The sequence below is a fragment of the Salminus brasiliensis genome, chromosome 1 (genome assembly GCF_030463535.1).
Source record: "Salminus brasiliensis chromosome 1, fSalBra1.hap2, whole genome shotgun sequence".
NCBI classification, from domain to species: domain Eukaryota; kingdom Metazoa; phylum Chordata; class Actinopteri; order Characiformes; family Bryconidae; genus Salminus; species Salminus brasiliensis.
This window is the reverse complement of record NC_132878.1, coordinates 14883266-15026270: the sequence shown is the minus strand read 5'-3', so window position 1 is coordinate 15026270 and position 143005 is coordinate 14883266. Positions and strand designations below refer to the sequence as shown.

General features: G+C 38.9%; 7 protein-coding genes across 10 annotated transcripts; 2 read left to right on the top strand and 5 right to left on the bottom strand.

The window, feature by feature from the left end:
• Positions 1 to 2225: 2225 nt before the first annotated feature.
• atp6v1g1 (ATPase H+ transporting V1 subunit G1) lies at positions 2226 to 5077 on the bottom strand. Its single transcript, XM_072692859.1, has 3 exons — positions 4899 to 5077; positions 3388 to 3488; positions 2226 to 3066 (listed from the first exon to the last, which is right to left on the bottom strand). Exons 1-3 carry the CDS (start codon positions 4978 to 4980, stop codon positions 2893 to 2895), a joined length of 357 nt encoding a protein of 118 aa, XP_072548960.1. The 5' UTR covers positions 4981 to 5077; the 3' UTR covers positions 2226 to 2892.
• Positions 5078 to 11992: 6915 nt separating this feature from the next.
• Positions 11993 to 42360, top strand: fer (fer (fps/fes related) tyrosine kinase). 4 transcript variants are annotated; one of them, XM_072672724.1, is made up of 19 exons: positions 11993 to 12118; positions 19081 to 19358; positions 21970 to 22143; positions 22250 to 22349; positions 24279 to 24462; positions 26542 to 26679; positions 27670 to 27789; positions 28076 to 28198; positions 29403 to 29592; positions 29761 to 29856; positions 30821 to 31024; positions 31168 to 31290; positions 32642 to 32698; positions 32860 to 32975; positions 33208 to 33302; positions 33410 to 33533; positions 37607 to 37761; positions 38244 to 38366; positions 38563 to 42360. In XM_072672724.1, the coding sequence occupies exons 2-19, from the start codon at positions 19149 to 19151 to the stop codon at positions 38697 to 38699; spliced, it is 2469 nt and encodes an 822-aa protein (XP_072528825.1). In that variant the 5' UTR covers positions 11993 to 12118; positions 19081 to 19148; the 3' UTR covers positions 38700 to 42360. The 4 variants fall into 4 exon arrangements, with proteins under 4 accessions (XP_072528825.1, XP_072528832.1, XP_072528807.1 ...); XM_072672731.1 differs by having other exon boundaries at positions 19078 to 19358; XM_072672706.1 differs by having other exon boundaries at positions 11993 to 12122.
• Positions 42361 to 44615: 2255 nt separating this feature from the next.
• Positions 44616 to 56204, bottom strand: pja2 (praja ring finger ubiquitin ligase 2). Its single transcript, XM_072672693.1, has 9 exons — positions 56117 to 56204; positions 55053 to 55244; positions 53486 to 54443; positions 52180 to 52347; positions 50832 to 51017; positions 50118 to 50232; positions 48504 to 48618; positions 46899 to 47014; positions 44616 to 45199 (listed from the first exon to the last, which is right to left on the bottom strand). Exons 2-9 carry the CDS (start codon positions 55240 to 55242, stop codon positions 45083 to 45085), a joined length of 1965 nt encoding a protein of 654 aa, XP_072528794.1. The 5' UTR covers positions 55243 to 55244; positions 56117 to 56204; the 3' UTR covers positions 44616 to 45082.
• A 5266-nt stretch (positions 56205 to 61470) lies between these two features.
• Positions 61471 to 96275, top strand: man2a1 (mannosidase, alpha, class 2A, member 1). Its single transcript, XM_072672681.1, has 22 exons — positions 61471 to 61900; positions 63473 to 63733; positions 65205 to 65349; positions 69648 to 69819; positions 71821 to 71948; positions 76948 to 77121; positions 77827 to 78013; positions 79306 to 79483; positions 79636 to 79847; positions 82727 to 82912; positions 84340 to 84454; positions 84539 to 84606; positions 84733 to 84898; positions 85321 to 85551; positions 85952 to 86074; positions 88222 to 88336; positions 88737 to 88870; positions 89953 to 90094; positions 91174 to 91307; positions 91495 to 91692; positions 93081 to 93194; positions 93768 to 96275. Exons 1-22 carry the CDS (start codon positions 61766 to 61768, stop codon positions 93918 to 93920), a joined length of 3471 nt encoding a protein of 1156 aa, XP_072528782.1. The 5' UTR covers positions 61471 to 61765; the 3' UTR covers positions 93921 to 96275.
• A 1504-nt stretch (positions 96276 to 97779) lies between these two features.
• ppm1db (protein phosphatase, Mg2+/Mn2+ dependent, 1Db) lies at positions 97780 to 104131 on the bottom strand. Its single transcript, XM_072692845.1, has 6 exons — positions 103536 to 104131; positions 102239 to 102467; positions 101922 to 102046; positions 100007 to 100188; positions 98836 to 99060; positions 97780 to 98566 (listed from the first exon to the last, which is right to left on the bottom strand). Exons 1-6 carry the CDS (start codon positions 104014 to 104016, stop codon positions 98189 to 98191), a joined length of 1620 nt encoding a protein of 539 aa, XP_072548946.1. The 5' UTR covers positions 104017 to 104131; the 3' UTR covers positions 97780 to 98188.
• A 3766-nt stretch (positions 104132 to 107897) lies between these two features.
• crybb3 (crystallin, beta B3) lies at positions 107898 to 109960 on the bottom strand. Its single transcript, XM_072692830.1, has 5 exons — positions 109886 to 109960; positions 109514 to 109632; positions 109273 to 109405; positions 109042 to 109184; positions 107898 to 108195 (listed from the first exon to the last, which is right to left on the bottom strand). The coding sequence occupies exons 1-5, from the start codon at positions 109958 to 109960 to the stop codon at positions 107898 to 107900; spliced, it is 768 nt and encodes a 255-aa protein (XP_072548931.1).
• A 4779-nt stretch (positions 109961 to 114739) lies between these two features.
• myo1hb (myosin IHb) lies at positions 114740 to 134682 on the bottom strand. The gene is made up of 31 exons (XM_072692824.1): positions 134527 to 134682; positions 133079 to 133194; positions 131596 to 131794; positions 131054 to 131134; positions 130358 to 130537; positions 129959 to 130057; positions 129755 to 129865; positions 129027 to 129098; positions 128206 to 128325; positions 128021 to 128088; positions 127381 to 127486; positions 127135 to 127215; positions 126923 to 127014; positions 126695 to 126789; positions 125116 to 125162; positions 124943 to 125023; positions 124702 to 124807; positions 124471 to 124588; positions 123075 to 123188; positions 122920 to 122996; positions 121941 to 122009; positions 121736 to 121820; positions 120655 to 120817; positions 120000 to 120083; positions 118073 to 118166; positions 117514 to 117569; positions 116177 to 116312; positions 115628 to 115698; positions 115335 to 115432; positions 115061 to 115160; positions 114740 to 114766 (listed from the first exon to the last, which is right to left on the bottom strand). Exons 1-31 carry the CDS (start codon positions 134650 to 134652, stop codon positions 114740 to 114742), a joined length of 3072 nt encoding a protein of 1023 aa, XP_072548925.1. The 5' UTR covers positions 134653 to 134682.
• Between the last annotated feature and the right edge of the window lie 8323 nt (positions 134683 to 143005).

The window sequence follows — 143005 nt, the reverse complement described above, 5'->3', positions numbered from 1 at the left end:
AATACACTTTTTACGACCATAAAATCTGAATCAGAAATACTTTATTGATGAAAATGAAAAATATATATAATATTGGTACTTTAATGTCGGTAGTGGACAGAAAGGAAATAAATAATTTAATATTGTGATATTGCCCATCCCTAGCTGATCAAGCAAATATGGCCATCTGAGACTAATAGGAGTGTAGCTGAAAACCAGGCAATGTTAGAAGATCTAAAACCAGCTTCCAGCTACATTTGGTTTCAGCTAATAATATTTTCAGGATTACTAAAACTAGGAATAATTAATGCCACAGATATTTGACAGCTGTTTTGGCTTTCATAAATTTAAATTTATGAAGTCGTTGTGAATTGTCTGTCATTTCTGGACATAATATAATTTTAATACGTTGGAATAAAACATTTAGGTCAAATATATTGTCGTGGTAAAGGACCGTGCTGGCGGTTCTCTGAAAGCTTTTATTCTGCACTGATTTGAACCGGCTCGTTTGTCTCACGCTTCACTCGTCTGAACTTCTCTCCAGTGCCACATGGCATTTCTGTTCAGTTCAGAGAAACTCAACCCCGGCTTACATGGCCTAGATCAGCAGATATTACATCGTAAAATATGATTGATTGATTGATTTTGATTAGATCAAAAATGTGTTCACTTTAATATAATAATTATAAATAATTTATCCCTGCTGACAAACCAGTTTAAGGCCAGCTTCAGGTTTCATGTGGTTTTAGCTGATCTTTCATAGTGAAGTATTTGATGTAACATAAACATTAACATAAAACCACCATAAATGACATTATTTATATCTTAATTAATATCTTGTGCCGACATTTTGGCAAGTCATTGAAATTCTCCTTTAATAATGACTAACAAATGCAAAGGACAGCCTTCTTGTTGAAGAGCTGTATGTAGGTCTGTAGAAGCTGGACAGCAGCAGTGCTTAGGGCCAAAGCTTTCTCCCCATAAAACCAAGCTCAAGACCCCCTTGACCCCTGAGAATTCAAGAGCTTTGATTGGACAGTACTTGTCTGTACTGAAGTGCTGATGCACAATAGTCTAAAATGGGAATGTCCTGATTACATACCTCAGTGGGAACAGGCCAATGGTTCCCAACCCTGGTACAGGAGACCATCAACCTCGCACATTTTAGATTTTCTCCTGCTTCCAACAACCCTGATTCAGCAGGCTATGCCCTTAAATCTTTAAGGGATGCCATAGGAGAACCACTTTGGGTTCCATGAAGAACCATGTTTGTAATAGTGATTGAATGTGAAGAATGTTGCAGATCTCTACTGCTGAATTTAAATGGTTCTTCTATGGCATTCCTCAAAGTACCCTTTGAAGCGCCTTCGTTTTGAAGAGTGTATGCTTTGGATCACTGTCTGGACTGTAAGGAGAGTCCTACTCTAATATTTCTTGCTTCAGTACAATACTACCACATATTGCATTGGTATAAGTATTCGGACACTCTGTACTTGGTTAAGGCACCTTTGGCAGTGGTTACAGCCTCCAGTCTTCTTGGGTATGATACCATAAAGTTTGCACGTCTGTGCCTCCACACAATCCTGTTTCTGGGCTCTACAGATAGTTCTTTCCTCCTCATGGCTTGTGTTTTTGCTGTGAGAGCTTATATGGAGAGGTGTGTGTCTTTCCATCTAAACCATGTCCAGTCAAGTGAATGTACCAATCAAAGTGCAGAAACATCTCAAAGATAAACAAGAGAGACTGGGAGGGTCCGGAGCTAGGCATCATAGTAAAGGGTATGAATATTTATGTCCATACAAAACAAAAAGAAAAAAAGTTTTTCCTTTTTGATAAAATTGCAAATATTTCTTAATACTAAAAGCATTGGGCCCAAAGCAGAAGGCACAAGGCACCACTTCCAGCACAGGGTACCACACACACACCTATACCGAAGTGCAATTTCACATAGTCAGTTCACCTACCATGTGTGTTTTTTTGGAAGGTAGGAGGAAACGAAGTAACCAAATCCTAAAACAGGTACCAAAGGATTGTTTAAAAAAAAAAAAAAAAAGAAAGAAAGAAAACACATTCACCAGTGTAGACACAGATCCACAGATCCCCTAAAATGTCTTGCACCTTTTGTTTTTGTAGACTGCTCACAATGGGACTATTCTAGCTTCGCCATTGGGAAATAGGTAAATGTTATCACTGTACAAAAAAAATAAAAATAAATAAAAGAGTGAAGAGATCTTGAGGAGTCCATGTATACACATAACCATTTAATACAATTTACTGTATGTTCAACAGCCAGAGCAAACAGCAGAATATCAGCTACATACCAAGACCAGAACAAAGCTATTGAGGGAAAAACTGAGAAATAACTAGAATTAAATATTTCTCAGTAATAGTAGATTTGTCACAGATAAATGCGGCAAAGTAAAAAAAGCAAAAACAGCTGTCCAGCTTTCTGCAATGATCAAACAGAATAACAACATTGTAATTACTTATAAATAAACAACACAATTTATAGCAAGACGCACAGACACACATACCAACATCATTCACAAAGAAATAACCAAGATAGGTAACTAATAACGCAGAGACAAAGACTTGCATTGAACCAGTATGGAAAATCACCATGAAGCCTCAGCAGGTAGAAATAATGAAACCTTCAAGCTTTCTAACGCCGCAAGGATTCACCTAATTATTTGAACATTACAGGACACCTTGGAAACGCAAGCACATAAATGTTCACTCTGAATAATGTGCTGCAGGTGAGGACTTCCATCACCTAGTATACATGAACTGGGGCCTAATACAGGTATGGCTCTGTTAATGGGACTGTAACATCTTTACAGCTGTACAATGGCAGTCTTTGTCTCTTTGTTAGTTGGGTTTTAAGAGGATGTGATGAAAATAGTAAACACATGTTTATCCAGCAACACGGTAGTTGGCATGGATCTCTGGCTTGATGTCACAAACTATCTTTAGCAGGTTGTTCAGCACAGCTTCCCTGTTCTGATGGTAACTGGTCTCAATGCGTTTCATCTTGTCCACGGTCTCTTTATCAACCTCCACAGCAGAGTTTCCATGAGAACCCAGAGCCTAAAACATAAGAAAAAAAAGCTCAAAACACACTCCTCTTTATTTCTTAACTAAAGGATACAGAACATGATCTGACATCTGATTTTCTTATGTAAATGGCTGTATGTACATAAACACACCTAGAGTTAAACCACTTTATGAGGATTATATCCGTTTCAGGCTACCAAAGATGCCACTCTATCTTTTGGAATGAAAAGTATCGTAATGGCATCTGCTGTGGCCAATTTTAGGAAATCTTTTAAATATAGAATATTAAATAGTGCAACATTTTTTTTTTTTTTTTTTTTTTTTAGAGATGCCTAATCTGAAACCAGGTCTCACCGCAGCCTCCTTTGTCTTGAACTCCTTTTCCCTCTGCAGACGGTACTGTTCAATCTCCGCCTGCGCTTCCTCCTTGGCTTGCTTCAGGCGTCGGTTCTTTCCTGAAGACCAAACAAAAAGAGCAAACTTTACATGTGACATTAAGTTCAAAACTATCAAAACCATCTTATTCTATACTGGTATAGGCTGAGAATAAAAGAGAGAGAACCTTCTCTGCAATACCGTGATTTGTTAGTGGAATTTTCTGTATGTAGAAAAAGCAGAAATGGAGGAACTAGAGGGAACTGAGTAAATGTAACCCACTATGAGTCAATGCCAGTGTGACAGCTGCCTCAAGTCAGGAAAAAACTAGTCTGTTAAATGAATAAATGTTGGTCAAATGATGATCAAATGAACATTGTGTAAAAAAAAAAAAAAAAAAAAAATCAAACAAACAAAAACAAGAAAAAGCCCACAATCTGAGAAGAAACCATTTAGATTCACACTACTGTGTAACCCATCACACAGAAGTGAAACATTCAACAAACAAGTGAAGTAACGCTCAAATACAGCCACTAATTAGGCATAACTTCATCACGTTAGATCTTTAATAAATGTTTGACCAGAGGAGGACGGACCCCCTTGTGGGTCTTCATTCCTTCCCAGGTTTTTCCTGCCACGGTCATCTCTGGCTTGCTCACTTGGTGGGTCACATGTTTTGTCCTATTCATTTTTCATCTTATTTATAGACTTATGTAGAGCTGTTTTGTGCCATCAGGTTGTAAAAAGCAATATACAAATAAATTTGACTTGATTTGATTTGACTTAACACAGGAAAACCCAAATGAGGCCTACCCAGCAGTTGGGTTTCCTAGTGGGGCTCTGGTTGCATAAACACAAATACATATAATGCAACAGATAAAATGCATACCTATATAACCTACCCAGTAAAATACTGTCAATTAATTATAGATCAAGAGCTTTAAATGAACATTATGGTACAAACAAATCAGACTATGAATAATCAAATATGTCTGGGTCCCCCAAAACATCTTAGCACCAAGAGAATACTTAAAGGTAGAGTGAGCATCACACTCAGCGCACTTTCTCTCTCTCTCTCTCTCTCTCTCTTTTTCCCCAGTTACGATCATTTCAGCATTAAAATGCTGTTGGGAAACTGGGCCCAGTTTGTCACGTATGTTTACATGGTGCTAATCAGGATATTTGATATTGGATACTGGATATCTGACAGTGCTAAAGCTAGCAGTGTATCGCTAGCTAATGAAATGCTAAGCTAAGCTAGCTAAGTGGTTCGCTCTTTTAGTAAATCGCACATTTAAGACTGCCTTAGCCCGTGTACTCAAGCACGTTCACTGCTAAGAGTTAATAAGCTAATTATCTTGCAGTAAAAGCAGTTGTCATCGTTGCGACTTGCTATTTTGGTAGCTAGCAAACACGCTAGCCAGCTAGCCATCCTCCCTCCTCGATTCATTCGCCTCCGGAGGGGCTTCAGCAAAAAAACAACCACTCACGTTTACGAGCATCAGCGACCTTCTCCGCGGCCCGCTTCTCAGCTTGTAACAGCTGCTGGATGCCCTGAGACTGGCTCGCCATCTTCCAAAAAGATCTGCTCCGTGAAGAAGGATGCACGAAAAGCCCTGCTGTTTTCCGCAGCGAAGGTCAACTGTGGGCTCAGCAGCACCTATCAGCTGACTGTGCGTCACGTTACTGTAGGCTGAGCAGCGCCACGTGACCGGCAGACTCCTATCATGTGCTTGGGTTCGATCCGATGCTAAATAGCTCGTCTGATCTTCAGACATCGCTTCTAATGCGAATACTTTTACAGTCTTTCTGTGCTCATAAAAAGGAAAACGCATGGAAACATGCATGTCAGAGAAGCCATGAAGGTTTGTGACTATCAAAATGACAAAATGAAGATCTAGTAACAACAACAACAACAACAACAACAACAGATCAACTGTGGTCTGATGTCATCTAGTCCAGGTCATGCAGTTTAGCTGAAGCAGTAAGACCACTGAAAGTCTGAGCAGTCTGTGGACAGATTTCAGTGAGCATCATATCCTGGTGTATTTTAATCTTTGTTATGCAATAAGACAAACATATACACCCAAATACTTTATACTTACACTATATATATAGTTATATCTATATTATATATAGTTATTTACAGATATATACACAACGTATGGGGGCAATATCAACTAAAGCATCCACATTTCGAGAATGATTCGAGAATGAGCACAATTAAAAAATATATTAAATATGTATTTTACATTAGAACATTATAGCATTTTACCTTAAAATAAGAGCTTCAAAATCCTTGCGATGCTCCACTGACCTGTAATAAGGGGAGAGTCTCTATCTTTGCCACTCTGTTATGCAACTTATTGCAAACAATATGCAGGAAAATGCTCATAAGAACTGCACAATGCAGTGTAACATGCATGGTTATATTTTTGTATTCATGTAATATTACTCACATCAATATTACCACATCAATTCTCATGCTGCTTTCACTTTCAGTGATGATTATGTATCTTTCAGCTTGTTCATAAATGCATGTGTAAAGTTTGTCCTTTAGATGTAGCTTAAATTGTGAATTGCATTTCTCGACTGTAGGGGGAGCCCAGGAGCAAGAAATGCTTATTCTCCATATTGCTGCTTTAAATGAAAGTGAATTCAGCTACCTTAACCTCTTCAGACCCTGTGTCCTTATATGGGGACATTACAAATCTGCTTTTCTGAACCATGATACTTAGTCTTTTAAAACTTTGACCCTTTGGCCCTTCAAAGTTTAGTTTGAATACTTGTTAGTAGGGCTGGGCATTATGACGATATTTTATCTTATTGTGATAAATTTTGTTATCGTGTTACCCAATATGCTTTTCTAAGAATTTAACATTTTTTATTACACTGGTCCAGTTTGTTTTTGAGGGAGCAAATGTTGGAGATATGGTAAAAGCCACTTGGCTAGCATTAGCTTTTAGCCGAGCTTGCCTGCCCGGTCCGTCATCTGTCAGGTTTGTTCTGCAGACACTGGCACAAGACGAGCCGCAGTCAGTGGTTGGTGTGGCGCAATAGATAACACCACTAAAAGCCAGTGACTTACCACACCATTTGGGAGACTGGGGTTCGATACCAGTTTGGGTGACTGTGCTGCGCTACACCAATAAGAGTCCTTGGTCGAGACTTCCAAGACTACATTGGCCCTCCTCTGTAATGTGAGTAAGACTCGATTAGAGGATCACTGGTTCTAATCCTGATAATGCTGCTAGCCATCGGCAGCCAGAGCCCAGAGAGAGCACAATTGGCCTTGCTCTCTCTATGGTGGGTAAATGGGGCTCTTTCCCACATCACACTAGTACCACACTAGCCAGTGTGCCAGAGGCGGGTATACGCCACTTTCCTCCAGGCGCATCGGTGGCAGTCCGAACAAAGAGGTGTGGCTGGCTGTGCACGTGTTGGAGGGGGTGTGTTGGTCTTATGAACAATCCTGGGGCCTAATTTTCCATTTTAAAGCAACATCTACCCAGTATTGGACTGGGGAGCAGCAGAGTAGATGCTCTTACTGCTACAAAGAGGGAAAATTGTAATATTCTTGATTTACATCAGTGTGCAGTGAGCAAAGCACAGACTTATACCTTAGGGAGACAAAACAAATGATCCAAAATCATATAGCCCAATATAACAGAGCTCTTCTGCTGCTCTTCTGCTGGTGGCTCAGCGATGCTCTTAGGCAGGTCATAACAGTAAAAGGGTACTCAGCTTAGTACTAAGGACTAAGTGTTGAATAATTCTGAGACTGCAGTAGATCATTAACAGTGGCATTTTGTGTTGAGCTATTTAAATGGTTTGTTTTCTGTAAAAAGGAAATAAACCAGTATATCAGGATATTAAATAATTCCCTATAGAAAAAAAACACATTAGCTACTGACAGGAATTGCTAGTCGATATGTAAACTTACACATAGTATACAAAACACTTTAATACTTTGTTTAAAGATTAGCAAGTTGCACCTTGAAAAGATGCTTTTGATAGCCATCAACAAGCTTCTGACAAAATTCTTGGCAGAACTGGTAAAGCTTATTGGTTTCTGGCACTGACGTGACTTCACAGTCTACATATTTTAATGAGGTAAACAGCCAGGACTTTGGGAAGGCCATACCAAAAGCTCAATGTGTGTTTGGGATGTTCAAGTTTCTACCGTCTAGCTGTTGTTTGTAGGGTTTTACTCGGAAGTAGTCCTTCATTATTTAATCCACTTGTAATGTTCCAGTTCCAGTGGCAGCGAAACAGCCCCAGGGCATGTTGCTACCACCACCATGCTTAACAGTTGGTGTAGTGTTCTACAATGCCTCACCTTTACTCTTCCAAACATTTTTGTTTTCTCATCTGACCATGAAACTCAAAATTAAGGTGGGTACATTGGTTCTTTTTATAGTAAAGACTTTTTCTTGGTAAGCCTCCCATAAATACCACATGTGACACATTTCCATCTCTAGATGTCATGTTTGGGCTAGTTTTTACCTCAGTTATGGGGATATTTTGAAAGGTTGTCCACTTCTAGGCAGGATAAGCTCTCAATTTGTAAATTGTTTGCCTTACAGTGGATTGATAGTCTCAAATCTTTCTAAGATGGTTCAGTAGCCTTTCCCAGACTGACACACACTATATGGACAAAAGTATTGGGACACCAGCTTTTTTTCTGCTTTTGAAGTTTATAGTTTTATAGCCTTTCGACTAGATTATGGAGCATTGCTGTAAGGGTTTAATTGCATTCTGTGACAAAAGTGTTAGTGAAGTCAAGATGCCAGATGATGACCACACTACCTCATCCAACCATCTAACTACCATCGACCGTCATTCCAGAGAACACAGTTCCACTGCTCCACAGCTCAATGCTGGGGGCGCTTTATACCCCTCTTGCCCATGTCTGGCATTAGGCATGGTGCCAATAGGTTTGTGTTTAACTTTTCCAGAGAGTCCTATTCTATTGGCAATACTTCTTTACAGGCACCAGGCAAGCTCTCTGTAAGTGCATTTGCACATCTGTGTCAGTAATGTGTGCAACTTGAAGAAGCCGAGTGCATTCATGTGGACTTTCCACGTAGTGTACTTTCCCTACCCTCTTCCTGAGGTCCTGCCTAAATTCTTTCCTAACACCTCTCCTTTCATCGGTCAATTAGGTTTGCTCAGCTGACTCTACCCACTTGATTGATCCAGTACCACTTGGATGTCATTTATTTTCGCACCAGCACATGGTTTCACATGGTGAAAATTTATTGTAAACCTAAAATATATATTATTGCATTAGGGACTCAACCTAAAAACAAATCTTCAAGCTGCAGTGTATATCGCTGCTGTCCAATGGAAACCATGTATCTCCATTGTTGTCCGTTTTTACTTTTCTCCCTGGTTTGAACCCTGTAGCTTCTCTATACACTGTGTAAATAACTCTAGATGAATGGACCAATAGAAATGCTCTAAGTTACTTGGAACAAGCTCTTAATTTACTTCCATTCAATGATTAAAGAAATTTTACCGTCTCCTGTAAACCCACCATTTTTAGGGATACATGTTTTTCACTGGACAGTGACAATATACAGTACTCTGTCTCTCACTAACGCAGTGGTTGCAAGTGGAAAGTGTAACATGGTGACGGAAATGTAGGCAAATGTAGGCCTACAGAAGTCACCGAACACCATTCTTCTGGTTAGTGTAACATTGGTGGTTACTTATTATATCTAGGCGTTTACCATAATAGGCTCTTGTGATCAGCCACACAGACCGTGTCAGTACTCTGCAGCTCATATGCAAAAGCTCATGTTCTGATGGCAGCATCAGTCATTCGGGTATGGTATGTGGTAATTCACTAAAGTGACAGCACCAGTGATGGGAAATTCAGACACCACAGAACGGATAAGATCTGTTTTGACTGCTTTTGATAAATCATCTCGTTTGACTACTTCTATAAATACAGCCAGCAGGCATTGGACATCAGAACAATGTTGGACTGTAACGTCAGTGAGGTTAAGTCTTAAGTTGAAAATGAAAATGAGGTGGAGTCCAAAACCTGACGTTGTACAGACATTGTACAGAATTGTGGTTGGAAATCAAAGTCAGATATGTGCCAAAAAACAGCATTGGATTGTCATGAAGCTCCAACGTTAGTCAGACGTTGAATATTGGTTGGAAGTCAAAGTCACAAATATGGCAAAAAACAACACTGGTCTTGACATCACACTCAGACGTTAGTCAGACGTTGGATTTTGGTTGGAAGTCAAAGTTACAAATCTGGCAAAAAACAACACTGGTCTTGACATCACACTCAGACGTTAGTCAGACGTTGGATTTTGGTTGGAAGTCAAAGTCAGATATCTGCCAAAAAACAACACTGGTCTTGACATCACACTCAGACGTTAGTCAGACGTTGGATTTTGGTTGGAAGTCAAAGTCAGATATCTGCCAAAAAACAACACTGGTCTTGACATCACGCTCAGACGTTAGTCAGACGTTGGAATATTGGTTGGAAGTCAAAGTCACAAATCTGGCAAAAAACAACACTGGTCTTGACATCACACTCAGACGTTAGTGAGACGTTGAATATTGGTTGGAAGTCAAAGTCAGATATCTACCAAAAAACAACACTGGTCTTGACATCACACTCAGACGTTAGTCAGACGTTGGATTTTGGTTGGAAGTCAAAGTCAGATATCTGCCAAAAAACAACACTGGTCTTGACATCACGCTCAGACGTTAGTCAGACGTTGAATATTGGTTGGAAGTCAAAGTTACAAATCTGGCAAAAAACAACACTGGTCTTGACATTACACTCAGACGTTAGTCAGACGTTGGATTTTGGTTGGAAGTCAAAGTCAGATATCTGCCAAAAAACAACACTGGTCTTGACATCACGCTCAGACGTTAGTCAGACGTTGAATATTGGTTGGAAGTCAAAGTTACAAATCTGGCAAAAAAACAACACTGGTCTTGACATCACACTCAGACGTTAGTCAGACGTTGGATTTTGGTTGGAAGTCAAAGTCAGATATCTACCAAAAAACAACACTGGTCTTGACATCACACTCAGACGTTAGTCAGACGTTGGATTTTGGTTGGAAGTCAAAGTCAGATATCTGCCAAAAAACAACACTGGTCTTGACATCACGCTCAGACGTTAGTCAGACGTTGAATATTGGTTGGAAGTCAAAGTCACAAATCTGGCAAAAAACAACACTGGTCTTGACATCACACTCAGACGTTAGTCAGACGTTGAATATTGGTTGGAAGTCAAAGTTACAAATCTGGCAAAAAACAACACTGGTCTTGACATCACACTCAGACGTTAATCAGACGTTGAATATTGGTTGGAAGTCAAAGTTACAAATCTGGCAAAAAAACAACATTGGTCTTGACATCACACTCAGACGTTAGTCAGACGTTGAATATTGGTTGGAAGTCAAAGTCAGATATCTACCAAAAAACAACACTGGTCTTGACATCACGCTCAGACGTTAGTCAGACGTTGGATTTTGGTTGGAAGTCAAAGTCAGATATCTACCAAAAAACAACACTGGTCTTGACATCACACTCAGACGTTAGTCAGACGTTGGATTTTGGTTGGAAGTCAAAGTCAGATATCTGCCAAAAAACAACACTGGTCTTGACATCACGCTCAGACGTTAGTCAGACGTTGAATATTGGTTGGAAGTCAAAGTCACAAATCTGGCAAAAAACAACACTGGTCTTGACATCACACTCAGACGTTAGTCAGACGTTGAATATTGGTTGGAAGTCAAAGTCACAAATCTGGCAAAAAACAACACTGGTCTTGACATCACACTCAGACGTTAGTCAGACGTTGAATATTGGTTGGAAGTCAAAGTTACAAATCTGGCAAAAAACAACACTGGTCTTGACATCACACTCAGACGTTAGTCAGACGTTGAATATTGGTTGGAAGTCAAAGTCACAAATCTGGCAAAAAACAACACTGGTCTTGACATCACACTCAGACGTTAGTCAGACGTTGGATTTTGGTTGGAAGTCAAAGTCAGATATCTACCAAAAAACAACACTGGTCTTTTGGTTACTTAGCACCACAAATTATAACCAAGAAGATATCAACATCTAATAATGTCTGAATTTCATGTTTTGCTGATGTTTACATTAACAAGCTTAGCAGACGTTTTTAGCAGGGTTTTACAACTAAATGTTGGTAGTTCACGTCGGATTTTGGATGCTGTGAGATGCAGGATGTCATCAATGTTTGGTTGTCATCAACTGACATCTCAACATTGCATTTTGGTCACCTGATGTCACAACGTACATTCAACAAGAAAACAACGTCTATTGACGTTGGTGGCCAGTTAGGAAGAATCAAGACCATACATAAAACATAGCCAAATAAAATATCATGTTTTACTGTGAGAATCATGAACATATTATTTGATCATTTTCAAGAGCATCAGTGTCTTTACACACACACACACACACACACACACACACACACACAGACAGAGAGAGAGAGAGAGAGAGAGAGAGAGAGAGAGAGAGGGAGAGAGAAGGAGACTGGGTAGTGCTTGCAAACGTCATGATCCAGGCTGGGAAGCTCAGCAATCCTGAGCGGAAACCCCTCCCGAATCCCAACTCCGGCAACCGAGCAAAAGACAAGAGGAATATCAAGGAATCAGGAAACACGGAGAAACTCCACAATACACACATTAACTAAGTTGGTAAAGTATTGCACTGCATACCCTTATTTAACCTGCTCTAAGCGCGTGTTAGCTGCCATAAACGGAGCACGAGCGAACTCGGACTGTGGTCCAACCTTTCCCAAATGGAAAGGCCACACAACATTAGCAGGATTGCTAGTTAGTTAGTTAGCCAGCGAGCTAGCTAATGTTAGCGAATCTGAGCAGAGAAAGATCAGGATTAAGCAAGTGTTTGAGCAAAAGCAGGCGGCTGCTCTGCTGTGGGGTGTGGGAGAGGTGTTAAGCAGGGCTGTTGGAGGTAGAGCTGGTTTACGGGACTCTCCGTGTCAGCGTGATTGTTTGCGTGCAGTGGGACTGAGCGGAGCAGGGCTTTGGGATATTGTCCGTCCGTCAATTTTCCTAAGTAAACTTCGCCGAGGGGATTGCCAGGATGGAGATATCTCGGTGGAATTAGCGGTAGGTTTACTGTATGCAAACGACAGCTGTTTTCCTCGTTTTTACCGCGTTATTGTTTCTGTTATTTTTACTGTTTGCTCCCCTCTTTTTACCATTAGGAACATATAGCGGCTACCTGAGGAGAGCCTATCCCAGCATTCACCGTGTGGGTGTTTGCTGCTATTTGGCTTAAATGTCGGGTTAAAACCTCATCTTGGTTTATAATAATGAAGGGAATGGGACTTCATAAGGTATATTAAGTTATTATTGTCTATATAAGATCACAAATTAGATTAGCACATTATCTACACTTTAAGGCTTGGACACGAGCTAAGGCTGTATAATACGTGAACATGGGGCTAGATTAGGCTGATGATGGTGCTCGTCTTGTTAATACAACCTTTGGGATATAGCTAGCTAGCTAGTTCCTAATATTTTACACACCTGACCTAAATACCTCTTACCCAGCTTGACTGCCCTTAATGGCAACTCTACAATAGGAGGAAAAGACACAGTAACTTTCAGTGGAAGTGTAACAGATGATTTGATGGCAGGTCATTGTGGAGCATTTCTGTTGATTTATTCATCGTAAAATTTGGACTCGATGTGAAGAAATGCCAGATTTCACTGTTGAAAATGGCAAAATGATGCTGCAGAATAGTCAGAAGACTGTATTTGTTGCCTAATATATTTGCAAGCTGTTTTTTACCTCGACCTTCTGACCTGCAGTACTGTTTACACACAACTTACAGCCTTATTATGCAAATATCCTTGCTGTCATGCAGAAACCTTAATTTGATCATTTGGTCATTTTGGAGCTTTTCCATTGGTCCATTTGTCGTGAACTTTTGACAGACTGTATATAACAAATTATGTCAAACAGTATAAAAAAAAAAAAGCAGCAAAGAATTGAGGTACAAGGTTTTTGCGAGACAGCGATGATCTTGTCCTTCTTGCCTGTTGTCTTTGTGCTGGAGTTACGGTTTATAGTAGGACTGGGCAATATGACAATATTTTTATTGAACGGTACACAATATGCTTTTGTGAGTATATCGTGGATATCGCCAGTGATTAAAGAACAATCATTAACTGCACAATTAATTACAATAAGTAAATTAATTGGACGGAGTGCAGCATATTTTGAGTAAAGCTCTCGGTACTCGGTATGGGAGTATTTGGATAGCAGCTGATGGATTCGACGCTGTTGGTGCATTTTGTCTATATGGCAAAATATTGCAATACATAACGTATATTGTAAAAAAAAAAAAGTCTTTAAATATTAAGATGTAACATTTTTACCATATCGCCCAGCTCTAGTTTATAGTGTCTGCACCAGAAATTTATTGCCGAAAAGTAGAGCTGGGTGATTATATGGAAAAATTTTATACCACGATATTTAAAGACATTTTTCACAATACATGTAATTACAGACTAAATACATCAGTATCAATTGATTCTTAAAAACTACTGTTCAGATACTCTCTCCTGCTGAGTACAGGGATTTTTATTCCACATCTGCTGCTCTTCATCTAAATAAACCAGTCTAATTACACTATCTGTTATGAAACATGCAGTTGATCAGTGTTTTTTAAGCATTAACAGTATCCTCGATATGTATCAAAGCATATTGTGTATCACGATAACAAAATTGATCGATACGATAAAATATTGTAATATTGCCCAGCTCTACCAAATAGTGTTTCATCATACTGTACAAACTCATATTGGTATGATGGCAAAAGGGTTGGATGGATTTTAAAGCAACGCTATGAAAAATAGGCTCCCCCTACCGTCAGGAAGTGTAACTCGTGCATTGATCGCCACTAAGGGACACGTTTTTCTGGACGAGCTGAGCACTACAGAACCATCTAGACGGACGCGGCATAGTAAGATTACAGACGTTTACACAAATGAGTCAGGTTACGCAGCGTTACACAGTTCGTCATCGTTCTTTGGCCTTCTTCACCAAAGTTACATAGTGCAGTCAGCAGTGAGCCGAGCCTGCAGTAGCAACGATACCTATAGCGCTATCCTCCTTAATACCAGTCAGTGGAGCAGCACAATGACGTTGAAGCTGTAATTTTAATGCAAAAATGCTACATCATTTTCCTTTAATCGAGCTGAGTCAAGTCAAGAGGCTGTGTATGTTCTTCAAAACTTATGCAAGTACACAGTGGCGCGAGATAACATCCCTTCAGGGCTGTGGTGCAACATAGGTAAAAAAAAAAAAATACTATGTATGTGGACACCTCATTTACTGAATGCCTTCAGCTGCTTTAAGTTGCACCCTTTGCTGACACAGATGTGCAAATGTGTGCACACATTTGCATGTCTAGTTCCTGTAGAGAAGTGTTGCCAATAAAATAGGACTCTCTGGAGCAGATAAACATGAACTAACAGGCACCATGCCTAATGCCAGGGAAGAGGGGTATAAATCCCTGCCCCCCTTTCCCCCCCTGCTGAATTATATCAGATTCTCGCAGCAAAGCCTTCCCTAGACAGTAGACAGTTACTCCAGCAATTGTTTAATACTGTTGATTTCAGAAGAAACAATGAATGAGCTGCTGTCCTAATACTTTTGTCCATTTAGTGTGTGTATAGTGTGTACTTTTAACTGTCGGGAACTGTAGTGAAACTTACCCTAATGTGCAAAACCTATTTAACATGACACTGTTTGCCTTCTCACGTACAGGCAGTTGTTGATAAATACAACTACTGAAAAGCTGACCGTGCAAAGCAGTGTCTCGTTGTTTTAAAGTAACCTAGTTTTTGTTCCCTCATTACAATAAATGTTGATGTTTCTTTTTCTGCGAACACACACACTTTTGTTCCATTCTGAACACGCCGGGGAATGTCCTAGTACTTAAAACACCAGAGACCTGAAGAAGGCTTTATTTACGTTGATTATTTGATGTCCAAGAGCACAGCACTTCCAGCGGCTGTTCCACCTACCGTAGCTGGTATGTAGCACACAGCAAATCCTTGTTGAGGTAAACTCCCACTGATGTGCTCCTAACCACCCTTACTGTGTAATGGGTAAGAGAGGATTATTAGCCGAATTTGAGAAGCTTGTGTGGTTTATTTGTACGGTGCACACAATGGGTAGTAAGGCCTGTAGTTCTTTGTGTGGCAGGTGTTGAATTATGTTTGAATAGCCTATGGATATATTACACCTGTTTTTGACTCAACAGAAGTGATTACATGGCTAGCAACGTTTTGGTAGATGTTGATTATATTGTTGTTTATAAGAGATCCTGTGTTTGGACTTTTCTTTATACGCTGATAAGCCATTACAGGGCCTGTGTGGAGTGATTAACGTTGATTATCTCATTACAGTTTCATCTGTCAATATATCAGGCAGCAAGGGAACAGTCGGTTCTTAATGACTGTGTTAAAAGTGGGGAAAAATGGGCATGCATAAGAATCGAAGACACTTTGACAAGAGCCAAATTGTGAGAGCTAGACAACTGGGCCGGAACATCTCCTAAACATCAAGCAGGGTTTGAGCTGTTTTTCTGGTATGCAGTGGTTAGTACGTCCAGAAGTGGACCAAGAAAGGACAGGGTCATTGGCACCCATGGCTGAAGAGTTGCTGTAGTATAAAAGTTAATGGTAGCTGCTAGAGAAAGCTTTCAGAACTTGTTGTGTATGAGGCTGTGTAAATGCAGACTTGCCCATGCTAACCCCTGTCCACCACTGAAAGTGTCTACAATGGGTAAGTGAGCATCAGAGCTGGGCCATGGAGCAATGGAATGAGGTGGCTGATGAATAACATTTTTATTTTTCATCATGTGGACCACCAGCTGTGTGAAGCTGCAGAAGAGATGGGACCAAGGCAAGCCAGCAGACGTAATGTGATGCTCTGGGCAATGTTCCTGATAATCCTGACCATCTATCTGAACATTGTTTCACACCAAGTGCATCCCTTCATGTACAACGGTTTCAACGGTATGGCAGTGTCCTCTTTCAGAAGCATAATGCTCCCTGTCACACTGCAGAAATTGTTCAGGAACAGTTTGAGAAACACAACGAGGAGTTCGGAGTGTTGACTTCAATCAGGTGTCTGTAGGTTGTGTTGGACAGACTGTCTGTTTCATGGAGACCCTGTTTCACAAGTTGCAGGACTTAATTGATCTACTAACGTCTTGGTGTCTGATACCACCCACACCTTCAGAGTTCATGTTTCAATGGTCCAGAGCAATGTTTTGACCGCACAAGAGGGACCTACACAATGTAATCAGGTTTGGGGTATCCTTAAAAGTGATGTGCGTAGCCATAAACCTTTTTCTTTTCTTTTTTTTAATAATTTTATTGTATAATCCAGAGTTGTCTTCATCAAGTTTCTGAAAACTTTGCCTTTGGCGAATATTGTCTGGCATAGCCTACTTTTAGTCGTTTGGGCTTCTTAAGTTTCAACTGTGTTGTTGATCAAGTATTAGAACTGTCCTGTTATCTAGACATCTACCACTGAAGGAAGTCTGAGGTTACTCAGTCAGGTGTCACTTTTGTTTTACCATTGGTACTTCCCATTTTTCTGTTTTAGGTTACAGGGTACGGTAGGTGGTTGTACATGAGGTTTAAAAATGTGGCTCATGCAAGAGAAGAAAAACAGGAAGTACTTTCTTTTTATGGTAGCTAGTTGGGTTCAAAATTAATAGAGTTGTATAGTTAGTTGTTTGTGTGGATGCCGGCGTATTTTTTTTATTTAATTAATTGTTTTTGTTCATATGTATTTTTCTCATTGTTGGTGTGTAAATGTATGTTTTTGTGTTGCGTATATGTAACCAGAGAAGAGTAGGAGAGCGCTCATTCATAATTCACAGAATATTTATGGAACTGTCAGACAAAGCACAGGCAAGCACAGTGTTTGGGCTCAAAGGCCTTCCTCAGCAGCATGACAAAATGGCCACATACCCTCTAAATAATCCTTGTAATTCTATAAACCCACCCACTTATGACTTCATTGTCATGAGTCACCCTTATCAGAAGTACCAGTTGTATTGTTTTTCGGATTCAGCACCTTAAAAGCTCTTTACTAGGAGGGTAGCTTGGCTGTGTTTTGCTTATTCTGTTTGACATCACTTTCGCACAAAAACCTTCATATCCATTCGGGTCTCTGTTCTTTACACTTTGTCAAAATTTCTTGATGAATGGGCAGATAGAAAAGCTATTGGAGTAAAATCTTTTTACTTTGACTTCCATTGAAAGTTTTTTTCTTTTCCCTGTAAAGTTGCCATTTTGGAGATACAAGGGTTTTGTGTTCTCCATTCAGGCAGGGAATCAAGACAAATCATCATGACGAAATCCTATTAAGACTTCTTGGGAGAAGAAGTCTTATGGTCTGGGTATCATGGGTCCTGATTTCCCTGCCTTGTAGCTGGCATTCTTTGTTTGCTAATCATGAAATGAATTTGGTTTATGGCCAGTCGCTAGTGGTCCAAAGGTTCTTGTGAGCAGGTTTTTTTTGTTTGTTTTTGTTTTTGAAGAGCTGTAATTGTATGAGCTTAGGCTTCTTCTGCTCTGCATGAGGCAGATGAGCAGAAGGTATGGATGGTTAATAAGCTTTTTAGGGCTTTATTGGGAGTTTAAGCTCACTGGTGTTCAGAGTGATTAAACAGTCTGCAGCATTGGTCCAGGTCTTTCCACTATGAGCTCCTTTATAACTTCAAATAGGGATTTGTTTTAAGACGAACCTAGCTGAGAAGATTCACATTGGAAGGCTTTGTTTTTCTTTACTACACTGATTCATTCTAGGCTTGCTTGCAGATAGTGGAAACAGCCCATGCGTTGCCCTGATGGCCACTTCCTGAGTGGAGTCTGTTGGTGACTTTTTTTTCTTTCTTTTTTTTTAATTGCCTTTACCTCTATTCTCACTTTGTGTAAGGAAAATCTTTTTCCGCTGCATAAAAGCCGCTGCTTAAGAAACACAAGTAACAGGTTTCTGGTCATCTAATAGAAAGTGCATCCTTGGTAAAGCTTCTGATCTCACAATTCATGGCATGTTAACATATTAATACCTGTAGATCCTACAACTGTTTGAGAACACCAAAAATGAACACAGATAGGACTAATATATCATTTCAAAATAAATCGTTCAGCTTGTTTTTTCTTTTCTGATGTAAACAGACACGAGAACCCACTCTTTTACATGGCTCCACCTATTGAGTCTGTAGCAGTTAGCCCTGCCCATTCGTGTTGCAGCTCTCAGGACTGTTTTAGCTTTTTGAGACACAATAGCCAGGTAGAGCAGCTCGTGAGATAATAAGACATTAGAAAATGAAAAGTTTTGTGTAAAATAAATAAATAAATTGATTAAATAATGACCATTTTTGGAGCATGCACAACATTAAATGAACCTTATATGGGGAGGGGGCAACAAGAAAATTGTGGAATATGTGCTTTTTTTTAGTGTAAATGGATCTGCAAGCTGTCTTTCCTCATTAGCTTCATTATTTCTATCTATTTGATGTTATGCAAACTGGCAGCATTTACAATGATTTATTGATTAAAGTATCAATTTAACACACAACTATCTCTCCAGCAGAGCAAGAAATGCAGACCTGAAGGCTGTACCCTGGTGAGAGATAGACAAACCGCTTGCCTTGCACCAAGATGGGGTTTGGCCAGGACTTGCGGAACTCCCACGAGGGCCTGATTAAGCTACAAGACTGGGAGCTGAAGCTGCTGGAGACAGTGAAGCGCTTTATGACACTTCGTGTGAAGAGTGACAAGGAGTATGCCTCGCTTCTGCTCAACATCAGCCAGCAGGTGGACAAGCATGACAACTCTTCCCAGATCCATTACATCAGCACTGTGTCCAAGGTAACTGGCTTTTTGTCCATGGTATTGCTTAACCTCCTGATATGTTGTAGGTCAGATTGACCAGTTTTAAAGTAAAAAAATACAGGAGTTATTTATTTAATTTAATAAAATGTAATAAAATCCCTCTCCCAAATGTTTGTATTACACACACTGTTGGGCTCATATAGAAATTTAAATAGAAGCTATAAATATAAAAGTTTTAAAAATTTGCACCGAAAGTGATTTTTCACTCGGACTCTCTGCCATTAAAAACATGCACAAAAAAGCAACAAGAAGTCATCATAAGTAAATTCATCATAAATAAACCACGGGTGTACACGGGTTGTAATATTTCATTCAAGATTTTTACCAGCATTCTGTAGACCTTAGGGATACTAATGGAAAGGGTACAAAAATGTCACAGTTCAATTCACTCTGTGGTTTGGAGGTCACTGTTTGGGACGAATTGAATATAACAAGAAAAAGCAACAAAACTTTCCATAAAACCTAAATTTCTTCCCATTTATTTTGAACAGCCAGTTTGTTTCATTAACTGTTGTATTGTTCCCCCTCAGATAGTTTTGTGTAGTGTGTAAATGTTAGCATGTTCGATCCGTTCCCACAGACATATCACAGAACTGTCAAACAAAATTCAAAAGTATTTAGGGTAGTTATGCTTCAAACATCTTCAAGAATTTCCTTAACTTTCCTTAACTAAGAATAAATTCTTAAATATTCTTAAATATTTTCTGAACCTTGCAGGAGGCTCAATCTTGTCGTAGACTAATAGTTCAGTTTCTCTTATCATTTTAAATAGGTACTAGAATTGCTGCAATTAAAGTATAATTTAACAAGATTAAAAGTGAAAATGGACCTTATTTACCAACTTTACATTCTTAAGAGGAAATTTCTCTATAAAACTTCTCTATATGCAGTTTTTGAAGATTCTGAAATCTACCGTTGTTGTTCAGTTATGAGGACAATGGGATTGATCATTATAAGAACAGAGCTGTTAACAGTTTGCAATTTGAAAACACGTCATGAATCTGACATAGACTTTTTATTAGGACTTCTCTCAAGAACAAATATAAGAAAATTCTTAGGAAGATATTGATGCATGAGGCCCATGGTTCTTATAGTATTAATAGTGTCTACATAAGAAAAAGAAAATGGCCACAGTTCTTTTTCCAACCTTTTTCCTGTGTGCTGTTTCCTCCTTTATTGCTTCTAGTTCTTGTTTACAGTGATGATAATTATTATTTATTTTTTTAAAATAGATTATTTCTCATTTTACCCCATTTTCTACCCAATTTGAAAGGCCAATTAGCCAATCCCTGTTCATCTGAACTCCCTTTGTCAGTAGCAATGCCCCCAGAAGAGACTGAGCATGTCTTCGCTGACACGTGAGGCCAGCTACCGCCTCATTCCGCTAATACAGCATCACTGCGCTTCCAGCACACTCGGAGGAAAGCACGGCTCCCCAGCTCTGATACAACAGCTAACAGACACCTGTGCTATCCAGCATAGCCAACAGAAAGTGATGTGGAGAAGAAGTGCCATCAACCCACCCCTAAAGAGCAGGCCAGTTGTGCTCAGACTCCGGCTGCCAGTGGGAAGCAGCATGACCTATATTTACATTGAAGGCATTGAGCTCTTATCCAGAGCGACTTACGAAAGTACTTCACTGTTAACTCCCGTAGCAAGTTTGTATAGACCAGGATCCAAAGATACCTCTAAGCCTAGATACTATTAAACACAAAAGCCAACATGGAGACCATAATACTCAACACTACACTTTTCCTAGGTACTCTCGGAAGAGGTGGGTTTTAAGACCTGGAATTTAAATTGGCGATCCTTAGATCATGTATTTATGATAAGCTGTAAAATGAAGAGAAAGACATCCTAAAAAATAAGTTTGAGAACTTCTAACGTTTTTCGGAGACTTGCATTTAAGAAAATTATGAACATCTTTTGTGAATCTGGCCCCAAAATGTCTGTGCATACTTGGTGCTTATTTTTAGTTGTTTCACTTTTCATCAGGAAAACATCAGGAGATAAAGAATAAAGAACGACAAGAACTGAAAGTATGCAAGCTATTCTCTCTATATGTTTCCAAAAGAGATAGAGAGACAGAGAGAGAGGAGGATGAGGGGGTAGAGGGGAGCAAAACATTGTAAATGTTAAAAACAAGTTTTGCTTTACAAAGTCCTTCATGAAATAATCGCAGAACTTGCTCTTACTTTCTTTCTTACATTTACATTCATGGCATTTAGCTAATGCTCTTATCCAGAGCGACTTACAAGGTTACTTATATTACAGAGGCGGGCCATTGTAGTGTTGGGAGTCTTGCCCAAGGACTCTTATTGTTGTAGCGCTGCATAGTCATCCAGACCAGGAATCGAACCCTGGTCTCCCACATGTTGTGGTAGCTCACTGGCAGGTAGTGGTGTTCTCTGTTGCACCACACCAACCACTTTCTTTCCTCATATCATTCATTAGCTTGTTCATTTTGGAAACTCATCCCTATGCAGTCATCAGAACACTTTTTACTGAATTTAAGAGGACATATTGTAGGTACGCTCTGTGTCAGAAGCCATTATGTTGATTTGATGCCGTTTTCTCTCGCGCTCAGTCATGGGCTCACATGGTACAGCAGACAGAGCAGCTGAGTAAGATCATGAAGACTCATGCTGAGGAGCTGAACTCTGGCCCACTGCATCGCCTTACTATGATGATCAAAGACAAGCAGCAGGTGAAGAGGAGTTACCAGAGCATCCACCAGCAGATCGAGTTTGAGTTGAACAAGGCAAGTCCAACACCAACCTTAAATTTTATCCAGTTTTCAGTTTTTCAAACCATGTATACTTAATTCACTACCATTGATTAGATCTAATAAGTTTTGTTGGTTCCAGGTTACAAAAACTGACCTTGAAAAGCTGAAGAGTATCTACAGGCAGTTAAGTAAGGATGCTCATAGTGCCAAAGAGAAATACAAGGAGGCAGTGGTAAAAGGTAATAGCACTGTGGTCTGTTCTACGTCAGCCTTAGAGCTGAATTGTATTCCCTTTATTCACGCATTAAAAGAGTTGTACAGTGTTTTTCAGCCTAATTCTTTTCCTGCTGCATCTGTAACGCACCACAGATGACCACAGACAATAATTAAGTAACCAGTTTAGTTTTTTGCTGCGTTGCATAAGTGTTAAAAGTAAAAGTATATACTCCAATGTGTTGGTTCAGGTTATACAGTCACATACACATTTTTTTTACATGGTCAGTAAAACCCCCCAAAAGTGTTCATGGTCATTTTATTTAGTTATTTATTACATTTTATAGTGTTGCAGTTTAAAATTGATATGACTTCATTTAAAAATGAAGATTATTAATCAAATCAAGGTCTGGACTTTAACTGTGCCGCTCAAAAACATTCAGGTTCTTAATATTAAGTATAACAGGGTCATTATCCTGTTGAATGGTGGATTTCCATTCTTGTCTTTTGCAGATTGTGCAGACTCCATCTTGCCCATAACCCTATAATAATGCTACCCATAATGCTACCACCACCATGCTTTACTGTGGGTATGGTGTTCTCAGGGTCATTTAGCCTTGCTTGTTGGCACCATGCTCCAACTCCATACAGAAGTTCAGCTGACTTTTTGTGAAATGCTCCAATATGTTTGACAACACGGTCCATTAGCCTAATGGCTGCTTTTCTTACTAATCGACTCCTTATCTTGTCAGTAAGATTTAATAGATAGCCTTCTCTATTTGGAGTCAAATTGTGGCATTCAACAAATGAAGTGACTTTCAATGGCACAAAAACTAATTTAGGAGGTGAACAGAAACGGGGGAATTTTATTATTTTCCTGTTATAATGTTCAGGAACCAAAACAGCCACAATTAATTTGACCTGATCATGTTTATTTTTTGTAATTAATTTATTTTTATTTGATCATTGTGTGTTTTTAAGGACATATGTAAAGTACTTCTGTTCTTATTGGCTGCTCTGTATTGAGGTCTCATTCAATAAGCAGTCCAGTCTGAAACGCTTCTTACAACATGGGAATGGTTGGAGCTAAATATTTTATAGGCATGTGTATGTAGAGTATGTCAATTTAGACGGTGGTGCCTTCCATGCTTTTGCGGGGAGTACAAGATGTATTATTTTAAGTAAGGAAATGTAGTTTTTTTCATGATATGAACTCTGTATAAAATATGTTTTGATTCGACCGAGCTACACATATTGGTTTGATTCATTTTTTTTAAAATGGCGATGTTCTGAAACTGATCATTAGCAATACAAAACTAGATGGGATTTTTAGTCATTGACGGTGAAAGCCAGCCCACTTAAACACACAGTAGGTGGTTTAATTTTTTTGACAATGTATCATAATTGTTATACCATTAGCCACTAGATGTTTTCATTTCATAGGACCAACACTCACTGGTGCAGCCGGGTAGAATTTTGAAAGAATCCTATTACAACTGGAAGTGATTGTGCTCATTCAGTACAACTGATTCTGCAGCCAGTTTGGAGACTGCTGGAGATTGCTGTGTACTTGGGTTTATGCACCTGAGAGCATTGAGTGTCACTGATATAGTTTCACTTACTATTTAGAAGGATTGTCCACATACTTTTGGCCATGTAGTATGTTTTAGTACTAATTATTCTGTGCTGATCACTAGAACAGTATAGATTCAACACACAGATCAGGCTTGACAGGTTGATAAAGTCCCTACCAGTGAGAATATCTTGTTCGTAGGTTCGTCAGCCTCTCTGTCATCAGGTTAGAGAGTAAATAGACATTAGCCAGACATCACAGCATCTCCCCGCCTTTCTGAATGTGTTTAAGTGGGTTCTTTTTCACATACCAGACTTCAAATACCAAAGCAGATGTTCAGGATACGGTCAAACAGTCATTAACCTGTCTGTCTTCTCTTTAGGCAAAGAGCCTGAGAAGGCACGTGAACGCTACGACAAAGCCACCATGAAACTGCACAACCTACACAACCAGTATGTGCTGGCGGTGCGCAGCGCACAGCTACACCAGGAGCACTACCATGAGAGTGCGCTGCCTCTGCTGCTGGACTCGCTGCAGAAGATGCAGGAGGAGATGATCAGTGCTCTGTGAGTCTCATACACCAGGCAAAATGTCAAAATGACAATAATAAGAAATTATTTTACATAACACTTCCCAGCTATGCTTGGTTAGTAGAATGTTTTCTGAACATTATAACTTTTGTTTTTTTTGGACAGTCAATCGGTCAGGTTTTCTGGATTGTTGATTTATTTTTAAAATTCTCACAAGTGAATATGGGATTTTCACATTTGGTTGGCAAATTTTTGTTTTTGGAATGTTGCTTAAAACATTATTTCCGTAATGTTAGTGTTTCTAACTGGGAATGTTGGGTCAGAAACAGTTCTGCCCTCATAATCTGATTGGTTGAGAAACATTCTAACAGCCTTTTCACACTAAAACTGTATCAAAACTGACGCATTGGCAGCATTTGAAAAGGTAAAGCTAAACCTGATACTTAGTTGTATACCTCCACTTAGTTGGTCCTTTGTGTTTAGTGGACTATGAGCCTGCTGTTTTCAGCCTGCAAACAGCATCTTCCTTGAAACCATAAAAGCAATGAGATGTGAAGGAGGAGACTAAACAATGCAACATGTATCAATTTCAGCCACAAATGAGAGAACCATTGGCATGTAATGCATGTAAAATAAAGCATATGCCTTTTGTAGCCTATTGTGTTGATGCAGGCTAGGTTTCATGTTAACATTATGCTGTTTGCTGATCGTTCTGAGCATTTTCTGTTAGCTGAGTTTTTACTCCTAAAATTAAAAGTAAAATGTCTTTAATAATAATAAAACAGTAGAATCCAGTAGAGAAAAAACATATATAAAAGTAATAAAACTTTCAATCATGTATTTAACTTAATTCTAAAAACAAAAGGATCTGTTTAAATAGGACTACCAAATTAGTTTAGTAAATTTTTACTGTTTTGTATAATAGAAACTGGGGAGTACCTGATGAATACTAACACACTCTTAAGAATAAAGAGCTCACAGAGGGTTTTTTGAGTAATGAAGCATCCATCCATCCATCCATCCATCCATTCGAATGCGTTAGAAAACAGTGGATTTTAAGAATCTCTTGCAAGGCTGTTTTATAAGTCAGGATTTCTTTTGCTGAAAATTGGACATCATCCAAACATCATTGGACAGTCTTAAATTCAAGTTTTTCCTAAAAGCTAGTTTTTGCTTGACCATTGGAGGGCAGTGCACCTTTGTTGTTGTACTATAACTGACTGCTATGTTGGACACCTAATTTAAGTCTGGACATCTAATTCCTGTACCCCTGGTACAGTACAGAGACCCTTGTGTTTAAGCTGCAACAAGATTACCAGAGCACAACAGACTTCTGTGTGGGTGATTTTATATTAAGCTGTTTTTTTAATCACAGAGTTCTAAGTAATCTGAAGTTAATCCGTAAGAACAAAACAATAAAATGACTGTTATAGAGGTAAGTGTCCCTTAAGTGACACAAGGCCTTTTAGGGACTGTGAGAGTACAGATTAATAGAGCTGTGCTGTCTGTTGATAACTGTGTCTTGTAATGTCTTTATTTATGTTCCAGCTTGACTGACTAGTAAAGTGATTCAGATACTACTAGATACTTAAAATGGTGGAGTAAAATACATATATCATTTCATATACATAATGTTATAGACTGAAGCGGATATCTGTTTGTATAAAATACTATAAAAATGTGTACAGCTGTCCATTCCATGGAGCCAAGTGTGATTTGTCCACAGTGGAGTAAAAGTGAATTACACTCCACAACTCTAGGAGGATCCCAGTTGTGAATAGCAATTCTCGCTTAACACTGCTGTAAAATAGTGCTAAAACGGGATTGGACTTGGATTAGTCTTAATTCAGTCAATACCTAATCCTTTAAAATATGCCTACCACCTGTGCATACCATAATTAGATATTTAGCTCACCTTAGATTGCATTGGTTTACAGAAAACTTAATTTGTATAAATCTTGGTTATATGTTTGGTTAATTTGAAGAAGACCATGTTCAGATTTATTTAGCACAACCATAAAAATACCAACCATCCTAAAACGAACCAGGTAGCATCAGCCTTTTGTATTCTGTTTTGTGAAGAAGAAATCTGAAGTGTCTCTTTCTCTCTTCCAGGAAAGGGATTCTGGAGGAGTACAGTGAAATCACCAGCCTCCTGACTGATGAAATAGTGAAGGTCCACAAAGAAATACACACCTCTGTTGACCAAATTGATCCTACATCTGAATATGATAACTTCATTGAAGTGCATGGGTAAGTAAAAAGGATCTGTAGAAATTAGGGGTGCAAAAGTAGAAAGAAACCACGGTTGGAACATCATGGCTCAGAACAACGGGGGGAAAAAAACAAAAATCATAACATCAAACAGCTTGATCTAATTTTATATTGCTAACTTGCTAACTGCCTACAACTTAAGGCAGGTGTTTCCAAAACCATTCATGCCAAGATTCACCTGTATCCTGTTCTTTTATTAAACAATAAATTATGAAATAATTTAAAAATGACGCTTCCTCACAACCCAGTAGTTCCCACGCTACTTCTTTTAAGGGTGTGTTTATACTTATCTTATATTGTAGTACTGGTTTGCTTTGCATGCATATGGACATATTTGCAATGGAACGAAAATGGGGCGCAAGGGGGCGGTGGGGGGTGCAGTATTAAACAACTATTTTAATAATAGACACATGCTTATATGTTAACCTTACCACGCACGTTAAAGCTGTAAAATTCAATGTTATTGTCGCTGCATCCCAACTCTCGCACGTTTTTATTTTATTGAGTGGCAGGTTTTGAAACGCTGTGTAGAATTGTTTTAGTGTGTGGTTTGGGACACAGCCCAGTCCAGAGGGTTGATGTTTGATTTTGTGGGCAGGAGTGAACCCGTGCCCATGTACAACTCTGCGCTTGGTTCGTTTAGATGCTTTTGGATTGTTTGTGTTCTTACTTCAGAAACGGACCGAGGCCCACCAGCTCAGGAGCTCTCTGCCTTCTTGTTTGGTTTGCACTTGCTCTAACGAGCCGCACTAACAGCGCAATCGCACCATATTTCGTTTTACGGACCAAAGCTAACAAGTATAAACTTAAACTTCTTAAAAAAAAACAAAAACAAAAAAAAAACGTACGGCTTCATCAACGTGCCTACAGGCTGTGCATACCACAAATTCTCAGTACAGCTACGGGCACCAAACTGTGATGTCAACAAATCCTTACAAATATTTTTATTTATTTTTTCTTACTTTCTAGGTCACCTGAAAGCAAAGAACCAAATGTAGAATTTGACGTTTCACTATTAGATGAGACGGAGAATCTTCAAGCCAACGAGATCCTATGGAACAATTTGACTGCAGACAGTTTACAAGCACTGTGAGTTCAAAAATCCCTTTCTCCTCAATAGTCATTAGTAGTAGTGGTAGTAGTAGTAGTAGTAGTAGTGGTGGTGGTGATCATGTTAATGGCTAAAATAAATGATTAAAAGTTATAAGAAAGAACAGCAGAGTGAAAATGGACTGGTTAGCTATGTTGTAATAGAATGTATTAATAGCACAATAACAGCAATTACAGTACGTAACCCTTACCAACTCATGTTATATTACTGATCTCTGGTTGATTTAAGCATTATTTAGAGGATTTTCAACTGATCTGTTCTCAGGCTAAAGTCTACGGCTGAAGAGCTTCTGCTGACCCAGCAGAGTCTACGCAGTAAAGAGGACCTCATGGTAGACCTGCAGAGCAAAATTGAGGATTCTGCCAAAAACTGTGAAAAGAAGTCTGAGTACGTAGAGTCTTAATTTCTCACCTGTGGTTTTCGAGTTTGCTCAAAACTTGTTTTATTGACCTGACTTTGTACTGAATTGCAGTTACTTATGGAATCTGAAAAAAAAATATCATTGTGCTGTTGCGAGGGAGGCCTTGCCTAGGCTAGTTTTTTAACATCTCTAAGCCCGTATACACCTTTTTTATTTTGTTTTTATTTTATTTTTTATTTTATAAATTTTTAATGATTGTTTCACGTTTGGATTTCACTTTCTGCATGAAACGCTGAGTGTAAACACACCCAGGATCAGTTTGCAAAGCTCATCTACGCTCAAAAGAAGTGAAAACTGAATACTTTTTCTGTATTCGGACACTGTTAGGCAAACATAATTACTTCGGCTGAAAATCTGGGTTCCCACATGGCCTAGAAAGTGGCATGTAAATTTCTAAACCTGTAAATTTAGCAACTATGTTTTTCCAACATGGAAACTCTTGAAATGAATCTCACTTTTGTTCCAGAATGTCATGGACATATTAGAGAGATCCTTATTGAGCCACTGACATTGCATATCACTGATTACTGATGTTCTGTTAATTGAGGTTTGCAATGCTGCACTGTGATGTGGCCTGGTATGTTACATTGGTGTCATGTCTTGCAGTGCTTAACATTATAAATGGGCAGCTACCCATTATTAGGGCTGTGTTTTGCCAGAACCTGGCGATAATATACATATCATGATACAGGGGTTAGGAAGTTACTGTATTGTGGGTTTTTACAATATTGTAAGCAAGGCGATATGTTGTTTTTTATCTAATTAATTTTAGGAAACTGTCATAGTATAAAAAGCTAACATCAAAGTAAAAGAGTAATGGCTGAAGACAGAGTAAAACACAGCGGTCGGGGTTTAGACACAAATGACTGTCTGCCACCGATCTCTACACTTACACTGTTAACTCAAATCAATAGTTTTGATACTTACTTATCAATACTGTTTTTAAGAATTTACAGTATTGCAAAAAATATATATCATTACTCAAATCAATCAGTATCAAGCCTTACTTATTATACACATGTGCTTCACAAATACTGGCTGCTAGCATCAGTCAGTTAGATTGAGTCTAGCTGCATATAATAGTAACAGATTTTAAAATGAGGATCTAAGGCACTGTTTATGCACTGACTACTAAGGCTTGAATGTTCTCTTACTATCTCTTTCTCTTAGCACGGTTTTGTTGCTGAGTCAGAAGCAGTCTCTGGAGGAGCTGAGGCAGACAGTGCAGCTGCTCCGTTGCTCCGAATCCAAACTGAGCTGCCAGAAGGAGCTGCTGGAGCACAAGATGCAGGAGAACGAGGGCAAGGAGCCTCCACCTGTGGTCAACTATGAGGAAGACGCACGTTCCGTCAACTCAGTGGTGAAGCTCTTTGCTTTTTTGCTTGTTCTTGCTATTTTCACTCCTAGATTTTGAGTAGAAATTTTAAATGATTCAGTTCAGATGTGAATATGAAATAACTGACATAAGAAAGTATAAACAGTTGTGAATGCTATATCCCTCTTATTTACACTTTTCTTCTTGTTCCAGGATAAAAATAAAGACAGAATATCAAAGTTTGATACCCTCCGTCACTCCATCGCTGGCATCATTCGGTCACCGAAGTCTGTGCTGGGCTCTTCCTCAGTAAGAGCTGTTCTGTTACTTTAGCTTTTTTTGTTTCTTGGTGTATTACAGTAAAACCTCTGGTAAAATCACTGCAACGCAAAACCTCAGGTGACCTACTCCTTTTATAAATTGGTGAAAATATTATTTAGAATATACAATCTTGCTCAAACCTAAACTCAATAGGTTTAATTTCATTTGAATCAATAAACAGTCCTTTCATCAAGTAACACAGTGTGTTTAGAGAATGCTAGTGTGGGGAAGCTACTGTTGCCTGCTAAAGGAAGACACAAGCTAAATAAAGTCTAGTATATTGCAGTCATTAATTAACCTTTACACTTTTTGTCATATAATAATGAAAATGTACTAAATCTATTCATAGTCTTGAGCAATGGTTTGGTCAAATTACATGAACTTCTTGATTAACTTGGTTAAAATAAGTTTGTCCTCTACAGAGATCACACTTCTGCACATTAATACACAATTACAGTTTAAATGTTAACATATTTGTGGAAAAATAAAATATTGCGTTTACATTTAACTTTATGGCACATTGAATGTGTTATGTTTGTATGACATTTCCAGTAGAAATGCAAACATTAGGAAAAAGGAAACCTTCAGCCACAAGATCAACATATACATAAATATTACAAATGGCATGTAAATGGAGTACATTTGAATATTTGCTGTTAAAACTGTGCATATTTAATAAATGTGTACAGCATATACAGTAAAATGTTGTTTAACTAGGTCCAAGTTGAGAATCTTGGCTGGGAAATGGCCTGCATAACATAGTGCTAGAGGAAAATAGCATTGTTGAAGCAGTGGTAATGTGAAAACGCAACGTATAATTTGCAGCTTTTTGACAAAAAAAATTGAAATATTAAATTGGAATTTGCTGATACCCTAAGTGTGTGTGTGTGTGTATGTGTGGTAGTGCTGCCCTTTTTAATCTAATCACTGTATATTGTCTGTGTTTCCCCAGTTCTTCGATGTGATCCCCACCAGTGAGAAGCCGTTGGGGGAGCAGGAGTGGTACCATGGGGCGATACCCCGCACAGAGGCCCAAGAGCTGCTCAAGCAGCAAGGAGACTTTTTGGTGCGTGAAAGCCATGGCAAGCCCGGCGAGTATGTGCTTTCTGTGTTCTCAGACGCACAGCGCAGACACTTCATCATCCAGTATGCTGATGTGAGTACATTTATTATAAATATTCTGGAGAGGCTGGATTAATTATATCTGTTTATTATAACTCCTCTATGAAAACTTGGATAGTGCTGCTGTTCTTGGATGGAGCTTATTGTAGTCTCTGATGGCTGTCTTCCATCTCACAGAATCAGTACAGATTTGAAGGCACTGGATTCCCCACCATTCCTCAACTGATCGAGCATCACTACACTACAAAACAAGTCATTACCAAGAAGTCTGGGGTTGTTCTCTTAAATCCTGTTATAAAGGTAATTATTTTCTTTTTTCAGCACACATTTTATCCCACTGTTCCAGTGAGTGAGTGAAATTTCTAGGTCTCTAATCTGTTTTTGGAGCAAGTTGTAATTTAGATGTTTAGCAGTCCAATATTTATGCCGTTGTAGGCAGAAGGTTGGGTACCTCTTGATTTTGCTATAGAGGCCAGCCTTTTTTGGTAATCAGTTTTTGACAGTGCTTCTATTTGCTGTAACACTGGCTGCCAAAGTATAATTTGACTGGTACCCCGAAGTGCCCCCAAACATACCTTTTGGTGATTGTGAGCCAGAGAGATCGCATTTATCAGTCCATAGCTCTGGTTTTCAAAATGCCTGAGGCTTGTCCTGATGTTTTGTGTAATTTAGTTACATTTGTGATGAAGTTGCAGGTAGACCAAGACTGTTTTATACCTAGCTAAGAGTTGGCTTAATGCCGAGTTCTCTATAAATGTAAGGACAACCACAAGAGCATTGTTTTGTGCTGTAGAGTTGGAGAAAGTCTCTGGTTCGTTTGTGGTGAGAACGTGATCTGACCTTGATGTGACCCAACTATCAGGTGTATTTCGCAAGTTTGCGCTAAATGGCTCCCACAGCCAGGCATGACAAATTAAAGGCAGCTATGGTCTTATGGTTAAAGTGGGCTTACGACTGGAATTTGTAACTTTGGTTGGTGCAAAAGGTGTAAAAAAAAAAAAAAAAGTTATTTGTAAAAGAGCTTAACAGCCGAGACAGTATTAATCTAAACTGCTAATTGGCTTTAGCTGAAAATGTTCTGTTAAAAATAAATACAATGTTTTATATTAAGTGCATAATCTTTACAGAAACAAGTAAAGCATCTCATTATGTGTCTACACTACTATTTTATTCATAATCCAGATCTGAATATACCATATAAAAGGAGTACCAGGGGTCACTCTGATATAGTGTTATAATAATTGCCTTTTAATGGAGACTAAAATGATCAGTGTACTGTTATTGTCTGTTTGTACTTCACTACAGTGCTTTTTGCTGAGGGATCAAAAGACGCTCTATCACAGCACTCTTTGATGGACTATTTCTAGAAACTTGGGCTTATACAGTGTGACATACTGTTTTATTGTATATGTTCACTGTATATGTTTATGGTCATTGCCAATTCCTGTTGTCTTGTTTTTTTGAGCTGGAGGTGGTCATTTGGGATTCAGCTGGTGTATTGAATTGAATTCATGCTAATGGCATGTTTGTGTTTTTTGTTTCGGAATAAAGCCATTTACTTTCTGATTAAACACTCATGTGTTTTGTACAGCGTAAGCATATTTGCTTAGTCCGTGCCAGGAGGCTGATGTGTGTATGTGGTCTTTTTCAGGATAAAAAATGGATCCTTAATCATGAAGATGTCATTCTAGGAGAACTTCTAGGCAAAGTATGTCCTGCCCTTGTCTGTGATGCTTTGCTTTTGAACTTAAATAATATTTTTAAAAATATATGACATAAGTACTATATATTTACAGGTTATTTATGACATATTTTATTTCTTTATGTACAAAAAAATCACATAATGACAGAGTATGAACTGTATTTTAGGGCAATTTTGGTGAAGTATTCAAAGGAACGTTAAGGGACAAGACTCCTGTGGCTGTGAAGACCTGTAAAGAAGATCTCCCACAAGACCTCAAGATAAAGTTCCTCTCAGAGGCCAGGTGAGCACAACTTGTTGAAGTTGTTTTGGGGAAGAAGAAAATAAAAGCTAATTTTGCTAATAGTAAATGAACTGGCAAGTCATATTAACTGAATCCCACTACCTCATCATTGATTGTGCTCCACATTAATACTTTAGATGAACTGTTTCTTTAAATATTGAAGTTTTGAAGTTCACTGTTCCTGATAATTTTATTTATCGTGTTCTTAATTGTGTCTTTCTTTTTTTATAAGGATCCTTAAGCAGTATGATCATCCCAACATTGTAAAGTTAATAGGTGTCTGTACACAAAGACAGCCCATTTATATAGTAATGGAACTTGTACCAGGTATGTCCACTATAGCCTACTTTGGCCTGATGAAATGTAATGCTTTACAACTCCTCATTGAGTGTGCCAGTTTTTTGCATAATACTACTCTCTGACTTTTCAAACAGGTGGGGACTTTCTGTCCTTCTTGAGGAAAAAGAAAGAAGACCTCAAGACAAAGCAGCTGGTGAAGTTTGCTCTAGATGCTGCTGCAGGAATGGCCTACCTGGAGCTAAAGAATTGTATTCATAGGTAAAAGTCGCTCTCCTGGAGCATTTAACGGGATCATTAACAGGCATTTCTGTGTCAGAGTTAAAGATTGTTCCCTTTTCTTTAAGCTGAAACTCACAAAGTGCAGTTTTCATACTGTGTCCTGTCCAGTGCAAGCAGCGGTGGCTGCATATTCCAACCAGTGACTGTATACAGTGCAACCGGAAAGTATTCACAGCGCTTCACTTTTTCCACATTTTGTTAGGTTACAGCCTTATTCCAAATTGTATTAAATTAATCTCTTTCCTCAAAATTCTACACAAAATACCCCATTATGACCATGTGAAAAAAGTTTTCTTGAGAGTTCTGAAAATTTATTAAAAATAAAAAACAAAGAAATCACATTTACGTAAGTATTCACAGCCTTCGCCATGAAGCTCAAAATTGAGCTCAGGTGCATCCTGTTTCCACTGATCATCCTTGAGATGTTTCTACAGCTTAAATGGAGTCCCCCTGTGGTAAATCCAGTTGATTGGACATGATTTGGAAAGGCACACACCTGTCTATATAAGGTCCCACAGTTGACTGCATGTCAGAGCGCAAACACCAAGCATGAAGTCAAAGGAATTGTCTGTAGACCTCCGAGACAAAATAGTCTCGAGGCACAAATCTGGGGAAGGATACAGAAAAATTTCTGCTGCTTTGAAGGTCCCAATGAGCACAGTGGCCTCCATCATCCGTAAATGGAAGAAGTTTGGAACCACCAGGACTCTTCCTAGAGCTGGCCGGCCATCTAAATTGAGCGATCGGGGGAGAAGGGCCTTGGTCAGGGAGGTGACCAAGAACCCGATGGTCACTCTGTCAGAGCTCCAGCGTTCCTCCGTGGAGAGAGGAGAACCTTGCAGAAGGACAACCATCTCTGCAGCAATCCACCAATCAGGCCTGTATGGCAGAGTGGCCAGGCAAAAGCCACTCCTTAGTAAAAGGCACAAGGCAGCCCGTCTGGAATTTGCCAAAAGGCACCTGAAGGACTCTCAGACCATGAGAAACAAAATTCTCTGGTCTGATGAGACAAAGATTGAACTCTTTGGTGTGAATGCCAGGCGTCATGTTTGGAGGAAACCAGGCACTGCTCATCATGAGGCCAATACCATCCCTACAGTCAAGCATGGTGGTGGCAGCATCATGCTATGGGGATGTTTTTCAGCAGCAGGAACTGCCAGACTCGTCAGGATAGAGGGAAAGATGAATGCAGCAATGTACAGAGACATCCTGGATGAAAACCTACTCCATAGCGCTCTTGACCTCAGACTGGGGCGACGGTTCATTTTTCAGCAGGACAACGATCCGAAGCACACAGCCAAGATCTCAAAGGAGTGGCTTCAGGACCACTCTGTGAATGTCCTGGAGTGGCCCAGCCAGAGCCCAGACTTGAATCCGATTGAACATCTCTGGAGAGATCTGAAAATGGCTGTGCACAGACGTCTCCCATCCAACCTGATGGAGCTTCAGAGGTACTGCAAAGAAGAATGGGCAAAACTGCCTAAAGAGGTGTGCCAAGCTTGTGGCATCATATTCAAAAAGACTTGAGGCTGTAGTTGCTGCCAAGGGTGGTTCTACAAAGTATTAAGCAAAGGCTGTGAATACTTATGTAAATATGATTTCTTTGTTTTTTAATTTTAATAAATTTTCAGAACTCTCAAGAAAACTTTTTTCACATGGTCATAATGGGGTATTTTGTGTAGAATTTTGAGGAAAGAGATTAATTTAATACAATTTGGAATAAGGCTGTAACCTAACAAAATGTGGAAAAAGTGAAGCGCTGTGAATACTTTCCGGATGCACTGTATATTGTATACACTGATCAGCCATAACATTAAAACCACTGGTGATGAAGTAAGGAACACTGATTTTCATTACAGTGGAATATGTCAAGTGTTGAGATTTATTAGGCAGCAAGTGAACAGTCAGTTCTTGACTTTGCTGTGTTAAAAGCAGGGAAATTTAACATCTGAGCCACTTTAAAAAAAAGACCAGATTGGAATGATGAGAAGTCTGGGTCAGAGCATTTCCAATAACCTTATTACCTACCAATAGTGGTCTGAGAAAAGACAGCTGGTAAACCAGCTGCAGGGTCATGAGCACCCATTGCTCATTGATACACATATAGAGCGAAGGCTAGCCTGTCTGAGCCTACTGTAGCACAAATTTATGTATAAAAAAAACCCCCCACAAAACGTTAAAAGTGCTGAAAGCTGTCAGAACACACATAGCCACAAATCGGTCAAGGTGGCCGTCCTGACCCCTGCCTGGTACAAAGTAATGTAAATGAGTAAAGTATTGATACAATTTATAACTTTGAATCTGTTTCAATTTCAAAGAAGTGATTATTGAGAATTGCTGTATTGGCCAATTTACAGTCATCAGTACACAGTCATATTAGCATGCAAACTGGTTAACTACTGAAGTATTTCAATATAAAATATAATTTAGAAATGTTTTCCCTGAGATCAACCACAATTCAAAAATCATGTGGGCCCTGATTATTCACCTGTAGATATGCAATTACATAAATACATAGACAAATACTAAACACTTTTTAAATGGGACCCTTATTCAAAATGTTCACAACCAAGGGGGCACATGATTTATTTATTTTTTTGGTACCCATTCTTCTTAGCTAGTGGGACCTCTAGATAGTGCTCTGTCTGATAGCAGCAGCTGTAATGATGATGGGTAGAGTCACTGTAGACCTAAATTGCCTTATGAATTGGATGTATCAGTTCCGTGAAGACAATTGTTTGTCTCCACTGATCTTACTGACCTGGGTAACTACCTGGGTCAGCTCGTTCCTGTACTAAGCTGAGAGGCTTCTATATCAAGACACAGTCTAAAAACTAAGAACACTCTCAAAAAGTGGCCTGTTAACCATGATCAAGATATGTTTGCTGTTATTAAAAGTCCTCAGCTTCCTGAGCGGAGAGAGCCTTTGCCTCACCTTTTTATAGAAGTAATACACATTCATCTGTCTGCTGTCAGTGCGTGTCCCCAAGTACTCTGATTAACTTGTTCCACTTCCTGCACTTTCATGGTAATTGGTTTGAAGACACACCTGGCTAACATATTCGGTCCTGAATTGTCCTTCTGTAAGATGGCGTCAGAGGGGATAATATGTAACTGGTGGGATAGGATAGGTCACGTCCTAAACGTATCTCCTTGGTCATACTACCATTAAGATCGAGGAAGCTGCCTATAAACCAGGTGGCTAGATGGTTGATGCACTGAGAGGAAGAGGGGCTGGTAACATCCCTTTGATTTCATTTGCATATACAGAGAAAAGAAGAGGAAGTAAAACACCAGTGGCAGTTGGAAAAGGTGCTACTGATACAAACGTGTTGGGGCCTCTCTCTCAAAAACTCTGATCCACAAAACAAGGCTATAAATTGTATTCAGGTCACCAAAAGCATCGCAAAAGTGGATCAAGACTGAACTGTATTAAAAGCAGAATAGAAATTCATAAAGAATACCTGTACATATTTATTAGTCTTGTCCAAAAGACCAAATATTTTGTCCAGGAAAACCAGTGTAGCATCTTTCAATCTTCGACCAGCTTTTGCCTATTTTGCCTTTTTGCCTATTAAAGATGTAAGAGCAGTGGGTCTGTAATCATGGAATGATTGTGTAGGTGAGCTGGTTTTGGTACTGGAATGATCGTTGCCATTTTCCAAGCCCGAGGGTCTAAAGGAACTGGGTAAAACAGGTCCCAGCTGGGTGGCATGTTCCTTCAAGACCCTAACCTTTTATTTAATATCATATTTGTTTTTTATATCAAATGATAATATCATTAGCATTGAGGCTTCTTCAGGCCATGGCACTAAACTGTTTTGTTCCCTTTACTATTTTCCTGTGACTTTCTGTAAGCAAGACTAAGAAATTCTTTGAATTTTAATATTTATTAAAGCATAATTTACATGTAACTGCAATGCCAGTAGAACTCTAGCATAGTAAACATGCACTGCAACGTACTGTTCTAAATTTGTATGGTAGTCGCAGAATCTTAGAGAGCAAGAACTCAAAGACCACATTTCATCCTGTACTCTTGATGCGTTCTACAGGGACCTGGCTGCCCGGAACTGCTTGGTGGGAGAAAACAACCTATTAAAGATCAGTGATTTTGGGATGTCGCGGCAGGAGGATGATGGGATTTACTCGTCTTCTGGCCTTAAGCAGATTCCCATCAAGTGGACTGCGCCAGAAGCGCTCAACTATGGTAAACCTCTACGCTTTAATCTCTAGTTTAACTTTTTATTTATTTATTCAGTCAACCTACTGATCTTGACGGGTTTGGTATAGTATAGTACTGGTATGGTGCTGGGCGATATGACCTTGAATCAAAATCATGAGTAATTGAACCTTTACCTCAGTTATAATTAGTGAATGGTTGTATAAGCTTCTCGAGCTGCTCAGTTGGCACTGTGTTTGAGTTTCCCTCCATGTTGCTTTTATGTCTCAGACCGGATGGGGCGGAGATATGTAACTTCACACGCGGTAGTATGTTTTTAAGGGGCTGTACATGAGCACACACAGTGGGGAAGGTATTAACAGAAATGAAAAATGAATAAATAAATAACCATGGATTACAGGTTCTGAATGTCGGTTTTACATAATAAGCGATTAATTGCCCAGACCTAGGCTGGTGTCTAGACTGACTGAACTGCATGAACCCTTTATGGACTTGTGAACGTCCCACAGGGAGATACAGCTCAGAAAGCGATGTGTGGAGCTATGGGATCCTCCTGTGGGAGACCTTCAGCTTGGGAGTGTGTCCTTACCCAGGCATGACCAACCAGCAAGCTCGTGAGCAAGTTGAGAAAGGTACTTATCTTCACACGTAACCCATGTTAGTAACAGAACAAGTGCTTGTATTTACATCATCTATCTTTATTTTACTGCTGTGGGTTTGTAAAGTTTGTTGCAGTCAATCTGGTTTCAGGAAACAAACAGGCAGCATTTGTCCTTTAAATTCAGTTGATGATGGATGTTTATTTTTATTTTTTTTCCATGAATACAGGTTACAGAATGTCATGCCCACAGAAGTGCCCAGATGAGGTCTACAAGATCATGCAGAGGTGCTGGGATTACAAGCCTGAAAATCGACCCAAATTTGCAGAAATTCATAGGGAGCTCTCTTTAGTCAAGAAAAAATAGCTCCAAATTAGACCAAACCAACGTCTTTTACAGGTTATCTCTACCTTACCCACAAACGGAGACATTTAGAACGCTTCTCCCTCATGTTCATTACATTTTATGATTATTTTGCAGAGTACAACTTGTCATAAAATGATTGTATGAATTGCCTATGCAAGAGCTGTTTTTGAGCCATTACCAGTGCTTGAGGTCTTGATTCTATTTTAAAATGCCTGCATTTCTACTAAATGCTATATTTCCTTTTATGGGTCTGTTCCAACTACTGGTAATTTCAGAGCGAGTCGAATTAGACAGATAATTACAGAACATTCCACAACAACTGCCTGGTCATGTCATGGATTTCAGTGGAACATTAAGGCAACATTTCCAAGACCAATCAGATTACAATCAGGTGCCCAATTGGGTTCAAAACTATTACTTAAAAGCATATATAAAGTAATAATGAAAGTGCTAAAAGAAAAAATATCAAAATAACCTGTATGTGGCTCCAGAAAGTCTATTGTTTTTGAGAGATAATACATTTTTGTATTCCTTGATGTTTTATACACAGAATCTCGGACAGAGGCAGGTGTACTGATATAATCTGAATTTCTATTTCCTGCTAATGGTGCTACTGATTTTTGTAGAAACCTGGGTGATGTAAAGGTCTTGTGTCCTCATGGTCTCAACTTTCAAGGTATTTCTTGGAGCTGAATTTGCTTGATTCTTTCACAGAAATCCATGATGTGATCCAACAGGCCCTTGATGAGTTGTTGAATGACCCAGAAGTGAAGGAAGTATGGCAAAAAGGAACCTTTTATGCCTAATACGCATTTTTCTTGCCATACGGTTGATAATGTGCCACCAGCCAGTATGTTTGAGCACTGTGCAGACTCCTCTGATGCTTGTATTGCTTTGCAGTGATTTGATCTTTTATGGGCACAAAATTTGCTTATGTTCTCCTTTTCAACAGGAATCCACTTGAATAGTGATTCTCCTACTTTTCAGTGTAGTGTAGTTTCATAAATACCCCGTTTACACCTGGTCACTTCATGTGACGAGTATCTGGATTGTATCCTGATCGGATTTTACACACTTAGTAGTCAAACGCATCTCCAGTTAGTCAGACTGAAATCTGATGGCTGTCTGGGACGGAATATGCAGAGTCAATTGTTGCGCGGCAGTTATTGCTGGAGTTTCGGTTGCACTTTGGTTTAAGAGATTGGATTTGTATCTGGTTTAAATGCGTCTTGGGGGTGTTTTACACTTGCATTTTTACGTGGCTTGACCTTATCATCTGTAATCCTGATACTCAAGTGATCAGGTGTAAACGGAGTCAAAGATTATGCTGTTAAAAGGAGTATTATAGTATATATTGTCACATAACCTGTTACTTAATCTTTTTGCCAAGAAATTAGATTTGAGGGGACATTTCAGGTTAGTTTAAATTTATACAGAATTTATATCAAATGCAACCGTTTGTGGCCTTAAGTGAAAAACAAACGACCCATTTAGTGAAGTCATTTTATAGATAGATAGATAGACTTTGTGCTGCATATCTGCACAACTGATTGGAACCTTTCAAAGATGCTTCACTGATGGTTTTTGCTTTTAGGCTGTGGCAAGTTTTAACATTTTACATACTAAATGGCTGCAAAGTGCTCTACCCAAAATGGATGTTTACTGTTCTGCATAGGTTCTTTACATGTAACAAAAAAACAAAAACAAAAAAATCAAAGGTTACTTTCCTACATATTTCAGTTTCTTTTCAAGTTTTTTTCAACAATCAACAACCAAAGCAAATCTCAGGCACATACGTTATCAGTATCTGCATGTTTCTGGTTGCATTCTTTAATTTCATGACGAGACCTTATCTTCTTTCCAGACCTCAACTGGGATTTATTTGACGTGCATTTATCCTCAGTAGTATTACAAGACTGCCAGGAAATAACGGATTATTTTGTATGCAATATATGCAAGAAACAACCTTTTCTGTTGCTTATTCAATTCAGTTCTCAGTGTAGCCAACTTCTGCTGGCCAACCGTGCTGCCTGCCCAAGCAGTGTCCTTACAAACCATCGTTTTTAAGTTACAGAACTTTGCCGTTTCCATTTATCTAAGGAATAAATGGAATGGTGTTGAGGGTTTCCACATGGCATTCCTTTTGTATTTTGTAAATACTTTTGTAGATTCTATAATGTAATAATTTTGTAGGTGTTATACTAATCAACTTTAGAATGTAAAAGTCTCTTCATTCTTCAATGCATCTAGACATCAGTGTGTCCCCAGCTATGATCAAATATGGCCGAGAAGCAAACCGTTGATCTACAGCGTTTGCAGTTTTGGAATATGTTGAAATGAACTCGTAGAATCAGCTCTTTCCTTTTGGGTCCATAACCCCCTCCACCTTTTTTCTGTTTTCGAAAACTGCAGTCATTTCTTCACGTGTAGTGTCAGAAATGGTCAACCATGTAATGAGTTGACCTGAAAAACAAAACTGTCGACAGTTCTAATACGTATACAGAGCTACTGTAGCTTCAGGTTGATTCATCACATGATAGAACATCACTAGTGGTTTCTGGTGACCTGGAGATCATCGGTGAGTTATGTTGAAGCTGAGCTTGCGTCATTAAAACTACTGCTGAGTGAGCTCTCAACTTTTTTTTTTTTTTTTTTTTATATATATACTTACATGCAAAGCAAGTATCTCATTTTATTTATTTGAAATATTGTAATATTATTCTTTGTTTTTATCTTTATTTTTTAAATACTATTTGCCATAACTCCTACTGTCTGTGTATTTGTGTTTGCCAGTATTTGTTACACAATATACTGAAATTTGTTTTCCAAAGATACTGAACTGATTTTTAATCATTTGTTTTGCTTGTTTGCTTGTTTGATTTGCTCAGTGTGACCTTCTAATTTTCCAATCTTAAAATCGCCACGTGTCAAATATAATGCACAATAATGATGCGTCAGTCATTTTGTGAATCAGTTCCAGTCCTTTCTGTAATAGAAACTGTTCGATGTGAACTACACAGTAAAGAGGACATTGGGTTTTCTGTATTTTCCCCCATATAAGTATTACTGATGTCACTCGTATCACTCCGACAGGGTTTCCTAATCCTGGGTCTGCTCATTTTACGGTTTACCCTGTTCCGAGGCTTTTTGTGTTGGATCAGGTTTGTAAGAAGAAGAAAAAAACTTGCACCAAAACATGCAGTACTCCAGGACCAGGGTTGGGAAACACTGCTCTGTGTAGCATGCTTGTTTCATTACTATAATTTTTGGGTCCATTAAATATTATTATTATTATTATTATCATAATAATATTGATTGCACTTTTGGCCAATATTTGATAGGAACGCTGTTTCAATTAGTCCTCATTCCCCGGAAAAGTTTTCATTAAATATTTAGATGGGGGGCAAAAAAAACATACACTGGACTAATGACTATCAAAGGAATTTGTATTATGGTGAATGGACTAACTCAAGAAATCAGACATGCAAGTGGGTAGTGGTTGTCAGTTGGTTTCATTGCTCATATTTTTGTATATTTGTATAGACTTGTCATCTGTCAGTTTCTGTTTGTGTGTAACACCTCTTGTGATAGACATTTCAGTATGATAATACCCACAAAGTGTTTATATTGTACACTTGCAATAAAACTCTGTAAAATCTTAGATCTGAGTAAATGTCTAAAGCTAATGCAAGTCATACAAATGATTGGAACTTACACCCCACATTTATTCATTTTACAAAGCAAGCATACTATGAGCTGTTGTTGAACAGATATGCACAGATATGGAAACCGATCATTAACTGCAGACATCTCACCCTGCAAAAACTGTAACACCACCCTCCACCTCCACCGGTCTGGGGTGAACTGTTTTTATAGTCTCTGTTTTGGAACATGGAGCTGCAGGACACTATACTCTAAACTGATGGACATAGAGACTTTATAAATGTGGAGACCTGCCACTGGTTAAAATATGAATGGGAGTTCGTCTGTAGCAGAGCTACAATGTGGCGTCTGTTCACGTATAAAGTCCCACTCATAGATAACACAGATTGGTCTTTATAGCACAAAGAGACCAATCAGGATGTTTTTCTCTCTCTCTCTCTCTCCAAAGTTTTGTCAAAGGGCGGCTAAATGAACATGAGCGTCTTAAGAGTCAATGTCCAGAATATAGTATATACAGTAGATTGCAGGTGTCAGGGAGCCACTATTAATATGCAGGAGTCTCCAGCAGCTTCCAGTAGAGGTGGGATGTCGGGTTTTACTGGAAAACCGCATAATCTGTTTAACCTTCCACAATCCAAGGTATGCTCTATACTCTAAGTATTAGGACACCTACTTGTTCATACTACGAAAACAAGGGTATTTAAAAAAAAAAAAAAAAAGAAACTTATCCTGCTTGTATTGGAGTAACTGTCTCTACTGTCCAGGGAGGACTTTCTACTAGATTTTGCAGCATTGCTGTGAGGGTTTGATTGTATTCAGTGATAAAAGTGTTTGTCAGGTCAGGATCTCATCTCTCAACTCATTCCAGAAGTATTAGATGGAGCAAACACCATCATTCCAGAGAACACTGCTCCACTGCTCAACAAGTCAATGCTGAGAGGACTTATTATATTATATTTCTAGTCCACACCTGGCATTAGGCATGGTGCACCAGAGATTAGCCCTAAAATGTTTTAATTGAGTATGTTGGCAGGATTGAAAGAGTTGTGGAGGCCAGTATAAATTCTTTTCAGGGGGCCCAAAATCCCTGGCAGCCCCTCTGGCGGTATTTACAGCAAGTAAATACCAATTACAACAAGTAATTACCAGTGTAATTGAATCATGTTTTACAGGTAGGCAAATCTCATGTTACAAGTACTGTTCAGGCCTGTTTACATCAACCTTTAACATGTCTTTGTATTCAGATATTATCGGGATTCTGTTTACACTTTTAACTCTGCCCGTTCCCCGTTAAACTAATGGTGGACCATTCAGAATATTACATAGAAAAGGTTACACATCCTGCAGACCAAATTGTGTTGCCCATTGTGTTGTGAATTCTACAAGCTCTCGTGGCACTAATCATTTCCCTGGTCTTTTTCTTTATAATTTCATAGGAGCTTTACAGATGTGACTGAGCGCAGTGTTGAATAGCAGCTTTCTATAAGTGCAGCCAAGTAGCGTTGCCTGGTTTCCCCGTGAACATTTTCAGGTCACAGGTTTTTTGGACTACAGCAGAATAATTTAAACTACATGTGTATATTGATCTTGATTTAAGTAGCTCAAAACCTAAAGACAGACAGGTAGGTTTAACAGACTAAAGCTGCGAAAGAGATGAGGGGGAAAAAATCCCCCCCCAAAATCCCATGTACCTCAAAAATCTCCAAACTAATGCAGAAAATAGACAAAATGGTATTTAATTTTAAATTGAAGTCAATGCTCAATATATCAGAGCATTTCTATTGGTCTATTTAGTGTACAGAAGCAGCTACACTAATTTTATCTCTCACTCTCTCGCTCACACACATATATATATATATATATATATATATATATATATCATTATTAATTTCAGAGAATACTTGTGTACCAATTAACTCATTTATTTACCAACCTTATTTTCCAATGAACAATGAAATTGTTCTCTTTGCATAGTCCAGCTTGGAGTGCTTGGAACACTGCGTGTATGTTACTCTTATTGGTAAAGCAGTGGTGTTCCTGTCTAGACACAGGTGTGTAGGACTGTGTTATTATGCACTATGCTCAATATTGGACTGGGAATTTTAATTCATGCCATTAGTGACTACACAGTAGTGGGTATATACATGACCTAAAACTAAAGGCTTACTGGCCAATCTGATGTTCCGTGTACAAACCTGAAATACAGAACTGATTTATCTTACCAGTGTTTATTACAGAACACACGCTAAACACTTTTTGAATTCAGAATCAGGGTTTATTTACATCAAGCTAGATCACATTTCTGAACACTGCATTCTAAGCTTTGCTGAAAGTGAAACTTGGTTAATGACACAGATTAAGCTCTTTTTTCTCCCCAGATGTAAAAAAAAAAACAAAAAACAAACAAAAAAAAACAACCCATGAACATACCAGCTACTGTTAGATCCTTCGCTGTAACTGAATATGTAACAAAGCCTTGAAATTATTATTTATTAATATTTTCTTAGAAAATGAGTTTGCAGTGCCTCTTGCAGTGGCCATGAAGTTTGATATGAAAATGTTAATGCAGACTGAACATCACCTGGTGCATTGCGAAACCTGTAGAGACATGTTAGAGGAGGATTCCTTGCGTGTGAAGACGTGAGTGAGTGAGTGAGTGAGTGAGTGAGTGTTGTCCAAGAAGGTTTTCTGGCACTATTCTAAATAGCTGCAGAGGCTGTTCACCGGGTTTGTCCTGCGGCACTGGGACTGGACGAAGGATTCTCCTGGTTGGAGAGGAATGGCGTGGGTTCATTCAGGTGGGTCAGAACATGCCGGCATACTGGACATGTGCCAGACTGAGGAAAAGAGCAAAATGCATTATTATAACAATATCAAAAACATACAGTTTGCTGTACATTATCAATGCAGCTGTGGGATCCCGATAGCAACAAAATGCTGCTATCTTAAGAGCTTGATCGCATGTATTTGCAACTAATTTGAGTAAGGCATTTAACCCCAGGGTGGAGGAGGGCTATTCTTTAAGTTGCAATCACATTTAGGAAAAGCCAACGGATAAATGCATGAAGAAAAAAAATGAGGCACTACAAAACATCTACAACCAGAAGCTTGAATGCTGTTCACAACTTTTCCTCAATTTCATTTGCTTTTCACCTTTAGCATAAACATTTAAACCAAACTCTCAAAACAAATTAAAATAAATGAATAAATGAATTTGAATGGAAGTCGATGTCAATGTTAAAATCTAATGCAACACACCAACAACCAGACACCTAAATACTGTTTACAACTCAATTTTCAACTGTTTCCTTAATTCTATTTTTATCTTAAAAAACAAACAAACCCTAGGTACTATAAAGGTTTTGCCATTTTTGTTATAATAATTTGAATGGAATTTTCCAAACAATCGCTCCAAACCTCCTTCCCTTCATCTCCTCTATCATAAACAGCTCTTTGTCGTCAGGTCAGGTACCATCGGCCTTCAAGTCTGCCAGTAAGCCTTGGTGTAGTGATGGATGATCAGTTATCGTTCTCAAGTCATGTTGCAAACGTAACTCGGTCCTGCAGATTTCTTCTGTACAACATACAGAGAATTCGACCCTTCCTCTTTAGAGAGACCACCAAGGTGCTTGTTCAGTCTCTCGTCACTTCCAGACTTGACTACTGCAACTCTCTTCTGGCTGGTCTCCCTCCGCGCACCATCAGTCCCCTGCAACTCATCCAGAATGCAGCGGCACGGGTCGTCTTCAATGTCCCAAAATTTAGCCATGTCACTCCACTGCTGCGTTCTCTCCACTGGCTTCCTGTAGCTGCCCGCATCAGATTGAAAACCCTGGCGCTGGCCTACAAAGCCAAGAACGGACCAGCCCCTCTTTATCTGATGGCAATGGTTAAAAGCCGATCCGCACCAAGAGCCCTTCGAGCTTCAAGTACGGCTCGGCTCGACACGCCATCCCTCAAAATCCGCGGAAGACAAGCGTCCAGGCTTTTTTCTGTCCTGGCACCAAAGTGGTGGAACGAGCTGCCCCTGGGTGTCCGAACGGCCGAGTCGCTCGCTGTCTTCAAACGCAAACTGAAGACCCACCTCTTCAGAGAGTACTTGGACGAATAGTTCTATGGTCGCCTTATTGTATTGTGTTTAGTAATGTCTAAGCTTAGAGGTATCTTTTGAAGTATTAGCCTATTCTAACTAGCGAAGGTTTTCTTGGGTAAATAGCAAAGCACTTTGTAAGTCGCTCTGGATAAGAGCGTCTGCTAAATGCTGTAAATGTAAATGTAAATAAAAAAAAACCATTATAATGCATTACCAATTTAAAATGGGCTTCCTACTCATGTATCTTTTACAAAAATGGATCTTCTACGGTCAAATAACCCGTTGTAGCGCCTGCACAAAAACAAAACGTCTCACCGTGCTGTAAAATATTTTAGTACTTATAATATATACTAAATGCAACCACATACAGTCAAGGCGCCAACTACTATGTATAACCATACAGTGGATGGAACTTGGTATGAGATTTACTACACCAACTGTACCTTTCTGAGCCATAGAGTGACGCACAGTTTGTGGAACATGTGGCGACATGGCAGCTGTGTTGCTATCTCCTCGTTGACATACTCACAACAGCAGATGGCACAACTCTGCTCTTGTCCTGCACCAAAAAAAAGGAGAAGGGTAAGATTAGGGAAGGAAGCCCCCAGGGTAAAGTCTCACTAAATGGGAAACTTCTTTAAAAAAAAAAAAATAAATAAATTTTATTAAATTGTATAATTAATTATTATTGTTTTTTATGCTTATTACAGACTCAGAATCAAGGTGTTTGTTTACATTCATTTGAATGTCTTTCTCCAACAACATCTGGGATCTGCTGATCATTTTATTATATTAAGCTGTTAAAAATATATAGAACTACTTTGAGAGAGAAAGTAGCAAGAAAGAGCAATGCTGTTAAACTCCTTACACCCTGTACATAGTCCCTTACTTCAAGTCTTCAGCCTCATAACTGCAGTACTCTCATAATTAACATCATTTATTTCATAGACCCTAAAATAGAACCCTGTGGGACTCCATAAATATACTAAACTGTTATGATTAATCACAGAATAATAGACATAGGGTTCATGCTACTGACAACACGTGCATTAATACATGCAGCCACAGGAGGGTGCCATAGCATCACTGAGTCAAGCCAGCATGATCCATGCATACTGATCTTGTTTATATTGTTGAAGTTCAGGAATTTATAGGAATTTATAATATTCGCATTTGCACTGACAGGCACATTTAGGTTACTGTTATTCCCAAATCTATCAGGGATCATAATATTTGAGATTCACTACACCTAGTAGTGTGTACCACACATAGTATAGTGTATGGTGGTGGTTCAGTAGTTAAAAACACTGGGTTAACCTGGGTTCATAAGCTGCCACTGTCGGGCCCTAGAGCAAGGCTCCTAACACTCTTTGCTTGCCAGGCGCCACAGTGAAGGCTGCCCACCACTCTGGGCACATGTGCTCACTGTATGCGTTTGCGTTCTAGTGTGTATTCACTGCATGCATGGAGGCCAAATTCCAACAGTGTCCATCTTTCTTTCTTAATAGCAGTAACATTCGTTGCTATACCCTTAGACTGCTGTTCTTGTACTTATATCTGCATCCTGTTTATTTCCTTTAGACCACATCTACACCCACCCAAAACAAACCACGCAGATTTCTATATTGTGGTAATGTTATGCGTTCTGCTTGTATGCTTATATCGGTCAACCCAACTGCTGGACTCCAGTGCCTAAATGACATTACTGGACAGTGGCTGGAATGCTGCTAACTGCACTATGGAACTTTGGTGAACAGGGATGGACAATGCTCACGAGAACTGAATAACACAGTGTTACCCAAGTCGTATTTGTGTAAAATCCTGTAATATTACTCCACTACCTCAGTGACAACTCGATCAGCATCCCCAGAAATGCATGTGAACAGCAGTTTCTTTAGGGGTCTCTCAAAGCGCAGTTTAAACTTCCCGACTGTTGGGGGAGCCCAGGAGCAAGAAATACCAATTCTCCAAAACGCTGCTTCAAGTGGTGTTCTTGCATGTTGTAGATAAGACAAGAGGGACGTGGTCCATCATACATCATGGCTTACCTCTGTGGTCGTCCAGCACTATAATGTTAGGTAAGGAATCAATGATCTGCTCTGAGGCTGGAGGATGAGCCTGTTCCACATCTATGGCCAGTGACTCAAGATGTGCTAAAGCTGCCTGTTACACAACACAATAGATGACATCAACACAAAGAGAGAGTTTTGAAAACAAAGTTATACTAAATTTGGCTTTTTAAATGCATATAGAAACAGAAATAAAGAACTTTTGAAATTTATGCAGGACAGTATCTTGTATCTTTAAAATTTTAAATCATTCAGATCAGGTAAATACATGGATCAAAGTCATGAGGGCTCACCTCTTTATTATAAAAACAGGCAAAACAACTGCAATGTTAATAATAAATACCACAGGAATATTGATCTAATCGTTTGCACAGTTACTGCCTGCTGATTTCCCACACTGCTCTACAGATGATGTACAGCTGCGCTGCTGAGTAACGGTCACATTCTTGAACTCCCACTCTGCTTGTGCCAAAAGAACTCAGTCAGACGTCACTTGCGAAAGAGTTAAGAACAGGCATTTCCCAATCCCACTGTTTAAAAAGCTGACCGCCCCGTTTCTTCGGCTGTAGCTTGTTAAGTCCCATTTAACAGCAATAGCTGCAGCCAAGCACTTTCGGTAGTTGTTTATAATTATTTTAGGATACCATGCAGAGATTTTGGTGCACTGCTACAGCTCAGTGACATTTGGGGGCCTTCCAGCATGAACCATCACACTTCACAGTTCGTATGAGATTTAAGTCTTTTGCCAGACATAACCGGGCCCACGTCAATAAAAATGAGACTCATTTATGTGTTTCTTTGCAAACCGTTAGCATTCATTCGGTTCCTGATTGGCAAAGGTTTTCACCCTGCTAAACTGCCATGGATTCCATTCTTGTCCAGTGAACTTAGCTGAGAAAATGAGGGGCCTGCAGTTGTTTAGAAGTTGTTCTTTGACGATTTTACATCTTGCTCTTGGGAAAGATTTTGGGAGGGTGTCCACTCCTGGGAATATTCTCCTTTTGGCCAGTTTGGCTTTGACAGTTTGTTGGAGTTGAAGATGCTTAGAAATGGCTTTGTAACCTATATTTTCTATAGCATAACTAAAAGCCTACTCTGGTTCCAAAGCCCACGTTAAATTTAGATTGGACAGGGCCGGCCCAAATCAATGCCGGCTGTTAATTAAAGCACTTAAAAACCATCAGCTAAACAGTTGAAAAGTGGGCACAATTGGGTGTTGTGACTGCACAATGACCCCGCACAGTTCAAAGGTTGTTAGTTGAATGGATTAATCAGGCTAACATTAAGCTTAGATTAGAATGGCCTTCCCAAAGGCCTGACCTCAACACCAAGGTGCAACTTGCTTTAAGGGACAATTAATCGAATATTAATTGTGCTGCAATTTTGACCTGGTGCTTTGACCTGGTAATTTCATAAAGCCCCCCCCAGGGCAAAGAAATAACAGAAAGCCCAACATGTTTATTTTGCTAATATTGTGGCTTTGAGCAAGCCAAGGAAGCCCATCATGACAACACTGGCCATGTGTCTCAATGTCTCACTTAATTGCTCAACACATCAATACGCAGAATCCAATACCAATCTGTTTAATCTTACCTCCATGGCCTGTGCAAGTCGTTCCTCTAATGCCATATAAGTAAGTAGCTGAGGATGGTCCACATAGGAGATTGCCTGAGCCATGCCAAAGCCTTCTTCAAAGTCATCCAACAACCTAAAAAACAATATTCACACAAATCGGCACAAGTTCACAATTTAAGAATTTAAGGTCACACTGAAAGAGCAAACATTGAAAGGTATGTTATTATATTTTCTTTACATTTGATAAAGACATTCTATTAATATTACACCCTATCAACACCCCTTGATATCAAAAGAAGCGGTACAAGATAAGGGGCCCCATCTTACACCCTGCGCGAGGCAAGTCGCAATGCTCATTGCTATCTTACACCCGGCAGCACCCTATTTTCACACCTTCCACTTGCGTTGTTTAAATAGCAACGGTGCTTTAATATATCTATGCCGATGGCCGTGGTGGTCTTGAAGTGAGGTGTGTTCAGGTACATTTCTGGCATATTGCCATCTTGGCAACGGAAAACACAGGTGCGCCACTGACTAAAAACAACCTAGGCAGACGTCAACACTGACTTAGTACATGCCTATTGCACTTTTCTATCCGCACGAGGCATACTTTTCTGTCCTTATGATAGCAATGACACACTGACATGCCCTAAATTGTATATACAAACATCTGGACAGGCACTTTATCACACACAACTTGAATTTCAGCTTTAAAATAAAACACTTCCAGACCTCCACTCGGTGTCCAGATCTTCACTCATGCTCGAGTCATCCTCTAGGTTGTTGCTACTGTCCATGATGAAGAGGCCTGGGTGCACAAACTGACTCTCGCTTTCTGGGTTCTCATCACTGCTGCTTCCTGAATCCTCGTTACATCTTAGCCATGGAATTTCACCGTCTTCCAGAGGAGTCTGTTCCCTGGAAAAGCATTACATACCGCACATAAGCACAGAGGAAAAGATGGAGGAAAATAAGATGTGCTTTTAAGTTTCAAGGAAAAAAGGAATTTTTGGAACATTTTGAACATTTGGGCTTTCCTTGGTCAAATTTGTTTACGTATGTATTTTCTTTTGCTTTGCACAATTTTAGAGTGAAGAAAAAAAAATACAAGGAACACCATGCAAACATTTGGGCACCACAAGAGATCTGAGGTCTGAGGTAACTTTTACCAAGGTCTCAGACAAAGCTTTCAAAGCTTTATAAAAACTCCATGACTCCACAACCTTGTCCCAACATTCACCATGGACTCCTCTAAGCAGCTGTGAAGCAACTTTCTGTCAACAATGTAGATAAAGGCTACAAGAACATAGCAAAGTGTTGTCAAGTAGCTATTTCCTCAGTTTTTAGTGCAATTAGGGCATGGCAGTTAACAGGAATTGTGGAGATCAAGTTGAGGTCTGGAATACCAAGAAAACTGCTTGTAGAAAGACAACTCAAAATCACCTGACAAATATGACCTTCATGGAAGAAGAAAACCTTTCCTGCATCCTCACCACAAAATTCAGCATCAGCCATTTTTAAAAGAACATCTAAAACAAGCCAGTAGCAGGACACAAGACGTGTGGATTAAAGTTAAAACTGATTTTTAGCCACAATGAGGTAAAGGTATTTTCCATTGAAAAAGGATGCAGCCAGTGGCAAAGGGAACATTTCACTGGTAGAAGAAAGAATGGATTCAATTAAATTCCAGCAAATTCTAGCACATCACACACACTGTCTTTAAAAAGGTGGATGGCTTCCACAGCATTATAATGGCTGTAAACACACCTCAAAATACACAACAGACTACTTCAAGAGGCGCAAACTGAAGGTTTGCAATGGCCCTTACAGTCCACTGACTGATCATCAAAAAATTGTGGACAGACCTCAAAAGAGCAGTGTATGAAAGACAGCCCAAGTAATCTCGCTTAAAATATTAAAGAAGTGTGTCATCTTTTACTTGCTTAGCTATTCACAGTAAAATAATTTTGACCAGGGGTGCCCAAATGTTTGAATCCCACTAAAATGATAAACATTAAGCTGTGTTGGGTCTTTATATTCGACACTAAAACTGAGTGAATTCTAGATCATCTGCACTCACTCCTGCGTGAGGCTGAGTGGGGGAATGTCTTCCAGGCTACTGCTGGAGCTGGGCAGCTCATCCAGGCCCGGCAGCGTCTCCCAGCTCTCCTCGCTGGAACGCTGCTCCTTTTCCAACCCGGAGTCTGACGTCCATGAAGCAGACCATTCACCTTCACTGTACACCGAGCTGCCACCGCCCCCCCAACACACAGACACAAGCCTCTTTTAAGTACCACATTAATCTTCTTACCTGCAGAGTCTAAACTGGCAAAACAGAGCTCCACAGGCTCGGCTAAAGAAGAAATCGTGTGCCACTGTACATCATAGTGCTTAGTCAACAAGTTCGGATTAAGATTCATAGATAGATTATACTACAGATTGCCTCATTTTTAATTACTTAACATTTTAAAGTCACTACTAAAGATTTGTACAGCTAAAATCCTTACTGAACAATGGGCCTCATTCACCAGCCTCATTCACCAGCTTTCCTAAGAATTTTCTTAAATTTGTCCTAGTCCTAGCAAAAAAGTGTCATTGTAAATTGAACAAATCCCAAACAAGAAAACACTGGTGAATACCAGAATCTTCATAAACAAACAAACATGCATAAGGGAATTTGAAGCAGGGAGGAAGCAGTGAAAAGTTTCTTTTTAGAGGTGCTGTATACGACTTTAATTTAATCTATTTGTAAAATACACTTAAAGTAAGTAAAATTCAGAGAAATGTATCAAACCTGTTCGATTGCTGGAAAACGGACAATGTCCATATTTAGCCTTTGGCTCAGTAATTGGAAAACAAAGAAAGTGGCTTGGACTGAGAAACTCATCACTACAGGGGGCATTTTAGATGGAGACAGAGGAAGGGGGGGGGGGCAGAGGAGACTGTGTATCTGGGACATGCTTACATGTTGAACTACAAAAAAAAGTTCTTAGATCAGATGAGGGTGAAGACACGCTTAAACACTGGTGAGGCCATAGAGAGACCTCAGAACGTTGAAAAGCATTAAAAGGGATGAGGATCTCGCTCTTCCTGCTCGATGTTTTACAGAAATAGCTCAATTTCATCCTGTTTGCGAATGTTTGTGATTAATAATTACAGCAGCAATTTAAGCAACAGTTTTCTTACCCACACCCATGGCAAATGAATTTGGGGGGGGCGGAGCTTCTGAAGAAGCACTGAATGGAGGGGTGTGTTTATTTTGCTGTGGAGTTGAAAGATCAACAGTCGCCCTACAGAGTCGTATACAGCACCTTTAAGAACAGTTGGTGAATAAGGCTCATTATTTTTTCTTAAACTTTAAAAGGGTAATGGCATCGTTATTCTACCTCTCTTCCCCTTTTTCAGGTGATGCACATTTCTCCTCCAAGTCCTCTAGATCTTCCCAGAAGTCATCGTCATGTCCATCATCATCATCATCATCATCATCATCATCCTTAATGTTTAATTTGCTGTCACTCTCTGCCAGTTCTGTCTTGCCAACGGTGCATTCACCAGGAGGGAAGTTGAAAAGGAAATCTGTTGTGTGTGGGAGCACTGAAGGAGGAACTGGGCCACATGACCTCTTGACAGATTTTGGAGCTGAGGTCCAACTCTCTTGCTCCACCTTCGAGTGCTCTGTTCTGTTGCGATGGCCTTTACTTGTCTGCTTGCGGACCTTTGGCCTGACCACCATTTCCGACTGAACTCCTCCCGGCATGCTGGAGGATTCTGGGTCTATACAGGAACATGGTCCACCACTATAAGTTGATTCAGTGTCTGTCTGGATTTTTCCCTGATGATCACATTTACCACTGGTTTGTTCAGTCCTCTTGGAATGCGCATCCCCTTGCTTAGGTTTAGAAAGCATCTCTTTGGTTAAGCAATCCGAAAATGTGCAGAAATCTCCACACATGCATGCATGAGAGCGACCAAAGTCATCAAAGTCTTTCCCAAGGTCACAAATCATGTCTAGCCTTTTTTGAACGACACAAGTCTGTTCTGAGCTCCAGCCTTCCTCCTCACCACCGCTGCTGTCCGGTTCATAGGAATCAATGTTCACAAAGCTCAGGACGCTCGCGCTAGCCAGCTTCCGGTCCACCTCATCCTTGACTGCCCAGGCACTGGCGCTATTCGTAGTATGTGTATGATCACTCCTCCATTTCTCACAATCCATTGTCTTGCGAGAAGAGGGTGTCGCCCTGTTACACTCATCCTGACTTGTCTTTGTCTCTTGGCCTGCAAAATTGGAGGACAGCGCTGGGAAACTGTCTGGAATCATTGAAGAAATGGTTTCTGTTGAAAGAGCTGAAGAGAGAATATGTTTAATTAATACATTTGTTTAAAAAAAACCTAAAAACTATATCCACAAAATGGCATCTTTATAGAAGAAGGAGAAACCTTCTGTCATTTATTTATTATTTTTGCTGATTTACAGAAACAGCTCAGTACTGTTTCCTCCTGTCTGTGAATGATGTTTGTGATTGATAATTAAAGCAGCCATTTTAGCAACAGTCCTATAATTACAGACTGTGGTCCATCAGTATTCTTTGTAAGCCTTCTTTCACCCTGTTCTACAATGGTCAGGACCCCACAGAGCAGATATTATTTGGGTGGTGGGACATTCTCAGCACTGCAGTGACACTGATGTAAAGATGGCGTGTATATTTAAAAACTTGTATATGAAACAGCTATAATTTAGCTGATGTACTGCAAGGGTGTTAACGGTCAGGTGATTTTTATTTGCTTCTGTTGTTATTGTTAAATACTAAAAAAGACAACATTTAAAAAATCAGGATGGGTTAAAAAAATACAATATCCAATTACCAACCAAGGTTATTATGAAATCAAACCACTGATTACACACTGATTTTATCCAAACATAATCAAGTGCTGTATCTCTGTGCTGATTCATACCAGTGGCGTGCTCCCCATGGACACTGCTCATCTCCACCTCCTGGCAATCTGCACTGGACAGGGTTCTGTGCTTGTATGGGGTGGGCCTGAAGCTGACATATGCATGCCTCCGGCCATATCTTTTCCCAGTGATCGACTGGTAACCCCCAGCTGGTTTGGGCCAGGATGGCTTGCCTGCTTCCTGACCCATCTCTATGTAGAAAACGGAAAAGAAAAACTTATAATTTATAATGAAAATTTATAAAACAAATGAAACAGACAGAACAGACATCCAGGACAGGGGTAAAGTTAGAAGATAAGGAGCTATACTGATGGTAATATGCTATATGCTGCACAGGGTAAGTGATCTGCACTGGACGGCCAGTCCAGAAGGTACAAATCCACCCCAGGATTTTGTTCCAACTACCTGAGCAGCTCTGCTGCAGCTAACTAAGCCAAGGCAGCTGGAACATAAACCTGGGGTGGATTTTTACTTCCTGGACCTGGATTTGCCACCTCTGGTACAGGATTATTAAGAAAACATTACTCTCGCTTATTCTCACGTATTTTTAAGTGGCACAAGATGGCATTACGTAGCTAGCTAACTTAATACTGTCCATTTTTTGCACAGGAGGAAGCAAAACTGCCAGATTAGCATTCATTAGCCTTCCTTTTGCTAACAACAACAACAACAACAGCAGCAGCAGCAGCAGCAGCAGCAGCAGCGTTAGACAGCTAGACGGCTAGCTAACTAATACTAGAGCTTATGTTGACTAACTAACGCTGGCTAGCCTTTAAGAAACATAACCCAGTACTCGACATTTCCGCCTCCTTGGCTTCACTCGTCACGTTATAAAAAGTCCATATTAACAGGCTAAACTTCCCCCAGGGCCCCGTTATACTTGTAGCAAGCCACCTAGCACTAGCCTGCTTATCGAGAGCTAAACTTTCGGGCTGTTAAGCCTCACAGCCTGCAGTAAATGGCTGAGAAGGGTGTGATCTGTTATCACTATCTACAGCACCCTCCTACAGTCTGTGTCGTCCAGGTACAATCCGAGCATCTATTTAACAATAAAGGCTTTTACCAGGCTTTCTGTCTCCCTCTTGTTAAAACGACTCAGCGGACGTCACACGCAAACTTCAGAGTCATATGACAGACATCCTCCAATGCTGGTTCAGCAGACAGGCTTAGGGGGCTGCGCCGGGAGACGAGGTGGAGCCCCTTCCAGCCTCCGATTACAATGAACCCTCCTTTCCTATTTACTTTCCCTTGGGTTGCTTGAGGCGAGCAGTATATCCGGGTAATTTGCTGTGGTGACGTTGGGTGAAAGCCACCCCTCTAATGCTGCCTTCAAGTCCTCCTCAATTTTTGTTTTTAATATTTAGAGCTGGGGAATATAGAGATTGTTTTTGGTCTGTAAATACAGAGATTCTAAAAAATCAATGTAGAAAAATTATATTTAGAAACTTAAAACATTGACTCGATTTAATAAACAAGCATTCCTTTGATGTAATGGATTATTATGTTGATTTAAAAATCTTTTAAATTTCTTTGCAATAAATTTCTCCATAAATATGAATAATAATCCCATTATTAAGTCAAAACAATATAATTATTTAAAGCACAGTAAAATCACAAAATACATTTAGCTAATCCTCATTCTGTGCTGGTGTTTTTGCCTGTCTTCAAAGACCAACAGTTTCTCATAATCCAGTAAAATCATTTGCAGGATTTGCAAACTACCACATATTGGTGGATATTTGTGAATTTGGCAACTCCATTTTTTTTTTAACTGTTGTTCATCTACCATAAATAAGTAAATATACTGTACACATATATACAAATATATATACACATCAATTTCTATTCATGTTTTTAAATCCCATTCATTCTGTCACCTTTAAAACAGAAAATGTATCATTCCTTTACTTAACAATGTTTGAAATAGCATATGCAGACAGTAATTGCATGGTACTAGATAACCATGGTCTTACACATTTCAAAATTATACACGGCCTCCCAGTTGGCCAGTAGGCTAAGGGACTGCCTCTACAATCGGAGAATCATATGCAGATGGTTGTGTATGCAGATAGTTCACCAATTAACTATGGAGATCATTTTGTAATTAAGATACCGTTTTGAGCACAGAAGAAGTTGATATAATTACATTGAAACATTGTGTATTTATTTAATCTAAACTTCCCACCTTTCTCTGTTATTCAGTGGAACTAAAAGAAAAGCTGTACCTACTGCCCGGTTTTTAACTTAAAATAAATACAGCGCCCTCCACAATTATTGGTACCCCTCATTAAGATGTGTTCTTCTAATACATTCATTTTTTTAATATAATATTGGACAACTATACAAAAAAAGAAAAAACAACCTTTAATTCATGTGCATTTAAAAAATAATCCCACATTAAGAAAAAATTAAGATTTCCGTGAAATCATGTGTGCCACAATTATTGGCACCCCTGATGTTAATACTTTGTACAACCCCCTTTTGCCAACAAGACAGCACTTAATCTTCTCCTACAACATTTCACAAGATAAGAGAAAACAGAAAATCGTCCAGAGTCCTGGATCCTCTCCTATGCACTCTCCTCTTCAGCTCAGCCCACAGGTTTTCATTTGGGTTGAGGTCTGGGAACTGAGATGACCATGGTAGGAGCTTGATTTCGTGTCTGGTGAATCATTTTTGTGTAGATTTGTTGATTATCTTGTTGAAAGACCCAGGAACGACGCATCTTCAGCTTTCGGGCAGAGGCTTTAAAGATTTCAAATGTCATGCATCCTTACAAGGTTCACAGGCCTTAGGAAGAGAAACAGGCCCACAGCATCACAGATTCTCCCCAATACTTTACAGTGGGCATGAGGTGCTTTTGTGTTATGTCAGACCCACTTAGAGTGTTTGTTGCCAAAAAGCTGTATCTTGGTCTCATCTGACTAAAACACAGGGTCCCAGTTGAAGTCCCAGTACCGCTTAGCGAACTCCAGACGTTTACGCTTATGCTTGTAAGTGAAAAAAAAAGGCTTTCTATATGCCTGCCTCTTGAGCAGCTTGTTGGCATGTAGATAGAGACTTTGTGACTCTAAGATGCTACTGTTTGATGCAGGTCTCTAACAGTGAGCTTTGGAGGACTTTTTACTTCTCTTACCATCCTCCTCACTGTGCGAATATCCAGGCCTGTCTGCCGCTGATTCAGTTGTATAAACTTCTTGATAGGTGCAGGCGAGTGACAGTTTCTTGTAGCCATTGCCTGACTTATGAAGGGCGACACACATGTGCCTTCCTTCAATGGTGTGTTCTCCTGTCTTTCCCATGTTGAAATAAGCCTCAGTGTCACATCATATTTATACCCCAGGGAAACAGAAAGTGATGAATTAATAATGAAAGATACTAGATACTCTGATCAACTTTATAAACTACAGTATGAATGACACAAATGTCATTTATTTTCTAGAAATTGTTAGGGGTGCCAATAATTGTGGAACAGGCAATTTTATGAAAAATAATTATTTATTAGTCAGGGATTTTTAATACACTTGAATTAAAGGTTCCATCATTCTTCACTTTTCAGTGTGAGATTATGCTTCTGCAATAAAATGTTTTTTATGTTTCTGACACATCATAATCAGTGGTGCCAATAATTGTGGAGGGCACTGTATATTATATAATAATGTATTTATGTATTATTATATATAAATTATAATTATTATATTATATATAATTGCTATGGCTGTAGTATTCAGCCCATTACCTAAAATGTTCATAACTAATATATATATATATATATATATATATATATATATATATATATATATATATATATATATATATATAGTTCAACTATAATATATATTTATTTCATTATTTCATCATGTACATAAAAGTAATAAAAAATAATATTTTACCACTGTACTTTATTGCCACAAACATCATGAACCCATTAAGACGTAATGATTTAGTAATGGTAAGAAAAGGTGATGATATTGGTTGGATAAAAGAGATGTGTGAGGGTAAAGAACCATTAAATTGCAACAAGTTCCTTAAGCCTTTAAGACGTTCTTCACACTCTCACATCTCTTGATTTTTAAGAAATCTAATTTTTTCTTCTATGGCATGACTGAGTTTGACTAGGTAGAGTTTAGGTAGACGGCCTGCGCAAACACAAGCAGCTTCAGCAGACTCCTCTACCAGTTTTGCCAGTTTAGCCAGTAGAACAGCATGAGGCAGGTTAGTTATGAGGGAAACAACACCCTGTGCTGTGAAGATGTGTCAAAACACAGAAGCTAAAGAACTGCAGAATGAAAGGATGAATTCCAGAAAGCAAAAATACAACAGACAAAAGCGAACGTTATGCCTTTTATGTCCATAAGCACCGTGCTGTTATACTCAGCTCTTTTTATACCATATTCTATAATCTATCCCGTCGTCATTGCAACTTAGTCGTAGTCTTCTCTCTGCACTACCCGGTAACATCACTGCTGTCCAATCATAACCATATGCATTTATGTCCATTTTTCATTTTATATTAGCTGCTCTGTACACTGTATGGATCATTCTGAATGAATAGACTAATATTAAAGCTCTATAATACTTGGAATAAACTCATCTTTTCTATATATTGTGAATATGCTATGCTGTATATTTAGTATATTTATGTATATTTATAATATTTAGTTCTGTAGATTTAGTATATTTGTGTATATTAGTATATTTATATATTTTTTAAATATGCAATGCTGTATTTTTAGTATATTTGTGTACATTAGTATATTTATATATTTTTTAAATATGCAATGCTGTATTTCTAGTATATTTGTGTACATTAGTATATTTATATATTTTTTAAATATGCAATGCTGTATATTTAGTATATTTGTGTACATTATTATATTTATATATTTTTTAAATATGCAATGCTGTATATTTAGTATATTTAGAGTATGTACCAGTGTTTTACCACAAGCACTTCAATGCATGAATGTCAAATAAACCTTGACTTGACTTGTTGAGTTGAGTTGACTTGCTGAGTTGAGCTGAGTTGTTGAGTTGAGCTGAGTTGAGTTGTTGAGTTGAGCTGAGTTGTTGAGTTGAGCTGAGCTGAGCTGAGTTGACTTGTTGAGTTGAGCTGAGCTGAGCTGAGTTGACTTGTTGAGCTGAGTTGAATTGAGCTGAGTTGACTTGTTGAGCTGAGCTGAGTTGGTGAGTTGAGCTGAGTTGAGTTGAGCTGAGTTGACTTGTTGAGCTGAGTTGAGTTGTTGAGTTGAGCTGAGCTGAGTTGACTTGTTGAGCTGAGTTGAATTGAGCTGAGTTGACTTGTTGAGCTGAGCTGAGTTGGTGAGTTGAGCTGAGTTGAGTTGAGCTGAGTTGACTTGTTGAGCTGAGTTGACTTGTTGAGCTGAGCTGAGTTGGTGAGTTGAGCTGAGTTGAGTTGAGCTGAGTTGACTTGTTGAGCTGAGTTGAGTTGTTGAGTTGAGCTGAGTTGACTTGTTGAGCTGAGTTGAGTTGAGTTGAGTTGAGTTGAGTTGAGCTGAGTTGAGCTGAGTTGTGTTGAGTTGACTTGTTGAGCTGAGTTGTGCTGAGTTGACTTGTTGAGTTGAGTTGTTGAGCTAAGTTGTTGAGTTGAGCTGAGCTGAGTTGAACTGAGTTGACTTGTTGAGCTGAGCTGAGTTGAGCTCAGTTGAGCTGAGTTGAGCTGAGTTGAGTTGAGCTGAGTTGACTTGTTGAGCTGAGCTGAGTTGAGCTGAGCTGAGTTGAGTTGACTTGTTGAGCTGAGTTGTTGAGCTGAGCTGAGTTGAGCTGAGTTGAGTTGACTTGTTGAGCTGAGTTGTTGAGCTGAGCTGAGTTGAGCTGAGTTGAGTTGTTGAGCTGAGTTGTTGAGCTGAGCTGAGTTGAGCTGAGTTGAGCTGAGTTGAGTTGTTGAGCTAGGTTGTTGAGCTGAGCTGAGTTGAGTTGAGTTGTTGAGCTAGGTTGTTGAGCTGAGCTGAGCTGAGCTGAGCTGAGCTGAGTTGAGTTGAGTTGTTGAGCTGAGTTGAGTTGAGTTGAGTTGAGTTGAGTTGAGTTGTTGAGCTGAGTTGAGTTGAGTTGAGTTGAGTTGAGTTGTTGAGCTGAGTTGTTGAGCTGAGTTGAGTTGAGTTGTTGAGCTAGGTTGTTGAGCTGAGCTGAGTTGAGTTGAGTTGACTTGTTGAGCTGAGTTGTTGAGCTAGGTTGTTGAGCTGAGTTGAGTTGAGCTGAGTTGAGCTAGGTTGTTGAGCTGAGCTGAGTTGAGGGGTTCATAATTATCATGAGATGTTTTTGTCGGTAGGCGGCGCACTTTCTCATCCTCGTCATGAAACACTTGCTCAGTTAAGTAGCGCAGTAGAGCAGTAGGGCAGTGAAGGACGGGGGCAGGCTTGTCAGTGGTGTAGTCTATTAGTCGTCGCGATTTGCTGAATCACACAAACTCTTCCGCCTCGTTCAAAGTTTGAGGAAGCAGAGGCTCAGTCAGGTTATGGCTGCCGAGCTCACGCTTCTGTTTGCAGATGTTCTTCCTAAGTTTGCACGGCTGCTATGAGCTTAGACTAGTCAGCACTTCCTCGAGTATTTAGAAGAGTCGTCTTGGGATTTTTCATCGTGTCATTCATGACCATTAAGAAGCTCAACTTGTTCAGGACTGCATGATCACTGACTGGCGGCGTTTTCCTGATGCTACACTAGAGAACCCGGAGAACCCAGAGAACCCAGAGAAATGAAGCTCAGCAGACAGTTCACAGTTTGTGGCAGTGCCGTGTTCTGCGTGGTAGTATTCTCACTGTACCTCATGTTGGACCATCTGCAGTTAGACCATGTGAAGAGCCCCAGCAATGGAGGAGGATTTCAGAACGTGAGTGTTTCCTTCCTTCCACATTTCTGTGAGAATACCTCTGTAAACGCGTTAGTGTGGACTGTGCGACCTCCATACCCCCCCCCCATTATTGAACCCTATTGATTCCTTAGGTTTGCTGTTGCAGCCTGTGAAAACCTGCCTGCACAGCATGTACTTTCTTTCCAACTTCATTTGCATCATATAACAGTGTACCTTACAACGTTAAAGTTATTTATCTGCTTCATTATTTGTGTAAATATTTAAAAATGATGAATAACATGTGCAGTAATAGCACATGGGAACAAGAAGTTGTTGACAGTTGTCAATCATGGCCTCCCTTCCAGAAAACTGTGGAAAAGGCCTACCTGCTGGTAGTTCTGAGGACATCATCTTCAGTACTTCTGTCTTGACAACACTGGTCGCCTCGAAATAATAAATAGCAATAAACTTCATTTCTTTGGACTTTTTTTTACTCTTTGTACCTGATCAGTGAACTCTCTGAACTGTCCGTAGTATCTAACATCCTGGAGAAAGATAAGACTGTGATACAGGTCTTCAAAGGGCCCAGATCCTCCAGGTTTCCTATTTTTAGGTTCTCTTTTAGATTTTGTGTATTTTTTTTATCATTCATTTTATACGTCATAATTTATTTTTGCACTCACTCTCAGTCCTCTTCGTCCCTTCTGAGACATAAGGGACATATTTTTACACACTTCTCTAAAATTAATGGAACATTATGTAGCATGTCTACCTTTATAACAGCACTTTCAGGATCATGTTGATGCTACACTGACTTGTAACAGGGAGAATGGCCTCTCTGTCATTGCCACTCCGGGCCTAAAACGCTGCCACTGCACTGCTTAACTTTTTTTTTTTGGAGCTCAGAAGTACTCAGAAGCAGTTGTTTTTTTTGTGTGGGTGTGATAGACACCATTATCTCACAATGCAGAGAGAAACGGAAAGAGAGGAGCTAATCATTTGTGGAGCAGTTATTAGAAAAAAAAAACAAAACGTGTTAGTATGTTAACATTTTGTATTCTAATCTGCCAAACCTGCACTATGAAGATATAGATAGTATAGGGTCTATACCTTAATATTAGTAGTGTACAATTGGGACGCAGCCTGTTTCTGTTATTGTGCCTTTAAGACGAATATATGGATTTAAACTTATATTTTGATTGGCTGTCTAGTATTGAGCCCCATTGAATAGGCGCTCAGAGCTGAAACACGTCTGATGCTCCCTTTAAATCGTGTTGGAAATGTTGCATTTAAGAGATGAGCACACAAATCCAATGTCTAACTTAAGTTACTGGACTCTGATTGTCAGCACCTGTCAGTTTTCCATATTGGGGGGTCCTGTGACCGTGTTCGAAAGAGTAGGTTGCAAAAAGCGGTATTTGTGGGGAAAGTATAGCCTGAGTTAGGCTGCTCTTATGATACGCTACATTTATTTATCTACCAGCCATAGTTTTTTTACAGTGATTACAGTTATTTTGTTTACTTGTACTTTCAGGTTTGCTCTATAATACACAGAAACACACGAAACAAAAAAGTCACTATCACTTTTTTCTTCCCCCAATTTTTCTTTAGGGGCAGTTGGGTTTGCTTCAGGACAAAGTAGACCACCTTGAAAGACTGCTTTCAGAGAATAACAAGATTATTGCCAACATCAGGGATTCTGTGATTAACCTGAGGAAGTCAGTCAAGGGTGGCAAAGACTTTCTGGAAGCTGGAAACCAAAGCGAGAGTTTGGTGGACCGGCTACCCTCTGCTCCACTGAAGGTGCCCATTCCCTCAGAGGACTGCCAGTTGTCTGCTCGCACCTATTCCAAGGCTTCAGATTCAGTGCAGGTATGATGTAGAACCAGACTGAAACTGCGATACTAGTAGGAGTTTTTAAAGAGTTTTTCTGTAGTTTAACGGTTATTTTTAAAGAATGTATTATTATTATTATTATTATTATAATTTATTATAATTATATTTTTTATTATTACTTTTATTTCCAATACCAATATCTACATTTCTACCGGTACCAACCCTGACTTAAATACTGGATAACTGGCTATAAATCCTGGTTTTTATAGTGTTCCACTTTTTATAGGTTGCACTTTTTTATATTGTATCCCAAATAAGATGTATTAAGCTTGAAAAGAACAGCATTTACTGGTTGTGTAACTGCACATTTGAAATGTTTCAGAGCTAGGAAGAAACATGTGCAAGTAGGGAAGCATTGCACAGCTTATTCCTTATATATATTATATAATATATATAACATATATATCCACAAATTTCTGATATTTAAGTCCGGGGTCTGTGAGAGCTATTCCAAAAGCTTCAGTTTGTGTCTCTTCAGGTATTCCATGGTGGGTTTTGAGGTAAATTTCAGATCATTATCCTGTTAAGAACACCATCCTCTTTTTAGCTTCAGCCTTTTAACCGATGGTTTGACATTTCTATCCATGCTTTTCTCCACCTGTGCAATATTACCAGTGCTAATGGCAGCAGCACAGCGTCATTCAACCCTTCAACCCTAAAGAACCCCAGTGCTTCATATTGAGGATATCGTCAGTGCTTCCTTCTTACGACTCATTCATGAAGATTGTTTAGGCAAGCAATGCTGCACAGTGGAACAGTGCACTACCCTCTTGGCTCAAGCTAAAAGCTAAAACATCTTAGAGCTGTTACTTGGCCATCATACGAGGATAAGGGGAAAGTTTTCTTGGCCTTCCAGATCATACCTTGACCACCACAGTTGGTGACGTGCCTCAGGCTGGAGTTGCTAATCAAGGTTTAACACTGTGTCAAATGAAAAATAAGCTTTTGCAACACTTTTTGCAAAACTTTAGTTTTTTTCTTTTTTTTCATTTATTTTTTAATCCCCATCAAAAATGTTGTGAAAGACAGACTAACGTGCATTAGGTGTTTTGTGTGTTATTTACTTCTTCATTAGAAAACAACAAAATGTGTAATTTGGCCAAGGGTGCCCATAATGTTTGCATAACATTTGTAAAAGATTTCCTGCGCATAAGGCCTGGATTGTCAGTGCACACACACACACACACACACACACCTCTCTATTTTTAATTTAATTTAATTTATTTATTTTTACACCTTTTTATCCATATGTTTCCACCACAGGTCTCATTTGAACAGGGTATCTTCACAATATTCTGAATTTCCTGTGGCAGACATATCTCTCTTGTAATTAGAACAAGCTGGGCTATGATTAAAGCTGCTGCTTGACCCAAATGTGCTTGCATGATGTTCGGACACGTGTGTCCATGAAAGCTGTTCCACTGATTATTTATGGTTTTGATTTCAGATGTTGGATGTGTATGAACTGCTCAGGTTTGATAACCCTGATGGTGGTGTGTGGAAGCAAGGGTTTGATATCACATATGAGGAGAACGAATGGGACAATGAGCCTTTACACGTGGTGGTTGTTCCCCATTCACATAACGACCCTGGTAAGTCTCTGTAAAACGACCTTGGTAAGTCACAGTTGAACAGACCTGAAAACGGCCATGAAAATGAGTTTTGGTGCCGTCACAAAGGACTCAAATTTCAATTTTGACCCGGCACCCTCCCTAAGCCATTGTATCTTTTTTTTTAACCTTTCATTTCAGTTCAGTGGGGGTTAAGTATCACAGTCACATTCTGCTCCTACAGTGTCAGAGCTAGGAAGTCCTGAGGGGTTTGGAGTGGGGTTACATTTTAAAAAGCACGGTCTGTATGGAAACAGAGTAGGTTGATAGATACATTAATTTACATAAATTGGTACCGCAGTTCGGCAAGAGTAATAATCATGTTGTATGATAAAAGACCTGCAAAAGTTTTTAGCCCCTTTTATAACTGATTATTCTTACATATGGGTTGGGTAATTGGCAGTCTAAATTGGGGAACAAATGGAAGAAAATCGGATAAAATTAATATATTAAAAAAAAAAAACATATTACTCTTTGTTTCTCTGGATAAGAAATGTCATATGTTTTAATACTAGCCATCAAACACTTTATTAAGTAGAAGTGATTTTTCTTTTATCTTAGAAACTAATAAATTATTGCTGAGTTTACACTTATTAAGGATATTGGCTTATAATTGAAATCTGCTTCCATTTCTCCAAAGACCTACATTCTAAATTTTAGCTATCATTGTTCAAACTGTGAATCTGAAGAAAATTTGTACAAATTAAAACCAAAGAGCATTTAAAAAATGTGATAAAAAATAATAATAGTAATATCACAGTGAGTACTGTTGGGTCAATTGTGTGGAGATGTGATCTGATCTGATCATTGTGCCCAGGCACTTCTTGGACAAGGCAGTCAAACCAAGGAGAACTTGATGAAAGCCACAAAAGGCCAACCATTACTTAGCAGAAGCTAGAGAGTTTTGTGGCTGATTGGAGTGATCAATCAATATGCATACAACTGTATGACCGGGTTGTATGGGAGAGTGGCAAAAAACCCCACAAAAATGTTAATACAAAAAGCATCAAAGCATGAATGTACTAGAAGGTTTGTGGTTAGATGGACCAACATTGAGGTGTTTGGCCACAATTCAACAGACTGTGTGGCAGAAACCTAACAATACCCCTTATTCAGGAAACATGATCCCAAAAGTGAAGTATGGGGGTGGCAGCATCATGTTTCCAGGATGCTCTTCCTCAGTAGGGACTGAGCATTGTTTAGCCCTTTGTGAGTGAGTTCTGTCTGTCTGACGATCTGCACAGAATGAGCTCGTTTAGCACAAGCAGTGGGGACTTTTACAGTGTGACCGTCACTCAGCAGATCAGCTGTACATCATCCATAGAAGGATGTGGGGAATCAACAGGCAGTAACTGTGCCGAAGAAATCAAACCATGAATATTCATTACTTGTTATTATAGCCATTTTTATGAATTAGTGAAGCTTTTTAACTTTGAGTTTAACCAGCATTTAGCTACACTTTGTCATTTAAACGTGCATGTGGAGCGCAAAACGAGCAAGTGTGTGACCGGTATGACTCACAAACTTTGAAACATGCTGTGTTTCAGCAGTGTTGTAGAGACCTGCTGTTTGCTGGGGGAAGCAGGTTAGATAAACTAGTGGAGCTAAAGCTGAGTGTTGCGTCACGTTTGAGCTGAACGTTCTACGTCCAACATTCCAAAAACCGCCGGTGGGGCCGTGCTAACCAGGGACCAGCCACTGCAAATCCCTCTGGTGGGACCATATTTGGTATAGGGCGATATATTGAGACAACCTGCTCTGTTCAGCTTAAAAAAAGAAAACCAGATGCAGGAGAAACGCGTCTAAAAAAAAAAAAGGGGGAAATTGAACAACCAAAATGTGAACATTCTGTCGAAGTAAGATCTTGACTCAACCAAGTATCTGGCAATATTTGACAGTTGTGGTTCACTAGTGTTATCCTACTAACCTAAACAACCTGGAGCAAATCTGCCAGAAACTTACTCTTACTTAGCTGAAGGGGTTGAATGCTTATTCAAGCAAAATTTTTTTTTCAGTTCATTTGACTTTGAAATTTAACCTTATTGATTTGCATTTAAGCCTGGTTGGAACAAGCTGTATAAGTATCATTTGTAATCCTAATAAAGCTTGACAACTTTTAAGTGACTTGAAGGCAGTGTGTATGAAACTGAACATCTGGCGTTACATTAAGGTATTATAGTACATCCTTAAAAGCAAAGGTTCCTGATTCCTGGCTCAGATATTTGGTTATAGTGAAAAACATTTTATTGGTGTAAAAGTGGTTTATATACTGGTTATATTATGTGGACAAGCTTTTACTCTGAAAGGCTGTTTTGGTTCTCTATGGAATCACACTTATTATTATTTTTTTTTTTTTTAAGTCTGAGCTCTGTTATGAAGAGCATACTATTGTGGTTTCACAGAACAACAAGCCAGTTCAGTTCTGCAAAAACAGGAAGTTCATTTCTAGAAGGTCAGTTGTGACCTGACCAGTGCAGTTCACACATCCAGTGATGTGTGGAAGAAAAGGAAGGAAGTTCTGGGCAGAGAAAGAAGAGATTGAGCTGGTTGTCTTACAAATGTATTTCAAATTATGTGACTTTGTCGGGAGGACAATAGATTAGAGATTTAGGCACATTGTTTTTGAACATTTTGGATTTTAAATGTTTGCAATTTGACCAAAGCATTAACCCAACCTCCTCGTTTCTACACTCATTTTCCACTGTATTGGCTCAGTTTACCATAGAGGAACACTTTATAGTTATATAAGTCCTATAGACTGTAGTCTGTCTGTTTCTCGGCACCCTGTTCTTTTCAATTGTCTGGACCCCACAGGACCACCACAGAGCAGCTGTTATTTGGGTGGTGGATCATTCTCAGCACTGCAGTGACGCTGACATGGTGGTGGCTTGTAGGTGTGTCTGCCACACTGGTTCGAGTGGATCAGAAGCAGCAGTGCTGCTGGAGTTTTTAAACACTCTGTTTACCTCTACAAGGTGGGCCAACTAGGTAGAAGTGTTAAAGTCAGAGACAGAAGCTCATCTGTTGCTGCACAGTTTGTGTTGGTCATCCTCTACTTCTTCATCAGTGCTCACAGGACGCTGCCCACAGGACACTGCTGGCTGAATGTTCTGTCTGAAGCACTTGTACCAGCACAACACACCACCACATCAGTGTAACTGCATTGCTGAGAACGACCCACTACCCACATAATAGCTGCTCTGTGGTGGTCCTGTGGGGGTCCTGCCCTTTGAAGAACAGGGTGAAAGGAGGCTAACAGAGTATGCAGAGAAACAGATGGACTACAGTCTGTAAATATAGCTAGAACTACAAAGTGCTCCTGTTTGGTGAGTGGAGCTGATAAAAATGGACAATGAGTGTTGAAACAAGGAGGTAGTGTTAATGATATGGCTGATCGGTGTATGCTTTGCTTAGAAAAATAAAGAGGCCACATTAATGTGCACATGAAGTCCTGGCTAATGGTTTTAGGGCAAGTGAAAATACACCTGCAAGTTAAACTGGTCATGTTAGTTCTAGAGTTACAGGCCTGTGATTCTTGCACATGTGGATGCGCATACACACACATACTCACAGCACTGAGAGCACTCTCAGTCATGGCCCTTTTGTTCCTTGCTCAAATTCCTGACATGTACAGTAACCTGATCTACAGCAGATACATTTGTATCAGAATTTGTCTTAGGAAAAGGAATAGTTTCAAACTGCAGCAGAAACCAGTCAGCCAGAGGAAATATTCTATCACTTCTGATTAAAATCCTCATCCATCAAATACCATGCAATACCTTCAGCAAACTTTCGTTAAATCAAAAGGACTGCTGTATATCACCACCACCATTATAATTTGTTACTGTTACTCTGATGGAGTCAACTGCACAGAACGGTGTCATCAGAATAGAGGTGTAGCTTTCAATCCATAATAAAGTGGCAATATCATTACTATAGAAATTGGCCCAAGGATCGAACCTTGAGGGAACCCTTCTTAGTTACTAGTAGCAGCTCTCATTAAGTATGAGAGTCGTTTAACACATTATGTATGTTGTATTGTAAAGAAATCACAGAAAAGTAACATTTTGTTTATTTTTTGTTGTTGATGTTGTAGATCAGTCAGTTTTCCTAGTTTTGAATGTATTTAAATTAAAGAAAAGAGTCCAGACCAGGTTAAACCCTGCATTGCATTTTTATTGAAGTGGAGAATCTCCCTTCAGATTGTTGTGTAGTCTAGGCTTAATCCCTGTTCTAAAAACTGATGCTAGAGTTTTCCTTCAAATTCCTTCTCTGGTCAGGCTGGCTGAAGACTTTTGATGACTACTACCGAGACCAGACACAACATATCTTAAACAACATGGTGGTGAAGTTACATGAAGACGTACGCCGCAAAATGATTTGGTCTGAGATCTCCTACTTTTCTAAATGGTGGGACAACATTGACAGCCAGAAGAAGGATGCAGTGAAGAAGTAAGTAACCTTTCTATGATGGCAAAATGATTATCCATTTATTCACATATGTAGAATGAATCCATTGCACATCAGTTCCAAATGGTTATTCGTGGGTGGATAGGAGAAGGCACATAAAGATGATTATGTTTGTGTGAAATCAAATTTAGTGCAGGAATTGCCCTATAATGATGTTCATAAAAGACACAAACAAATTCATTATGTTGTTAAGTCCATCTTAAGTCAGTCTCAGCAATTGTAATAAGGAATGCCAGATATTAAAACAATACATGATTCAATGAAAACACAAAATTTAAGAACAGTCATTTTTTTAAATAAAATTTGCTAAATAACTTCTTCCTGATTACACCAGCTTAATAAGAAAGCTAAATAAATACATCTGTATTTAAATCAATAAGGAAACTGTTGTAAAAGGAACTTAAAACATATAAAAATTTAACTATTACATAATAAAGCACAAAGCTGATTAGAGATGGTGAGATGTTCGAAGTACAAAATGAAGTTGACTTGCTGGAGCACTGTAGATAGAAGCAGATTATCCCAATTCAGAAAAACTCGACACCTGAAGGGTGATCCAGCCACTGGGACACGAGGCTGATAGTAATTAGCATTTTTTTTGTGAGCATTGTTGTGACGTGTGATGGCATATGACCACTGAGTGCTTTGTAAACAAATAGAAGCCAGTGTGTTTCCGCACAGCCAGAGATGAGCAACCAACCTTTTTATAGAGTAAACAATGCTGGGTATTGTAGGGGTCTCCAGTAATGAATCTTGAAGCTGAGTGATATACAGAATCTAATAATATAATGGTATTGGTGGATATTTGTAAACAAATCATCATAATCTGGGATAGACAGTGTTGCTTTAACAGTATTTTTCCATGTGTGAATCAGAAAGCATGTTTCGTTTTAATACAGCAAACTAGGTTTTTGCATCAGTTTACCTGCAAGATTATTATATTATCATTATATATTATATGTGGCAGCTAAAAGTAAAATGTAAAGTTCTGCTTGTAAAGCCTTAAAGTAACAAGGTACAGTTTGCAATCAAATATTGAGTCAATATTATTATGATAGACATTCAATATATTTACGATGCTCTGCCCAAGGATTGAACCTTAAAGGGACTTGTAGATTTCTGAAAAATATGGACTGATCAATGAAAAGCGAGTGTGGTATTACAAATAGGGCTATATTTCTCTAAAACCAGATTCATACACAAAACAGAAAAAAAAGAGATTTAAATGAGTAAAAGCTAAAAACCTTTTCTTGAAGGTTCCTCAGAGCACCTTAAGAGGTTTCTCCACAGTTTCAAACGAAATAATCTCCAAAAGTTCCTCAAGGATCTTAGACTTTCAGCAGTATACTGTGAGAAGAGAAAGAGTGGATTGCAGAGATGTGGCGCCGTGCTATAAGAAAGCTTCTTAGCACAAAAGACGACTAAGGGATGGAGGAATGCAGCCAAATACAGAAACCTCCTTGAAAAAAGCCTTCTCTAGAGGGCACGCAGACTCCGACTGAGGAGACAGTTAATCTTTCAGCACAGCAATGACCAGAAGCAGACAGCCAATACAACTGGAGTGGCTTCAGAGCAAGTCTTTGAATGTCCTTGAGTGGCCCAGTCAATTTCAGACTTCAAGCCCTTTGAACACCTGTGGCAAGGGGAATTCTATCCATTCAGAAACAAGTCTGCTACACAAAGTGTGCAATGAGTAAATGGGTCTGAATACTTTGCTATTCCACTGTATATGTGAGTTGTGTTCTTGTTTAGTTTTTGCTTCTGCTTAGGAATCCAAAAAAACTGAAAGACGCCTTATTTCCATTTTTGCAGTCTTTAGAAATGTCTCCAGTGCTTTTAATAAACAAATAGACCAATAACACACTGGCCTTTCACCAGTTTTTTTAATGAGTGCTTGTATGTTTGCCAAAGTAAAGAATTGTGTACTTCTACTATCCCTCGAGTACTGATGAAATAATGAGGAGAAATGTGTCTCTGTGGCAGACTTATAGAAAGAGGCCAGCTGGAGATTGCCACTGGAGGCTGGGTTATGCCGGATGAAGCCAACACGCATTACTTTGCACTGATAGATCAGCTAATAGAGGGCCATCAATGGTTGGAAAAAAATGTGGGTATGTAAATCCATTTTTTGTTGCTTAATTAGAAAACTGGTGTTCTAGAACTTTTTTTTTTCCAGACTCACATGAACCAGTTCTGAGTAGAATGTGTCTTCCCATTTCATATTTGGAACATAACCTGTTTGTTAATAGAATGTGTGTATGCACACACATACTGTTTTTGTACAGTTTGTAAATCAGGTATGTGCACATGGTTCTTTACAATTAGCATAATATTGTCAAATTTGACAGGAAAACCCTTGTAAGCAGGTTGTGCTCTCCAAGAAAACTAAGTGCAAGAAACATTCATTTTATTCAAGTGAATAAAGTAAAAAGTTCTAGTTCATTGCAGCAAGACACTTGTTACAAAAAATGTATTAAAATCATTTAGCCTGAAGCACAATTACAGACATTGGTAATTTCATGGTGACTTGAGTGGTGAAATCATAACAAATATTAAATCATATTTCAATGACTGGAATACATGTATAATAAATACACACCATCTTCCTTTAAAGCTCAGCTTAAAACTTCCTTCTTTATGGCCCACAGTTTTTCTTTTTCAATGTCCTAGTGTTTTTCCCTTCCCCCTCGAATTCCACATGCCTTTTTAGCGCCTTATTGAGTTTGTAAAAGGTGCTGTATATCATATTATTTATTAATATTCGATTTTATACTCCACATGCAGAGGTAGAGTAGAGTAGCCCAAAAAATAACCTAAAGTATTGTTACTTTAAGTAAATGGTTAAATTAAAGTTACATTATTTAAATTATCTAAAATAAAATAAAATCTTTTCACTACTTTAGTAATTCAGTTTGTGTCTCTGTTTGTTTAGTAAAGTAGCAGCTGTGCAGTATGTGCAGGAGGTACAGCATGACGTAAAACGTACACATGGAAATAGCATAGGGTCTTGGTTCCGAGCCAGTGAGAAACACCAACACACTGACTGTGAATTCTCTGAAAAACAACCTGCTCTGTGCACACAGGGAGACATTACCTGGACTTTGAACTAGGGGGCCAACAGGATAAAGTCCGGATAATGTCCACTACAAGTGACTCGGACATTGTCGTTCACACATGCGGCTTCTCTGAGTAATATCCAGAAATGTTCTGTGTTGCTGGGTTATGTCTGAAAGGGGCTAAGCTAAAGACAAGCCTGCTCAAATTTTAATGCAAAACAGATCTGCCTATAGAATGAAATGAAAAGCACAAGTGAACTTCACAAACTGCTAAATTCTAAGATTAATTTGTTCTCAGTGTTCACTATTAATATTACTAATTAAAGTAAATCAACCTTTAACATAAGCATCATGCATGAGACTCAGTGCTCACTAGTTTGCCACATTACCTGTTAACTGCTTAATCCTTCACACCCCACTAGTCAAATCCACTTACCCCATTTTCTCAAGTTGGATGTTAAGTTCTTGAATGTTTGAAGGGTTCTTATTTTTAGACTACTTCTTGCTCTCTCACTCTCCTTATACAGTGCATCCGGAAAGTATTCACAGCGCTTCACTTTTTCCACATTTTGTTAGGTTACAGCCTTATTCCAAATTGTATTAAATTAATCTCTTTCCTCAAAATTCTACACAAAATACCCCATTATGACCATGTGAAAAAAGTTTTCTTGAGAGTTCTGAAAATTTATTAAAATTAAAAAACAAAGAAATCATATTTACATAAGTATTCACAGCCTTTGCTTAATACTTTGTAGAACCACCCTTGGCAGCAACTACAGCCTCAAGTCTTTTTGAATATGATGCCACAAGCTTGGCACACCTCTCTTTAGGCAGTTTTGCCCATTCTTCTTTGCAGTACCTCTGAAGCTCCATCAGGTTGGATGGGAGACGTCTGTGCACAGCCATTTTCAGATCTCTCCAGAGATGTTCAATCGGATTCAAGTCTGGGCTCTGGCTGGGCCACTCCAGGACATTCACAGAGTGGTCCTGAAGCCACTCCTTTGAGATCTTGGCTGTGTGCTTCGGATCGTTGTCCTGCTGAAAAATGAACCGTCGCCCCAGTCTGAGGTCAAGAGCGCTATGGAGTAGATTTTCATCAAGGATGTCTCTGTACATTGCTGCATTCATCTTTCCCTCTATCCTGACTAGTCTGGCAGTTCCTGCTGCTGAAAAACATCACCATAGCATGATGCTGCCACCACCATGCTTGACTGTAGGGATGGTATTGGCCTCGTGATGAGCAGTGCCTGGTTTCCTCCAAACATGACGCCTGGCATTCACACCAAAGAGTTCAATCTTTGTCTCATCAGACCAGAGAATTTTGTTTCTCATGGTCTGAGAGTCCTTCAGGTGCCTTTTGGCAAATTCCAGACGGGCTGCCTTGTGCCTTTTACTAAGGAGTGGCTTTCGCCTGGCCACTCTGCCATACAGGCCTGATTGGTGGATTGCTGCAGAGATGGTTGTCCTTCTGCAAGGTTCTCCTCTCTCCACGGAGGAACGCTGGAGCTCTGACAGAGTGACCATCGGGTTCTTGGTCACCTCCCTGACCAAGGCCCTTCTCCCCCGATCGCTCAATTTAGATGGCCGGCCAGCTCTAGGAAGAGTCCTGGTGGTTCCAAACTTCTTCCATTTATGGATGATGGAGGCCACTGTGCTCATTGGGACCTTCAAAGCTGCAGAAATTTTTCTGTATCCTTCCCCAGATTTGTGCCTCGAGACTATTTTGTCTCGGAGGTCTACAGACAATTCCTTTGACTTCATGCTTGGTGTTTGCGCTCTGACATGCAGTCAACTGTGGGACCTTATATAGACAGGTGTGTGCCTTTCCAAATCATGTCCAATCAACTGGATTTACCACAGGGGGACTCCATTTAAGCTGTAGAAACATCTCAAGGATGATCAGTGGAAACAGGATGCACCTGAGCTCAATTTTGAGCTTCATGGCGAAGGCTGTGAATACTTACGTAAATGTGATTTCTTAGTTTTTTATTTTTAATAAATTTTCAGAACTCTCAAGAAAACTTTTTTCACATGGTCATAATGGGGTATTTTGTGTAGAATTTTGAGGAAAGAGATTAATTTAATACAATTTGGAATAAGGCTGTAACCTAACAAAATGTGGAAAAAGTGAAGCGCTGTGAATACTTTCCGGATGCACTGTAAGCAATTGTAAAGGTGTTTCCAGAAATTATAGAGGATTACAATTAATTTATAAAGCATTATAAACACAGGATTAGTGTTACCATTAGGAACACTAAGGGTACCTTACAACACCGCTCTGCTGGACCTGAAAACAAAATCCTGTAGACTTTAGTTATACTATAATCTAGGTTGGTTTCTAAATTCAGTGAACACATTTGTAATGGAATTTTGATCTCCCAGTTCAGTATGTTCATTATTTACTCTCACTGTTTGCCTTTTAATGTTTAATTTCAACAGACAGACAGAAGCAAGGCAAACTGCTGAGGCATGTTTCTTGCCAAGTTACAGGCTAAATTCAATATTGATTGAATGGTACTAGCACATTACTGAGAACAGGAGATTACAATGCGGGGGGGGTGGGGGTGGTTTGATTTGTGCCAGCATTCAGTGGGAGATAATGATATTTTTATAACATGTTTTTCCTTGTTTTGTCCTTTTGTGCCTTTTATTACTTCATGGTTTAGAACTCGCCTATAACTTTGATCTGTTCAGGAATTTTATTCATACATTTACTTGCATTTAATCACCTATCAGCAGTGGAGGTGCAGCTGCCAAGTATTACTGGAGCATTTGGGATAAAAGAAACAGTTTAATGAATTAATTGCAAATGAAGCTTGCACATATAGCCTGTCAAAGATACTTTTAACCACAATTATTATATTACAAAATAGTGAAAGTTGCCAAATGTTAAGAATAAACTTGACTTGATTTAGATTGAACACAATTAATATAGTTATGTGTTGTAGCAGAAGTGGGCAGAATGCCTTGATGTGTGTTTCTGACAACATTCAAAAAGGGATTGTTGACAGTGTCCTTACTTACCAGTACTATACTAGTCAAGAAGAGTTAGCCATGCCTCATTGTTCAGTGCATTTCTATTTTCTCTTTGTAAACAGTAGTTTGATTAAGTCTTTTTAGAACCGTTTTAAATAGTGTATTAAAAGAAAGTAACTGGGGAGGATATAAATCAACTGGGTTGTTTCTTGCAGCTAAAAGTGATCAGATACTTTATAAACTATAACAAAGAGAAGAACTAAGTATTCTGCCCATTTATATCTATAGATCTGTTTCTTTGGAGTTCAGAGGATTGTGTCTCTTTGTTCTGAATAATAGTGTTGATTTTTATATGTTACAACAGGATACAGTAAGCAAGTAATTTATTTATATATATATATATATATATATATATATATATATATATATATATAAGTAAAGACACTTAAAAAAGAATATGAACTAAAACACAAACATGCCAGTTAGTAAATGTAATATGTGGTGTACTAAGCTCCTATTGGATATTGTTGTTGTTGTTGTTGTTGTTGTTAGTAGTAGTATGTAGAAAGGTTACATTAATGTTGGCCCACAATCCCTGTATGAAAAGATCATCATATTTAATGACTCTTGTAAATAAACTAACATTTTAACAGTAGAACATTTTATTGTCGAGTGCCATTTTTATGTGCACTTCTGCTGTAATATGGCAAGTTTTGGGATGGCATAATCCAAAGTTCCAGTTTCCTGTGTTGTAGGAATCATGTGTGTTGATGTATCCTGTTGGAGTAGGACTGGAAAAAGGGCTTCATCATTTCCTTACGTAAAAAAAATCTGAATTTAAAAATAAATAAATAATTTAAAAAAAAATGTTGCTGCTATGTAAACACCATTGCACAGACACTGGCTCAATCTGACCTTATTTTAACACATCAGTTTACAGGTTATGGGTTACAGTAATGTAAAGGGTACTGGGAAGCTAAAATGTGATGTCGTTGTATGAGGACACAGGGTCTCATAAGGTTACATTTTTAGACAGCGTTCTGTCTAAATTCTGCCTCCTCTTTTGCTTTTTTGCTAGGGGTGAGGCCTAGGACGGGTTGGGCTGTGGACCCATTTGGCCACTCTTCCACTCAGGCCTACCTCCTGAAGCAGGCTGGCCTATCCAACATGCTCATCCAGAGAGTGCACTACTCTATTAAGAAGCATTTTTCCAGCCAGAAGACGCTGGAGTTCTTTTGGAGACAGAATTGGGGTGAGTTTGGTACAACTTCAGTATAGGGTCACTAAGGTTTCACTTTGTAACTGTTATTAGAGGGAAAGCCTTGAATTATTAAGTTATATAATAATTTCTCTTTGAACATAATCAGACAAAATCATTTTTCAAATATAATGTAGAAGATTAAATCGGGACTGGACTAAAATGGACTAAAACCACTGTGTTCTTAATCAGTCCAGTCAGGGATTTAGTTTATTATTATTATTATTATTATTATTTATTTTTAAAATCCTATTAAGGAAACACTCTTTAGGATGAAATACTACAAAAGGTCTAGAAATCCTCAGTTTAAACTGCATTACTATTTGTAGTATTCCTTGTTGGTGAAGACTGTCAGCCTACTAATTGTATTCAGTCCTTCATTCTTTAATTAATTAATTAATTAATTAATTAATTAATTAATTCAACCTCTATTCAAACTTTGATTGGTAAAATACAAATAAAATACATAAAATAGATCTTTATCTTTACAGTACAGAATAATAATAATAATAATAATAAACACATAAAACAAATGTTACTTTTGTTACAGTTTAAAACTCAACTTAAACACAGGAAATGATAGATTGTGGACAGAATAGGCCCCGGGACTGAGCCTTGTGGAACACCTTTTAAAACCGACTCAATTGTTTAAACAGACTTGTTGTTCTTGTTGTCTTCTTGTCATTATTTCGTCTCCAGATCATGACGCCACCACGGACATCTTATGTCACATGATGCCATTCTACAGTTATGATGTACCCCACACTTGCGGTCCTGATCCTAAGATTTGCTGCCAGTTTGACTTTAAAAGGCTGCCTGGGGGACGCATAAGCTGCCCCTGGAGGGTTCCGCCTGAGGCTATCACCAGTGAGAATGTGCAACAGAGGTAACCATTTCTGAAATATTCATAAATACCTCTGACATGCTTCCCCGCATCAGTGACCCTTGTTCTTTGGTGGTGTGTAAACACACATTTCTGTTTATATCCTCTGCAATTCGTTCATTCAGTTTTTGTTTAGGGGATTTTTGCAGGAAAGTTTTCTTCTGATGGCTGCTCCATGAAGGCCATATTTGTGAAGGTGTTGCTGCACAATAGAGTAGTGCACTGTGCTCTAAAAACATTTCCTCTCCTTTGTTGGTAGAAAAGCAAACAGTGTGGATTTAAACAGGAAAAGCGCTGCTATTATACAGAAAATGGGATGTAGCGTTTGATTTAAATATAGCCATAACTAGCTATGCGAAGCGAAGGAAGCATCAGCTCGAGCAGCTACAGGACAAGGGGAAACTCATAATTTACTTCGGTTTACAGTCTTTTCTGTAGTCATTGGTCTGGAAAATTAAATGGTAATGAACCGGATAACCAGTAAAGTGTTTATTCAGAAGCAGTTGGATGTTATTTTGATCCTCTTTTCACGAGGCTGAAATCAGCTTCTTATTGGAATTTTTCCAAATTGTGCAACGGGTATTGGAGCCACACGGTTAATGCTAGGCTACAGGCTAATGCAGACAGCATTCAATTCAGTTAAAATGTATTTATGTAAATATTAATGTTGTTACAAAGCAGCTTTACAGAGATCTGGGTCTGCGCCTCTTTTGAGTAAGCCAGTGGCAACAGTGGCAAGGAAAAACTCCTTTGGATCGAGAGGAAGAAACCTTGAGAGGAACCAAAGCTTAAAAGGGGAGCCCATGCTCCTCAGGTCAACACCGGATGATAATAATAAGCAAAACAGGAATAAAAACAACAATAAGCAATACTGAATGTGTAGTCAAGTCATGAAAACAGTGAGATGATAAAGTCCATGCAGACCAGATCTAATGAGTAGCAGCTTAATTTTGCTGATCTTTACAATCATTAACCCTACCTTGACACAGGTGCAAGCATCCTCACCTCACTAACACTCTTGTTGTTGTATACAATCAGATCCTCACAGCAATTCTCGAAAACCTAGTGGAAAGCTGTCTCTGGACAGTAGAGACAGTTAATCCAACAAAAGCAGGATCAACTCTAAATGAATAAAATTATTATTTCATTTGGATACCCTAACATTTCAGACGAAACAATGAAATAGTGGATGTCCCAATACTTTTGTCCCGATAGTGTACCACAGGTCTAATGTTAGATTTTAGCCCAAAGCATCTTTAATGAGAATCTGACCGTCTTCATCTTTCTGCTCTTAGGGCTCAAATGCTGTTGGACCAGTACAGGAAGAAGTCCAAGCTCTTCAGGACCAAGGTGGTGCTTGCTCCACTGGGTGATGACTTCCGCTACACAGACGCTCAGGAGTGGGATCAGCAGTTCAATAACTACCAAATGCTCTTTGACTACATGAACTCTCATCCTGAGCTTCATGTCCAGGTCTTGGTTCTTATTGCTTAGTGGTATTTCCATCTCTAAGCGCATTGTTTATTGGAATTGTTTAGAAATGCTAACCTTGTAAACTCGTTATTGTGTTAAAGTAATGCCTCAGTCACTTTTTTTCAAGGTTTTGTGAAATGTTCTCACTTCAGGCCCAGTTTGGTACCATATCGGACTACTTTGAAATTCTGCGCAAAAAGGCTGGTCTGGATGAGGCTGGCGTGAGCGTGGGGGTGTCACCGTTTCCTACTCTTGGTGGTGATTTCTTCACGTATGCGGACAGAGACGACCACTACTGGAGCGGCTACTTCACGTCTAGGCCATTCTACAAGCGTATGGACCGCATACTGGAGTCCCACCTCAGGTACACATCCAGAATAGATAGCTCCTTTAGGCTATTTTCACATTATCATTCATAAAATCTGAGTAAAATAATTTCATTTCATTTCATTTAATGCAATCAGAACAGTGGGATCTAAAGACTGAGTACAACACTTCTATCTAGTGGTCAGGGTTTACTGAACCAGTGTCTGTCGCCAATCTTTACATCTGAACTATTGAAAAAAAAAAGGAAAGAAATCGATACCGTATTGCAAAACATAATCTCATGATGCTTTAATATATCAACATTTTTTATCAGCCCTAGAGAGTCTTGAAGTTCAGACTCTGATTATTATTAGCAGTGCAAAGCTCAAGCTGCTGTATTATTTATACAGTTTGCACTGCAGCACACAATACCGGGTGCAGGGTGTTTTGGCTTCAGTTATAGCTGTCTGAGATGTCCCTGGCTTGCACTACTGACAACAGCAAGAAAAAGCACCCCCAAAACACACCCATGATGAATTTAAAAAGCTGTGCGTACTTTAAAAAGGCATACTTTTCCTGTTGTTGCGATAGGATCCAAAAATAGGATCCAATTTGTTTTACATTTATTTTTAGATATTTAGTAAATCTCTAAATGTTACATTTGAATGTATGAAATTAGATCTCTTTTAAAAACAGGAAAAAAAATATTTTAGAATGAAGTCAACTGTGTAACCCGAACTGTGTGTCTAGAGACACTAACCGAGACAATGGCTGAATCTTCAGCAGCTTCTTTATATATATATATATATATATATATATATATATATATATATATATATATATATATATATATATAGTTTCATATGTTTAGAATAGGTCTTTCACATTTTAGGTACTCAGATTCTTTTAACTATACATATACGCAAGGATTGTGTGTGTATGTATGTATGTATGTATGTGTGTGTGTGTGTGTGTGTGTGTGTGTGTGTGTGTGTGTGTGTGTGTGTGTGTGTGTGTGTGTGTGTGTCTGTCTGTCTGTCTGTCTCTCTCTTTTATCTTTTGAGTGACTTTGGCTGTCCCCCATTTTGGGAACGTGAGAAGGATCTGAATCCGTCCCTTGTGAAGCCAGCATTGTTTGCCTGTTCCCTGGTCCCTTCATGATAGCCATCGATTACTCTGAGGGAATGAATTACTGCTCCAGAAGAGCAGTGCTGGATGTAGACGCTACTGTTGGTTTTTGCAATATTTGTAAATAGGGAACTAAATTTAGTTCTAGTTCAGTATGACACTGTTGAAGTACTACTACGCTCGCTCTCTCTCCCTCCCTCCCTGCGCTATATACCTCCTACTGATAGCGTAATCAGAGATAGCTGCCTCTTCATAATCCTCTGGGCCGATTCTGGGCTTGTATGGAGGGGCTTATTATTTCTGTTTTTGACACAGAAACATTCCAATCGAACCGTGGATCAGTTACTCACTTTCAAACGTCACTTTTCTGTGTGCATTCTTTTGAAATGGTAGGACCTAGGTTCAGTCCACTTGAAGCGAACCCCAGACCAGCGATTTCAGAATGACCAGAGAATGGTTCTCTGACCAGTTCTGGGCTTGAAAGCAGCTTTCACACTTGACTTGAATTCTCAGAGCAAGCACTCCTGGGTCTGGGGGAAAAAAACTAGTGTGAAAACACCCTTGGTGTATGTAGCGCTTTAAATTACATGACTTAGGAATATTAGAGCGTGCTACAGCTAGAATCAGCAGAACACATAGCATAACACATTTAGCATAGCACATACTCGATTTCAGTGTCTGATCTTACATTTGACCTGGCATTCACATTTTAAAACGCGATTTAAATGAACTTGTCTGCAGAGCCTTGTTTCACTGGTCCACACTTTTGCTTATATTGCAACAGGCATGTTTAAGGCCAGCTAGGGTTCCCTGAGGACTTGTTTGATAAGAAAATAACATTTTAAGCTAAATCATGTCTGGGGACAGTCACACTTTGATGTGATCTTCACAAATTGCTTAGGGCTGTTGGGGTAACTGTATTCTTGATGGGGCAGTGGAGCTTCATCAACAAGTCAGGCCACAATGCTATTTGCATAGCTTGCGTATGGAAAGAACTGCTGTGATCACTCCAGTTGTTGGAAAATGAAGATCAACTGATTGAACAAGAGATTGAATTGTGAGGGCTTCAACTTCTTAGGAAACTGCTCTATACACAAGTGAAGGCTATGTTGAGATTTAAGCGGGGGTAAAAAATCATAAGTTAATGAAAGAACTTAAGTTAATGAAGACGGACCAAGTCATGAAATCAGGACAGGTAAAAGCAGCCTGGCAGTTTGCATCTCTGCTGAACAGAATACCTTTTCTCTTGAGTGCAAAGATGTTTCTCATTCCAGACAGACCCCAGGCTGTTCTTGTGCACACAGAAAAAGGCACAGTAATAGAAAACATACCCTGTTCCCACTTGTTGTTGAGAATAGCTAGCAGTCCAGACAATAGACTCGTTGCAAACGAGTTATTTTGCTTGTGCAACCAAACAAAAACAAATTTGCCGATGCTAAATTAGTCACACATTCATATACCTTTTAACTACATTCAGATGCCAATGGCAGTTCTTCACTCCTGGAGTGAGAAGTGCCTTGATGGAAGAATTCAGCACATGGGCATTCAATCAGATTAAATGTAACTTTGAATAACTATGTTAACCATGTCAATTCAGGCCCCTATGGCTTTCAGAGCAGTTCTAAAGAAACAGCACTGCAATTACCGAACTTCCATGTTCAGAAGACTGTGTTCTTCATTGGCCTTCACACAAAGACATAGTTTTCCTGATGTGTTATGGAATAATAATGACTGATTTTTGCATTGAAACAGATCTAGTAATATCAGAACATGCTAATAATAATCTTATCTCTTCCTTCCTTTCCTCAGGGCAGCTGAGATTCTTTATTCTCTAGTCTTGGCCAATACTCTGAAGAATGACAAGCCCAGCGATTACCCTGCAGAAGAGAACTATAAGTTGTTAACAGGAGCAAGACGCAATCTGGGCTTGTTCCAGCACCACGATGCGATCGCAGGCACAGGCAAAGACTGGGTTGTGGTGGATTACGGAACCAGGTAAATGGCTTTCTGCTCTCAAAACACTCATTCATGCTAACTTTCAGAAATAAGCTTAGACCCACGTCTTGGAGAGACTGATGCGTTTATGCTGCTATGATGTGACTCAAATGCATTTTGGACAATCTCCTGAAGTGGTTTGAGTGATCGAATTTGTATCTGGCTTCAGTGTGTCTGGGGTGAGAGTTTACACTTGCATTTGTATGTGTCTTGACTTTATCCAGATATAATCCTGATACTCAACATACATAAAGTAACCAGGTGTAAACAGGAGCAGTCAACAAACTGTGAGACGTACCTGATACTGTTATATACTGTTAGTTCTGTTTGGTATAAAGTGGACCAGTTATATAATGAAAATAATCACCAGTTGTCCTGCCCATTAAACAAACTTTAAACAAGAATTAGAGTTTATACGAGTTGAAGCCCTGTCAAATCTTGACTATTGCCAGTCAGTGGAAATAAAAGCCAAGCTGAGGTAGAGTAATAATTATGCAGTTGTTAGTAATTATGAGGTATTAACTGGTTTAATAATCCTTTTTCTCACTGATACAGATCTATTGACCTCATTGCTCATTTTTCCTTTTGACTTTTCCTAAAGCCTGTGAATGATGCAGCACTTTTTACTATAGTAAAATAGGCAATCTTCACTGTTCCCCTTTAAAGCTGGAGTAGGTGATTTGTTAGAAACATTGGGATTTCTTGATATAATCTTTATATCTTGATAGTAATTAATAAATCAGTTGTGGTAACAGTAAATAAATTAAATGCTCTGAAAAAACAAACAAACAAAAAAATAATATAAGTGGAGGCCACAGCACTGCAAACCCGCATGCAGGTAGGCCATCCCATCATTTTATTTTAGTCAGGCCATTCACGTCCTTGTGTTTTGAAGAGAGCTGACAGTAAGTGGTGTGGGTTTTTGTATTGACAGGTTTCTACAAAATCACATACTCCAGGTTTAATAGGCTGATATATACCGATCACTCATAACATTAGCACCACCTGTCTAATATTGAATAGGGCACCCCTTGTGCAGCTACAACAGGTCTGATTGTTCGAGGTATAGACTCCACAAGACGTCTATAGGCATCCTGTATTCTCTGGCACAAAGGTTGGACCTCCATGGATCACTTCCGTGAGCCCTAGGTGCCCATGACTCTGTTGCCATATGTCCTTTTGGTAGGTACTGACCACATGCATACCAGGAAAAACCCCACAAGACCTGCCTGATGTTTTGGAGATGCTCTGACCTGGCCATCTAACCATCGCAATTCAGTCCTTGGCGAAGTTTTTCCTGCTTTTAAACACGTGCCCTTCAAGAACTGACTGTTCACATGCCGTCTAATATATCCCAACCCTTGACAGATGCCACTGTGGATTATGATGATCAATGTTTTTCACCTGTCAGTTTTTCTGTTTTATAGGTTGTTTCACTCCATTTTGAATGTGAAGCGAGTGATTGTGAGTTCAGCACACTGGCTGGTGCTTGATGATAAACAAGCGTACACGTACAACCCTTCAAACCCAGTACTTCTGATGGTGAGTGCATCAGTTCCAAATCCATAATGTTTGTTCTTATACCATTGGCTCTACATCAATAGTTACACCAATCACATTATGCAGGATGAGATCCAGCCAGCCCAGGATGCCCTGCCTCGCAAAACTGTGCTTAAGATCAGCAGAACACCGAGGTAATCACTCATACCTTTAAACAACTCTCTAAATGGTTTCTTCATGTGTCTCTCTGACTTCTTGAATTGCAGCTCTCATTTCTGCAGTCTTTTACCACTAAAATGCTTTGTGGTGTCTTTTCTCAGGTCAGTGGTGGTATGGAACCCCACTGAGCAGACCAGGAGCTCGGTTGTAAACATCTATGTGACCACCCCCCATGTGCGTGTCCTCACTGCGGATGGCCACCTTGTCCTTGCTCAAATCAGTGCAGTCTGGGAAGATGTCACCCACGCTTCCACAGAAGCTTTCCAGGTTAGACCGAAGTTATGGATTTGATTGACTATTAAACAGGGTATCAACTTAGTCAATATATCTGTTCATGAAGACATTGGACCTCATTCACCAACGTTTCTTAAGAAACTCCTTTTTAAAACCCTCTTACTCAGTTTTCATGAACAATCTGACACTGACCAATATTTTCGCTCACCAATGTTTGTGCGTCATCAGAGAATCGCTGTGAACAATTTCAAGGTTTAAAACGCATTTTTAATTTGACCTAGACTTTTTATTTAGACAAGAACACAATTGTTAGGAAATATTGGTAATTGAGATCTATTGACTTTTCAATGTTGTTTCTGAAAATACCTATAATGGGACTTGTGCCTCTGACCATGTTCATCAAAACTCAAAAAGACTGTTACATTATGTGTGTGTATGTGTGTGTGTTGTTGCAGTTGTCTTTTGTAGCCAATGTGCCACCGCTGGGCCTGGCTGTGTACCAGTTGGTTGAAGGTGTAGAGCTACAGACCGAGTCAGCACGTTACATGTTTCTGAAGGACGGCGGAGGCGTGTCAGTTGCCGGGATGGAGCATTTTAAAGTGTCTATCCCCCAGGAAGCTGCATTTGTGTCCATAGAGAATCCTTACCTTCAGCTTTCCATCTCTGCCAGTACAGGACTAATGGAGGTCAGACAGCAAAATCTTACAATTACAATGGCAAAGCCAATTCATTTGTTTGTGTCTTTGCTAAACTCTGAGGATATCCCAGTTTCAAAAAGACGAATGAGATAATTGATCAAGACAATCAGCCAATTTCCTGATATTTACATCTAGATCTACAGCTTGAAACATTAGTTTGAACTGTCATTTTTTGAAGTAAACACAATAATTGGAGCATAAGATCTCAAACCTAAATGTCTTCAGTGTAAAGTGCAAACTCACTGATTGGCTTCTCCATTGTAATAGCTTTGAATACACATACAATTAGTACTGTTTTACTAATAATAAAAAAAACCTAATGAAATGTTTAATTATTGAGTGATCCAATACAACATATTTAATTCTGATCTGTTTATTGCTTTTACAGACACTAAAGCTGAAGGAAGATGGGTCCAAGCACTCTGTCCAAGTGGAGTTCTTGTGGTATGGCACGACCAGCAAGAAGGACAAGAGTGGCGCCTACTTGTTCCTTCCTGATGGACAAGCTACGGTAATGCTATGTTATAAGTTTCATAACATTATTCAGTACATTATTAGTACATTATGTAAAGCTACTACTAAATATAATACTACATTTCAATTGTAGATAACTGTGCTCTTATCTTGACATACTTCACACACTTACACACACATACTTTTCCCTCTCTAAAATTCACAGTATCTCCACCATTTTTTTTTTTTTTATTACTGAGACTCAGAAACTATTTTCACCAATTTTACACAGCACTGAAAATTATATTTCAAGTGTTCTTTACTAGTTGCCTAGTAATTTTAAGGCTACTGTTACATTATGCTAAAGGTGTTTAAAGGCCTCTGTAATAATAGATCTTTCAGCTGCCATCAGTGGGATAGAAACTCGTAATTATGGTTTTCACAATAAACCAGCCTGCTATTAGTGGTTACAAGACAGAGCAGTGTGGATAAGAGCCATGTTCAGTTCTCTGGTGTGAATTCAGGGGTTGTCTGACACAGCTGAGTCTGTGTGTGTATTTTAATGTCCATTGATATACAGTGAGTCCAAGAAGTATTTGATCCCTTGCTGATTTTCTTTGTTTGCCCACTAATAAAGACACTATCCTTCTGCACTTTTAATGGTAGATATATTCTAACATGGAGAGACAGAATATCAAGACAAAAATCCAGAATATAATTTTAAAGAATATATTTTAATTAATTTGTATTTCAATGAGGAAAATAAGTATTTGATCCCTCTTGCCAAACACACTCAATACTTAGTGGCAAAGCCTTTGTTTGCAAGCACAGCGGTGAGACGTTTGTTGTAGTTAACCACAAGTTTAGCACACACACCAGGGGGAATTTTGGCCCACTCTTCTTTGCAGATCCTCTCTAAATCATGAAGGTTGGTGGGCTGTCGCTTGGCAACTCTGACCTTCAGCTCCCTCCATAGATTTTCGATCGGATTGAGGTCTGGCGACTGGCTGGGCCACTCCATGACCTTAATGTGATTTTTCTTGAGCCAATCCTTTGTTGCCTTTGCTGTATGTTTAGGGTCGTTATCATGTTGGAAGACCCAACCACGGCCCATTTTCAGATCCCTGGCAGAGGGGAGGAGGTTGTCCCTCAGGATTGTGCGGTACATGGCTCCATCCATCTTCCCAGTGATGCGGTGAAGTAGCCCTGTACCCTTGGCAGAGAAACACCCCCAAAACATTATGCTTCCACCTCCATGCTTGACGGTGGGCACAGTGTTCTTGGGGTCATAGGCAGCATTTTTCTTCCTCCACACATGGCGGGTGGAGTTGAGGCCAAAAAGTTCAATTTTGGTCTCGTCTGACCACAAAACCTTCTCCCAATAACTTGGTTCATCTTTCAAATGATCATTGGCATACTTGAGGCGCGCCTCCACATGTGCTCTCTTCAGCAGGGGTACCTTTCGGGCACTGCAGGATGTGAATCCATTGTTGCGCAAAGTGTTGCCAATTGTTTCCTTGCAAACTGTGGTCCCAGCTGCCTTCAGGTCATTTGCTAACTCCTGCCGAGTGGTTGCAGGACGATTTCTGACTGTTCTCAGCATCATTGCCACCCCACGAGGCGAAATCTTCTTTGGAGCACCGGGCTGAGGTCTGTTGATTGTCATGTTATACTCTTTAAACTTTCTGATAATTGCACCAATAGTTGTTACTTTCACATCCAACACCTTACTAATCTTTTTGTAGCCCATTCCAGCTTTGTGAAGGTCAACAATTCTGACTCTGAGGTCCTGTGACAGCTCTTTGGTTTTACCCATGTTGGAGACTTGAAATCTGTGTGATCTGTCTGATTCTGTGGACAGGTGTTTTTCACACAAGTGATTAGTGAGAACAGGTGGCTTCAGGTCAGGTAACAAGTTGATTGGGAGTGTCTAACTGGTCTGTAAAAGCCAGAACTGCTAATGAATACTAAGGGATCAAATACTTATTTCACTCCATGAAATACAAATCAATTAATATATATTCCTTAGATTTATTTTCTGGATTTTCTTTTTAATATTCTGTCTCTCCATGTAAGAATACATCTACCATTAAAAGTATAGAATGATCATGTCTTTATTAGTGGGCCAACGAAGAAAATCAGCAAGGGATCAAATACTTCTTGGACTCACTGTATATTTTCCCTCTTCCTCTTTTTCCTGGACAGAAATATTCTCCCTCCCAGCCTCCTGTGATCAGAGTTACCAAAGGGCCCGTGTTCTCTGAAGTCACAACAACGTTTCCGCACGTCACGCACACTGTACGGCTTTACAACATCCAGGGTGAGAGGCTGACAGCTGCATTCATTAACATGTCTTGCTTTAACACTGCGCATAAGCACTAATAAATACAGTTGAACATCAGATCAGATAGAGTAGCAGGAAAAAGTTAACATTTTGGAATTACCTGGAAATCTGCATTGATTGCTCATTAAAGGGGGTCTGATTATTAGACTGTAGTATTTAATTGAGGAGGTGATTGCTGCTGCTAAAGGGGCATCTACAAGGGTTCACTTACGTTTTCTGGACTGCACTGAATTACACCCAGTCCAGTCTAAAAGGTTCGCTACTTTTCATGAAACTGTAACTGAAGTTGTTTCTCTTTCTGCCTGATCTTGTGACAGTTGTGAATAAATTATCCTGCCAAATCTATTTCTTTCTCTCTCTCTCGCTCTGCTTTTAGGAGTGGATGGACAGGCTGTTGAGATCTCTAACTCTGTGGATATAAGGGGCGAGTTCAACCGTGAAATTGCAATGAGGATATCATCTGATCTTAACAGCAAGGATCGCTTTTTTACTGACCTGAATGGTTTCCAGGTAGCAAAAGGCAAAAAGTTATAGATGACACATTTCTTTAACATTTTACGCTATATATATATATATATATATATATATATATTTATCTTTTATTTATTTATCATTTACGGCTCCAAAATAACTGAACAGGACATTTTTCATTTGAGCATTTTCTACCCTAACCATTTAGGGTAGAAAAGCTATTTACACATCAAATATCACTTTAAAATACTCAATAAATACATTTCTTGACACGTTTAAAGCCACAACATTGGATATGTTTCCAAATAAACGCAAGCTACTGGAGACAGAGATGCACTTAATTACGTAAGTCTAAACTGAAATTCCAATCTGTAACCGTGACTAGGTCACCAGTAGTTGTTTTGTTACATGTAATTGTAATGTGTATTAGCCCAGTTGTTGGAGATACTTCTTTCTCCACACTTTGGCCTTTCCATCACTTTGGTGATATGGCTTGTTTCTGCTTTCAACATTTTTTTCAAATGGTGGATTCTGATAGCTTCACACCTGCTGTTTAGAGGTCGTTGCCAATTGTGTTATCAAATGCAGTTGTTTTCCATGTCCTACCTGCTCAATGTGTTGTTACTAGTACACCTGTGTGTGTGTGTGTGTGTGTGTAATAATGAATTAATTCATTCAGTCATTAGGTAATTTTAGTAATTTTTTTTTTTGCCTGTACTCAATGTTTGTGCCATGACTCTGGTTGGTTTCCATCCTTTTTTTGGCTTCAAATGGCTTGAATTCCTTCTAGCTCCCTCATGTTCTTCATGTTGGTTAATCCCTTTTAAGAACAAACCATTCAAAGCAGAGCTTTAACCACTCCATTATCTTAAAAAAAACTGCTTCACTGTCGTAGTAGTGCTAAAAATAAACATTGTGTTATTACCATTCAACTTGTCCAATTTCCAAGATATTATGTTATTTGAATATTTAATTACAATGATGTACATATTAACTGAAGATGACTAACTCAGTTCATTCTAAATCTATATAAATCTTTAAATTACGGTCATCTTACAAACACACGCACATTGACGGACAATCTCACTAATATTTTCATTGTGTATTGGATGGTTTCCTAGATACAGCCCAGAAGATTCATGTCTAAGCTGCCACTGCAGGCGAACTTCTACCCCATGACCAGCATGGCCTACCTTGAGGATTCCAGCAGAAGACTTACTTTGCTGACAGCACAGTCTTTAGGGGCTACCAGTCTCAAGAGTGGTGAGAGGTGTTTCTTAGCCCATGTGTTGAGCATTTACATACACATAAACAAAGATGGAGTATAGGGGCTCAATACACCACACATTCTTTTGAAATTCAACAGTGTTTTCACTTGATCAAGCTCATGTGTGTATTATCTCAGCATGAAATGGAGGCTCCCAGCTTGTGGTATTATATGTTATTAAGATATATATAATTGTTATTGTTAGTGAAAATGTAAGATACTAAGCAACTATTGTAAGGTCATGTATACTCGGGACCTTATCTGACACTTTGTAGCTGAATTCTGCAGACACTGATTATTTCAATTCACATTATCGTACAGGCTGATACATGCACCAGTGTATGCACTAGCTAAAGATAAGGTGCCAAAATATCCAGTCATCTCCCTGTAATAATTAAAAGAATGAATAGTATTATGTATTAATTCTTAATTATGTATTGATCTATTGGGGAACAATATCAGCTGCTGGTATAATAGCAAATGCTTGGCCACCCCTGGTCAGGACATTTTGTTACTGTGAATAGCTAAGTGAGTAAAGCATGATTTCCATAAACATGATTTCCATAAATATGAAAGGATTCTTTAATATTTTAGGCAAGATTACTTTTTGCTTTCCATTGTTTACAGTTTCAAAATATTCAAAATTTGAAACGGCTTAAAGCAAATGTTAGGGCTCCCTGCATGGCCAATGCTTATTAATATATAAATATTAATATTATTTATTTTTATTATTATTTATTAATTTATTTTATTTTATTATTATTTATTAATATAAATATTACAGTTTGTAAAGAAGTCTTCTTTGGGGAATTTTCACCCATTCTTCCTTGCAAAAGGCTTCTAGTTGAGATTATCTATGAGATTTGGGGGTTGTCTTACATGCTTTTAAGGTCTATCCACAGATCTGTTATTAATAAAAGCAGAAATAATACATATTAAATCGTTCATCTTTAACTGTATACCTTTTCGAGATGAATCAGTGAATCTTCTCTTCACTTGTTGACCAGGGGAGCCCAAATTTTTTGCATACCCCTGTATATGGTGGACCCCTAGATATTATGAATGCACTTTGCAGGTCAGCTGGAGGTGATAATGGACCGCCGATTGAACCAGGATGATAACCGTGGCATGGGCCAGGGAGTGCTAGACAATAAGATCACTGCCAACTCCTTTCGCCTGCTTGTGGAGCTGAGAAACCCTACCCAAGAGGTGAGCGCAAGCTAGTGCAGTATTACCGTTGTTTGTGTTGATTTAGTCCACTAGTGACATCCCTACCTTTACCATTTTACATTTACTGCAATTACAGCATCTTCAGCAAGTCATTTTCCCATCACTATTATGCTAATCTTTCTTCAAACAGCACCTTTGCTAACAGCCATTTCTCCTGCTGTTTTAGGCCCAGAGAGAAAATACCACTCCACTCAGCTACCCGTCCCTACGGAGCCACATCTCCTTCATGTACCTCAACCACCCCCTCATCCCCATGGTGACCAGTTTGGACTCTGCTGTGCTGGCCCTGGCCCCCTACAGCCCTCTGAGCTCCCCTTTCCCTTGTGACATCCACTTGGTCAACCTGCGCACCATACAGTCTCAGGTGGGTTCTCCCTGAGGTCAACCAGGGTGTCAGGAAATTTTCATAATGTACTAATATTCAACTAAGAACTAAAACATTATTACTCACTTTTGCCTTAGGTCAAATAGAAAGTGTGGTGTGTCCATAAGATTATACCCAAGTATGTGAGAGTTGGCAACCCTATAATATAATATAATATAATAATATAAAAACCTCTTAAACTCCAGGACTCAACTTAACCCTCACTGTGGTCTTAAATCTAAACCTGGTCCTAAATCTAGCACCGGTTGCGAATCGGTCAAGTTTTAACAGATAGTCAGTTAACCTGTTTGTTAGATTTGTAGATAATGTTTATGGAGCTGAAGCGAATCCTTTTAAACAATCATAGATACAGCTTGTCCGAGGTCCTTAACCTTTACCCCCCTAAAGCAACATTATGTAGCATTTGTACCCTAAAATAAGACTTTAGAATCATTTTAAATGTTCCGCTGACCTGTAATAAGGAAAGTAGCATCTGTATCATTGCTAATCCAGATTCCAAGTAGTAAAATTCATGTAAAATTCTGTAATATTGCTCGGCTGCGTCAGTCCACACACTTCTTTTCATTTTACGTGATGGTTCTGTGCCTCTCAGCTTGCTCAGAGGCCCAAAGTGTGGTCCAAAATGTAAATTCCACCACCTATATATTAATTTAGTAACTGTGCATTAGAATTTGCTGAAATTATTTTAATTACAAAGACCGCATTTACAAAAAAACAACAAAAAAAACAAACAAAAAAAAATTTGGTCAAGGGTTTGGTCAAAGACCATAGCAACCTGTCTCTAGAAACAACACAACAATCACCTATCAACACTGTATTATCTGGCAACACCCAGAGATTGTGGTGTGGCCTTTTTTCACTTATCTGTGCCAACGGTGAGAGTTATTCTGGAGGGTACTGTAGAAATACCTCTGTTGAATATTGTTTACTTTAGCAAGACTAACAGACCACCTCAAATGCTCTTAGTCATGAAAGCATTCTACATTTCCAACTGCAAAAAACTTTTTTAACCAATGTAACATTTTAGATAAATCCTGATTTGTAGTATGTTCAGCTGAATTGTACTGAGTTTTACTGTAGTCTCACTCTTTACTCTACCCTTAGTCTCAGTTTACATTAATAATTCACTTTCAGTGGCTGTTCTGTATCTCTGCGCTAGGGCTTAAATGCCTGTGTTAAAAACGTGTCCTTTAGTGGTGGCTCAAAGCGCCAATTCCACTTCCAACTATAGGAGCAGCCCAGGAGCAAGAAATACCAATTTTCGCATAAAGCTGCTTTAAACATCGGGCAAGATGGGAGATGAGGTACTGCTGATGACTAAAACTTAACCATAATCATCTCTGTGTGGGGTTGTGTGTGTCTCACAGGAGGAAGGGGAAGGCCCATCTGATCAAGCTGCCTTAATTCTGCACAGAAAAGGCTTTGACTGTGGCATCACCACCAGCAACACTGGCCTACTGTGCAGCACCACACGTGGCAAGGTAATTCTGCAGAGGCGACCATCCAAAACATGCAGACACATGCACACAACCATCTGACACATGCACACATTCTAAAGCAAGATAGAAAAAAGCTAATCACACCAGTTTCAGTTTATAGTAACAGAACTTGCTGTCACACAATTAACAGCTTTAGAGGAGAAAAAAAAACCTTAGGTTTCAAAGGAAGTCAGTGTAAAATATTGTATTTCATTTTGGAGCATTTTTATTGGTCTGTTCATCCTACAATCTGGAAAACGAACTACTGGATAATTACACATTAACCTCTACTATACATACACACACCTTATACACAATACACACTATACATACTCTATATTTACAATATTGCTCTAAATGTTTACATTTAAACGGCTTTAAACCAGTGCAATATAGTAAATAGAGAGTATGTATGATTTGAGTTTACACCTGAATAAAAGTCCAGCTTCAAGATGTAGTCTGACGTCTGTAATTGTGAAATTAGTGTTGCATGCTTTTTTGCTTTCAATAATCAACCATTGATTCTGAAGCTTTACCAACATTATGTGCTCATTATTATTATTATATATTTTTTAGATTGACCTAGAGCAACTGCTGACAGAACTGAAGCTCAGCAGCCTGAGACCGGTTTCACTTTCTTTGATGCACGAATCCACAAGCAGACCAGCGGACCAGGAAATCTTACTGAAACCAATGGAAATCCGCACTTATCGTGTCCAGCTGAGATGAGTCATGGCAAGAATGAACTTTGTTGTTTATGTTGGGTAGCTCCTGTTCTTAGTAATGTGTGGGGCACACTAATGCCTTCAAATTAGAACTCAATGAGTGAATTTTCCAAAAATGTTGATTAATGTAATTTAAGTCACAGAGATGTCTTTATTGTTGTGATCTTGAAAGTGCAGTGATTTCCTGATTGGATTTTAATGGCAAAGTGCAATATGAATTTTTAAGGAGCACTTTCCCAACCAACTCAGGTTCTGTCTTCTTTTAAAATAACCTACAGTGCCTTCCACACATGTTTCTGTACGTATTACATACAGAGGTGTGCAAATGTTTGGGCATCCCTAGTCGAAATCTGTTTCTTACTGTGAATGTGTTAAGTGAGTCAAAGACGACCTGGTTTTTATAAGCATGATGTTCAAGGTTTCTTTATTACACTGTGTGTCGTGTTTATTACAAGTGTTGGTGGACACCCCTTCTAATGAATGCTTTTAGCGACTTTGCACCCAAGTTGCACCCATTGCCAAGAGAATAGGACTACTCCAACATTTTAATTTAATTAATACCCTTGGTTTAAGAAGTAACTATAAATGAGCAGGTGTCCCAATACCTTTGTCTATAAAATGTAGATCTTTTATCCCAGTGCAAATTGAGAAGTAAACAGATGGCTCCTAATGATTACAGTAAAAGACTTGCAGATGATTTGCTTACACTCAAGTCAAATCTGGTAGGAAACACATTATTATTATTATTATTATTATTATTATTTTAAAATTTTGAATCAATATTAAGACAATGAGATTTATCCATCATTTGTGTTCATAATTATGGTTTGTTTTTATTCTAAAAGCTGCTGTACATGTCTTTAACTGTATGTAATTGACTCTCAATTTGTTGAATTATTATTTTGCGTTTGTAATTTGTCATGTAGAAGGTAAACACTGGGCCAATGTAGCTATATAGTTATTTTCTAATCCGTACTTCATATACTTTGAGACCCCAGCAAGGATTTCTGGTGACACTGGTAAAATTGTACCTTCTGATTGGGTCCTACAATACATCAAGTTACAGGAAGAAAGGCTGATTTCACAGGAGCTAACATAGGAGGTAGGGGTGGTTTTAATGTCTGGAGTCAGACCCCCCCCAAAAAAACAAAAACAGAAATGTGTGTTGTCCCATAGTTAGCAGGCTGCTTGTATAAATTTCAGTTAAGATGACTGGTTAGCTACTGTACTGAAGAAACAAACTTTGGACACCAAACCTGACGTGGTTTAGGGGTAAGAAGAATATGCGGTGTGCTGCTCAGTTTGAAAAAAGGGGTTGAACTTAATGTGACGACTTGTCTGACCAAAGGTGTGCACCTCATTTACAAAAGAGGCTGGGTGTGTTTGTGCTGCTTCTACAGCTTAGTCTGAATCGTGCCTTATTTTTCTATTTCAACAGACAGTGAATTAGTCTAGAATGCTGAAGGTATGCTTTAAGCTATTGCCGTTAAAAGGTGCATTTTTAAAATGCCTTCATTCAGATCATAAGTACTGAAACTGTGCAAGTGTACAAACTTGAAAAAGGGTGTGTGTGTGTGTGTGTGTGTGTGTGTGTGTGTGTGTGTGTGTGTGTGTGTGTGTGTGTGTGTGTGTGTATTTCCTGCTTTAAAAGTTCTCAGTGCTGACAGCAGTTATTGTCTCTCACAGCTGTGGTGTCCTTCAGAGTGGGTTTGAGATATATAAATAAAATCGTTTTGTTTGTTTTTGGGCATAAGACATAATTTGATTACATTTGGAAATTACATGTTTGTTTTTTGTTTTTTTTGTGTTTGTTTTTTGTTCCTATATTTAATATGTAGTAATTCTCTTTTTTTCTTTTCTTTTGTAATGTGTTCTTCTTTAATTACCTTTTGTTTCACATATTACTTTGTAAAGAGCATTTGTCAGTTCCTGTGTCCTACCTCAGACATAATCTCAGTAAAATGTAGGGTTCTTTTTTTCTGAACCATTAAAAAGTGAAAAATGTAAGACTAAGATATGAAGAGATTTTAAACCACAATGTTTAGTGGAAAGGATCAGAGTCATGGGCTGTCTGGAACTAATCTTATTTCCTTGTTCTGTGTCCTTGTACTGGCCATCAGAATGCTTTCCCTAAATGCCTGCTAAGGGAAGAGTGTGAAACTTATTATAATGCCTTAATTCACTTATTCAAGCTATTCTGTGTCTGTTACCTCTGCTTTCCCTGAAAGTTTGTGATTTTATTTTCCAGCTCTGTAAGTTTGTTTGTATTTCAGAGGACACCACCTTTACATCACACAGGTTTCTAAAATGGCACCAGCAGTGAGAAACAATGGAATAAAAGCAAAATCTGCAAAAACTATATATGAGGATGATATCTTTATTTTTTTGGATCCGTATGGCTGTGGCTTTGTTTTGGCCAGCAAGGCTCTATATACATGTTGGGGGCTTCTGTAGAAGTCTCTGTGTGATAGATCTTACAACAAGAAATAAAGACATTACTAATATTAAAATGACTATTCTTCTAAACAAGGATACAGTGCTGTCTTTCATTTACAGTTTCTTTATGTTTATTAAGTCACAGACTACAGTAGATTCAAACCTACAATAGATTGAGTTCATTATTTGTCTCAGAACAGTCCACAATGACTGTTTTTGCATAAAAATATATGCAAAAGGATATTTAGAGGTTACATACCCTTAGCTTAAAACTTGATTGACGCACATTTTGGCAGCAATTATAGCTTCGAGGCATCTTGGAAAAGAAGCTATGAGCTTGGCACACTTGTTTCTGGACATTTCTGCCCATTCCTCTTAGCATATCCTTGCAAGCTACATCAGGTACATTAGGTGTGCTTCGGGTCGTTGTCATGTTGGAAAGTAAACCTTTTCCCCAGTCTGAGGGCCATAGCGCTTCCTTCAAGGATCTCTGTATACTTCGCTGCATTCAGCTTTCCCTCTATCGGGACTAGTCCCTCTGGTCCGGCTGCTGAAAAACATTCCCACATCATGATGCTGCCACCCCCATGCTTCACTGTAGGGATGGCATTAGTTTAGTCTAGATGGCATTAGTCTAGATTTCCTCTAGACGTGATGCTTGGTAGTCAATTTTGGTTTAATCAGACCAGAGAGTCCTCTGGGGGCCTTTTAGCAAACTCCAAACAGGCGGTCATGTTCCTTTTACCAAGGAATTACTTCTGTCCAATTCTGAATTTTTTATTTATTTTTTGGTGCATTTTAACGTGTTCCATTTACGAATGATGGTGGCCACTGCACTCTTTTGGATCTCCCTTGACTCAATCCTGTTACTGAGGTCTGCAGATAATTCCTTTGACCCCGTGGCTTGGCTTGGGTTTGCCCCGACATGTACTGTCATGAACTGTGGGACCTTATAAAGGCAGGTGTTGGCAATTCCCAATCATGTCCAGTCAATTGAATTGACCACAGGTGGACTCCAATTAAGATGTAGAAACATCTCAAGCAGTATTAGTAGAAACAAAATGCACCTCAGCTCACTTTTGGTGGTCATATCCTAGGGTGTGCCCACTTGTGTACATATGATATATTATAATTGACATTACATTGTAGAAAACTGTCTTCACTTTGATATTTTATTGTCCATTATTGTAAAAATTGCACTGTAACATAATGAAGTGGTGGATTAGCCAAACAAGGAGTTGGATGCAGAGGAGTTGTAAAATGTAATGTAAAAGTGCAAGATTATTTGAGATTTCCTTTCCAGGGTTGACATAAATTGAGTATAGGGAAGCACTGACATCTACCTATGATGGTAGAGATTTCTTAAAGCAGATAAAGGATTAGGAAAGTGTTCAGTGTCAAATGTTATGAATGGGCAGACACTTGAATGCACACTCGTTCATTTATTTAAATGCAGTACAAATACACAGTTAAAGCTAAAGAAAGAATTGGTAGTGTGGGGTTTCTTTAACTTTCTCTAAAAAGTTTCATTTAAGGAAATTTAAGACATTTTTCAACACAGTTACACATTTTCAGACATTCACACTTCTTCACATACAAATACAAAACCAAGCAAAATCACAACTAATACTAATATAGAACTTTAGCTATATAACCCAAACTGCACACCCTCAGCACATGTCAAGTCATAGTGTCCATATCCTTATGTGACCATGCAAACTAACAGCAATCAATGTATGGAGACAATAATGCTTAACCTTGGGTCTGTTGTCGCTTTAGGTTTTCTCTTTTTTAGTGCAAGTGTTCAAGAAGACATTACAAGTCATTTGTAGCATCTTAGCAAGCACATAGGGCTGTTTTGTGGTGCTGTAACATTGGGACATTGGGGGCACGTTTGAGGATCCTTGCACTGTCCCGTTTGGACGGAGACTGCTCATTGATCCTCTGGCCTCGAGAGCTGCTGGTGCCGAGGGGACTTCTTCTGGGCCGTTTCCCCGCTGGACTGGTCACACCCGGAGTAGAGGCCAGAGGTACACTGAAAGTCCCTACTGGGTTGCCCTCATTTAAGCACTTACTCAAGTCTCTTTTGAGGTTGTTAGTCTGGGAGATGTCCAACTCTGCAGTGGTTTCTGAACTAGGTCCTAACAGACCATTTCTCTGCTCCAGAGCTGGTAGAGACTCGTTTGTAGGAGAAGACAGGTCTGGATGAGGAGTCTATGGAAGAGAAAAGGAGGCTGATTTTAGTCTTTGCATTTATGCTGCTGTAATGAATGAGCAAATCAGGCTTCAATACTAATGGTTAAATGTCTCACGGATTTGTCATTTTTTTATATTAGTTATTATATTAATATACTAGCATATTAGCTGTTGTCTATCTAGCCCATGTAGACCTCTGGAATCATAGTTCTATCTGTCTTGGTGAATAATAAATGGTGCTGGAAAAAAAGGCCCATGTCAAGTAATCCTGTCTCCTATGAACTTGCCTTAATAAGCGGTGTGTTGGAGCGGGAGGCCGATGGCAGATCACAATACGACCCCTCTGCCAGCGTGAGAATGACCTCATCACGATGCATGGGTATCTGCGGCTTGCCTGGTTCAGGCAGGGCGATGACAATGACACTGGTGTTGTCAGCACGCAGCATGCGCTGGCGCCACCGCATCAGTGCATGGCAGCCTAACCTCCGTGCGACAGACATGTCGAAGGGAGCCTAAGAACAGAGAAGGTGTTTAATATACCCAGAAATGTACAACTGCCAACATCTAAAACGCGGAATTATGTCAGAGACGGTACGTAGAGTCAAGATACTTCAATGATCAGATGGTTACATTTTATTTTCATAAAATCAGATTTAAATAAAAAGAAACAAATTCAACATATCATTATCAAATAAGAGCTCAATCAGGTGTTACATTTCTATGTATATTGGCCCAGATTCAAGTTCAAATTCTGAGCCATGCCGCTTTGCCATCGGCGGTCAGAGGTTGAGCGAGCACAATTGGCCATGTTCTCTCCTCTCTGGGTGACAGAGCATGGCCAATTGTGCTCTCTTAGACCTCGGCCGCTGATGGCAAAGCGGTATGGCTCAGGATTCGAACTCATGACCATAGTGGAAGCACATTAGATTGCTGAGCCACTTGAAGCCCCTTACAAATAATTTTATTTAAGCACAGTATGCAAGTCAAGTGAAGTAATAGAAGTGCTGTTTATCTCTTGATGCTACACAGTTTTGATAGACAGAGTCTATCACAGCTAACAATAAATGCATCTCTTAAAAAGATTTGACAAGTTTTAAGAGACTTAAACTGTCTACTGTTTTAGGTCCCATCAGGAAGCTGATTCCAGGAATGGAGAAGCAGGGGAGAAAACTCACAATTCACAATTGTCCATGGAACAATGTCGGGTCTGGGAACTAGCAATCCAGAGCTAGATGCGCAGAGGGACAACTTATCATTGGTCAACTCAAAATGTCTGCTGAAACAGTACTGAACTGTTATTAATAAATAAACCGAAGCAAACGTCTCCAATAGCTTTCTCTGGGTCAATTTAGTGCAAAATTTTTATTATTTGATATTATTTTAAGAAACTGTATCATTACTGGTAATCACTTACATTCATGGATTCTTGGTATTGAATCATGGGTATGCAGGACTTACCAGAGCTTCATCATGGCTTTGACACACTGTTACGGCCTCCTGAGGGGGCACCATGTTCCATAGCCCATCACTCCCTACAATGATATAGCGGTGTCGCAATGGGTCAAGGGTCATTACACTTGTGTCAGGTTCTGGAGATACAACAAACTCTCCACTGTAGAAGTCGTAGCTCCACAGGTCACCTACATTCACACAAACACATGGAAACAGCCTCAGTCAATAAAAACAGCAAAGTCTTAAAAGTCCACCAGACGCACATACTTAGCCTGTGCTTAGTGACGATTCATCGAGATACCAAAGCTACCAAACAGCTCCCTGGTAAAATCTGGTTCAAAACATTACAAGTAAACCATAGCAAGGCTGAAACACACCTGCTGGGCTGTATGAATTGTACCTGCTTAGTTTCAGGTCAAGTTTGATTTTATATCACTTTTTATGGCAGACCTTTACAACGTTACAAAGCTTCAAAAAGTCCAGACCCAGGCCAGTAATGAGCTAGCCAAAAGCAACAGTGGCAAGGAAAACAGCATGAGGAAAATATCTTGACAAGAACTCATCCTCTTCTAAATGATGCCAGAGAGTAAAATAAGAACACCACAGAGCCAAAAAAAAGAAAAAATATACGGTATAATGAATGATGAACAGTAAGTAGTTAATATAAACGCAATGAGCAATATGAGGGATCCAAGCACTGTTAGGCACATTAAGCCTATGAGAAAGTAATATTTTCCAGCAAAAATGTCATTGTAATTTAAAGAAATACATATATAGGTTGAATATAGGTTTTTGAATTATTATTATTATTATTATTATTGCTACTTTATTTTAATCTTAGGTAAATTAAACTTTGCAAAATTGGTATTAGAATAAACACTGTAAAGATCTACTGAGACTGATTCACACCAAATTCATGCTTCCTCAGTTTATCACTGTATAATTTTCCAAATTTGATCCCAATCAGATAATGGCAGATGGATTTATAGCCTCTTAAGTCACAATATCCCAACCCACTGTGTTTCATATATATGCTGCAGCAGTCGTGTGCTTGTTTTTTTATGCTACAGATCTCTTTAAGACCAAATTTGGAGTAGGAGGAAAAGTGTTGTTTTTATACAATTAACAAAATAAAATTTTGAATCAATTTTCATGTCCACAAGTAAAATTATGTATGCAATATCCTTGATTAAAATGTTGACAAAATGTAAATAGTCTATTCTTTTTTTTAAAGCTTCACAAAAACAGATGGACATCCTGGGGCTAGTTTGCAAGAGTAGGTTCAAACAAATATCTTTTTTTTAGACTGAACAATCAATTGCTTAGTAAAGCTCAGTAAAGTTGTGTGACATTTGCTATTCTCTTCTATATAATTAGATTAATAACACCTTAATTGGCCAGATTAAAGTCTACAGTATACAACAATCACACTTTCTACTGACCTCTATGCTTATCACTTATTTTAAATGACAAAGATTAAAGCTTCAACTCATATGCTATGACTGTGTTTGCTAACTAAATTAGGGACCACCTAAAAATCCAGAAACAAAGAATGTACTGGTATTAATAGAATACATAGTAGTAGAGGTTGGGAGTGGTGGTGGTAACTTTGAATGGATAACACTGTATGTTTCTGAAAGCATTAGCAGATGCATTCTCCAGAACGTTTTTGCAGACAGTCCCGAACTTTGCAACCAAATGAGCAAACTGTGTGTGTACACCATCGTATCTTCAGTGTCAAATAAAAAGTAAAGCAGTTCTTCATTCACAGCAAACTGCTCATTAATAATTATTTAATAAAGCACCTATATTCCAAACAGTGTAGGTGAACAATTACATAATCAGGCATCTATAAATAATGATGATGCCCAGAACGAACAGCACAAATAATAAATATTTAAAACAAAAAACTTCCTATTACCTAGTGCTCTGGCCACAGCAAGGAATGGAATCTGGTCAATGGGCGTGCTCCTTCTCACTGGCCCGTTGTGGGTCAGCCTAGGCCTCTTCCACACCACACGGTTTACTCCTGACTTCTTGATCACACTTGGAATACACACAAACAGTACTTGAAAAATGTAAAAATTCATGCATACATGAAATGTAATTTTACCTTTTAAATACGAGGTAATATTAAGGGTATCCAAGGGGTAAAAAGGGGGCTCTGTTTATACCATCAACCAAACCATCAGTCATTACTGTGTAACAATTTATTTTTTATCAATTTTCATTTCATACCTTCCTCCCAGTCTTTCAATTCTTTGTTTCTCCTTTGGGAGTTCAGGTTTGTGATCCTGTGTGACCTCCACAGCTTTGATGACCTTATCAGTGGGCTCCTCCCGAATCCCAAGCACCACTGATGAATCCCCGACGTGGGCTACAAACATGCGGTCCCTGCGGATTACCACCACACTTGCGGTGGTGCCTGAAGTACTGGGTAGGCCAGTCAGTGTCTTAGGCCACTCAGCTGTAAGGATAAGCACAGTTAAGGTAAGCGTTACCAGTGTTTCCAGGGCTTGATATGCTTAGACCCCTGTTTACACCCGTTTACACTTCATATGACCAGTATCTGGACTGTATCCCCTTAAGATGGCGGTAGTCTGATGCATCTTTGGGTTTTCAGACAGAAATCTGATTTCATTGGCATTGGTTGACTCAGTCGTTTACTAGAATAATAACTGCTACATGTAACCTCCCTGTGGAAAAACCCAGATTTTGCTTTTTTTTTCGGATTTGTTTTTGTTGCAAGTGGTCAATGTGGTTGAAAAGCTGGTCATCCAGACAACATCCCCTAATTCTGGTAAGCACGCTGGTCAAGCAGTTCAGCTGTTGATCAGCATAGGGTACATTTTCATGAGTTTGATGGACTAACTGGTCTATTAGCATGGCATGACCAACTTGACCAAGCTGGTCATCAAGTCATACTGATCATGCTGATTGACTAGTTTGGTTAGGGAGGTCATGCTGAACATCGAACATTGACATTTACAGCATTCAGCTGACGCTCTTATCTCTTACCAGAGCGACTTACAAGGTTACTCGTATTACAGAGGAGGGTCAGTGTAGTGTTAGGAGTCTTGCCCAAGGACTCTTATTGGTGTAGCGCAGCACCACAATCACCCAGACCAGGACTCGAACCCCAGTCTCCCACATGGTGTGTTAGCTCAGTGGCAGGTAGTGGTGTTATCTGTTGCGCCACACCAACGACCATGATGTCAGGTCATGATGGGCATGCTGGTCAACCAGCTTGGTCATGTTGGTAGTCATACTGGTTGATGTGTTTGGTAAAGCTGGTCATACTAGTGTGGTCAGACCAGCATGGCCATTATGGTCACTGGTAATGAGGGTCAACCAGCATAGTCAAGACATGCTGTCATGCTGGCTGACCAGCTTGGTCATTTAAGTAAACGAGCTTGTTCATGGACAAGCCTGATCAGGTATGGTCATACTGGCTGACCAGCTTTGTCAGGCTGTTCATGATGATGGCAGACCATTAAGCTAAACTGGTCAGTCTGGGTTTTTTATTCAGACTCACGGAGTTTCTTCCACATCGCACGATGGCAGGCGATGAACCCCTTCCGTATCGCATCACAGACCTTCCGATAATCTTTCGACCAGAATCCTCTCTGCTTCTTCAGAAAGTCCCACAAGTGGTCTCGGGCGAAGTGCGCCGCCTCTCTCCCACCGTGTCCATCAAACACGGCGAAAAACGCCACGGACTTTCGCCCTCCTGGGGCTGAGCGAGCACCTGCCCCGTCTGACGCGGGCTCCCCACCCTGCTGCCTCCTGTCAGCTGACAGACTCTCTGTCCAGGTCACTGCGACCGGCTCAGATCTGGGAGCACAGTCAGATCCGGAGAGCGGAGTCGACTCAGTGTCTAGACCCTCGGTTCTGCAGTCCAGTTTTGGATCCCCGCTCGGCTCGTCTTCCACTATAACCTCTGTAACATCCTCCATGTACTTCCTCCCACCTTGCTCGGAGAACACGCTCACACGCAGGGACAGATCAGCGCTCATGTTCACACACAGCCTGTGGTATTAAATCTCTGAAAGATGAAGTGCAGCTTTATTTACAGCCGTTAGGAGAGAAGTTGACATCCCCCTTTGTTTATTTTCTGTCCCACTGTCTGCTTCCCCTTCGCCCCCGTGCTTTTGCAACCAGTAAAATATTAAATAGTGCCGTCTGTTGGATCGGAGTATAGTGGAAATGGAGGCGTACAGGAGGGCAATGGAGGTGAGATTTCAGCCATGAGAGCCATGTAGCTAGCTGTTCTTCTAGGATTAGACCTCGAGTTTTACCACTTTACTCCAGTGAAACCTCCTTAGTTTCACTTGCTGTGTAGCTCAGCTTCATTAACTGGCAGCCCACCCCCTGATATGACCAGATATTAATGTCATAATAATGGATTAATAAAACATCTCTCATCCTTATCATGAGAAAGTATCTTGTTATTATGACATTTTATGTCATTAAACAACATACACCATATGGACAGAAGTATTGGGACACCGGCTCATCCGTTGTTTCTTCTGAAATCAAGGGTATAAAAAAAAATTGATCCTGCTTTTGTTAGAGTAACTGTCTCTACTTTTCCAGGGAACAAGTAAAGATGCTGTAAAGATCATTAAAAGTGTTAGTGAGGTCAGGATGTTGGATGATCACCACCTCACCTCATCCCCAACTCCTCAACTTGGAGCACCAACCGTCCCCATCCATGAGAACACTGGATCTCACTGCTCCAAAACTCAGTGCTGGGGGCTTTATATCCCTCTAGCCCACGTCTGGCATCAGGCATGGTATTAGCAATGCTTCTTTACTGGGCCTAGATAAGCTGTGTGTTTTCATTTGCACATCTGTGTCAGCAATGGGTGCAAATTAAAGAAGGTGTGTCCACAAACATTTGGACATATAGCGTATAATGTTCTAATTATGGGGATGCGTCTTGTTACAACACAATACTTCATAAAAACAATATAGTCTGTTGTAATTGTGACAGAACATCTTGTAAGTATGAAAAGTATATCATTATGAGATATGCCATACATGGTTTTGCAATAATCTTTTATCATGGGATAGAAATGACATACTGTAATATTTTGTAATTTTCAGAAAGTATATTGTTATTATAAGATATTTTGTTATTAAAATTTTTTTTTTTTCTTGGCAACAAAATGTCTCCATAGACTAGTATGAGGATCTGTATGGTCACTAGTTTAGGTGAAAACAAGGAAAGTAAGTTCCACTGAACTATTTGGACGTGAATTCGACTTAATCAAATCAAATACTAATGATTTTTGGGTGGATGACACTCCCTGGTGAGCTCCAAGTACACAAAAAATTCATGACAAATAATCATGAGCTCATTTGTTTAGAATTTCAATTAAAATTATAACTGGGTATGACTTTGCTTGTGTTGCATTATGTTCAGACATGCTGTATTTCTGGGTATAACAAGCTATAGCATATATAGCTATATACACTACGCTCAAAAGTTTGGGATCACAGTGAAATGTTCTTGTTTTCAATGGAAACACACTTAAGATGAAATAAAAGCAAATAAACAGGACATGCAGACATTGTGAGAGTAAGAATTATTGATTTTAATGAAAATGATGACTGTGTACTTCAAATTTTGCCTTCATCATTGAAGCCACCTTTTGCAGCAATTACAGCCTGGCAGACTCTAGGCATTCTAGCTGTCAACTTTTCGAGGTAATCTGATGTGATTTCACCCCATGCTCCCTGTAGCATCTCCCACAAAATGGATTGGCTTGATGCAGTCTTTATCCGTACCATACGGGCAAGCTGCTCCCACAACAGCTCAATAGGGTTCAGATCTGGAGACTGTGCTGGGCACACTATTACAGTCAGAATTCTGTCTGACTCCTTATTTCTTAAATATTGCCGAGGTGTGTTTGGGGTCATTATCCTGTAGTAGGATGAAATTGGCCCCAATCAAGCGCTGTCCACAGGGTATGGTATGGCGTTGCAAAATCTTGTGGTAGTCTTCTTTCTTTAAGATCCCTTCCACTCTGTATAAATCTCCTATTTTACCACCTCCAAAGTATCCCCAGACCATCACACTGCCTCCACCATGCTTGACAGATGGCATTAAGCATTGGTCATGCATCTTTTCATTGGTCCTGCGCCTCACAAATGTTCTTCTGTTTGATCCAAAGACCTCAAACTTGGACTCATCTGTCCAATGTCTTTTCTGTTTGGCCCATCGCAGTCTTTCCTTTTTATTGGCCAGTGTGAGGTATGGCTTTTTCTTGGCAATTCTGCCATGAAGTCCAGCATCCTGAAGTCGCCTCTTGACCGTTGATGTGGACACTGGTCCTAAACTGATCCTAAACTTTTGAGCGGTAGTGTATGTTGTTGATATTTACCTCAGAAATGACTGTAAAGCTGCTTTGCCACAGCATCCATTGTAAAAAGTCATATACCTTCCTCCCAGTCTTTCAATTCTTTGTTTCTCCTTTGGGAGTTCAGGTTTGTGATCCTGTGTGACTACATAGGGCACATCACAGATAGCAAGGGTACATTGGCTCAATGTTGGTAAATGGCACCTCCGCGGCACATAAGGCATCTTTCTCAGATCTGCACTGGGCTCCTTGGATTTTAAGATAAGATAATCCTTTCCCATTGTACTGTGTGTTGGTTTAGTGGTGAGCTGTTAAACAAATCCTGTTTATATGGGCACAGAGAAGCTACGAGCCGTAGTCAATCATGATCACTAACAGGAAGTTAAGAGGCTTTGGCACTGGCCTTGGCAGCAGAACTTTTAGCACCACTAAATTTAATTAAAAAAACAATTTGAATGTCAGTTTTGAGTAAAATGATCAACCATACTGGTGAGAAATTATTAGATGACTTGTGTCAGACATGGAAACAACATTTATTAAGCACATTCATACATTTAGTGTACTTGCAGCATCTCTCAGTAATCAAACCATGACTGCAGATGGTAGTGGCACGTTTGTAGGGTTGTTGCAGAATGCCTTATGTGGCTTTTTCTTTAACTGAACAACTGGTCAAGCTGTAGAGCTTGTTAAAATCACTTAAAAGCCTTGAGTGTACTATTTGATTGTATGATGGTATGATTTTTGCTTTTTGACACCTCAGTAACACAAACTCTAAATTGTCGCTGTATTTGTGTATCATTGTGTATTTGAGTCACAGTACATAATATGTGGAGGATTCGAATGATATAACAGTGCAGTTTCAGACTATAGAAGAAAAGGTACACCATGTACACTTGACTGTGTGCTAACATAAACAATCTCATTTGTTTATGCTAGCAATAATATTACCCAGCAATCAAGAGAGCTAACATATGGTTAAGGCTTATTACACACTACATTACTCAGTAACTACAGGGACTTCTGTACAAATCGGGGGCCCACCGGCGGACCATAGGCTGTATTAATGTTATTTAAAAATCATTAAATATTTTGAATCAATAAATGTTTAATGCAAACCCTACCTATATTTTAGCAATACTGATATGGAATGATTACATTTCTGTATTTTAATATGTTCTCAATACATGTTGAAATAGCTACGCTAATAAATATGGCTTCAGTTGTTGAGGTAGAAGTTATCAGAATGATGATCACGTCTTCTGTCCTCACTGTCAGTGCAAACGCTGGTTACTGAAATGACTGAATTATGCCTGAATTCATTCAAGTTCAATCTCTGACCTTCTTCTAACACAACAACCAGCACAAAGTAAAGTCACACTGGCACAAAGATCATACCAATTCTGGGCCGAGGCCTTTATTTTCAGTAACAGATGGGCAAGGGAAATGGCAGTCGTTCACTTTCTTGTGTTGTGTGTTTTCGTAGCAGCCATTTGAGCAAAGGCAGTTGTCATGGAGGGGCTAGCTCGTGTCCTTCAGCTGCTGGCAGCTGCAGCCGGTGGGGCAGGGGGAGGAGGTGTGGGGTTTGGGGTAGGGTTAGGGTTAGGGTTAGGGCTTGGGCTAGGGTTAGGGTTGGGGTTAGGATTAGGATTGGGATTAGGGGTGGGCTCAGCAGGAGTGAAACATCCCCGTTTGTGCCACTGCATGTCTCGGACACGCCGCACAGACTGCACCTGTGGCACCGTAGCTCCCCAGTCATTCCAATGCTTGTAGTCACCATGTTCAAACACATACTGCTGGCCCCGGTAACCAGGGTACATGTATCCCACCCACCTGCGCAGTGATAGAAGGGAGATCTGGAAGTTACATTACTAAAAAAACAAAGTGGGTTTGTGAAGCTACAACAACACAAAAACAAGTCAACAACAGACTAGTCTCAGTACATCAATGCCCCTTATTAGACTGTCTAACCACAGTACTGTGCAGGGGTTGTAGGCACCTGAGCACAATATTTTAAAGCATTTATCTCAGTGATTCCAGTGTTTGTGCTTGTAAAACTATAGATAAATGAATTCATCATCATTAACTGCCATGATTAATCACAAGTTCAAATGCTAGATAGTACATCCTTAAATGTTTGGACGGGAAAAAAATAAATGTTTAATAAATGGAAGAATCTGTTATTTTTTATTGTCTGATGATATCTCAGTGTAGTTTTGAGAGCTTTAGCCTCAAACATGACAAAGCTTTAATGGAGAAAATGCTTTTTTAAGAGATAAACTGATGGATTAGGCAAGCTAGGAGAGGAGCAGATAAAGTTTGCAGATAAATGCATGTCTTACTGCATTAACGTTGACAGCACTATTTCTATAATTATTGTTTTACTATGCACTTATAGCCCAGATAAGTAGCTTTTACATTCAGATGTTCACAGATGCCTACACATTTTACATTTACATATATATATATATATATATATATATATATATATATATATATATATATATATATACACACACGTCAATAAGTGAATTGAATATGGATATGAATATGTATATGTATGTATGTATATTCAGTTCACTTATGGACATTTATCAATCCATAAGAATATATAGTAAGGCACAGTTATAGCCGGCACTACTGGGTTCAAAAGAGAGAAAAGGGTGCGGTTCCTCTTACGTTCCATTCAGTGCTTTCACACTGGCCACGCGATCCTGAAAACCATGAGCCCACAGACTGGGAACATCATCGTCTACAATTTCCATCTTTCTCCCAGTGAAACCTCCATTCTCAAACAGGTGTAGCTTATGATCTGCACCATCCTAGTTGGCAGAAATGCACAGGTTTTTAGAGGACAATCGACATATTGAATGCATGCCATTTGCGTCACGTGTGTCTGTGATCACCAACCACTCTTAATGGTCTGAGAGATAGGAGACAGTAGCTGTTCTGGCTGTTGGTCCAGGTGGTCCAACGAGGATACTCTCCCTTCTCCAAAACAAACTGCTCCCCAGCAAAGCCACGCTGTTCAAATGCCACCCATCTGTGCTCACAAACAAACAACCAGACACAGAATTTGTACCCGTTGCAAGAGAAAAGCAGAAGTTTGAGAAAATAGGAGGTGATATAATAGAAAAGGGTCAGCGCTTACGGCCCAGAGTCCACTACGATTGAGCCAACTTTTTCCAGATTCTTCTCATTCACATCTTTACACTCTGCTGACAGCTCTGTTTTCTTTCCCCGGAAGTTCTCGGACTCATACAAAACAATCTGGATGTAAAACCATAAAAAAGTACACATTTACATATACATGTTGTTGCAGCGTTTCAGTGTAAAAAATGTTTCAGTGGATTAGGCATTTTGAAAATTAAACAATGTGTTTTTTTTTTTATACAGAATATTCCAATCATTTCCTGTTATTTCAGCCATTAAACTATTATTGTGAAATAAGAACTAAGAGCTCTACTGTAGAACAATTTTGAATATGAATATGAAGGCTGTGAGATTTGACAGCTCTCGGTACCTTGTAGGTTGCCCCAACTCCTCCCTGGCTCTTTCCAGCAGCCAGCTGTTCTGGGGCACCTTGTTGATCTGACATTCTTCAGGGCTAATTAACCAAAAAAATAATGAAAATAAAAATGCATGTAATCACACTTTCTATACAATACAGTCGATTTATCATGTTGAATTACTAAAAATGCTTCTGACTACTTAATAAAACTGGTTCTAACTGTATGTTATTTATTTTATATGTTATATTTATATTATATATTTTTGTATGGATTTAACTTGCAAACCACAATACATCAATGCTGCTTAACCCCTTGAAACACCTATGGCCTACCAGAAGGCCAAAAGTGTTATTGCAAACTTCTACTAGCAAAGAATAGCCCCACCAGTTTGTACAGAAGTCCCTGTAGTTACTGAGTAATTCGACTAAGTCTGTAATAAGCCTTCCTGCATTAAGAGGTTAAAGCGAGTTAATCACAACTGTAAATGTAAGCCCTCCAACTTTTTGTTAGCAATGATCTACTTCATATGTTATAGGCCTAAAAGGCACCCATATACCCTCAAAGCACAGCTACACACCCAGTAAGAAACCACGACTGTCACAGCAGGTATACAAGAAAACCACTGAGTACCTGTTAGTACCTTGTCCTTCACCTTGAGGTGTTTTTGTGGCTCTCTCAGCACCCTCTTTCTCTAGTCTGATGTGGGGATGTGTGAGAGTGTGAGTGTGTGTGTATGCGTATGTGTATATGTGGTGAGCAAGCAGTGGGCCCTAGGGGGTATTTATGGTTTATTTCTGTCCACAGCAGCAAAAACTGTCTGGGCGCAGGATGCTGTTGATGCAGCAAGTCTGTCGCTCGCATTTGTATCCATCAGACTGCCTCTCAATAGGCCTGTTGGGTGGGCATGGGCTGCCCACAGCCTCTAGCTTACTCTGCTGCAAGTATGGGTATAGCTGGCACCCACAGGGTGTGAGCCAAGAGGATTCAGACCAGCTGCTCTCAGCACAACCCTGCTCACCTTCATTTCTCTCTGGCCACACCCACTGGGCTTGCCAACCAAAAGGGCCAAATCTTTCTTTATCTGCCCATATTGCATAAGACTATAACCGCTGAGCTTCTGAGAGCATATAGGCTAAAATGTAGATTAAAACATATACACACAATGATGAGCCAAAACATAATGACCATTCATGGTGAAGCAAATAATGTTGATGTTAAAGTCTGCTCTCGTAGTGGATGTGTTGGATGTGGGAGAAATGGGAAAACCATTATAGCCAGTTGACCAGGTTGGAAAATCTCCAAAATGGCAAAGCTTTGTAGGGTGCTCCCGGTCAGCAGTGGTGAGTACACTGGTACAAAGAGGGTAAATCTTGTGATAAAGCTCATCGATGTGTGAGGGCAATGAAAGCTGACCAATCTGGGTCAGAAGGCCTTCATAAGAAATATTGGCTTTCTCTGAACTGTTCTTTTTTAGGGCAGGATATGTTATGCCTTAAATATATATATTTGGGAGGTTTTCTGAAACCAACACAAGGTCAAATATTATACATATACAGCACCCTAATTTGTCTTAAGGTCCCTTAACAAATTCTACCTTGACCAAATGCTTTTTGGTAACGATCAATAAGCGTCTGGCAGAATTCTGGTTGGAAATATGACACTCAGTATTGGGTTCAGTTTGTTGGCTAAAGTATTCACATTCATTACTCAGGTAGAAGTGTAGATACTATTACTATTACTATTCTATAAAAATTGAAGTATCAACTTAAGCTTTTTACTCAAGTAAAAGTGTAAAAGTACTGGTTTCAAAACTACTTGAAGTATAAAAGTAAAAGTAATGTAAGGAAAACAAAGGCCAAAAGCTTAGGCCGTGCCACAGGGGTCTATTGTGCACCCCCCCCCCTTTTTTTTTCTTCTAAAAACCATAATGACTATAATGTTGTATTAAACTGTTAATGTTGAAAAGTGGGGTGCACTAGGCTACCTGTTTCAGCTGCATATCTGCCCATTGAAAATAAATGCATTTTAGTAATCTCAAATATATTAAAGGAGCATCTATGTGCACTACTGAACATTAGCATGTGTTTCATGGAGGGAAAATATGATGAGTAGCTGCCTATAAGTATTGTAATGGTGCAAAAAGTCAAACTTCAGAGGCATGTTATCAATAACCTTTATTGGAATGTAAATGTGGGGCTTAGTTGGGACATTTCACTTGAGTTCTCTTGAGTCTCTGTCTCAAGGACATCTTCATACTAGGCTACATACGTCTGCTGTGTCCTTGCTGGAGTGTGACGTGACATGTGCAGGTGCCATAGATCATTTACAAACCAGTAGGGTGTCAGAAAGGTATATGTTTATACTTCTCATCCAACCACAATCAAATTCACACTTTTCAGATTTACAACTTTTAAACACAGTCCACATGTCAGGACTTGTCAGGAATGCTTTATCCATTCCACAGCCACCTCTCACATGTTAGGGGTCACTGTCCTTTTAGGACTCTCAATTGTGTCCAAGTTTCAACCATCTGGCTGATTGTTCAAGGTTTTGCTGAAGTCTTGTTCAAGACTTCAGAGATATAATTCTCCTTTATCTTATTCACTTTATGCAATGTACCTGTTCCAAACCGTAACAGCACCAAAGCATGTTGCTACCACCACCATGTTTAACAGTAGGTAAAGTGTTATTGGTCTCATGTGTAAAGTGTAGTTAAAATAGTAGTTTTTTTTTGCTTTTAGCTAGGTCTAAGCTAAACAGTTTGAAATTTAGATAACAGCATAACAGGCTACTCCAATAATATTTAAGCTTTGTTTTACTGTAAAACACTTCTAACAAGCTTAATGGACATAATTGTGTACTATGCTAATTGTATAATATGCTAATATAAATGTAAGCCATAGTCAATTGTGAGCCATAGTCATAGCCAGAACCCTAACAGGTTTAGAAGTGAAAACAAACAAATGTATGTAATAACTTTTTAATAAGTACAGAGGATTAAACAAATTCAAAACATTAAATCATTACAGTAGTTTTTTTTAAATGAAACACAGACATAAAAATGTTAAACTGATACTGAAGCTTTTAAAAAATAAGAATTCAGATTTAATGAATTAAAAACGTGAAAACTTTACTACTATATTCAAAAAGTACAGATATTTAATAACATAAAAATGTTATACTATAGACTTTTAAAAGTAGGAAACATCCCATGCTTTATGTCTAACTAGCGACAGTAGCTGTGTTTACTACTTCTCAATAAAAAAGACAAATTTAGCAAAAGTAGACATTTAGCCAAGAGTGCCTAATTTTTTTGCATGCTAATCTTGCTCCCTCTCTCTGGCCTTTCAATGCTTTCTTCAAACTGTTTCATATGCAGAATGAGTGTACATCCTCTGTTTTTTTTTTGTTTGTTTTTTTTGGGGGGGGGGGGGTCAACAGAGGCTTAAATCAACAGAGGATCAGACCTATACATACAGCAAGTTAAACCTTGAGAAGATGCTTTTACTAGCCATCAACTAGCTTCTGGCAGAATTCTGGTTGGATATTTGACCACTCAAATAAATTTGGCACTGGACACACCTGTTTGTTATAGGTTTGAGATCAGCACATTGAAGGTCTAATGTTTGCCCGCTTTATTCATTCCACAATCACATTTGATATGTCTTTGGGGTCACTGTCCTGTTCAACTATTCAGTCTTTGTCTCATGTACCATAAAACCTAGACCATAAAAGCACCAGAGGCTTCAGGCTTCTTCTTTCTCCGTGTGGTCAGCTGCAAATTATTGTCCATTTGAAAGTGTTAATTTTGGAGCAGAAGCCTCTTCGGTTGAGATCTTCTGAGACCATGGCGATGTTAAACTTGCTTGATTGTAGACAGTGACACCGATGTTCCTGTAACTTCCACTTCATGGCAGTTCTTTACCTTTTTGGTGGTTACCATCCAAACCAATTTCCTGTGATCTGACAGTTTGGGTATTCTTCCAGACCATGGCAAAGTAGCTTCACCTCCCAAAAACTTCTAAAACCACGTTCTGAAATACAGTTATTTGAGCTGATGATTTTATCTTTATCTGCAGTTGTTTAGAAATTGCTCCAGGAGACATTGCCAACTTGTGCAAATTTACGATTATCCTTCTTAGATCTGCACTGAGCTCCTTGGGCTTTCCCATTGTAATGAGTGCTGTCTGATGTGGGCACAGTGAAGCTACCAGCTGTAGTCAATCATGATAACCAACAGGATCTTAAGATGCAATGGTAAGTTACAAGAATTTTCAATAGGAATTTTCAACATTGCATTGAATTAATAATCTGAGTGAGTGTTTGCATATTTTTGATACTGTATGTATATGTTTGGCCCCCTGTTGATCTCAGAAAACCCTCTAAAAATTAAAACTTTTTACTTTCTATTATTATTTGATATGTGAGATGCACAGTTGAAAGTCCCAGTATTGCCATAACTGACTGCATATATTACTATAACGTGGTATTTATCTTCCAAATAACACACAAGTATAGTAACAAAGTACAGTTGATTATTTTCTACCTCTGCTTTCCACTCATTTCTATAGTAGATTGCGATATATTCTAATGGCCATGTGTATCATACTAACATCACATAATATTATTACATAGCATTGTTATGAGTACTTTTGTGTTAAGGTTATTAATGAGTCAACGTGGCAACATTTCTCCGTATTGGATGAACTGACTTTGTCAACCAATTATGATACTACAGAGTCAAATCAGCTACACATGATGAACAGTCCCTCATGCCATCATTCTGTTTAGAGTGTTCAGAATTCCTATCCTCCAAAGTTCACATGTCTGCCCACTAATTTAAAATATCCAGTGCTCAGAGGTCATCATCGAGATTTCATCTGAGTAGATTCCTGCAATTTGAACAGAAAGAAAAATGTTAAAGTGTATTCAGGCAAGTAAACTTTACATAGACTACTTTCACAAGTATCCAGGCCCTGTGTCTAATTTTGAAATGAGCTACTGTGCTGCTTAATGGCACACACTAATTTTGTTCAATCTCCATAGAAAAGCACTGCTAATAAGGCAAATATGTTTTGATATTAAAGAATTTCTCGCAAGCAGTATGCAGTAATAAATGCCTTTGGCATGTAGAACATGGGGACAGAGAGGACCTCTGTTTACACACATTTGTAGTAGATGCTCACCACTATTAAGTGTCCATTCTTTGCCCTGTACACCATAGATTCACTGCTGCTCTTGAAATCAATCACCCCTTCTCTGCCTGGCTGGATGTCAAACCTCACACTGCAAAAGATACAGGATTGACGCAAAAGAACAATTTACAACTAAAACAATAGATCTATATAATATTATATAGATAATAATAATAATAAAATAACAATATTTTAATAATATTTTTACACATTAATGATCATTCTCTTTCTTAAATTTTAACATTTTTGGGAGAAAACTTCTCACCTCCCATTGACCACTTTGATAAAGTTGTGGTTTTTCATCACTAGGCAAAGTTTGGTCAGAGCCTCAAAAAGGTAGCTGCACTGAAGGACCAGGTCACCCTGAAAGACCAAAGTGACCGTTCTGAGATCTGAACAACGTCAATTCCACTATTAAAATTTGATAATATACCTTTACAAAACATTTTGTTTTTCTGTTTTGTAGATGGATAAGTGTGAAAGATAGTATATAAAATATTATATCATAAATAGTATAAAATAGTATAAAAGGGTCAAAACTTAAAGTGGTTCTCCTACTTTCTGCTTAAAGTCTTCACATGTGACATGAAGAATGAGGAAGTTGTCGCTCAGGTTGCTGACAGACACACCTGAAAGAAAGAGCTTGACACATTATTACTTATCATTTATGAAACTGTATAAACATTATGAAAATTTACAGCATTTCACACACTCCGTTATCATTTAAGGTGTACAAATTGATCAGATCACAGAGGCAAATGTATTGTTAGGTGACTTGCCCAAAAGAACAGCACCCAATCCACCATACCAACCAATCTATCAATATAATAATAGTGAAAGTAGCCTACCAGACCATTTTACTTTCATTGTTGTATGTTCGAATGTAAAGATTACACGTGGGATATAATGCATTCAGCAACATACTGGGATTGATAAGGGGGCTTCTAGGGTATTAGCATAGACAGTCTTTATGGAATGAGATGAGTCTGAAAATCTTGTAATATGTTGACAGTAATCCATGGTCTGGTCAAGACCAAATTATGCTCCGTCTCAAAGGAAATGATTATTCAGTAGTGCTGGTTATGATGTGTTAATCAGTAAAGTGACCTTTCAGTGAGCTGTATTCCACCCTCTGTTTGATTTTGGCCTCGTCCACTAAGTAAGCAGCTATCTGGGTGAGAACCAGCTGTCGGAAACGGGAGCGAAAGCCATTCCTGTCGTACTTTATCACTGGAACACTGTACTGTGTTAAAGGAACAAGGAGAGACAAATCATTTTCTCAATAGCAATGACAATGACAATGATCACTATTACATTACACACTTAGCATTAATTTAACATAATTAAACATTTTCAGACATCAAAATGTATCCAAAATGAGTCAATTCCACTACTTTAAAGCGACTGTATGTGAGAATTGGCTCCCCCTACAGCTGCAGAATGTCCAATCCAAATCACACTATGAGCTCCCCTCCCATGGATGGCTATACTCATGCATTTTTTGACAAGCATGTTACACAGTTCTTGTGAGAAGTCTCTTGCAGCCCCACCAAACTCTGGAGCCAGAATGACAACGACAGACATGCCATATAAAATTTGTGCATAATGTTGCTTTAAAGTGCTGACACAGCAAATGGGCTGCACATACCGCTGGTGTACCGCTGGTGTATTCTCTACAGAAAAGCACTGCCAACAGAATGGAATGCTCTGGAGAAGCTGTACATCAGCCTATGGCCACCATGCCTGGTGCCAAGTGTTGACGACAGCAGTGTTCCCAATCCTCCTTTTGAGGACCCACAGCACTGCACATTTTCAGTATTTCTATGATGTATGAACCCTTAATGTTGCGGATATGTTGGATCAGGTTTGTCAGATAAGGTGGACACATTCAATATGGCACTGTTGTGGGCCTAAAGGTGTTCTTTCCCAGAAGTCCCATCAGAACTAATCATCCAACATGAGTAACTGACCTGGCTGGTGGATATGCACACTGTAACACATTTTCTCATTCATCTGATCAATTATTACTGTCGTATTTAACCGTACAGTATGGAGCTCCCACCCTTTTCCTTTATTGGCATGTCCCAGCCCACAAAATAGAATACCTGAGTTCACCTGTGAAACATAGGTTTAATGACCTTTTTATAATGTTTTCAACATGTTTGGTCACACATTCACCCACTCTTTAGTTATTATTCAAAGTGTTAAATGGTGTGCAGTGACCTGTTTGGATAAAGAATCAGACTTTCTTGAGAAAGCTTTCAGAGTGCATTAATATAGAATTCACTTTCCAAGTACTTTCCAACAGTACTTTGCAAAGTTGGCACAGCCAGTCTACTGATAGAAAAGAAAGGTTTAGACAAAAGAGTGGTCCAATTTTAAGAGAATGAAAGTCACCAACTTTATTTATTACAATGAGAGTTTTCTGTTGTTCTGTTGTGTACCTTGATGCCCTCTGGGCACATCAGCTGCAGCACACGGATGTTCATATCCTTTTCACCTGAAGAGAATGTGGAGAGAGAGCATATTAATTAGAAATAATAACATTTATATTTACATTCTTAATAAACCTCATAGCCTTTTCCCACAGGCCCCCTAGTGGCCAGCACTGACTGAATAATTTTGCACTGGTTTAAATCTGCCACCAGAGGAGTGAGCTGCATGCTCATCAGTGTGTCGAATCAGAGCTTCGTAGTACTATTTGTTTCTATCACTGTATAAGTGATCCACAATGTTTCTTCATTGCCAGGCATACTGCAGTTTGTAAAATAGAGAGAGAAAGCTAATCCGTAGTGCAGTTTGAATAAGTAAGTGCTTACCATTGTTTTCAGCTAGAGAACCAGAGTCTATAAATTTCCAAAGATCAAGGTCATTACATATAAAGTAAACGCATCAACATCAGTAAGGCGATAGAGAAAAGCAGGTTAAACAGCAGACACAGTGGCCACTTGTGGGTCTGTGGAAAGGCTTTAAGGGTCATTCAATTAAGCATTAAGTCCTTACTTATCCTCGTATCAGCAAAAGGCTGGTGCACACTCTGGGGATAGTTTTCTTTTTTTCCTTTGAAAAGGTCGCTGATCAGTGCTTTCATTTGTAGCTGGAAACAAAATGAGGCACAAGATAATACTATACTGTCATTTATAAGCACTTTAAAACATACAGTGCCATACTGTGTGTGGATTAGCACAACCAGACAGACAGCTAAACTGCACTAAACGATTAACTAATATAACTACAGCTAAACAGCAGAGTTGTAATATATACATGAACCAACAAAGTTTATGTTTTCCATGTTTACTTTATCCAGAACACACACACACACACACACACACACACACACACATACACACACAGGCCGCTATTGATTACTCTGATCCGTCCAGACTGCTCATCATACCCACACTGAGGTCCACTAGCTCAGGGACTGTATGCACCTAGCTCTTAAACCCCTTAAACCCCCTTAATATGCTCTACATATATACTTTATTTACTGTTACAGTATAGTAACTGTATAGTAACTTAGTTTGGCCTGTAGTCACCCAGCCTTCAAGCATACATTTGAACATGCACATATTTGAATATTCTTGTATTTATTGTATTTATTGTCTTTGTACTTAATGTCTATGCACACTATGTCTATGTTTGTATGTACTGTAGAAGCGTGTATTAGTATAATGACAGTAAAGTTGCATTTAATTGCAAACCTCACAATCTTGGTAAAACAACAACAAAGATTTTTTGTGCTCAGGTGCTCCTCAACGTAGGCTCACATGTGCATAGTATTATTTGATATTAAAACAGTAATAATTTAAAAAGTGTTCTTCATTTTATTTTTTTGTCTCAATTAACACAAACAATGTCAGATTATTAAATTTGCCCGCTGGTTCACAGGGTTTACCCAACGGGGATCTTTATAGCTTTATAGAGCATATTTAAATATGATTTGCTTGCGTACATTATGGGTTATTATGGGACACTATAGTGAGATATTCTGCTGTAGCTTGCATATCGTATACAGTATAATGACAGTGAAGTTTAATTGAATTGCAAACCTCACAATCTTGATAAAACAGTAATTACACCTGTGAACATCATACCAAATGTTTTATTTATCCTGAAATGCTCCTTAGATGTTAAATTATGTATTGGTGAAGTTACAGAAAATCAAATATAAAAGGATAAATAAGGTATGGATTAGTGAATTAATTAATTAAAAAAGAAAATCAGTCAAAAAAGAAAAACAGGATTGTGTTGAGAAGTGAACATGTGAAAAGTGACTGGAAAACAAAAAGCAAAAAGCCACTGCAATGCTGTTGCCAGCCGCCAGTGGGCCACCAGCTTTGCCACCAGTGGTTTAATTATTAATAATAATGGCCTGCTATCCTTGTCTTATTACGTTTATGTTTAGGGCATTTAACAGGCGCTCTTATCCAGAGAGACTTACAAGTGCTTTAATGTCCATTATGGGAATAAATCCTAGCCATAACAAAATAGGTTGGAGTCCAAACTACCCTTAATCTCAGACACTGCCAGAAACAAAAGCCAGTGCTGCTACCTAGAGAGACAGATACACACATCATAAGTACAACACTCTATTTAATAAATATCTTAATGCTTAGTCTTATCTGGGTTATACCATCTCCCTTGTATTATACCCCCTACTACCCACACATGCCCACTCCCCCCCGCATTCCTAACTTCCCCAACGGTCCTTTTACCAGCTAATTACAAGCAAAGCAAAATAGCTACTAATTGATTGAAACCTGTAAAGATGTACAGAAGCAGTGTGTTTGAATCTGTTCGCACATGTCTCTGCAACCAAAATGGTTTTATATTGTGTATAACATTGACTCCAAACTTTTGAACAGCCATTACAAATCTGAAGGGTAGTGTATGCTAATGTGAGATGATTAGTGCTTGATTGTGGTACCTGTGCTTTCCGCTGTGCTGTGATCCCCTTCACATACGTCCGCACCAAGTGCCGTGTGTATACATTCTGCAGGATCGCCGAGGCCTAAAAAATACCCACGATTACCCATTATCCATTACCACAGTCTGCTGGGAAAGCGCAAAACAACTTTCCTGGTCAAAACGCATCCGGATATGAACTCATCTGCTAATTGTCAGGTTTGGTAGGTGTGTTTAAGCAGGAAAATAATCCCGGCCCGCCAGAGCCAGAAGTGAACACCCCTGTCTTGAGGAGTTGTATAATAATAATTAATAATTATCTTTCATTCTTTATTAATACAAACATCACACAAACACAATTACATAGGATGTCCTTTCCAGTGACTATCTACAGTCTCACTGTAGGAATAAATGATGATGATCTGATTCAACCAATAATCAAAAATTACATAATTTCTTGTTTTGTTATCCATTTAAATCTGCATTTTCCTGAATCAGCAGTAATTAGTCAGTAGTGATTAGCGATTAGATTTCATGAAAATAATGCACATTTTAAATGCTGGCAGTAATTAACATGTTTATATGATTGATTTGTTTTTAAAAGTTTAATAAGTAGATTTCATGATTACTAATAACATTGATAGTGACAGTCCTACAGTACTGCATGAGAGTTATACCTCTCGCATGATGGGTGGCGGCGTAAGCCAGGACGCTTTGTCCAGCACAGATGTGGGCAGATTCTCCTTGAGCCTAGAGAGGTAGCTTTGCCGAACGAAGGCCAAATACTCTGAGTTATCCATGCTAACAGGCTGATTCCTGTTCATGAAGCCTTTGATGAACCTGAAAAAGTTACATACACTGACTGTAGCCTTAATGGTTATATGGTACAACAATGATCAAAATAAATTTTCTAGATGCACTGAATTCTTTCCTAAATAATTTTTAATTAAATGGAACTATTTTGTAGGCAAAGATTTTCACTCCTAGGCGCAAATATACTAAAAGAGGTGCTAATTTCCAACAGTCTAGCACCAGTCTGCACCAGTCAGTACTGGTGGAGGTGGCTAGGTTAGCAGATTATCTACTAAGGCCCATCCACATGCATTTGGTTTCTTTCTTATGCAGCGTTTCTGAAAATCTCTCCTTCAACACGAGAAAGCAACACCTAAAAAGCTTGTGTGAGGATAGCAGCCCAGCAAGAAATGTAATCACCTCACAGTGATATTCCTGAATAACCTAGAGTAATGCCCAAAATAGACCTAAACACAGTTCAAAGCTGAAGCACATTTTCTAATGACAACAAAGATTCTTGTGCTGTTCACACAGCAGGTGTTCCTCAACTCTGACTCACATGTACATAGTATTATTAGATATTAAATCAATATTATTATATTTTTTCTTTTTTTATCTTAATGAACATTAACAATGGCAGATAATTAAATCTGCCTGCTGGTTCACAGGGTTTACTTAACGGGAATATTATAGAGCTATTTAAATCTGATTTGCTTGTGTGCATTTGAACTATTTTAGGTCTACAGTTAAGTGTATGAAATGTAGTGAGATATTCTACTGTAGCTTGCATATCGCAGCTGTCCAAGGAAAAACATGTATCTCCGAAATGGTGACTCTCCAGGAGAAGGCAGAACTGTTATTATCTTTGAATAGAAGTCAATTTAAAACAAGAGCTTATTTAAATGAATATGGAGACACATGTTTTTCCTTGGACAGCAGTGATACGCGGTATGCTTAATGTCCTACTTCTTGATGACTTTGACAGCCCAGGCCCTCCTCTCACGTTCTTTTCTTGCCTGTAGACCTCGCCAACATGCTTCAATCTTAGTAGCTGAACACATAGGCAGACACAAAAGGTCATGAAAGACAGTTTCAGCACTTTGGTGTTTCCCTTGTGATATCTGTAATGTTGCAAAGTATAAAGACATGACACACATTTCAGGTTCAGTACCTGCTTCTTTCTGTCTCAGGTAGTCCCCTTTTATTCTATAGCCTTTGTATTTTGCTTGGATTCTCGTAGCTGTAACAAAAGTAAAAAAAAAAAGTAGTTTAAAAATACAGCGTAACTGAAGATAAAGAGGTAAAGAAATTAATCTGAAATCATATCACTCTATTACAAAAAAAAACTACAGTTTAAAAGTCAGAAATTAAAGGTTATTGCCATAAGGTGGCACTGCAGTCAAAGAGTGCTATTAAAAAACCTAACCGGAATATATGCTATACGTATTCTTATTAGAAGCACTTGAAATAAACAATATAGTAAAACTACATCACATGATCACTAGACATTTTCACAGTATATAATATGTACTGTGATATTTACTTTTTCTGAGATTCCATAAGTTGGAAAAGACACACAGCACTAACAGTGTCACATTTAATAGCCACACACTATTACAGATATTATTTGAGCATTTCAAGGGATATTGTGTTTGAATATATATGTTGTATTCTTATTAGAATGGAACTGTTTAATGTTAAATAATGATAATATCTATGATTAGTTTAAAAAAGCATTTTCTGTCAATGACATTTAGCAAAACTGCATTAAAATATCATCATATTGCTGACCCCTAAAAACATCTACATCTACATCCATCTGACTGGATACCACTTTATACAGTAGGTGTATAGGCAATTCCTTATGTTTGTGACCAAAGTGCTGCTGATCAGAAATTATCTGGCTATTTTCAACACAACAGTGAACTGACATTGTACTGGAATGATAGATTTATGAGTATAGTAATCTGGCATAGTGGTGTTCTTAGGGGTATGTCAATCTTATTTCAGTGTCATTTCAGGGCTATAGGGTAGCTACCACAAACTGTGCATCATCAGATAGACTGCAGTAGAGCACTCACCAATATATGAGTTTCTAGTAAAGTAGTTCAGTGATTGCGCTACCAAGTGAAATGACAGAGAAGCCTTACCCAGTTCATGCCTACAGATGTCATAGGCATCTTCAGTGGCAAACAGTGTTCGGGGATGGCGAATAAAGAGTTTGGTCCTTGATACACAAAGAAGGCAGAATTCAGTGACAGCCAGCTGTGAACCAATATATGGCTTTAGATAGACGGTGCAGTACCTGCCCATCTTGTACTCGTCTGGCTTGTAGCCCAGATGTCTGACAAGACGTTCTACACCTTCAGCTGCTGTTCCTTTCCAGTTGGGCCACGTGTCTGGACATAGAGGCTTATACCTGTATGGACCACCAGGAGGCGTGAAGGATTTTCACACAGTCAGATGCTCTGTGAGGTTTTAATTTACAACATTTAAGACTTTTTTCAGAAGCTTTAAGCTTTACATTTGTGAAATTATACATTCAAATGCTAATTCCATTACTGTATGTCCTATTCATATATTCTATATTCTATTGCTTTTAATATTACAGTTGATCTACATCTAATATTAAGATAAAATACGATAAGATAATTCTTTATTAGTCCCACAGTGGGGAAATTATCAGTGTCACAGCAGAAAGGGATAGCAAGACACTCGCAAAAACATAGATAAATTACCAATATATACACAATATAAATAATATAAGTATAAAAGCAATAACAATATTATTTACAGATTATTTACAGATAGTTGCAAATTGACTTATAATTGCATGTGTGTGTGTGTGTGTGTGTGTGTGGGGGGGTGTTATTGCACATTGTATTTTTACATTGAGGGACCTCTGTTCCCTGAACATGTGTGTGTAGTTTAAGTGTGTGTGTGTGTATGTGGTCCGCTGGGAGCAGTGCTGGTTGTGGAGTCTGACGGCAGCAGGAAGGAAGGACCTGCGATACCGCTCCTCCACACATTTGGGGTGAAGCAGCCTGTCACTAAAGGAGCTGCCCAGTGCTGCCAGAGTCTCATGCATGGGGTGGGAGCTGTTTACAGTTTATATATAGTTTAAGTCCATGCTCATAAAATAATTAACACTCCTATTGAAACATACCCTACGGTTCACATACATGAATAGACCAATAGAAATGCTCTAAATTTGACTTGGAATAAACTATTATTTAACATTGACTTCCATTCAGAATTAAGAGCATGTTTGCCTTCTCCTGTAAAGTCATCATTTTAGACATGTGTTTTCATTGGACAGAGACTGTACAGTTCTGCGACCATGATTAGTTAAGTTATCTGATTTATACTTGCTCATGTGCTTTCCTGTTATCTACTTTAAGTGCCATTTAGCTGCTCACTGGTTCAATGCTAATTACATTTCTGGTATTTTGCTGATTGGTGAGGAATAACCTACCTAACCTAAATTAGACAGATTAGTCTCATCATGTTTAAGCCCTTAAGGCAGACTGGGGGGCTATTCATTGGTAATAGAGGTTTGTAATAACACCAGGCCAAAGACTGTTTATGGGCTTAATGGGCAACTTCTGACATATCTTGGATGATCAACTTATCAAAAATGGTGTAAACTTGTTTTCTTGCCATCGTATTACTTGCGAAACGTGTTTCCGTTCTTACTGTACCTTTTGAGAAAGACCTCATATCTCCTGCGGTAAGCAAATCCAGCACGTCTGACCCTCAGGTGCTCCATCAGCCCCAGGTATTTCACCTGGTGCCTCACTACGACGTCATCAAAGTGGCCTGTGGTGTGGTTAGATGAGTAGATGAGAGTGAGTAAGGGGTCAGTGGCACCGCTTTGTAAAACATTTAGCACACCTAAGCGCTGTCTCACAGGTCTTAAGTGAAAGGTTCACCTGGGCGCTTGTCGTCATTGGGTTTCAGGCAGCGCACGTACCACGACTCCTTAGACATGAGGATTTTTGTCAGACTGGACAGGTTGCTTTTAAACTGGGTGGCCACCTGTAAATGTATTTTGCAGCTGTCAGCGTTATGTGCATCCAAATGTTTTCCAGGCAGTGGACTTACTTTAGGCTTAACATAAGTGTATTTCTAATCACTGTTGATTAAAATCTGTTCCAGAAAAGCCATTTTTACCGTTTCAGGCCTTTTCTTGCTGTCTGGTTCACTGGAGGGGAAACACTGCTGCACAATGGGGTTTTTAGACTGACGCATCACCTGAACAAGACATCAGTGGTGTTCAAATGTAATATGCACATTTTTGGAATGTAATAAAGGAGGAAAAGGAAGGAAGGAAATTAGGCACTTACATCTTTGATGTTTCTGTACAGGAGATCATTATTCTTGTCAACAAATCCTGATTAAGGAAAGAGTCTGTTGTTAATAAAGCAGCTCACTACATTTCCTGTTCACACTACTGTTTTTAACAGGATACATTTTTAATTTAAAAATAATACAAATTCTTTTTAGTTGCAGAAAAATATATAATACAATGATTTTGCAAAGCTTTTACAATGATTTTAACCTACCACTGTTTGGACAACGTTTAGACACCGAAATCAAAAATAGCAAGATAAATTGATCCTGCTTTTGTTGGAGTAACTGTCTCTACTGTCCAGGGAAAAAGGCTTTCTACTAGATTCTGGAGCATTGCTGTGAGGATTAGATTGCATTCAGCAGCAAGAATGTTAGTGAGGTCAGAATGTTGAATGCTGAATGATCACCACCCACCTCATGCCCGATTCATCCCAAAAATAATGGATAGAGCACCAACTTTCTAATCTTCGACCCTGAACTTTTGACCACAGCATACCTATGCTAATAGCTCACAATACAGCACCGCCCTCTCTTACATCGTTGTGTAAATACACAAGGTCTCATATTTCAAAAACTGATTAGACAAATAATTACACTACATCATTAATAACCAATAAACACTTCATGATTGCATGATCCTAAATAAGTTAACATATTAATTAAACATCTAAAAATATCAATATAGGAATATCAATATTTTACAATGTTCCCTCAAAACAAGCAGCGGTTGCAGAGCACCAAATTTGGACAGACAGGAATGGACAGGAAGCATTGTGCTGATGTTCCACCTTAGCAAGAACACTGTGGCAGCTGTCATTCATCAGTGCTGCCGTCAGTTGAGCACAATTAACTCCTTAAATCCTGTTTGTAGGTCTACACTTCAGTTCTTCACACTCATGAGTGCAATACACTCATAATTAACATACCATCAGTTTCATAAACCCTGAAATAAAACCCTGTGGGAGATGAATAACAAAATAAAAAACCTAGGGTTCAAAAGGCTGAGCTCGCCAAACAGGGACAAGGAGTAACTGATCCATAATGTGGAAAACAGAGAGCTGGATGATGCTAAAATGCAGCTCGGTGCTCGATTACTGATCAGATTGATGTTCTTTCATCCCTGCCTCTGTTTTGTGTCACGTCCTTGTAGCTCTGTTTGTTTCTTGCCTGTTCTAGCCCCTCCTGTTCATTAGTGTTCCCATCTGTGCCTCCTCCCTAGCCACGCCCTCTTGTTAGTCCCAGGTGTTTCTTGTTTGTCCCTGTGTATGAGTTCCCCTTTGTTTCAGCCTTCCTTTGTCTGGTCTTGTATGTAATCACGTTGGTTAGTGTTCATGGTGGTTTACAGTGTGTTAGCTTGGCCTGTTTTGTTGTATTTCTTTGTGTTCTGTTTGTTCTGTTTAGTTTCATTTTATTAAAAGCCTGAAAAGCCTGCGTTTACGTCCGCCTCTGCCTCTAAGCTCTACACACCATGACATTTAAACAGCTACATATATATCAGCCTTAGTGAAAGAGTGTTCCCCAATAAATCAGATTACACACAAGTAGGTATAAGAGCAGCAGTTTCTTTCTTACCGGTCACGCTGTAGGTGACCTCACCAGCATAGTGCATCAGGCGGAAGTCTCCTCGGCCCAATGTCTTTCGCGTCTTTTGGTCAGCCAGCATGTGCCTGCAGAATACAGACATTACGTTGCATTTCTGTCAGGATGTAGGAAAGCCACACAGAGGTAGATTCAGAGTTGGACACTAAACACATCTGAGCTTATTTACTCTACATTTGATACTGCATTCACACGTCTCACGTGACAAAATGTGGATGTCCAGCCAACTTTTCCTCTAGCTTCTCCAGGAAAGTCAGATCTGTGGGCTCTCCTGGACGCAAGCACTCTTCGTCCTGCGTCGGCGGAAGCACGGCAAACCAGGCGTACATAAAACCAAAATATGAGATATGAGACGTGACAGATGTTTTACAGATGGACTGCATGTGCTTTCAGTTCCCAGCTGCCTTTCTCACCAGCACTGAAATGATGCCTCTGTGTTTCTCCTCCACCAGGTCACAGATGATCTTGTTGTTGAAGTACGGCACCGGCTGCCACTGTTCCAGACCCACATCAGTGAGCAAGAAAACGAGACACAGTATCTCAGAACAAAATGGCATCTGGGTGAATCTGTCACAGTCACAGAAACTCAGAACCAGTATAACCCTCTCAAAACAGGAATGTGTTGCAAATGAGATGAAGTGCTGCTGGAGTATAATCACCTCTATGCCTTCCATCTCATACTCCTCCTGCTCTGATTTAATGGTGAGCTGGATGAAAAGCTGTTGCAGTTTCTCGTTGCAGTAATTAATGCAGAACTGCTCAAAACTGTGTGAACATGAAACAAGCAACTTGTTATTTAATAACTATTAAACATATTCAGTAACTGTTGTGAAAAGGGATTTAAGGGAGGGCTTGTATTCTGATCTACACATAAACGTAGTTAGGTTTGGGATATTCCCCAGCAGAGGATACTGTCACACTTTTGTCCTGTCTGTGCCAGTCTGACACTTTGGTTTGGTTTCCCCCACATGCTCCTAAGCACATGACTCTATTTGTAGTTGTTAACTTGTCTCCACCTTAACCCCGCCTGGTCATTAGTGTTCCCACACGTACCTCCTTTGTAGCTCAGCCTTTGTTATCCATTTTGTGTTTTTTGTTAAATTACTTGACAGATATAATATTTAACAAGCAGATGTAAGTTATAAAGTCAATGAAATGTCTTCATGCCCACATTGCTTGTTTTCTTAATGCCTTAATTCCATTTGAAACCATCCCACCCCCTTAGAGCTTTCTTTGTTACATATTTTTAAATGAGAACAACACAAGTTAAAATTGTGACTCTAATTTAGCCAAAACTACCTGTTCACATCAAATACTTCAAATCCATAGATGTCGAGGAGGCCGATCACTGTCTTCCTGATTGAGTCCTGTAATCACAGAGTTGGAAAGCATTGGTTTCACTCAACAATTCTTTCCTAAAAACTGTATTCCGTTCATCTTGTTCAGAGATAAATTAGAGACACGGGTAGATAAAAGAAACTTGCCTTGTTTTCTAATGACTCATTTGTCTTATTGACCAGCCACGTGAACGTACGGCCATAGATGGCTTTGGCTAGTGCATCCCTGGCATATTTTGCGTGATCAACCGTGAAGGGGCTTAAAACCTAATTACAATTGATTAAAGAGAGATATTAAAGACATTAGCATCTTCAGAAAATATGCAGTTTCAGAGTAAGATCCCAGTCCTGATATGTGAAGCACTGCACATGTTAGAGACCACTGGCATAAAACATTACTAAATGTCATGTTTTCCCCATCCTGGCTCCACCCTTTCCAGTCTGGACTTGAGTCACTGTCTGTGACAATTATCCTGTCAATTATCCTTTCATTATATAATCAATATACCAGAGAAATTGAATTGTGAGTTTGACTTGATTACTACTGGGTCTTGAAGTTGGTGCTTAGGAACAAACAGAAAAAACAGACCCATTGTGTTCTCCATCTTCAAATGCTTTTTCAGTGATCAACGTCTTCCTACATTTCTATTGTATTCTTTATATATATTGTAATTCTTTTTTTTATTATTTCTTTAGATTTTTAGATTTTCTAAACAGATATGTCTCAGTCCCTAGAGAATATTTCCCATGTGAACTATGAATTTTAATATTGGGAATGTACAGGCAATTCGCAAATGTTTATTTGCAAAAGGAGTAGATCCATACTGTACAATGTTTACATACCCTGAATCTCTCTATAAGTTGTGTAACAAAGGTTTTGTCCTTTATTGAACAATTACAAACCAAGTGTAATTGCAGTAAAGCATATGGAGTACATAAGCGAAAACATGTTAAAACACTGAACAAACCTCCTCTGCTTTGGCCTCAATTTTTCTGTGTGTTAAAGCCTCCTGTAACACATGAGCAGCAATACCCAACAACTGTGGAGACAAAGACAGGAAAAAAGACAATCCTTAAGAAAGTACAAAAATACAAATAATATAAAAAATAATGAGACCATTTGTTGCTATAAACTAGGCAAATATTCAGTGTTGCCTCTGTCGTGCCCACCCCACATTTAGTTTTATCATGCCATAGCTTTGAATAAATATTTGGATGATGTACATTAAATGTCCAAAAATGTATTTCTTCCAAAATTAGGGGTATTAACAGGAAGTTAACAGGAAATTAGCTTCAGTAACAGCTTGTAGCTGGAAAGCTTAGGAAGGCTTTACACACAGTGTTGAAACATTAGTATGGGTATCTGATTGCACTTAGCCACAAGACCATTAGTGAGCTCAGGTACTGCTGTTGGATGATTATCACTGTCCTGGATCACTAATGGCGATCCTGCTCATCTCGTAGGTATTGGATTGTAATCTGTCTCTTTAGAGAACAAAGTTCAACTGCTCGGCGGTGGCAGCCTTATTCTTCTCTAGCTGCAGTTGAACATTGTCCATGGTGATCTTACAGCGTGTCTAGAGAACTCCATTATCTTACTAATGCTTTTCTATGGAGATGAAGCTGCATTTTAAAAAATGCTAATAAAAAAGGTGTGTCTGCACATATTTTGACATGTAGTGTAGGTCAATTGTACCTTAGAAAGCCAGTGTATCTCTTCACTGCTATTGAGCGTAGCATAACCTTGGGAAGCCTCAAAGTGGACGTTTCCAAGATGGAGGACGCTGGCAATTACTGCAAACAAATGCTACACAAAAATACAGAGGATAATGTTATGTTTTCCTTGCGAGCGTGCTCTTTAAGTCTACAACTAATTTGTATTGATAGCACTAGAGAGTACCTCTATATCCTTCTCACTGAAGTCCATAACTGTCAGAGCTTTCTGAACTGTTTTCCAGTCACTCTCGTCATTGATGGAACTTACTTTGACACATGCTCCCTTAAGAACATGACAGAAAGTGTTGAGACTGAATATAAGTTATAGGATCTAAGGGTCCTTACATTTCTTACATTCTAGATCTAGGGATCTTACATTTCTATGATTTCATCATTATAACATCTTGTTAGGTCTCAGGTTGGAGTATAATGATACATATTGTCAGGTTTGATATGACTTTTGGTTCTAACATCAGGGTTTGATTCGATTTTGAATGTGTTAAAATGACTTGATTCTACAGAGCTCTACTTGCACACAACAGAGATTAAATAAAAAAAAATAATAGATGCTATCAACACCTACTTGGACTAGGTACATATAATTCTGAGAGTTTCGCTCTAGACCAAGCCATTGAAGAAGTTCATCTTCCCCACCCTCAACCAACTGATAGAATATATGGAAGTTCCTCTCGCCATGGTTTTGGTGGACCACTCTGGACTTCTCCAGTAGATAGCTCAGGATGTGTCCACCAACAGCGGCTCCCTGCAGGAAAATGATTAATTCCTAAAGAACAACACTATGAAACACTACACAAGGTCATAAGCTGAATTAACGTTTTAAATCAACATTTACAATTCCAATTCACTGGACCGGGGCAGAGGCAGGGATGAACCATAAAAAAGGAAGAACTGGACTTCCAATCCCATTCATTTTGCACATAACATGTGGAACCACACCCTGAATCCTTCACAGTCAACCCAGTTAACAATGGAGTCACTGCTAGAAAACAGAGGCTCTGGTAAGCAGCGGTTGCCACAGGTGTTGTCATTTTTTTGGGTCATTTTTGTCTCTTTTTTTTGTCTTTTTTCAGTTGGCTGATTCTTTTCTTGACTGTTTCTCATTCCTCTTCATATACTGTAGGTCTGTTAATTTTTTCTCTAATATATCCATCTATTTCATTTCTACTTTTCACATGCACAGGTGGTGATATGTGCCTAATGATGACCTCCTTCACTTGCACCAACACTGGTAATGGTAATACAATACACATTAATGTACCTGGTGGTCAAATTGAATGTCCATGTACTTTCCAAAGCGACTGGAATTGTCATTTTTCAGTGTTTTTGCGTTTCCAAAAGCCTGTAATGAAAAATTAGAGATGATGCTTGAAATGGATTGCCAACATACAGCACTGGAGACTTAAATATTGAATATTAAAAAAAAATATTGGCCTTAGAATCTAATAGCCTGTGAGATATCCTTTCCAATAACACTGAGCACATGTAACTTTTATTTTATTTTATTTTAAAAAAAATTTTAATTGTAAAAAATTTTTTTTTTTACTTCAACTTATATTATTATACTTTATTTATTTTGTATATATTTTTTATTATTAATTTCTTTTTTGTTATCTTTATCTATTGGTGAATGGAGGGACAGCAAAGTAAGAATTTCATTGTACAGCGTAACTGTCTGTTTCGGCTGTGCATATGACAATAAAACTCTTAAATCTTGAATCTTGAATCTTTCAATCTACTACATTTACTGAATGCTATGTCTGCAATCTGTCAATGAACTGAAGATGAACTTAAAGTTCTGACCTCCAGCACAGGATTAGAGAGAAGGAGACGATCCCTCACGCTGTCCAACACTTTCGTACGAAGGCAGCTGACTGCATAGAACTGCAGGATTTTTTTAGAAGCCTCAGTTTTGCCTGCACCACTCTCTCCAGAGATGAGGATGAAATGGTTGTTGATCTCGCTGATCATGGTGCGGTACACATTGTCAGCCAGGGCAAAGCTGAGAAGGTAGAAGATGCATCCTTTAATGTCCACATAAATGTGCCAACATACGTCATAAATTTACTTTTGTAAACTCCAGACCCTTTATCTCCTTAATCTGTCCTGAAATGACTAGAGAACAGGCCAAACTTTTAAGTTTGGGTTTTACAATCACAAAACCTTAATTTAATTACATTTTAAATGAGGTTTGAACTCACAAAATTATGGCCTGGTAATGTCTGGTTACTGGCAGTGAGATAAATATTACAGTATGTTTTGAAGTACTAGAGCATTTAGAGAATTCTTGAGGTGGATGTATGCAGCTATGTATTGGATGTATTGGCGTTCGACAATTGGCTGATTCTCTGATTTGCCAATCGTGAGAGCTGATCAGATCATAGGTTCACAGGTTCACTCTACACAACTGTAGAGTCGTTGACTGTTGTATTCTTCCCTCTACAGAATTTGTTGTCTTGTAATTGGGAATCCTATTTTAGCCCTGATTTTCAAAGCCAACTGTTTTTGGAGATCGCTGGCACAACTGTCAGAAAGCTAAAAATAATCACTTGACTGTCATGCCTGCCCCTGTTGTCATGTTTGCCTTTGTTTGGTTTTGCCATGTGCTCCCAAGCACTGTTTGTGTTTGTGTCTTGTCTGCCCTAGCCACGCCTGTCCATTAGTGTTTCCACCAGTGTCTCCTTTGTAGCCACGCCCCCTTGTTAGTCCTAGGTGTTCCTCGTGAGTCTCTTGTGAGTGTCTGTATAAGTACCCCCAGCCTCAGGAGCAACACATCAACTAAACAAGACATGATAAACCTGAATCAAAACACATGAACATGAACAAAACACTGAACCGAACAAACATGAACGCAAATGAGTCCATGAATCAAAATCAGAACGGAAACACAGCAAAAGTCCTTCTGTGAGCCTGTGGGCGGCGGCGGCTCCTTCCCGGGGGAGGGCGCGATACCGAGGGTCTGACATAGACAAGCATCCAGTTTTGGTTGTGTTTCCACTTTAAGCTTTAAGACTCTCTCAGCTCTCTCTCAGAGTTCCACAATGTTTTAAATGTGCTCGATTCTAAAAAAGTTAAGTACATTTTATCTTAAGAGACAATGCACAGGATATTACAGAAGCCCTGCCCAATGATGCGTTACCAAGCCCCACCATTGATGCCCCACCAATTGAGCTAAAAGTGATCGTTATCATCCCCCAAAACACTAAATGGTCAATCTCTACAGAATCCTGTATAAGAAAAGATAGTAAAGGTTGTATCTGAATAATTGACATAAAATCAGACTTACATATGAGGTGGCAGCTCAAAAATGTTCACTCCCATGTATAAGTCCATTTGCTTTCTGGTATATATGCCCAGCTCCTTATAAGGGTTAACAGAGACCAGGAGGGTTCCAATGTAAGTCTGATGGACAGAAGACAATAAAAATGCCATCATAAGAATACTGAATATACTTTGCATTGATCAGTAGACCTAAAATTTTGTTTACATTAGTTTACACTAGGGTTGTGAGATATATTTGTTAATTGTTGTGATATTGGGCTTTGCAGTACTGCTAGATAAGACAAAAATATGTAAATGAGCCCTCCAATCACAATGTTATTACTTGGTGCCTGGAGTTTCTCAGGTCCAGCTAAATGTTTCTGTGGATGTTTTGATGGAGTAAAGCAGTCAAGCAGTGGGGATACGTATGATTTTCTGTACTTCTGTACAAATATTTTTCATAAAACCTTTAAAAAGATAATCTCATTTCATTCAAAACAACTATAAATGTAGATTTATTCTATGAATCTACATTTTTATATAAGGTTATGTATGTTATATAAAGTGATATTAACAAAAGTAGGTAGATAGGGGAATTGGTAGTTGCTAATGTTAGATATGATTGTTAGTTGCTAAGCCATGACAGTGGTCTCAATATGCCACAAAATGGAATATGACTTTAATATCAATAAGCTAGCCAGTATTGTTGATGGTGAAATGGTCTACATATATTTTCACCCTGTGTCTAAATTGACTTTGATTAACCATTTTGCCTTCATTTTGCTACATGAAGAAATGTACATGTTTAAGTTTTGTCTCAGTTTTATTTCATTTGGACATTTCTGTCCCTTTGTAACACTCTGAAAATATTACCCCACATACATCTAAAGCTAGTTTCTATACAGATAATTATCTACACTGTAAATAAGTGTGTTTGTTCACAGTTTTATTCATGAACAAGCATTAAACAGCCATTAAACACTCCTGCAATTAAAACCACCAGTTTCCACTGTGTCCCTGGTTGCTTGTGTAATATATTCAAGTATCATTTACATATGCAGTATATTATAAAAGATATGAATACAATATTAAGTAATGCTTAGAATAAATGTAAGTGAATGTTACAGAGTTACAGTGTTACTGTTTGATGTGCTTATATTCAGTGGCATATTAATGTAAATCCTAATGTAAAAAAAACATATAGCCATTTCAATACCTGAAGGCTTAACCATACACTTAACCCTGCCTCACTATACGCATTTATGAGTAAGAGAGGTAAACATTGGTAGCCTGATGTTGGCAGCAGTATACATACATAATTAGGTCTGTTTTATGTTAGTTAAATATCACATTGTACTGTCTTTGTTTCTTTGTGAATGTGAAAAAATCTCATAATAACATAATTAGAAGAAGATGGTGGTTATTATTTTTATAATATATAATAATATTATTATGTTTTGATACAGGACTTACATATATGAGGTCTTCACTAAAGCGCTTCTTCAGATTGTCCAGGAAGGCTGTCTCGCTAGTGTAGGCATCCAGTAGTACAAAGTCCTGGATGCCCACTCTATCCCGAGCTGTCAGAGAGCCCTCCATCTCTTGCAAGATCTGATTACAGCGCTCCTCCAAATTCTGTGGAACAAACAATCATTCTCCATGTCTCATACAAGCTTAAACCTTGTTTGCTGGGATTCACAGGCATGTCAAGACTCTATAGGTGAAAATTCATTATTTTAGCATAATTTATGCATTTCTGTAACATTTTTACATATTTGGGTATTTTGTGTATTTGTCATAGTCACAATCAAAGTAGCAGACCTGTACAATGCCTACAGCTATGGTTGGAAATTTACATATTCTCATCATGAACATGAAAATCATGGCATTATTGAGCTTTCACTGACTTCTTTTTGGGGGACAGAATGAGCTCAGTCATATTTAATAAATACAAAAACAATAATTTTGGTACACACGTTTCATTTTTCTGAATCAACACAGGGTAAACAAGGCAAAGGGCAAAACATTACGAACAAACTCCCACTTTTAATAATTCAGTGTTTCTGAAAGTACCAAAACGTGCCTCTTAACTTCCTGTTAGCGATCATGATTGACTATAGCTTGTAGTTTCTCTGTGCCAACAGTAAAGAAATTACAAGATCATTTTAGACAATATTTTATTTATCATCTAAGAGATTAAAAAGTTATTAAATTCTTTAATCAGCACTTCAGAAGAATGTAAGAATGTCTCCCCTCTGTGTCTCTAATTGTGTTGATTAAACGAACACTCGTACTGTGTTTACTATATATACAAATGTAACCCCGTTACACAGCCGCTCTAAACGCTCTACAGGCTCTAAACGCTCAAAGCTGCCATGCAGAACAAAAATCCTCTTTTAGTTATAGACCTTTTTTTTAGCATGCAGCAGTCTGGCTTCAGGCAAGAGGCCGGCACTATTACAGTCACTACCCTGGTCTTAAATAATCTTATTACATCACTGGACAGTAGGATGAAATGTGCTGCCCTGTTTATTAATTTATCAAAAGCCTCTGATACAGTTGATCCCACTTTGCTATTGAAAAGACTAGGTAATGACGGCTTTGATCAAAATGCTTTAACATGGTTTTGGAATTACTTCTCTGACTGAAGACAGCCTGTGAATTTGAATTATTCCACAGGATTCAATTTTAGGCCTGGTTTTGTTCTCAGTTTAAATGAATGATATTTTTTACCACTGTAATGGATTGCAAAGTGTTTCTATATGCTGTTGTATAAAATACCACCAACCCTTGACAAATCACAGTGCTCCTTTAGTGCCCTGCAAGTTGCACTTCAAAATCACTAACTCATCTGAAATGCAGGCTATGGTATTCCTGCTGTCTTCCGCATCTGCATATATTGATCATAGACCCCATGTCTGTATGTCAGTGTTTTTACTCTGATGTAACCCAGTATTGAAAGAGTCACTGAATACAAATTCCTTGGTATCTGAGATGATGAGCAATGTCCACATGGGTTGATTTAGCCCTGTTTGTGACATTTTTTATATTTCATTGGCTTTCCTTTTACTTTTGATCTTTTTGGTGTTTCCCCCCCAAAAGGCCTGTTTTACTGTTTTATTAACTTTAATTTTAATTGTACTTGTTTATTACTGTGTTTTTTTGTCTCTGCAGTCTTTTTCATTTGTGCCCTATTGCATTTTCTTCCCCCTGTGACATTAAGTCAATTTAAACCCAAGCTTAAATAAAGAACGACCATGATGATGAATATTAAGCAATTACACGATTTGACTACCACAGCTTAGAACTGGGCGGAAGGTACCTAACCTATTGCCCTTCTACTGTTCAAGTCCTATAAATACGAGACAGTCAGCAAGGCCAGTTGAGGTCTAGAAAGAAAAAGAAAAGCTGAAAGAAAAGGACAATAACAGTTGCACCTCCATTAAGGAGATTTTCCTCATTGTTGTCGGCCTTATTGAGCATGGCCTGTGAGAGGTGAACAGACAGCAATGAGACACCTGAATTTGTTGCTCAGGCCAAAGGGAAGAGGAAAGCCTATCTGTCTGATGGGCCACCATCTGAGAGGGGGCGGCCTATTGTCACAAATCTCCACTATGTTACAGTATCCCTTTCCTCCATGCAGCAAAGTGGCTTTTGAAAGAGATGGGGCTTATTCTTGACTGCCGACCTGCATTCTGCAATGTGCTTAACTGAAAAGTCAAGTTGTTTATTTCCTTGAAAGGGAGACACTGACCAATATCAAAAAATGTATAGATTTATGTAACCATGACTATATTCGGTCCCTACTTGCCATTTACAGCAGTGACAGTCCCTAGAGCAAGCTTTTCAGGTATGAGTGCTGGTAAAACCGCCTGTATGTAAGAACTACAGCTTCATAATCCCAGATCCTACACGTCTTGTTACTTTAATGGTAATACCATAATACCATAGTAAATGGTAGTTTTATGCAAGATTGTTCCTTTAAATGTTCCTTAAATTGTGTATCAGCAGACTTCTCAAACTCTACACCAGCATGGGGGAGATACATAAAGGTATTTCTGATAAAGTGACCACAGTGTGCAAAATAGAAGAAAGTGAATATAATAAACTTCATGCTGTATTGGTCTTTAAATAAGAAGAGCCTGTCTTAAATAATTATTATTTATTTATAGTTATTCAGTTGTCAATCATTTTAAAAGAACATGACAATTGGTTGTATTAATATTGCATAATATGGTGACACTTTCTTTGGAGTGGTCCTATTTAGGTAAAATAAACACTCAGATCAACTCAGCGATGCAGCAGTATCTGAACATTCAGTAGATTATCATGAGACTTTTCTTGAAGACTTCTACTGAATTCAGATGTTCTTCAGAGTCTATGTCCAGACCTGTAGATGTTCATCTGAGAGATCACTGATCATGTAATACTATGGTCTAATACAGACCATCTCAACAAATGCCGATCCGCACCTGGAGCCCTTTCGAGCTTCAAGTACAGCTCGGCTCGACCCGCCATCCCTCAAAATCTGCGGAAGACAATCATTCAGGCTTTTTTCTGTCCTGGCACCAAAGTGGTGGAACGAGCTTCCCTTGGCTGTCCGAACAGCAGAGTTGTTCGCTGTCCTCAATCGCAGACTGAAGACCCTCCTCTTCAGAGAATACTTGGACGAATAGCAGAGTACTATGGTCACCTTATTGATTTGTGCTTAGTAATGTCTAAGCTTAGAGGTATCTTTGAACTATTAGTTTATTCGAACTAGCTGAGGTTTTTATTGGGTAAATAGCAAAGCACATTTGTAAGTCGCTCTGGATAAGAGCATCTGCTAAATGCCTTGCATGTAAATGTAAATGTCAACATCCTCAACAACCTGCTGCTGACCCCCGTCTGGAACTGGATCTTATTTAAATTAGGTTGAGATTAAGGGGCCAGGGTAAGAGTTGGGGTAAGGTTTAGGGTTGAGGTTAAGGTTAGTATTAGGGCCAGGATCATAGATAAGATTAGGTTTGGGGTTGGGGGTAAGGTTAGGTCTAAGGCCAGGATGGGGCTAGGGATTAGGTTTAGGGTTGAGGTTAAGGTTAGGAATAGGACCAGGATGAGGGTTAGGGTAATGTTGTGGGGGAGGTTAAGGATAGGAATAGGACCAGGATGATAGCTAGGATTAGGTTTTAGAACCAGGATGAGGGTTAGGGTAAGGTTTTGGGTTAAGGGTGGGGTTAGGATTATGGTTAAGGTTAGGTTTTATTTAATGTATGCAATACATTAAGTCTATTTGATGTAACATATCAACAGTGAATTTACTTAATTTCATTAATGCATCAACTGAACATCTTCAAGACATTTACCTTCATGTATTCAGATGCATTACTGCTGCCCCGATTTGCTTTTGATGTGTTACTGATACTCTGTTAAGAGCTTATTAAACATTAACAAATGACCACACCAAAAAAGTCTTAATTAACAATTATTAAAAAATGTTTTCAATACTGCCCCACTTTTTAATATTGACCCCAAATTCTTGCTGAATTCCTCATTTTTTGCATTACATGTGTAAACATACTCTATTATAGGGTATTCATGTTAGAATATGTTGCATTGTGTATGGTCGGCACATGCATGTAAACAGAGTTAATGAGAAGATGGTCTCTTCTGTGTGTAGAAAAATGAGCATAAAAGTCATCATTCACTCTTACAAATGAAGGAATGAAGGGTTCTTTGAGCTATGCCATAAAATAACCACTAAGTTCCATAAAGAAAAGAGACGTGAGTGTCGGGAACTTTTTTAAAGGTTTAAAGAAGCTTCATCTAACACAAAGTCTCTTTACCAGTGTAAAGGTACTCTCTTTTACAAACATTTAGTCACCAATGTCTTTTCTCTTAAACATGTTCTTGAGGAAAGTCCTCACAAAAAGTCTACATCAGATTCATGGTGTGTTTTAAAGTGCTGAACTATTCACAGCTCTGCTCTTATAGTGGTGTGGCACTTATAGTCCTAGTTTTTATACTGCTGCAAATTCTAAAAACATTGTAGACTTAATATAATATAATATATCAATACTTAATATTTGACTATTAAGTTATTATTAACTTTTATTTGCCATAATATTTATATATTATTATATGATCTATATTTTATTATGGATAAACGTTTCTATTAATATTCTCATTAAAAGAATTTTAACATGATTCCATGAATCTTATACGCACATACATGCATACACACTCACACACACATACATACTCATACACTTCAATTAAAACAAAAGTATGCCTGTTCCCTCTGTTACCTCCATTGCTAGATCCATCACTTCTGAATATCACGGTTAGCTCCCAGCACTCTGACACCATCTGACAGCGATTCACTGTCTAGTTCCTGCGGTCATACTGGATACTCCAGACTTGTCTAGTTGTGATCCTCTCAAACGTCTCTAGGGATTATAGTTGCCGTACATGCACGTGGCGCTCGTTCAGAGGTGGGGAAGACTTTTCGAAAAGCTCTTCTTGCCCAAACTAATGAGCAAAGCTCCATGCTGCTCCAGGATGCTGAATCATTCATGGATGGACCGCAGGAAAGATTGCACTCAGTGCCTCATCAGAGCGGCCACTGCTCTACCATATGTAACACAAGGCTCCAGAAACCCGAGACTGTCTTCACTTCACCCACCAACCACCCTCCCAACCCATCTCCTTCTACCTATGTGCAAAATAATGCCAGGATCTGGTTACTGATCTTTGATTAGGTGGATCCTGTTTCAGATAATTACAAACCACTAACCAGGACAGGTCCGTGCCCTGTTTGCTGCAAAATGCAGTTTAGTTTGTACTTATGGACACTTCTTTATGCACGGGGGCTGAAAGGGCCCCTAACTTTTTAACCCAGAGCAAATCCACAGGGTATCAGATCAGTAGTTTATTTAGTTAACTGTTACAGACGTTCTTCAATACCTTGGAGGTTCTGTCTGTTGGAGAATGACAACCACACAGATTGTAACATATAGCCCTATTAGCAGCATTCTCTAAATGCAAGCTGTGGAGCATATGATTAATTCATTAAATATGCTATTAAGGAGTGCAAAGCACTTTAGGCTACACTAAGTCTTAGTGTGGATAGTTAATTGAACCTTTTTGACTTTTCATAGAAGTGTAAACAGATTTTAGGTCAATAACTTGGGCACAATCTATTAAACAACTGGCGGATTAAAATAATTTCAGACTGTTTAAATGATAGTCAAGGTTTTTGCATTGTTATATGTAAATATACTCTATGGACCAAAGTATTGGGACACCTGCTCATTCATTCAAGTCTAATCAAGTCCAGGACCATGGTGTAACACAACACAGTGCAGACAGAACACAAGTGCAACACAGAACAAGTGCAGACAGACATTACAACACAATGCAGACAGTGCAGACCAGACACACAGTGCAGACTAAAAAGTAAATAAATACTGAGAGACTGAGACAGTAGTGGGACGTAGGGTTGTGTAATAAAATGTGCATACTATGTTAAAAACAGTAGAGTGCAGCACAGGTTTGTGCCTTTCTCTAGCAGCTGTTTTTAAAATAAATAACAGGTCTGTGCAAAATGCAATGTGCAATAAATGATTATTCTGTAATCAAGGGTATTAATCAGCTTTCTACTGTCCAGGGAAGGCTTTCTACAAGATTTTGGAACATTGCTGTGAAGATTTGATTGCATTTAGTGCTAGGAGCTTTAGTGAGGTCTAGATGCTGGATGATCATCACCGCATCTCATACCCAACTCGTCCCAAAAGTATTGGCTGGAGCACCATCAATCCAGAGAACACAGTTCCACTGCTCCACAGCTCAATGCTGGATTGGGGCTGTATACCTCCTGGGGCCAGTGCCTGGCATTAGGCATGGTGCCAATAGGTTTATGTTAATCTGCCCCAGAGAGTCCTATTCTATTGGCAGTACTTCTCCACAGGGACTAGACAAGCTGTGTGTTTGTGCATTTGTATATCTGTCTGTTTGAAAAACAGTGACACAAGTCACACATCCAAGTTCATCCAAAACATTTTGAAGGACACCAAAGTCAAGGTCAAAGCCTAAATTTAAATCATATAGAAAATCTAAGGCAGGAGCTCAAGGTTAGTACGATGTTTGAAAAACTTTTCATTTGGATGTGCTGGAATAATTATACATGGATCAATGAGCTAACGCTTCTCAAGACTCATGTGTCAAACTAGTTAGGAACTCGTATACAAGCTTACTGTCAGTTGTGAGTTAGAAAAGTAACACTATTGACTATCAATTGTCAGAGGCTAATCATTTTGGCCTTTCTAAGTTTCATCAAATTCTGTGGGTATTGTGTCTAAGCAATTACACTATAAACATTTTTGGTAATTTTCTTGGAAAATCTAGGCTTTGTTTGATTTCATAAAGGGGGGTGGGGGGGTAATAATTTTGACCTTAACTGTATGTCATTATTCTAGTTTTAACAGAAATCAGGATGCGGCCTGCATACACTGTAGCATGACATGAAGTAAAATGTTTATTTTAATTTCTGCCTTAATATTTATTAAACCCTGTTTCTAATAACTGAATAATATTTTGTGTAATGGTTTTCACAAAATATTTATTTTTTGGTTTTCACAAAATATTTAATATATATTTTGTATAAAAATAAGTAAATATAATAATGTCAGTTAATATTAAAATATTCACAGGTATTCACTGTGAGACACTGTTCAGTCCTCCTGGTGTGTCCATCAGGCTGTGAGTAACACTGATTTTATCATCAACACTTTTGTACTTTTCAGAATATTTATTCTACTTGGATCTATGACTGATCTGTCTCTCTCTCTCTCTCTTTGGGCAGTTTCACCAACGGCTGATGTAGAACATGCAGAACAAAAGCAAAAGTAATTAAAGCTGTAAGAATCCACACAGAAAATGTAGGAGTACTGAAGTGAAATTTTATATACATATACAATTTTATTAACATTTGCATTGTATTTCAACATTTCCCTGAAATTCCAAATAAAAATATTATTATAATGCTATTTAGAGCATTTATTTGCAGAAATGACAACTGTTCAAAACAACTGCAAATAAATTATTATAAATCAATATATACATTTTATCAATATTGATATCAATATATCAATTTTAAACAACACAGTACTAATGTTTGAACTTTGAGAGCATTCAAAAATCACTATGGTGAAATAACCTTGACTGCTAATCACAGCTTTCATGTCTTGGCAGGCTCTCCACTGGTCTTTCACATTGCTGTTGGGTGACTTTATTCCATTCTTAGTCTGCAAATTCAGGTAACTCAGCTTTGTTTGATAAAATGCCTGGAATAAAATGGCTGCCATACACATGGAGATGCACATTTGAGAAAGAAATTAAGTGGTCTCTTAATTATTTCCAGAGCTGTATATGGTAAACCCTTAAGCAGTTGTTGAAATTAGTATTTCAACCTGTAGTATGTCTAATTGACAGTAGAATTCATCTTTCAGTAGAAATCACAGTAGAAATCACAGTAGAAATCACAGCTGTAGCAGCTAACAGCTGACGTCCCTGTGATAGTATTTTTGTAACATTTGCCGTAGGACATTTGTAGGCCATCATCAATGTGGGTTCCAGGTGGGTACAAGCTCTGAGTGGGCTTTTACATACTTTATTATTGGGGCCTAGTTGGGCTTTTCAAATGGGCCCCATTGTTACAGCCCACCTTAGTCTCAAATGGGTTCCATCTCGGCCCAATGTGCAATCTCAATGCTTAACCCATATGTGGGGCCAACATGGAACCCAAGGAAAAATAGGTAGGTAGGTAGATAGATAGATAGATAGATAGATAGATAGATGTAAATGACTATAGCATCCAGTAGCAATAATAGCTTTATAATCAGTTAATCAGAAGGTCCCATTTTAGTCGTGGTGGACAACATGCTCATAATGGCTCACATGGGTGGAAAGTGGG

Excerpts from the sequence above, each read along its gene's own strand:
- fer (XM_072672724.1), top strand. The coding sequence starts at position 19,149 with ATGGGGTTTGGCCAGGACTTGCGGAACTCCCACGAGGGCCTGATTAAG. Across the intron at positions 33,534-37,606 it reads CTAAAGAATTGTATTCATAG|GGACCTGGCTGCCCGGAACT; the intron begins GTAAAAGTCGCT and ends TGCGTTCTACAG. Across the intron at positions 38,367-38,562 it reads TCGTGAGCAAGTTGAGAAAG|GTTACAGAATGTCATGCCCA; the intron begins GTACTTATCTTC and ends CCATGAATACAG.
- man2a1 (XM_072672681.1), top strand. The coding sequence starts at position 61,766 with ATGAAGCTCAGCAGACAGTTCACAGTTTGTGGCAGTGCCGTGTTCTGC. Across the intron at positions 63,734-65,204 it reads AGGCTTCAGATTCAGTGCAG|ATGTTGGATGTGTATGAACT; the intron begins GTATGATGTAGA and ends TTTTGATTTCAG. Across the intron at positions 91,308-91,494 it reads TGAGAAACCCTACCCAAGAG|GCCCAGAGAGAAAATACCAC; the intron begins GTGAGCGCAAGC and ends CTGCTGTTTTAG.
- atp6v1g1 (XM_072692859.1), bottom strand. The coding sequence starts at position 4,980 with ATGGCGAGCCAGTCTCAGGGCATCCAGCAGCTGTTACAAGCTGAGAAG. Across the intron at positions 3,489-4,898 it reads GGTCGCTGATGCTCGTAAAC|GAAAGAACCGACGCCTGAAG; the intron begins GTGAGTGGTTGT and ends TTTGGTCTTCAG. Across the intron at positions 3,067-3,387 it reads TCAAGACAAAGGAGGCTGCG|GCTCTGGGTTCTCATGGAAA; the intron begins GTGAGACCTGGT and ends CTTATGTTTTAG.
- ppm1db (XM_072692845.1), bottom strand. The coding sequence starts at position 104,016 with ATGAGCGCTGATCTGTCCCTGCGTGTGAGCGTGTTCTCCGAGCAAGGT. Across the intron at positions 102,468-103,535 it reads TGCGATGTGGAAGAAACTCC|CTGAGTGGCCTAAGACACTG; the intron begins GTGAGTCTGAAT and ends TTATCCTTACAG. Across the intron at positions 98,567-98,835 it reads CCAACACACCGCTTATTAAG|ACTCCTCATCCAGACCTGTC; the intron begins GCAAGTTCATAG and ends TCTCTTCCATAG.
- myo1hb (XM_072692824.1), bottom strand. The coding sequence starts at position 134,652 with ATGGAGGGCTCTCTGACAGCTCGGGATAGAGTGGGCATCCAGGACTTT. Across the intron at positions 128,326-129,026 it reads TTGAGGCCAAAGCAGAGGAG|GTTTTAAGCCCCTTCACGGT; the intron begins GTTTGTTCAGTG and ends AATTGTAATTAG. Across the intron at positions 115,161-115,334 it reads ATCAAAGTGGTCAATGGGAG|TGTGAGGTTTGACATCCAGC; the intron begins GTGAGAAGTTTT and ends TATCTTTTGCAG.
- pja2 (XM_072672693.1), bottom strand. The coding sequence starts at position 55,242 with ATGGGTCAGGAAGCAGGCAAGCCATCCTGGCCCAAACCAGCTGGGGGT. Across the intron at positions 52,348-53,485 it reads CCTGAAAAAGGGGAAGAGAG|CTCGGTGTACAGTGAAGGTG; the intron begins GTAGAATAACGA and ends GGGCGGTGGCAG. Across the intron at positions 48,619-50,117 it reads GACTTGCACAGGCCATGGAG|GCAGCTTTAGCACATCTTGA; the intron begins GTAAGATTAAAC and ends GTTGTGTAACAG.
- crybb3 (XM_072692830.1), bottom strand. The coding sequence starts at position 109,960 with ATGTCAGATCAACAAGGTGCCCCAGAACAGCTGGCTGCTGGAAAGAGC. Across the intron at positions 109,633-109,885 it reads GAGTTGGGGCAACCTACAAG|ATTGTTTTGTATGAGTCCGA; the intron begins GTACCGAGAGCT and ends TTTTACATCCAG. Across the intron at positions 109,406-109,513 it reads ATCGTAGTGGACTCTGGGCC|ATGGGTGGCATTTGAACAGC; the intron begins GTAAGCGCTGAC and ends TTGTGAGCACAG.